The sequence below is a fragment of the Hesperophylax consimilis genome, chromosome 1, assembly GCF_061612785.1.
Source record: "Hesperophylax consimilis isolate HC1 chromosome 1, BYU_Hcon_1.0, whole genome shotgun sequence".
NCBI classification, from domain to species: domain Eukaryota; kingdom Metazoa; phylum Arthropoda; class Insecta; order Trichoptera; family Limnephilidae; genus Hesperophylax; species Hesperophylax consimilis.
The window spans coordinates 13,146,820-13,272,267 of NC_142836.1; the positions used below are offsets into that span (position 1 = coordinate 13,146,820).

A 125,448-nucleotide genomic window follows, 5' to 3' on the forward strand; every position below is an offset into this window, starting at 1 on the left:
TCCCATGCACCAATACTGGCGCACGGGCACGGAGGCTGACGAAAGAGTTTTTTTTAATAACTTTATCTCTCCTGTCTCCCTCGCTAGCGCAGAGATCAAAGCCAGTAGAGCGGGATGATAAACTGCCACGGAGTTACGCGTGGTACCTGGCATTAACCGAATTCCGAATGCGTACCTTCGGATGTGTCTTTTTGTATCGGCTACTCGCTCTTACTCACCCCTGACACCGGTTGTGCGAGTGGGATAAATAACTGCCGCGGAGTTACGCGTGGCTCATACCTGGCATTAACCAAATTCCGAATAGGCGCTTTGTGTTTTTGTTTTTTAACTTGCGTCCCTCTCGGACGGCCGTAGAAAGCTCAGCGTGGAAACGCGATGGGAAATGCCGCCGAGTTACGCGCGCGTGAACACTGTTTGATTATTTGATATTACAAAGTAGGTATTTTAGTGGCCTACATTGTACCACGGAGCCCGGACACTTTTTACTTCTATTATTACAAGACGAACAAAGAAAACCGGATTTGTCGTCAATGCCACTATACCTTTATTTATGAATAAAAATGCTATCATCAGACTGAACAGATGAATTTATTGGTTATTTTGAATAAAATAATGTTACTAGAATTTTATTGATATTTTTACACTGCAGAATCAAAGGTAATATAATTTAAGTCGCAATTTATGGTAAATATTTAAATGATCAGCCATGAACTTCTGCATTACTTACTAGTTTCATTTACCGAATGGCTACATTATGTATTTTTTATGCAGCTACGATTCTAATAGAATTTATATATAAGCACAGCCGATTACTAAACAATGTTATGGGTGATGGTTATTATAATATTTTGAAAATTTATCAACATATTTTAGTGTAATTCAAGAGAAAGTTAATGGGGTATTTAATAAAAATTCCTTGCTGCCTTTTATTATTGATTTACAACATTTATTATATTTTATGTATATACAAAAAATCACATAAGAATACATGCAACGTACACGTAAAAAAATTAATATGGCTGATTTATTCAAATCCTGTGAAAAACGTGATAGCAATCCATTTCCTAATAAAATATTATTCAATTTAAAATATTCCGAACACTTGTTCATGCAGGTGTCCTTTTCCTGATAAATATAATGACGAAATATTTTAATCTTAGAATTTTTATGAACACGTTATATTCGTGTTTTACCGACAGTTTGTTATGAAACCTGTCAATTCATTTTTTATGGCCTGCAGTCTAATCTTAGCGAGAATTCGAATAATTTGACGAGATTATTTATAATTTAACGATATTCCTATTATATAAGTAAGTTTTCTCCGTATGAATGGATTTTAACGACTTTGAAGTTTTCTTTAAAACATTCTTCAAGGAGAAAATATTGAAATGAAATATTGTTAATTTTTTTAAAAACTGGTCAAATTATTCGTTTTCCTGTTAAAAGCGGGACTGGAGGCCTATAACGATTGATCTGAAAAATTTCTTAAAAAAACTATCCGTAAAGCACGAATAAGTTATGAGGAAGTCGGAACACGTGTTCTTAAAAATATCAATATTTTCGTATCGCGTACATTATATATTATTTGTACAAGGCCACCTGTGTTAACGCGTGTTCAGATATATTCTGAATGACTAATATTCTTTTAGGAAATGGTCATGCAGTCACATTTTTAACAGCATGTTGATTTTAGAAACTCGTACTCATTTGTTCGAATTTCGAGTAAACATGAATGATTTTCCTAAAAAAATTTACCAAAGAATTGCTAGTGTTATTTTAACTGTGCTTAAACCTTACAGTTCAAATAAATTAATTTTTGTGGTTGTATATCAAATTTTATGACGAAGCTTAGCGGAAATCCGAAAGATGTGAATTTTCTTTCAAAATTCTGACCGTCAAAAGAGAAATAAAATTTACTGACGTTAATAAAACCCTTACATTCCAACTGTTGGTTAATATTGATGAGCAATGAACTAGCAATTAAAATAATTGTACAAATGCACAAAAAAAGGTTTGACCTCCAGAAGGGTTTTATTTTACGTGCGTTGATGTCTTTAGTAGGCACTATACGTGGACATTATTTAAATCTATTTAGAAAAACATAGTTCGTATTCCATATTAATTAGTTTCTTTTGTTTTAAAAAAAATGTTTTCAACAAAAAAACTGTTTTTCAACGTGAGTACCTGTTTAAATATTATTATTTTTAAATTTTTAGCTCAACAAGCGTGATATTTTCCATAAAACAAAAAGAAACTGTGGCAGGCAGTCCGCTTGACAGATCGAATAAAGCCCCGAGCTATCGGGAAGTGGGTCGGAACCCTAAATTATTTTATAAGTAGGTGTTTTTAACAAATCAATCATATTTATCACACACCTGAGGGTCGGATCAATCCCAACCGTGGTCCCATTCATTAGATACTGATTTTCATTCATTTTTGGATGTGAAAAAATAATATTATCCTCATTTTCTTGTTTACGCATGGAGATTTATTAAAATTTATTCTGGATGCAATAAGATAATTTCCTTGTGATATATGCTTACATAATCGAGAGGGACAATGTATGTTCATTTAGGTACTAGCTTAAAACCGTGAAAAATCTATAGATAAATAGTTCGAATGAGTTTAAAAAGGAAAAAATAAATCTAATAAGGCCGAGAATTGAATTGCGATCAACTGCTTTAATTACAACTATGATGGATATTTTACTATTGTAAGAACGGCGGGATAAATTCAAAGAAAATAACAACGGGATTGCAGGCCTTAACGAATGAATTCATAGGCTTCCTGGTAAACTTGTAGGACGGGTTGCTTTACAAGTTCTGTGAAAGTTCCATTCAAGTTCTGTTATAATTTAACCACCAGGTGTTTTACAATGCTTGGATATTAACAGAACTTTAATAAGACTTTCACACAATTTTAATGCTTATTTTTAAATTCGATGCATTGTTTAAAATCCTCGTAAAAACCCGTCCTTGAACACATGTTAATGAAAATCCTAATATTTTCGCATTTTTCTATTTCATATTATCAAGGCAAATGCGGGTGCATGAGCACGGATTTCGATATAGGTATTAGGAATTTACTTAAAATTGATTCAGGAATCGGCCTACAATCCCGTTTTTATCCGGATTTTGGAAAAGAGATTTTTAATAAATAGAAGCAATTTTTCTCCTGGCTTTCTTTAGCAGTTCTCGTTGTTCTTATTTTGTGAAAATAATAAGAAAAACGAGTTTTTTTATTTTATAATATTATTTGTTCGCGTCACATTAAAACAGAAATTATATTTTTTAATAATTTTACTAAAAATTATCACAATTTAAGATTCGCTTTCGTTTTAAATAAGCTGCAAAAAACCAAAAGTTTTGATATGAAAAGCTATTATGGGTAGTTTTGTCGTGAAAATATACATCTAATTTTCAGTTATTAAAAAATAAACCTGTCGGTAGTTATAAACGTTTGTACTACTAAATAGTAGGTAACGATATAAAGAGACAATTTTCAGTTGCTTCAATTCAAATATGGAAAATTGAAAATAAATCCTTATTTGTCTCTCTGTAGTCTGCAGGCCAGAGGGGACTATATAATACCAGTGGCACAGGAAGAGTGGGCGGTGGCGGTGCCCCGCCCACAGAAGGCGCACGACTACTGAACGTGGGACCGCCACCGCGTTACGCGCTCCCGACTGCTCCGCCCGGCGCTACGCACGCCCGCACCTGCGGGAAGCCTCGCCCGACTCATAATAATTATTCATCCACCTCCTCGCCACTCTCTACTCCTGGTAGCCGTTAGCCCCGCAGCCCCCAGCCGGGGAAGGCCCTAATGACGGAGTGTTATTAAATGCTAAATCGCGAGTGTTCATAAATAAAGCAGCTACCGTATTTGCTCGTTCAACGCTGAGCACATTTTAATACGCTCATTAGAATCGCTAATGTGAACATTATGTTCGTTGAATATGTATTCTACGTGGGTCGCCACTTAGTTACGCGCTCAGATCGTGAGTCGCAAGTGGTTTTATACCTGCACTGTCACGCTATACGGATTCAATTATCTGCAACATTTCTCAGGAAATTTATGTAGGCCTCATTTCATTTTATTAATTTTCTTGGAAAGATACATATTAAAATAAAGGCTTTTGGTGCTATTATACTAATAAGCACATCTATGTTTGACAGTAACGAACAAATTCAATGTTTAATAAGAAATGAAAAGCCACCTGCATTGGAGGTAAGCAGCTATTAAACGCGTGATTTTTATGTATAATGATTATTCATAAATGCACCAGTTCTATTTTTTTTCTAACAGATAATTATGATAAAAATATTAATAATACTATTTTTCGTTTAATTCAGCTTAATAGAATGGCGAGTGCAATACTCCGTCTGCCATATAAAAGCATAATATACTTAAATTCATTACAAGATACAAAATTGAATACAGGATAGGTAAAATAAAATAATTAACACTTGTACTACGGTGGCTTGAGGGAAATTGTCCATGTATGTTGTAGGGGCGCGCACTGCCACTGGGCGACGGCCTGGACGAAAGTTTTTTCCGATTCTTGGTAAAGCTGACTCGTCTCAGCTACTCTGCTGCTAATAGTGAACACATTCACCATATCTATAAAGAATCAAAAGTTATTAGTGGTAATACTCAAACAATAATTAAAAAAAACAACCAAATGTATCATATATATGATTTAAAAATAGGTCAGCAGGCGCAAGCATTGTATTTTAATGTATGATTTTTTTAGGTGTAATTGAATCCCTTCAATTCCCGTTTTCTTATAGACAATGATGAAGAATGAAAGGTTTTTAGTGCTAATACACGGATTGGAATATCTACGTTTAAGGCTTCGCATCGCCGTGAACAAAGGATTCTCAATAACAAATTATACGCAACCACCTTTAGAGTAACGGAGGTATTAAATACATAATTTCAAAATATCTTTTGAGACCTGAGCGATGAATTAATGCACAATGCAATTTTCATTTATTCGTAACGTTTCAGCACAATTGCATCAGTTCTACAGAACCGTGATCCAGTACAAAGATTCCATCACACACACACCTGGACAATGTGCATTGTCTAAACCAAAGATACATAGTATCGATGGATAAAAAAGGACTCACACAATGATAATCATTGACAATCACAAACACAGTGGATATATCGGACTTTATCCGAAACCACATCTCGGCACGTCCAATGAATTATTAAAAGTGACATTTATCTCGACCACCTATTACACTGCCTGCATGGCTGCTATTATTTTAAAATAACATGCAAGCTGATATACCTATTATGTATTCTTATGTAGGTACGTAAGCATGAATTATATAGTTTGCAAGCGTATGTGTATTTTGTATGGCGACTCTGATGTTCAGTGCAAAACAAAGGTCTCATGTGATGAAGCAATAGCAGTTTGGCTTTTTTGTTTTATTTACTGCTGTAAATTTTATTTTCAGTGCTTTGAGAATAGAAGGGGGTAATAAAAATATAGAATTGAACTTCATAGAAACCTTTACAAACACTGTAATTTTATCGTTTACGTATTTATGAAAAGGCATATTTTGAAGACATTGTACTCGTAGTTTAAGCCCAAGACAACGTTAATGTCTCTTGGCATTATCATTTGCAATTCGGTTATATTTACTAAATATCATTTACAATTCAGTTATATTTACTTATTGTCTTTTACATTTCAGTTATATTTACTATTCGTCATTTACAATTCAGTTATATTTACTAATTGTCATTTACAATTCAGTTACATTTACAATTTTCAGCGTAAGATGAAATAACTTCATTTATTTTACCTTTTCTGTGATAATTTACCTAACATATACTATTATACTATTTTATACTATTTTACTATTATACTATTATACTATTTTATTTTACTTACCATTATTAGAAAACAGAATTAAAGTTTTCAAAACCTTTTTTTATTTGTTAAATATGACGTTATGATATGTCTTTCGCCTTTGTAGATTTACTGTAAAGTTTTTTTTGTTACTTTATTTTTCCTCTGAATATTACAGTAGGTAGTATACATAAGTGCCTATAAAGAATTGTTTTGATTTGGATAAAATATAATATTTAAAATTTTCCTTATCTGATTTGAGTTGTGCAAAATGAGTACAAAGTTCTTAATTTATTGTGTCTAGAAATTAATACAGAATACCATATTTATCCTCTTATTTAAATTTCTATACTTCACATTCACAAGTAATTCTCTGAAATATTTATTTCTCGGCAATTTTTGGTACAAATAACAGTTTAATATTTTACATAAGAAAATTTAATATTGACATTAGAGTTGAGAATATTTCCCTAAAGGTGACTACGTGCTGTACCAACAACATCACCAAAGATAAGTTTTAAAATCAAACAATACAAGATGCCGCCAGAATCGCTGTCATCTTCGGTCAATATTGCCCAAGCAATTCACAAAGTCAATAAAGCACATCCAACATTTTACGAGCATCGAGTCGAAAAATAAACATATCACCTCAGAGCGCCACCCCGAGGACTCGAGACGAATCATGAATGGTCAAACAGGAAGTCCAATATTTACACTGTTTGCTCTTCACTCTAATATGACGCTAGTGTTTCCCTTGACCAGTTTCCGGTTCGCGCCTCTGACGCCGGCCATTTGTAAATGAATCGGTTTTACGAGAGTCAATAAATCCGGTGTGAAAATACATCATTGCTCTGATGTGTGAAAGCGAGAAATTTAGGGTCAGTACCTTCCTACCTGCCGTTTTTAGAACCTGACAAATCAATTTAACGGCAGACCCACCCAAGTGGCGCCACGTCACCTTACGACACCATTCAGCTTTTATGGTGTAAGATTGTTTTATGTCTAATAATATTGAATACATACATCCGATCATTCACGGATAAGAAAAAAAAATTATAAACATATAACTATTTGACGCGGATATTTCATTTTGTCGTGACTACATCTTCGCAGAAGAATTCATTTCCATTCGAAGAAAACTATTTTATTATTATAATACTTTTCAGGATTCAAAACCGCAGAGCATTATATAGATATATTGTACTACACATAAAGCGCAATCCGTAATAAAACTATTTTATGAGGTACTAAATGAATACCTACAGTAACTACATACCTACTCGTGTATTCCATAGATTATAAAATTCAAAATGACATTTGGCAACTTCGGAAACACGTCAGAAACCCATTTTTCAGCAAGTATGAACCTGCCAAGAAGAGAAATGTATTGCATAATTCAACGAGATTTCGTCTGTTGTTAGAAAACAGTAAAATTTCTTTTATATTTACCACTGTGATGCAAATATATTCTCTCATTTTGTTTGGTAAATAATTTAGCGCAGTTGCAAATCTCACAGCAGAAGAATATGCTATTCTGTAACTTAGCGGTGGATGCCATTTTCAGAAAAGATTGATTTGCTATTAAAGATCTTCAATGAAGCTGGGAAAGTCAAATTGCAAGCAACGTAACCCAGTTCAAATGAAATAATATGTACACCTACTTTAATATGGTCAAAGAAAATTTAAAAAATATATATTTTTAGATAGGTCAAATTAGATATCTTAGTCATCTTAATAAAATGCGCTTGCGCAGTGAACTCCCACAAAAAAGATAAGATACCCAATAAGACAAGCAATTTTATAATACTTTATGTTGTTGCGCGCTATTCAAATTACGTGTTTCACCTGTCCTTATTAATATTGTCCGAGAATGAGTACGAAATGACTTCAATACGAGCTTTATGATTTCATTGACTAAGGGACTGTTCTAGAAATGATTCATTTCAAAATATCTAATAGCGCTTCAGCAGTAAACCGTGCGAGCAAATCTTCTATTTCATAGCTGGCCCGGGCGCAGCGACTATGAGATTTTTTAACACCAAATTGTACGGAATAATATTTGCATGAATCGATAGATTTTTTTCGGTGATTTTCGTGTTTTAGTTGTTTTTAAAATAACTTATTAACTGAAGATGTTTCTGATTAAGGAAACTTTCGTGTGTAAATTGTTATTTTCGTATTTAATTTTTTTTGTAACCTACTACCTTATAATATTTATTAGCTACGGGAGCATTGACGTTTAAATGAATCACCAAATTGTATCTTGTTGCTAAACGCTAGTCTTTAGTGTAGATATAAGATGAAATTCCTTTAGATTTATGGAAAAGTATCTATAATTATGGAAATGACCAACGTATGAATTAAGACAGTGGGATTTTTTTTCTCCATGTTTTAACCTCCGCTTGCACTCCCTGTGTCCCTGTGAGAGTAAAACATCTTGTTTTCTTTTCAGTGCTCTATTCAGAATCAACATTTTTTTTATTTCAACCACTGAAAAGCTAACCCTGCTTTATTATATGGGTCTACCTTCTACCCTACCTTTATTGATAACTTTTAAAGAATGAAGAATTTTGATGATAAAGGGGTTCCCATATTCACACCGTCAGATCTTGTTAAAAACACAAAATCATTCATGAATAAAACGAAAGTTTTTGATGATGCAATGGTATTTGAATATCTTTAATCAACATGTAAAGAGTGCATACAAGGAAAAATATCCCTATGAAATACTTGCACAAACACGAATGCAATGCAATCTTCTTACTGAACATAAAAAGTGGTATGGATTAAGGTTCTAGTTAAGAGAAAAATGAGTTTTTGATAATTTATTAAGAATATCTTAAAATTATTAGTAATCCGGTTTAAAACATCTTGAAAACTTTTAGTAAATTCCTAACACATCGGAAAATTTTTCAAGCACCTGCACTTACCTTGATAATATGAAATGACGAAATGCGAAAATATTAAGATATTTATAATAATAATAATTAGAATTTATTCCAGAATGTTTGTAGACTGTAGAGGTAGTGCAATACAATCCATATTTCTAAATATTATATAAAATAATTAGAATTAAAAAAATAATAATACATTGTTACGCACAAAAAAAGCGGAATTTAAGTGAAAAGGGATAAAAGATAAACACAAAAATGTGTATATGCAGCCGTTTATGGAGGATATTTAAATCCAGTCTCCAGAGGGCCATCAGGGGGGACACCATCCAGGCAACCATGGCAGTGCTGATTGTGTTACTTCAATGGCCTGCGCCATAAGCTTCCCATGTGGTGGCGGAGAAGCGCACTGAAAGAGTGCACTCGTCCCTCCAGGAATATTTCTGTAGCGCTGCAGTATCTTAGTAGGCGGAATAGTTGGCGATAAGCATTATTGTAAGCAGAGATGTGCAAAATGGGTACCCAAAACCATTTGAAATGCAAAATGGAAATGGGTCAAAACTTTTCCATTTGAAAATGCAAAATGCAAAATGGTTTTTAGAAAAGCATTTCAAATGCAAAATGCAAAATACCTATTTTCAAAATGCATTGAAAATGCAAAATGGTTTCTCATGTCAAACAATTAAAATAATTATAGAATTTTTAAACAATTACGTCATTTAACAATGGACATCAATGTAAAACATATTACATGATGTTAAATCCAAAAACACCACGACTACAGATTATGAAACCACAAAAAATTTGCGCGGGACTAATGTTGCCAACGTAAAAACATAGAAACTGCTATCTAACATTTAATATTACAGCGTCATGGCCATGTTCAGTATTTGAATCAGTATTTTTTGTAATGGTATCACTCAATTGCCAGGGCTCCTACCAGGGAGCAACTTGACAAATGGAAATTATCTCTCATAGTGAGGTTGAGGACCGACTGATATTTGGGGCTTATGAAAAAAAGATGAGTGGAGAAAGTAGGAAGAATGTTGCAAAAAGCATTTAAAATGGAAAATGCATTGAGAAAAGCATTTAAAATGCAAAATGGAAAATACCCATTTTGCATTTTGCATTTCAATGCATTTTAAATGGATTTATTTGAAATAAAGCACATCTCTGATTGTAAGTGACTTTTAGCTTATGCCATTGGGATGCAGTATAATCCACCCACAGTTCTGACGTGTACAGTGAAGTGCAGAAAGCGTTGAAAAGTATATTTTTCCCTTTTGTACTGAAAAGTGAAAACGCCTTGACAGAATACCTGCTCTAACGGATATCGCTCTTCTTTGGCTTTCCATATCCTCGACGTCTTTCAGGTTGTCTGTGATAATATATATCCCAGGTATTTGACGCTACGTCTAACATCCATTTTCCTTCCGTCTATGTTCCGTTTTATGAATATGTGTTCCAACATCAAGTGTTTCAGGAAACCTATAAATTCATTCGTTAAGGGCCTATTATCTCGTTTTCAACCGAATTACGAATGATTTGAAGAAATACTCGTTTTTCTCCGTGCGGCCAGTTTCAGAATGTAAAGTTTTTCGTAAATGTAAAGTTGTATTATAAGTAACTACTCTTATAATATCCTTCGTCTTTAGTCAAAGTTTTGCATAGCATCGGTGATCAAAATCTGGATAGACATTACATAACTCAAATACATGAATACACCCGTAATGAAAATTTGAAGATATGTAGGTACGTACCTACCACATAAATAAAGTGAAAGATATTTCGTTAATGGTTAAGCCAAACACACTAAGTATGTTCTTTGTAACTGTTTATGAATTTTATTTCTGAAGCTTTATGCTTTCACAAAAATATAATCACTAATTAGGCAGCTGTAAAGCTCTGGTCGCTGATCCACGGGTCACGGGATCGATTCCTTGTCAAAATGCCAAAATAAATTCCGATTAATTTTATTCTCTTGTGAGACTCAAAGTTAGGTGAGTAGGAGAGGAATAATACATTACAATCTCAACATTGCGACTTTCTTTGTTATTTTAAATATGCCAAAATGAAACCGTTGTATCTAGCTATAAAGAAAATATTTACATACGAAAACAAATAAAATTAAGTTCATAAATAATGCAAATGTCTCAGATTGTTAGAAGGTTCTGGTGTTGTGAATTTAAAAAAATATAATCTAATTGTTTCATTTAAGTTTTTCGGGAACTTATAAGACTTAGGACGGGTTGTTTTACAGAATACAAACGATTCATCAAGTTAATATTCAAGTTTTATTATCATTAGGCCGGTTGTTTCAAAATACTTGAATAATAAGAGAACATGAATGGGTCTTTCGTAGAACTTGAATATTAGCTTTGAAATTTGGTGAATTCTTCAAATTGTGATACAACCCTCCTTGTTGACTTGAGATTTTCAAGGCCATATTCAAGTATAGGGTTTTCCAATAAGAGATGTTATTTTAAATAGCCCGCTATTTCGGTAAATGTTACTTTTGAAGCTGTCATTTTTTGACATTTGACAAGTAGAAACTAGGCCATTAATAAAAATGGAACGATACACGCTTCAACAACGCATTGAAATTATAATTCACTTGAGTGAATCAAATGCAAATCATCTTGAGTGATGAGGCCCATTTCCGCCTCGGTGGCTCGGAAAACCCAAGAATTATTGTTGAAATGCCTCTCTATCTTCAACGTGTGACTGTTTGGTGCGATTTGTGGTCCGGCGGAGTCATTGGACCTTACTTTTTCGAAAATGAGGCTGGAGCAACAGTTACGGTGAATGGATCGCTATCGAGAGATGATTAATGATTTTTTATGGCTGAATTTGGATGGTATTGATCAAGACAACGTTTACTTTCAACAAGACGACGCTACGTGCCACACAAGCAACGAAACCATTGATATTTTACGATATAATATCAAAATAACACCTCTTGTTGGAAAAACCTGTATTATGGAGATTTATTTGTGGGGTATTATGCCGTGGTACGATAGCATTACGGTGCCCATCATGAGGTCAGGTGTGTCTTATAAGATATATCATTATTATAGATGCACGTTAAGCAATAAAGCTACGGCAAACCCATTTTCAATTGAATTATCAATCCAATCCAATCCAATCTATAAAGTTTTAATGTTAGTATCCAACCACTCATACTGCCTCATAACGATCCATATAACATTGAGTATGCATGAATAAATCTTCAAATGTTTTCAACTAGCAAGTAATTCAAGTATCGCAAAAATCCATTAATTTACATCTTTCACTGACTTTAATGAACATTTGTACTGATTCTAGACTTATAATGGTAGGCAAGTGACGTTGGTCAGCAATACGCTTATTTAAAACTCTTTACTCATGCATAAATCTTCCCATACTGAGTGTGTTGCATGTACCGATAACTTATTCATATGTCACGGTTGTAATATACATGCAGAAACATATTTTTGCGCATGTGCACAACAAAAGAATGTGTGTACGTAAAAATGCGTGTGGTCACATGCTCTCGAGTTTGAGAAGGTACATGCGCGGGTACCTACCTGCATACATAAGAAGGTACCATTATTCCACTGACCCCACTATTCAAGTTTGCATGTAATTATTCTTGGTGTGTTGATATTTTAAAATGTTAAATACTACGAAGTGCAATATAAAACTCATTGTCCAAGCACAAAAATCTTTCATTTGTGGATACAATAGAATTAATAATTACACAAGAAGTGCCTCGTTAGGGTGTTTCGTGATACAAATATAAGTTTAAATGAAGCCTACATTTCCATACAAAACATAGGTTTTTTTAAATTCAAATGGGGTAAGACGACGGAACGTTGGGCTAAGTGTAACGTTTGTTTCCATTCAAATTTGTTTGGAAAGCACTTCTAGTGTTATATTCTTTATTCCATGGTATACAGGATGTATCGGCAAGTACCCGACAAACTTTAACCAGCTATTCCTCAGCACATTTGGAGTAAAACATGTTATGGGCGCTTTGCTGTCCGGTAACATTTTTTTCCATTAAAAACAAAAAATAAATAAAAAAAATCCACACCCCGTCACTGTCATTTGCATTGTTTCTCGTGTTCAATAGCTGTTATTGGCAAGTGTGTCAAAAAGTGTCCTCGCTCTTTCGTACACACTAAATAATAATAGTTAAAAATGAGACGAATGGTGGCGTGCCATTTCGTTGTGATTGTAAAAGCGCTCCAACGTAGGTACGTACGTACATTATTCAACGAAACTCGAACAAAATATTGCCAGATGGGTTTTCAAACTTTGACAAAGGATAAAACATTGGTGATATGTGGTGAAAATATGAATAATAATTTTTTTATTAAAAAAAAAATGTTACCGGACAGCAAAGTGCCCATAACATTTTTTACTCCAAATGTGCTAAGGAATAGCTGGTTAAAGTTTGTCGGGTACGTGTCGATACACCCTGTATATCTACCTACTTTAAAAATCAAGTTTTTATGGTGTTTTTGGGGAATTTTAGAGATAATACCATTATTTTTTTATTATTTACTTATTAGATAATTAACTAACTATATTTTTAAATATGAAAAAATAACTTGCTAGTGTCTCCACAACATCAAGCACACACCCGCTTTTCAACAAAACTGGGATGCGTGGTAAACTAGAACCACATTCGCTCGACTACAATTCTGATTCATCGCTCCTAAAATATACAATGCTTTAAACACAGATAAAAAGTCAGTTAATTCTATACCCCTTTTTACTACCCGTACTCATTATTGGATATTTGAAAGGGGATGAGCCTTCTTTAAGAATGCATGAGTTCCTAACACTGCTTAAAAAAATGTGTAAACTCTATCATTTATATAGTTTTATCTTTATTTTTATGATGATCTGCATTTTTTTGGTTTTCACATTAACATAACACTTTCCTTTTTTTTTACTCTTGTGCGTGAAAATTATTTATGTAATATGTTTTCTGACACCACTTTTTATTTGAAAATTCCTAAGAATCAGACTTTATTCCTCGTTTTAACAAGTTATTTAAATTATTTTTCCACTATTTAATTCAAAAGCATAAAGTATTTTGTTTACGCGTTTCGTTAAGTGATTAACAAAAAATCTGATTATTTTTCTAGCGCAGTATTATGCCCACACCCAGGACTGTATTCTGCAAATACGTTTACATTGGTGGTCAGGCCCGATGAAACATTTCACATTACAGATTTTCTAATCGTCCGCATCATTTAAGAGTGTCTTTGTTTTACCTACAGCGTTCTCGCCGCTTCCATCTCCCTTTCGCTTCGACAGCATCCAAGCGATAAATTCCCGATCAAAATCTTCGTATCATCTCCGCATTGACGTCCAACATCGGTGAGGGTCTGTGACAAGGGGACCACACGGTGCCGAGCGGAACCACACGGCACCAAAAGTACCAAACACCACCAAAGGTACCACGCGAGGAGCGAAGAGCGTACAGTCCTACAGCCGTACACCCTCACCAGCCTTGTTGACAGGGCCGTAACAAATAAACATTGTCGGTGTTGTTGGTGTCCCAGCAGACTAATTTATTGATGGTGTCCCCGCGAGCCACCAGACAAACTGCGCACTAAAGGACACATTAAGAGCTCGTCAGCGGCTCATACAATTACCTCCCTGAAGGAATTCTTGTTTCATGTCGTGTTAAAGAGATTATTTTATGTGAGCGTGTTAACCAAGTCCCGAGAAGTATTTTTAGTTTCCATTGGATATACTGTTGGATAAATTGTTCGACTTTAAGGGTGTGTTATTTTCTATACACATGTAACTTTCATCTTAAATATTCATCACTCTACTTTATAAGCTTCGACATTGAAAACAGGGTCAATTTTCTGTATGTATTATATCGCTGTTAAACTACCTGCCATTATTACCAATGAGAGGAAAGTATACCTTTTAGTTTATTTTATATACATATATGCATTGTGGAAGTATGATAAACGGGCAATGGTAATATGTGTAAGCAAGCATTTAATAAAATCCCTTTCTAAAGTCTTTCAATACACCAAACAAAAAGATATATTACGGGTTAAATAATAATGTACATACAAAAATAAACATTTCATAATATTAAGTAGCTGTGTAAGATTTTAGAATAATCTGCGTAATAATCCTTTCAGCTGCGCTATTCCTAATAAATATAACAACACGTGTTTCGACATTCACCGATAGTTTTTCAGGAAATCTTTCAATTCATTTGTTACAGGTCTGCAGTCCTGTTTTCAAAACGAATACACATAATTTAAGCAGATTTTCAATAAATTAGCAATATCAGTAAGTTTTCTTCGTGTAAAATTTTCATTTTAGATCAGGGTACAGTCTACCTAACTTTATTCATTGAAGTGCATTGCTGATGGTTTGGTATATTTAGGTGCTAGGTATTCAATAAAACCATAATATTCTATCAACACATAAGATAAGTTTAAAAAATCTGGCGTTAGGGACAAACAGAACATCCATTTCTCGACCAAAGTCAATCTTAAGTTAGACTTCCCCATCATGCTCACCTTCTGAGGTTGAGGCAGTTTCCAGTCGACCTGTTGCACCGTGTAATGAGAAAATAATTCTCTATTTAGTATTCCACCGCCACTTTAGGTAAACTGAATAGTCGTAACATTAGTTCCTAGTATGGTAATAACAATTTTGCTAAGTTCCTTAGACTTAATTCCCCTCTCCTCGTCTACCCTTAATCTCAGACACCTCTCAGGTGAAGTTGTACCTAATTATTTCCCTACTGGTCCGGCCCTTGAGTTGTGAATTGGAGGCTCTATTACGTATTTTCTCGAACCTGGGCGGCGGTTCTTTGTAAGCTTTTATTATTTTTGTCCCATTGTTTTGGCATTGTGCCCTCTTCTGAAAATCTGGCAACCATTTTGTTTTTAAATCGGTAACGATTATTATTGTTGTAATTTTTTTACTGTCTCGGTTTCTTGTAAGATGAGCTACAAAAAGTAAGATGAACTAAATGCTTGATTTGAATTGAACGAAAACCAAAAATGAATACAAAATATAAACCAAGAAAAAAAAATTCTAATGCAAACATACAAATTACGTATTTAAATGTTAATGTAAATAAAGCCATAAAACAAATCTCTAAGCTTTCCATTTGTTAATTAAATAAATCCGCCTCCGCCCCACCGTAGTAATTTTCTATTTACTTCGTCTATGTAACCAACTTATCTAGTGAAACCTACCAAACAAATGAGGAAGATGTCAAAGAAAAAGTATTGTTTTTAAAAGTGAATGAATTAATCTTATATTTCACGTGTATCAAAATTATAATTAATATAATAAAATGCAATATAATATTTTTTATAAGCTAACAAACAACAACAAAAATAAAGACGTTTCTCAAAGAGGATGGACCGCCAAGCAACTCTGTCTCCGCACACACTCCTTGCTTCATTCACATTCATGGATCAAACATACGTGCCTGCTGTTATTCTCACTCATGACACGTCCCGACTCAAGTATTTGGTTCAGGCCTTCTGTTATTCTGACTCTTGACACGTCCCAACTCAAGTATTTGGTTCAGGCCTTCTGTTATTCTGACTCTTGACACGTCCCGACTCAAGTATTTGGTTCAGGCCTTTTGTTATTCTGAATCTTGACACGTCCCGACTCAAGTATTTGGTTCAGGCCTTCTGTTATTCTGACTCTTCACACGTCCCGACTCAAGTATTTGGTTCAGGCCTTTTGTTATTCTGACTCTTGACACGTCCCGACTCAAGTATTTGGTTAAGGCCTTCTGTTATTCTGACTCTTGACATGTCCCGACTCAAGTATTTGGTTCAGGCCTTCTGTTATTCTGACTCTTGACACGGCCCGACCAAGTATTTGGTTCACTTCTTCTACTATTTACATCTGCGTCATATATTGTCGCTACATACATTTTTTCGTTTGATAAATAAATTTAAAAAACTCAGAAGCACTAATTTTTACCTACTTGTGAAGTGAAAGGACGAAGATAATAACTTCAATGAAAATATGAAACAGACAGTCACAGAAAATAAAAAAGGTAATGGTCGCACCTGGAACATGAACATAGATATTGCCACCTTAACTGTTCCGACATTTACATTAAATCTCATACTTATAATAAGGAACTAAGGTGAAAAAAATATTGTGACTTAAAAATAATATATTCATGTAGATCAGAGGTTCCCAAACTTTTTTTCCCCGTAGACCACTTGCCAATTTTTTTTCCGTAGCTGCCTGCCGAATATTGAATTTTCCTAAAGATTCCCTTTCCTTGCATTTTCAACAACTGGGTGGCGGTATAGTTCCTCTGTCTTTACATTGTGCAGACAGGTGCAACCTTGTGAAGTATTACACCAAATGAAAATGAAGCAGGATAAGCAACGGGAATTTCTTTCTGTAGACCCTTAAGTTCTTTGTCAGTGCTTATTCCGGTCATTTATTCTTGTCACATGATATCCGATTCTTCAACGTTCCATTTTCATCAAACTTAGTTTTGAAGTCTGGTAAAGTACATTTAAATGTTGAACGTCGGTATAACCCAGGAATTTTTTTAAAAAACATGTTGGGGGTCTAGGAAAATTCGCGGCTTCCGATGTGCAATGTTTTGCTTCAATATATTAATTCTGACGAGAAAAGGAACGTATGACTCTGTTTATATACCTCAATAAACAACTTAACGAAATATAAAAATATAAATATCAAAAAAGTAATTTTTCAGTCTATTACGTAAACTGTGTTAATTGGGTTAGGTGTATTGTGTTATTTACGGAACTCCTAAATGTTGACTTGAGGTAAATTGGGGTCGGCTCGTATGTACCCCGATTTGAATCTTGTGGACCCCTAAATTTTTTTGTCACTGACACGGACCCCCAGTAAGCAGATATTGAACCCTGGGGGTCCATATAGACCACTTTGTGAACCTCTGATGTAGATCAACAAACGCTGATTCCGAATGTATGAGTTTTATTATATGTAATTAGAGGCAGAATTCATAAATCTTCATTTAAAAACGCATAAAACACCATGCCATTAAAACACACCGTTTGGTTGGTACGACTGAAGCTGCTGATTTATCATAAACAGTATACGCGAGTTATATATCTATGATCTATAATATCTACATCAAGGTTGACAATTCGTGCAGAATTCCCTAAATTGCGGGAAATTTCTAAGATTTTTCGAGAATTGGGTATTTGCGATAAGAAACTTTTTGTGTGGAAAATGCAGGGATTCTGGGCATTTCTTGACTATCCAACCTTATTGGAAAATAATATTTACAATAATTGTGAATATTTTGTTTTCTTTGGCAGCAAAGTTTCAAAAAAATCTGAATGAAATAGAAGATCTGAAAATGACTATATAATTAAAACCAAATTTAATGCTAATTCAAATAGAAATTTGTTTCATTTTGATGGGAAAGGAGCTTTTGGGGATTATGTGGGGTATTTTTATCTCTTTGTATCTAGATATTGGTGACTGGTGACGTCACGGGTCACTTCCATAGATTTTATGCTTTTTCTGGAATCCAGAAAAATTACATCTTTTAAAATTATTTTAACCATTTATAACTAGCCATGAAAATAGAAAAATATTTATGTTGAAGGGTCATTATTGACTGGAGTTCTTTATTTTAAAAATTTAGCTTTTTTGGATGCCATTATTTTTTGTAAAACTTTTTTACACTTGTTACGTTTTTTTAAATAATAAATCAGTTATTTGCTAAACTAAAAATGATTTACCCCATCAAAAACCAAATGGCTAGAAATCGTTACATAGTTAATGCCGAAGAAATACAATACACTATTTTTATTTCATCCACTTACAGATGTAGTTTCTATATTTGATCATGTCATTAGATGTATTAAATAATTCTGATTATAAAATTTAAATATGCGCTAGAATACGAGTAAAATAAATTATTACATTATTTCATTTGAACAGTAAACTATTGTCTAAGCATTCTGATTTACATAAGTACTTTGCTGAAACAATTAATAATCCATGATCTGTCTGTAGTTTAAAATAATTGCGGATCTTTACCTTACACGAGCACATAATGATCCGATCCAAATATAGACTTGCTGACTGTCTAAATGCACAACGCAGTGAATGAGAATCTCATCTTTCCATAAATCATAGATAATGGAGTCGACGGGGAAACAGAAGAAAAAAAAGCTTTCAAAAAAAAAGAAAGTCTCATTTTGTCAAAGACGAATTCAAGAGCAGACTTCTCCTCTGCCAGTGGGCGTTCAGATCTCTGGTGGAGTGAGGGGGAAGGTAACTGCGCGATGGGATGGGGTTTTCCGTGCGCCAAACAGAGAAAACCCATTCCCGAAGGGTTTCACTCGTTAGCCAACTCTCTCGCCGATGGTAATATAGGCACGTATGCGCGCGCACACATTCAATGGGAAATAATCGCTTGACTTTATTACTGACGTGGCCGGGCATGAACACTGAACAGTTCTTTGCGTGCTTTGCATTCATTCCACAGGCATTAAGTTATGATATTATTTATGTACGTGTTTATCAGTTCACATGCTTATTAACAGCGAAGTAAAGAGCAATATCGGAAGAAGAATGTAGAAGATGAACGACCGTAGTAACACCTGAAAGCATGCATTAGATGCTGGCAGTCATCAGCATCAATGGATAGGTTCTTTTAATTGTTTATTTATTTTTAATTAAATTATTGAACCGTTTGGTTTTTACCTTAAGACCCTGTAGTAAGCGTTCAAAGATGGTTTGAAAGGGAGATATGTAAATATGAATGTTAGAGGGAGCGCGTTTAAAATATATTAAAAACGATAACAATTAAGCAAAAATTGTGAAAATATTTAATAAAACACGACTTTAGCTGCATTTAAAGATACACATTGAATGTTCTCTTGGCTATAATATATTAAAAAATAACTAACAAAAGTGTTTTCAATCATTTTTAAAGCTTAGCTTGCCATTTTTTTCTATCGAGGGAATTTCAATTAATTAACATCTCGGAATAACAAATGTATAGAACTTAAAAACTTAAAGAGTTGAAGAGAAACTTTTTATAAATAGGTAGAAATTTGGAATGCGGGGGCTTAACTTCTCGGGCCTTTGGTTTATCTTATCAGAGAGTCTGTTTTAGAAAAGTTATGAAATTTCATATTTTTTATTAGAAATAGACATATAATTTAATAAATAAATAAAAATAATCATGAAAAAATATTAAAATGGCTCACCTTACGTTTTTTTGTGGCTCAAATTACTTGTTTTTAATGTCTCTCTCAAAATATAAATCTGCACTGATTAAACATTTTAGCAGTAGGTTCATATATTAATGAGCCCACTGCTTAACAGATTTTTTTTTGTTTTTGTTTATTCTTTATTTCTTTTAAAAACTTTGTACTAATGTGTATTCTTTTTCCTTGTTAACTTTTATAATCATATAATTTTTCTTTTCTTCCCATATTGTACTATGACTGTCAATGACTTTCATGTATGTATGCATGCATGTGGTTTCACACAAAAAAATTCAAAAAGTTTATTTTTTTTTCAAATTACGGTCGGAAACTTTGGTTTCATAAAGGTGCACATTTTTTTTTCTTTGGTTATCTTCCATTTGAATAAATATTATGGGGTTTTTTCTTTCTAACGCCGTTTAGATCATACTTCTCACCATGACAGTAAGGGAGAAACAACGATTTCTATGAGACCATACCTGTTGTTCCCAAAAGCGAACAAATAAGTCTGAGGAGTTAAACAATATAATTTTTTTATCTTACTTTATCTCAATCTCTTAACCAAATCTCACTTTATCTGACAATAGTTAAGTACCTAATTTAGCAACAGAATAGGAGAGTACCGAATTTACTAATAATAGTATTTCAAAATAAATTAATTAGTCTTCCCCATATAAGTCACAGATTTTGATACGATTCTTGATAATGTGTTATAGTTAGGTTAGTTTAGGTTAGGTACTTACTGATCCTGAACTGTTATAGTTAGGTTAGGTTAGGTACCTACTGATCCTGAACTGTTATAGTTAGGTTTGGTTAGGTACCTACTGATTCTGAACTGTTATAGTTAGTTTAGGTAAGGTTAGCTACCTACTGATCATGATCTGTCATAGTTAGATTAGGTTAGGTTAGGTACCTACTGATCCTCAACTGTTATTATCAGGTTAAGTTAGGTTAGGTTAGGTACCTAGTGATCTAGAACTCAAACATTTAATTTTGAAAGTTAAAATATGTAAAAACATAATCAACTTTTCATTTTTGAATGGTTGGTTTTCACGCGAGCGGTACTGAAAATATCTTCCATTATACACTGAGAAAAATGAGTACGCTTTTTTATAAAGATGCTGTTAAAAATGTGACTGCATGACCATTTCCTAAAAATATATTTATATTGTCTTTCAGTATATATCTGAACAACTGCTCACTTAGGTGGCATTGTCCGAATAAATACATATAATGGACGAGATGCGAAAATATTATTGTTTTTTAAGAACACTAGTTCCGACTTCCTCATAACATATATAACTTCAATACATTTAAAGCCAAATTAGTGCACCACTTTTTAAATGTAAATAATGTATGAGAAATCATTATATTTTATTTCGATTTTCTATTCTTTGTTTTATATTGTTGTTAAAAAAGAAATTTGTAATTTTTATGTACTTAAAAGCCCAATAGGGCGTCAATAAATAAATAAATAAATATTCGTGCTTTACTGATAGTTTATTACAAATTTTTCAAATCATTCGTATTCAACAGGACAACGAATAATTTGACCAGATTTTTAACAAATTAAAACATTTCATAGCGGTAAGTTTTTCTGTGTTGTTTGCAGCCATTGCTTAACTTTTATGTTCAAAACATAGGTGAGAATTTATAGACATTTCTTTAAATAACGCCAGGTTTGCTCCTCTCTGCGGCAACGACAACAACAAAATTACCAATTCAACTCACGCATAAAGTCCCTCGCGTCGAGCCGGCACGGGCCGACTACTGTGCAATTCCCACGGGCCGCGCGAGACTGTCCCCCTCCCCCGGGCCTCCACCGCACATCCCCCCCGGCAACCTCCAGCCTACCCTCCCCACCCGCCCTCTACTCCCCCCTTCCGAACCTCCCGGGCCTCCGCCAGACCTCCGCTCCCAGAGACGGTGGATAATTGAGACGGCTGCGACAGTTTATTGCCGCGAAATTTGAATCGGAAAATTTCGCATTAAATTGCTGCTACGTTACAAAAATTATAAATGCTCTCGTACCCAACTTATTTAACATTTTATCCCTAGTTGAATCTTATCCTGATATTTTTTGATAAACTTTGTTGTTTAGTCTACCCATAAAACTAAGTGTAATTATGTAGATCTAGACGTTTGGAGGCTCCCATTAGAGAATTCATTCACATAAAAAATGAGCTTTTACAGAACAATTACGTTTCTTAGATTTGATTTTTTCCAGGTGCCTACGATTTGAATATTTGTTATATTATTTTTTATTTTTTTTATTTATTAAAAGTATACAATACAGAATATAGTATATTATATAAAGCATTGTACTCCCAGGAGTTAATAAACTCATTGCGGGAATGATACGCATTACATGAAACATAAAGCTGTATGTATTAAATGGACATATGATGGGACATACACAACATTATTATTTCAGATAGTCATTAATAAGATGAAGTTTGAGCATGTTAGTTTGGGTCTTTTTACATTGACTTGCACATTTGATCTCGTTGGGTAGTTGATTATATTTTGTGTGAGCTATGTATTCTAGGGATCTTAGTCCATATTTTGTTTATTTGATTTTTGGTATATGTAGTTTGTTGTGATTTCTTGTGTTGTGTTGGTGTACGTCAATATATTGCAATATATTTTTTAACTTCGCATTGGCTCTGAGTATTTCGAATAAATATATTTAAAGAGAACAAAAAATTATATTGCACTTGAATATGGAATAATTTTTAGATAAGATTATGGGTATTGTTGTTATATTTATAAGTTCCTGCAACTCATCAACTTACGCATACCCACTATAACAACACGAAAAAATACACTATTCTACAGCAGCATACCCACACGCAACTATATTGCCCATTCGCATATATAGCGGCTCACACTATGGGAAACCAATACTTGGATGATATTGACATATTTAATGTTAATTTTGTGTATCACATAAAATATGTATTCCAGGACTGCTCTTGAACCTTATGTTGTGTTTTTGTAAATCTATTTGATTACTATATTTTATTTATTTTTTTGTTATATTTTTTTATATTTTGTAATTTTATTTCTTCTTATGTTTCAAAATGATCTGTCATATTAAAGTTGTACTCCTACATATCGAAGCCCTCTAGGCGTTAAAATAAATGAAAATTTAATGCAATTTTTTATTGATATATATTTATTTAACTATAATAAATAATAAAATTTAAAAGTACCAATATTACCATGCCGGAATTACAAATGGACAGAGAAGCACATGAACGAAATTACGCATGGAGAGAATTACACCTACTGGAATTACACCCATCAAAAATATGTTTTAATTGGTTTAAACTTGAGTGTTCAGTGTGTGATAAGTGAATTTCATATTTGAAAAAAAAACGTAAATTAGGTTGGTTTAAGTGATTTAGGTTTTTTTAGTGTAATTCCAGTAGGCGAAATATAATTACGTATATTTCCCCCTTGTGCTATTTGATCTATGTGTAATTAATATCCGTGTGCAATTCTGGCAGGTTAATATTGGTACGCCAAATTCACTCCTGTTTTTTCTCTTTTTCGCCATGTAACCGAATTTTTCCGGTTATCCTTTTTCAATTCTGGGGGTCGCTGCAGGTAGGGGATTTTTAACGCAAAATAATTGATTAACCTTGGTATTTTATTCCCGTACTGTACGAGGATGAAAGAGACAGACTGAAAGAGGGTAAAAACACAAAACCTAGAAAATCATTCCAGAGCCGAACTTTTGGGCATATGTACGTTTGTCTGGGAAATGTCTGAATATGCCTTGTCTACAGACTGTGTTCCGGTTCCAAACGGGATAGTTAATTAATAAATAAATAAATTGCCTCAGTACATTCTAGCGCCTTCCATTAAAATACTGACAGGTTAGACACCTGACTTTTAGGTACCTGCAGTGCATCTGTTTGCAAATGATAGCAAGTAACCTTCATATTATGACAGGGGGTGTCTATCCGGCGAATTAATAGTTTTTTTTCTTACAATAACTGTAATGAATTAGGAGAAATATTATTAAAATTAAGAATATATAAATACATATAGGTATACGAATATCCTATATGTGCGTTCATACTTCCGTGGTAGAAACTACTAAAAGTAATATATTTTAATCATGGAAGATAATATTAACAGTTTTCAAACAAAAAAACGTGAAATAGAAAATCCGAAAAAGATTTAGTAGCATCTTAGAATTGAACCCAGGACCTCAGTCTTGCGGGGGCTTTACTCTCTACCACTGATCTAATCTGACTGACATTAATTTTCTTAAAGCATATGTTTGGCTGCTAATGAATTTATTTGAAATCTAGATAGCGTCTTCGATAAACTTATCCATTTTCATTTTTAATCTGCAACATCTATTCACATTGACATTGACTTTCTTCCAATCTAGGATGAATATTAAATATGTTTTATTACCGAATATTACAATATTCGCCTTGCCTTGTCTTTACCTTTCGTTTGATGGTCGTTAATATATTACCTTCGATGATTAAATATTACAATTTTGCAGTTTTACTTGATAAAATTCCAATATAAAAATATTGAATACTATTTTTTTTTAGTTACCTACCCTTAATTCCTCATCAAAACTGTAAAGATGTCCGTAAAGATAAATGTTTCTGATACTGAAGAACGTCTAGTAAAACATAATATTAATACTAATTTACGAATCAAAACAAATAGATAGCATTAGTACGATTGTATACGTTTTTATCGAGTCTCCTGTGGGGGGTTCCACTGTTCCAAATGATATCCCTTTCAAATTCATTGAAAATGAGGCATTTAAATCAATGTATTCCTCACAAAACAATTTGAATGAGGGTCACACCAAAAATAATTTATCTCACCGCCCGTACCCCCATAAATATTAAGGACAAAGCATCATTGGTCAAAATAACTGTATGATCTCTACGGCGGTCAATTTCACGTATCGGCGCAGGTTGTTTAAAATAAAATCACTTCAAACCACGAACCTTGATTATCACTGAACAGACAATCGCCAGAAATTTCATCGTTTATACCAATTTGAAACAAAACGGTTCACATCAATTATTCAAGTAAGACCTTTAGATACCACAGTCTCAAGCAAGCCAATAAATATTATTTTCTTGTAAAACAATAATTTCGATGTGTAAAAATTTTTGATCAACGCACTTCTATTGGTGTATTTCTTCAGTGTTGCCTATCTTCTCGAAGATATTCCTTTTTTAACGCTTTTACGAATAAGCTAATGGCAAAAAATAAATATCTCTTAAAGGAGTACCTGCCCACTACCAAAGTTCTAACTCGTACCTAAGTGTAGTGTATATAATATATTCTATACTAAACGATAAATATTTAACTAAAACTTACTGAATAACTTTACACAATAATTTTAAAATAAAACGAAAATATTTATTTAATAAATTTTGAAGATATTTACATTAGGCTAAGGTTTTTATTCTCGCGGCTCTATGGACGTTACCCTTGGCTTTACCCATCGATTTATATATTAGGCATGACCAATTACCACTCCCTAGAGACACGTAGAGGTATTGCTTTGCTTAAATATTTTTTCCAACTAATAAACGGTCACTTATCTAATAATGAGATACTGGCCCAATTAAATTTTTTTGTACCAGAGTCTCACTCTCGAGGACGTCATCACAATCTTCTATATAGTAGAGCAAGCCGCACTAATTTATTAATGAACTCACCTGTGGGGAGAGCTACGTGCTTTTTGAATGCGGTAGATAAGAAATTAGATTTATTTTTTGTGTCCTATAGCGCATTTACGAGATTTTTGGCATTGCATATACACTGCATAAATGGTACAATTATAACGTCTTAGGCTTTATTACCCGTAATTGTTATAAATAAATGTACAAATTATATATAAATAAATAAATAAATAAAATTATTCGAGCATATTAAGTAGGTATGGCGAATTAAGTATTTTACCGTCAAAAAACACCAATAATAATTTAAATCTCCTGTGATAATACTTTAGTAAGGTTACGGCAGTATTGGGAACTTTTGAAATTAACTTAAAACTTTTCCTTCTTGACACCTAACTGTTTTGATAGGGTGACTAATGTTTTAGGTTGTTCCATTATACAAGTATATACATGGTAGTTTATAAAGAAATAACAAACATCATAATTAGGATTGTTTTTGTAACTTTTGTAAAAGCGCCTAATGTCGATAAATAGGTACTATTTACGAATAAATGTTGAAGAGTTTTCTTCTGACCGGTCGGTGGCTGAGTTAGCACCGCGTTTGGGTCCCACCAAGGTGTAGTGTATTCAATTTCTCGGCTTTCCTCCATCACAAAACAAGCAACATTTTCCGCTTATTGTGGTGGTAGTAGAACATTTTCAAATATTGTCAGGTTATTCGTAACCCGGGCATATTTGTGTTACCTATATATTATCATTTTCACGAGTAAGTACAAGTAAAGTACTCGTCAACAATCAGTACTTTTGCCACTTTTGTTTAAAAAAAACTATTTTATAGTAATATTACGCATTACCTCTGTTGTTTCCCTCCATTTTTTGTTTTGTTTTTATTTTACAAATTACAATTTTTGTGATTTTCTAACTACCGTACTTGGCTCATGCCCGTATTATGGTAGTTGAAGATGATTTTTGTACATTCAAAATGTAAATATCGCACAAGAGTCCCAACTACTCCCAAACGTTCGTAGCCAATAAAACTATAATAATAAGAGCCAATAAGACTAAAGTCCTCCCCAATTGGGGTACACGGAGAAAAATGAATATTCTTAATTTATTAATTATTCGTTATCCGGTTAATACAGGAGTGCAGGCCTTAACGAATGACTTAATAGGTTTCCTGATAAACTTTTGAAAAATGAAGTATATATTATCACGATGTCAGAACACGTGTTCATGAAAATCCTAATATTTTCGCATTTCGTCATTATATATTATCGAGGGAAACGCAGGTGCATGATCACGTGTTCTGATAAATTAGGAATTTTATCAATAACAGTTTTATCAAGAAACTTCCTGGAATCTCGTTTTTAACCGGATTACGGAAGTGAAGGTAGTGGGGATTAGAGTGATATTACGAAAAGGATGGTAAGGAAGTACCTGGCTATTCAGATTTGGTCACCATACATGGAGAAAGCCATTACATATATTTTGAAACATTATTTAATGCAGGGTGCTTTACATTCCCTTAGGCTCCCATTTTACAATTCAATAAAAAGATAATATGTAATAATAAATTTAAATAAAATAACAATAAAGGTGAAAATGAAAAAAATATAAAATCAACAACTATTATGAGGTACCGTTGAATATAACAAAGTGTGTATTGTAATGGTATTATGTATGAATTACATAATATATTATAAAGTGTATATTTCAAGCAAAGTTTCATTTCTGAATGGTGGCCTTTCACCACGGCGATACTGAGAGTATTTTCCGCTAGTAGGTACGACAGATTATTTATCCAGTTACAGTACAAGATTTATAATTTTGACAATCTTAATATTTGAGAAGATAGTTGTACAAAGAAGTTTTGTGGTTATTTAAAGGGTAATTATATATATCCACTATTTTAAAAATACCATTTAACATCGCCATTCATCTTGTTGTGCTATGCTGTGCTAGAACATCTGTTCTGTCGTGTGGTATTTTGAACAAGTCCTGACAACGACTGCAACATTTCCAAATGAAGGGTGCCATAAGCCTCCGAGCTCCGAGCAGTAGGACTGTAATCGTTCTAATCATAAACTATGACCATCAATATATTTATATTAAGAAGATTGTTTGTGACAACTGGCGTGCGGGGTGGATTAGATTTATACAATTATACAGCTTTATTCCCAGACTGCTGAAATGTTGCACACTTGACTTTCAAAACAAGAGGTAGGTCACTGTATATATATGATTTCGAAACACTCTGCGTAAAGCCCTAGCAACGCCGGGGACTTCAGGTTTAAAAATAAAAATAAAATTTAGAAAATTTTATAAATTTGTCTTTTGATGTTAAAATTTAATACGCATCTTAATAGGTAAGATCGTGACGGTATTTATTATTTAAATGGTCTGCAGTTATTTTTTTACATTATTATTTTATGAGGACTTCCCATAAAACGGAGGTTCTCTATACCCACAGTTTAGTTATTACCAGTAATATAATACCCGCGGATTCCGAATTGTAGTGATTTAAATACGCGTAGGAGCTATTTTAATAAATTAACTGCCTTATTCTATGTGGGCAAGCACTTTGGCTCTTCATCATTGGCAATTATTACAGATATACATTTAATGGCAAGCAGTTAGGTGTAACAAATATACAACGAATATCTTTTTATTATTTTTATTTCATAAACTTTAAAAGATTAAAATTTTGGTAATTTTTTTCAACTACCATACTATGGCTTATGCCCGTATTATGGTAGTCGTATATGATTTCTGTAAGAATAATAAAATAATATTTTATAGAACAAATAATAAAACACAAGGAAAAGGACATGTTATGGTAAAACAAATATTGAAAAATACGTAGGTATTAGTATAGAAACTTTATTAGAAATTAACATAAAGATTAAGCTAATAGAAAAAAAATATTAAAATTATGATTAAAATACATGCAAAATCATACCAAATATTTTATATCATTTCTATAACACAAGTTAATCGTGGTACGTACTTATCAAGAAATGTACTTATTTACGGTCACATTGTCAAATTTGACTTTAGCGATATAAAAAAATAAAATAATGAAATGATGGAGTGAATTTTTTTTTAAAGTTAGGAACTCGTGTATTTTAGAAAACTGGACCCCTTTCAAATAGCCAATGTTGAGCACGGATAATAAAAAGGGTTATTAATGATTATTTGAATAGTACACGCTTCAAATTATTCGTAGTCCGGTTAAAAACAAGATTAATGAATAAATTGATAGGTTTTCTGTTAAACTTTTAGTAAAAGAGGAATGTATTATCAAAATGTCGGAACATGTGTTCATGAAAATCATAGTATTTTCGAATTTACATAATATTATCAAAGAAATTGCAGATGTATGAACACGTGTTTCGATATTTTAGGATTTTAGTTAAGGTTATCAGGAAACGGTCTACAATCCCATCTTTAATCAGACTATGAATAATTTGAAGTGATTTTTAATCAGCAATACTCATTTTCCTCCGTGTAGGTATAATACAGGATCCTGAAGACAGACAGTGCAGTTCTGAAGGGCTGTTTAAAAAAAACCTCGCTACATACAGAAATGGGGTTTATTTTATTTTATTTGGTACATCAAGCCGTTTTATGAATCAATTCTAAAGATAACATCAGAAAGATGATGGCCCTCAGCGGTGATGCATCGATGAAAGCGATTTATGAAGTTTTCGGCCGCATTTTGGCAAACCTCAACGGGTATAGCGACGATTTTCTCCCGAATTTGATCCTAGATTTTTTACAAGGTCTAAGGCCGTTATTTTAAATCATTTTTCTTCAGGTAGCCCCACAAGAAGATCTCGCAAATGCGACGAGGTGGTATGCTATCTGTCGTAATTTCGCCAGCATAAGCCATAGCACCGTCCTGTTGAAACCAAATGTCTCCCAAATCTGCTTCCTACGTTAGTTATTCCAATTCATGTTCAAAAAAATTTTCCAGCATGGAAACATAACGTTGAGCGTTGACAGTCACATTTCGCCCATTCTCCTAAAAAAATAAGGCCCAATCACCCCATATTTGGAAATCACACACCACACGTTCACTTTTGGGGAGTGTAGAGGTCTTCGTGAAGTTGCCTTGGGTTATTTTTAGCCCAGTACCGAAAATTTAGTTTATTCACCGCTTTGCAGAGATGGAAGTGGGCCTCGTCACTACTGAAAAAAGTCGACCTCGCATAGATCCGGATCAACATTTCTTGGGAGCGATTCATGCAATTTTCATAGTCAGGAGGCTTCAACTCTTGGACAATCATAATCTTGTCGGGGTGGATGTTTTTACCAAAAAAAATTTTGATTTCCGGTGTGAAACCAATTTTTTGAACGTTCGCACCCAACTCGCGATTAAATTACGGTAATGAACGATATCACGACGCACAAGATTGAAGTGCAGCCGGAAGACCCGCTGGGTGGCGACGAAAGAACGGTCATTTTTAAGAAACGTATTGACGGCGAAGCCCCGATATTGTCCGGCCCAAACCATGGTAACGACTGAAAACCACCCCCACCATACTGAATGTACCGGCCCTTCAAAAATGCACTGTTTGTTTTGCTGCAACCATATGTAAGTAAACAAATTCCACCTTGTTTGTGTAGAATCGCGCCTTTTCCTTCAAATAAATCAAATCTATGAACTCTTGTAGACACACTTTAAATAATATAGACATTGAGGGCGTTAAGATTGTTTAAAATGTTTTAAATGGCATCATCAAGATGACTCTTCGGAAAATGAATCTATGTTTAAAAAAGCACAATGGTCGAATCGCATATGTTTTACCAAACAGTGTTCAGAAATGAGTAGTACGTTCATAAAGGAGTTGATTCCATATCATACATTCTAAGGCGATTTTATGTTTAAACTTTTTTAGCAGGTTAGATAACTATGCACATGAAAACACGATTTTTTTTAAATTTATTTATTAATTTATTACATGATAAAAAATCTATTTAACAGATGAAAAATATATATATAAAAACGTTAAACAATTGAGTTATGGCATTTTTCTCTGGATGTTGATGTTCGTTTGCGACGAACTGTCTGAAGAAATTTGAGTGTGAAGAACATTTTGAAGGACAAAGTAAGTAGCTTTATTTAATTCATTTCTCGATTGTTTTCCGCATTTTACTGGAGGAACTGCAGTACATTTTTATATTAATAATGACCTTCTAACTTAAATATCTAAATTTTTTATTTTATTTTTGATAATTTTCAATGGTTATTTTTGATAGACAGCTTCAAATCTGACGTGACATCACCAGTCAAAAACCTTTTTATTTTTTTGGAATTTTACAAGGGAGTCAAGACGTTTTTTATTCTGAAGATTACACGCTTTTAATATCAAAGAACACTTTGTAAAATATCATATATAGCATCTTGTCACTAACGTTGTTGTATTGAATTCAAATGCAAAAATCCATACATGACCGCACCTGATAAACAATTTATCGGTGTTTCAAATCCTTCCATAAAACATTTCCATCGGGTCAAATATGAATGTGGACCAGTGTTGCCAACGCGTATGTTTTAAAATACCCACGAAGGATGAAGAGAAATACAAATTCCCCAAAAGTTCCTTTACCTACAAAATGAAACGAAATTCTATTGTAAAGCATTTATTTTTTATTATCGGATTTTCTCTTTCGTTCGGACTTTAATAATAGACTTTTTTGAATTGCTGCGAACGAAAACGAAATATATTGCTTGCTCACAATTATTTTAAATCTCATTTTTCAATGTGGTTGGATAATCAAGAAATGCCCAGAATTTGGGAAAATCTTCACGAATTAGAACAACCCTGATTTAGATAATTTTTACCATAGATTTTTACTGACCTAGACTGATCAGCAGATTGGTCGAACCAACCCAACGGAGTGTTTTAATGACATGGTGTTTTTTTCGTATTTAAGTAAGGATTTATGAATTCTACGTATAATGACATGTAATTAAACGTATATATTCAGAATCAGACTTTCACTGCTGTTCCGTATAACCGATGAAATACTTAGTGTTGTGACTAAGATATAATCGAGTACAATAATTTAAATATTCGTGGTAAGGACCCTTGTTTGTTATTTTTTTGGAACCTACAAAAAATCATAATAATATGGCGGATAATGTGGCACAGGGTGTTTTTTCCCCACCTACATTATTTTGTATAGCCCGTGAAAGCTTTCTGCGTTCATCTTCAGAATGTATAATTAACCTACCCGAGAAGTCGATAACTTTATAAAAGATCCAAACAAAAACATTAAAGATCTATTAATAAAATTAAAGACGAGTAAAAAAACACTGAGGTGGTGAAATAACTGCTACAAAAACACTTTTTGCATTGCATACCTTAAGGTTATTTTAATTTAGGTTGTTGGTTGTATTACTTTGAAATATATTGAAAAATAGAAACAAAAACCTGTATTTGTTGGCAGGAGACTTAAATGATATCATCTAACTGTAATATTATAAGAAACATTTATTTATCTTCAAGCGGATCGATTTCTTCCTGCTACGGGCATCGTCAGACTTCAGGCAATGACTATTTTATAACAACTGGCTCAGAGGTAAGAAACGATTCGTCAATAATATTATTGTTTTGTACCTGGCTGCCTAATACAATTTAAATCTATTTATGTAAAGAAGAGTATCTGTGGCGGGCGGGAGGCATTCATTTGTTTATTTTTTAAATCTTTGGTTCTATTCGATTATATGGAGGTTGATAACATTTTACACACATGACATTCAAAACAAGAGGAAGGTTACTGTCTATATAAGATTTCTAAAAACAATCCCTATCACTTTTTAGCACCACTTAAAGCAAAATTTCGATTCTTCTTGATGATTTTGCACTCTCGACATTCAAAATTAGAGGTAAATACCTTTCTTAGTCTAATTTCGAAAAATGTTGCTTTTACAATCTTATTTTTAGTTGAGTAAATTTACTCTTTCAAGTAGGGTACATTTTTACACTGTTGTACGAAACCTTATAGTACAGGAGTGCCAACTTACAGTTCTACCATCATGTGCAAAGCAGTCTCATCAAAATAACAACGGAGGCCGAACCACCAATTAGGTACCTGTATAGAGACTACCACACCTGGAGGGGCTTGAGGGAAAGATACTACAGGACTTAGAAATAGAAAGACAAGAATTGAAAGTTGATATGCCTCATGGCATTAACAAGCTAAGCCTGTGTTTAAATAAAGACCGCTGGCCGCCATCTCTGCAAAGCAATCATTCAATTACGCTAAATTCCCAACACGACTAGAATTTTTTCCCCTTAAAAGGGACTTAGATAAAATTTCAGGATTTTTCTTATTTGATTTCGTGGAGAGGGGGAGGGGAGTGGAAAACAAAACCCGGGAGTTTGTCTACGTTTTGGAATTTTTTCTGGGAAGGGAGATGCAAACCATTTATCTGAATTTCACTGCAATGACCAGGACGGGAATATCGATCATCTCTAGTCCTCACAAAACGCTCCACGACACCTAATTTACTAAAAGTCTAGTCTCAACTTGAGACAATATTTTGCTCTCAATTAGGTGTCGCGAGTGGCCCGCTGAAATCGAGACATTTTACGTCCTTTTTTCACGACAACGGGACAATGTCTCGGAAAACTTCCTTCAGCTAGAATCTAAATGGTTGCTAATTTGAAATAATTTTGGGACAGAAAATAGCAGCACACACAACGTCCTGCAGCAACTTAAGGATACTAAATTAGTTTAAGACGTAGGCGGAGTCAGTATAAAAGCATAAATAACGCTTCCACGCCGAACTTGTGTTGTCTGTCTGCCATGCTAATTCCGCCTTACTTTTGGGCATACTCGGACACGCGAGTTGTGCTGTTGCTGTATGTTTTTTTCATCTCATTGGCTGTATCTTTTATGTGCACCTTACTGGAGTCCCACTACCTAGAGCGAGTGGAACTAGGATTTTGCGAAGAGGAAGAAAATTGAAGAGTTGGGAGACAAAAAAGGGTGATTAGGAAAAGCTAGCTTTCAGATGTGGTCACACTTTATCAAATCAATTCAAGGTGAATCAAAGATTATCTTCCGCTTTAAAAAAATATTGGTATTATTATTATTCATAGTTTTATCTTCCCAGTGGTTGGGGAAACTTGATAAAGTGATAGACGTAAAATAAGTTTAACAATTAAATAATTAAATTAAACCAATAACATGTGAATTAAATTGAGGATAATATCGTTGATTCTTCAATAGTTAGATGAAATTGATATAAACTACCAGGTAAAATTATCAGGTCTCACTAGGTCAGAGTCTTATCCCGGTAAGGTAGAAGGCCTGGGTTCGATCCCCACTGGCGACCGATAACCTTTTTTTCTGTGTCTTGTTCTGTTTAATGTTTGATTAATGATTAAATTATGAAGTTGATCATTTATTAAATTACGAATTAGTAATTAAGAATGAATTAGTTCATTGTATACGGACGTAACGCTTAATAATTTATTTTATTTTTTATTACAGCGACCATTTAAACAAGGTACATACAAAATATAATAGAGAATATGTGTATAGTTAATTGTAAATTGACCTCAGGACAATAAGTAAATTGTGCTGATGCGGACTAAAGATGTTGATTTCTGTTTTATTTCTTTTCTATGTCGTTTTTAATGTTTTAAGTTTTTTCATTAATCTCTTTCAGCCATATTTTAATTTTTGATTTGTATCAATTTTCTGTTTGAAGGATGTTGTGGAGTTTTGTCGCAAAAGAATTTAATTTCTTTGTCCGAATGTGGTTTTATGACCTGGAATATTTTTTATATTATTGTGTTTTGACTTAATGTGATGAATACGCGGTATCGGGGAGGAATCAGTAATGTTTGATTATTGTTTTTTTGCACATTTGGTACATAAAAACTCTTGAAATTTTCCAAAGGCATTTTTATGGGTACTTTCAGTATGGTCTTTATGATTCCTTTTTGAATTGTGTTCAGGTTATGTATATACTTAGATACAGCAGATTCCCATAATTCCATATTCAATACGAGAGTGACACAAAACAGATTTTTAATGTGCTTTTTATTTACCACTTTATTTAGATTTCCAAGTAGTTTTTCCGTGGTACCTTTGATATGCAGGTTCCACCTAAGATTTTCATCAATTACTACCCCGAGATATTTTATACTTTGTGGTTTTTCTATAATTATTAAGTATCTTGCTTAGTCTATAACATTTTAGGCATTTCAGAATGTTATTTTTTTTCTTTGAGACCCGTGAACAAACACGGGATATATTTCGTATAAATATCTCGTCAAAATGTGGTCCACGGGTTTTTCATGGGAGTACCATTGCGGGGAACCGGATTCGGAAGTTTCCGGGAGTTCAGAGTTAGAGCGTTGGAGGTCATATTGGACTAATTGGAGGTAAAAAAGCGGAAACATTTTTTTCACTTCTTGTTTCTTGTAAATATAACATATCAATAAAAATAGTCTGAATCAATCGCCAAATCAGTTCCAATTTTAAATATAGAAATTAAAATATTTTTCTTTTAACAGATTATATTATGGATAGGTACTTTATCGCTAGTCTGGATTCTCCAAACAAACACATTGAAAATAAAGCTTAAATTCAAATCAATTCTGGTTCATCGCTCCTAAAATATACAATGCATTGAGCACCGATAAAAAGTCAAATAATACTATATCCATGGACCAACCCGTTTTATATTTCCAATCATTCTTTGTTACTCACATAAGTTAATTGGCATTGGGTTATTAGTTGGATAGCCTTTTAATGCAATATGTAAAGCCTAGTAACAATTGGATTAATGTAAACAGTACCTTACCATTCAAATATTTTATGTAAAACGATTTGAAATTTTTGATTTGAAATTTTTCTACTATAAAATTACAAGTAAGCACCAGATTTTATTTTTCTAGACGATGAATTATTAACGTCCTGAGGTATGTATTCGTTCAGAAACAACCGTGATTTTAGTAATATATTCATCAGAAATTATGAAAATAAACCCCACAGAAAGATCAATGTTCTAAGCCTGCTATAGGGAAATTCACCTTATTGACCGTAGTTCCGTCCATTACGCGACGCGCGCCGAATGTTTTTTGACACGACTTCTGTCATTACGATAACACTTTATTTTTGAAATTTGTCAGGGAAAATTCAAAAGTATGTCTGTCCAATACACCAGGACCGAGCGTCGCATAATTTTGTGTATGGCTTCTTCACTTACGTCGTTAACATTCCGACTTCACTTTAGGGTATTTTCCCATCTTAGGCTTAAGGCCGGTATTACTACACCAACTTTGAACCGCCTTATAAGAATCTAGTTAGTTTTAATTGTTTTCAGGAATCTCCTCTTCAATTATTCAAATCACAATTTAAAATAATACAACGGTTAGCACTTTTTCGTGTTGTTTTTTAACACATATGTTTGGGGCACTTCATATCGATTTCCACCGAAAGGTGATAATTTTCCATCCAAGATGGAATTTACATAACTGCTTCTAGGCGGCAGCGAAAGATTAAATGACCCGATGATTTAAATACCTACCATCTTGTGTTAGCGAATTACTGATTCAAATTATTAACCAAATTACTTTGTGTGGGTCGTCTACGGTGAGTTGACGCAGGCTATATTGGTTGACACGACTGTCGATACGTTTCCTACATGGCAACCGTAAGACAGATATACTGACAATAATAAATAATTAATGTCGGTATTATCGCATTTCAGCTGATAATGAAATACAGTATTAACGATGATCACGACTTCCATAAGTAACATAACTGCCGAAATCTGCCAGCGTAGGGGGTAGTACCTTCCTGTATATATTATTTAACTTAATAACATAATATGACATGTATTTTTAACATAATATACGCCCCCGTGACGAGTTTTGTAAACTCACTAGGAATTTGTTATCATTTTGTAACGTATTATCATTTAATAAAAAAAAGTTCAAATTTAACCGTATGAAATAAATGTAGATATTTTAAAATTATAAGTAGTTCGCAAGTACTTAAAACAGAAATAAATGTCTTAGATTTTTCTCAATCGTTTCATTGAGAATTTATTTATGTATTCATTTATTGAACGCCTATAGGACTTTTACAGACGTAAGACAGTTAAAATAACGCATAAATTTAATACCTAAGTACATAAAATAAATCATTTGATAATTAGATACAATAAATCGATCAACTACATTTTGAACACAGAAAGTCTTAACTCTGCTTGGTTGATAATGGTTTACATTTCACGAAATGAAAGAGAAATTTGAAGTAATAAAATGTATTAAAGCGAACTTATGTTGGAATACTGCTGAGCTAAATATATCTACTACATCGGTGTATATTTTTCCCATATTTTGGATTCGTCTCGTAGGAGCGTGATACTGCGAACTTGTAGGAGAATTGCTACAATAGTATGGTAGGTACTGTCTTGTAACTGTCCTGCCAGGAACATTGAACGAAATTAAATGTAGAAGTATTCAATGACGAATTAATAATTTTAAACAAACACATTAAATCGCAAATAATTCTTCAATCGGATAATGTCAAAAAATTTAATGAATAGAGAAGGTAGCTCTAATCTAGACATTCTCTAGGAATACCTTTTCTAAAATTTACATATCTTAAGAATTTATTTTGGATTATTTCAATGGTATGCGAATGAACTTAATTTGGAGACCAAACTGTGGAATTATACTCGATATGACTCCTTACTAATGTTTGGAGAATGTAGATATTGTGAAAATCATTAGATAATCTTTAAAATTAATACTTTAAAGTTAAAACATGAAAAAATTACACACAGCCTATCTTTAGACGTGGAATAATGCACAACACTGCTACTTACGTAGGTTCCACGTAGAACCATCCTCGTGTAAAACACGCAAGAGTGAAGCATTTTGGCGCTGGAAAAAATGCAACCTGATTATAAGGAATAAATCAGCCATATTCCTTGGAAAGATCAATAAAACGGTTTATTTTCCATACCATGGTGTAGTTTTCTCAGTCTCCGTATTTCCATCTGACTCCGTGTGTCCGGCTTTTCTCCCCTCAAGTCCGATAACAATGTACAAAGACTCATTGTGCTGGCCATAGACATAGCATTAAGTAAGAGATGCCTCATTACCGACAGAGCTGGGACCTGAAAGGGATTCCTCGCCAATCGGTTCCAGTTGTCAAGTCTACGGCCAATTCAGACAGTCCATGAGGTATAGATGATTCCATCGAATACGTAGCAGTGGTGGCGCGCAAATAAAATAAAAAAGAAATAAAGTAAAAAATATGAAATAACATTATTTTACTTCCCAATTTTTTACTGGTTGTGGTGAATTTTTTTTTTAAATTTCTTTTTAAGTTTTTTTATTGCAATATTTTTTTAATTAGGTACAAACATTTACATAATTGTGAAAATTCATAAATTTATAAGTAGGTACTTGATAATTAACATCACAAACAAGTGGTAAATTATATATTTTATTATATTGTAACATTATATAATTTCGTTACATGCATTTATATTTAGGTATCACGTTATAATTGCATGAATGTTGAAATTTTATTTAGTAATCAATTTATCACATTATAATGTAAAATAGTCTTCGTTATTTAAAAAAATTCGAATGTCCATTTTTTCAGTCAGCCACATTACAAATAGTTCTAACAGCCAATTCAAGTTATTTGGGGTGATATAAGTTTTTTATAGGTGATCTGTTTATTAACGTGTAGTGATGTGATTTTAATCATTAGCTATTCTGTCGGATGTTGGTAAGACTTCAAACATAATTCTAATTATTGTTTTGTGTTAAGTACCTATTGCGTTATACATTAGTATACTTTGACCTCCCCCTCACTCTCTTAAATAAGCTCTTGTATAAAATCAAGTGTCTTAAATGCTCAGTCCTTGTATTTTTTTTAATATTTAAACAGGATTTTTAATGTGTAGCAAATGAAAATTGTTATAAAACTTACGTACCTACCTCTAAAATATTAATTTCTTGTTCTGAATTTATCTGGTATAGCACACTTTACGTTTTTACCAATAAATATCGTATTTTTAACCACGCCACTGCCTTCCTCACTATAATTTATATATTCCCATCCCCACCTGAATACTAAACACACAACAAACTGGCACCAACAAAGCAAAGGGTAACAACGTTTATCAGCAGTTGTTCTTTTCAAGACATACGATTTGATGGGACTTTTCGAGAAGGTTCTAAGTAATCAAACTTAACTGCGTGAAGCAGCCATATTATTTCCACGATAGGGGTAGATATTTCTATAACTACCTAATTGGCGTCCACTTTGTTCCGTTGAATGATTATGCATGATTTACTCGTTTTGTGTTTTTTTCTACTTTTCTGAGAATTCTGAGCATTGTTGTTGTGTTAGATTTAAACATCTGTCAATCAATGTTAAAACTTTGTTCTACGAAATAAAGTAGTTTTACAGAGGTTTTTTTTATCTAATCACATAAACTCAATAAATTTGGTACAAACAATGATACACATTTTTCAATTAACTGTCACTCTTGAACAGTGAGTTCGGCTTCAAGAGATTTAGAAAACTTGACAATTTTTATTGACCCCAAAATAATCCTCAAAAAAATAATTGCTGTGTCCCACTATGTGGAATCTTTCTGCCAACAAGGGTCACTTCGTTATTTTTGTGTAGACATCACTCGCGGGGTGGATAATCTTATAGGTATTTTTAAATGTGAATACTGCACAAGAGTCCCAACTGCTCCCAACCGTCTGAAGTCACTGAGACTATAGCATCCCCAATTGAGGTATGTTGTGAGGATGAAGGTAAGTAGGCAGGGGAAGAAGATGGGGAGTACCCGACCTAAGGGAGTATTCAGATCTGGTTACTAAACACGGCTAAAGCCATTTAAAGCAACGTTTCAATTCTGAATGATGGTCTTAAACCAGGGCGATACTGAGAGTTTATTCCTCTCTGGAACGTGCCGCAAGAATAGTATATATATGTATATATATTATTTTTATTTAATAAATTGTGAAATAACACAAATTCACTTGCAAAATTTACCGGATTTTACAGACCTTCGGTTTGCTAGTCGAGAGCTTTTCCCCTCGACCCCGCAGGACGTCTAAATAGGCACTAAGTAGGTACTGGTATATTATTATGTTTTGTACATAATTATGTAGGTACTTAAAAAATAGCCTGCTGTATTTGGTCATGTATTTAATTCAGAAATTTCCAACCCGGGATATGGGCTTGGTAGCTAGTGGGCAAGCAAAAATCAGTTTTGAGAGGTGTGTAGAACCTTAGAAAGGAGAATTTCGGGTGAACGGAAAATATCATTCAGAGCACTATGCTTTTCCCTGGAGCGCGGATATTCATGTAATTTACAAACGTGCCTTTGAATGGTTGTTCCCCAGAACGCGTCAGCATATTATTGTGAGTGACCGGTTAACTTATCAAAATGACAATTCAAGAAACATTTAAAAGAGATAAAGTCATGAAAAGTGATGAAACAAAAACCAGTTAGTTTTTTCCATTAATGTGATTCGACAAAATATAATTCCATTCCGCGTAGGTTAGTGATATTCCTGCAGAGTGCATCAGCATTTCAGCCATAATACGCAGAATTCACCCACGGTATGCCCACGGTATGCACGGTATGCACGGTATACCCACGGTGCCTGTGTATACCTACTACGGACAGATCGGCTAGGTCCATCGGTAAAACATTTAAAAAAATGTAAATTTAAAAAAACATTTATTTTCCAAGTATACAGATAGTACAAAGGATATAGCTTATAGGTACATTCTATTTCTTACAGTTAACCCTATTCACAAGAAGTAGAGTAGCTTAATACATACTATAAATAAATAAGGTATTTAAATATACAATTAGAAACAGAGGTATTTAAATCGATTGTCAGAAGTTTCATTTTTTTGGGTCGTCATAGGGGCAGTTTTAAAAAATTCCCCAAAAAACTATTCTGTATTTAATCATTGAATAAACTTATCCATAAAACGCAGAGATTACTGAATCGAAATTCCCTTTTTTCTGTCTACCTACTGTCCGTGTGTCCGTCACGAGCCGATCGGTGTGTGAATATACGGATTGGTTTGCCGAACATGACCTAATTCGCGGTCGATGAGCACGACGTCATTCATTGTAATTTCAAAGCTTCCACAATTCCCCAAAATATTTCAAAATTTCCCAAGATTTATTTGACAATTTTGACCTTAAAACCTAAGCTTGATTATTTCCCTAGTTGTTTTGCTTTTCCCTTTTCTCATAAAAAGAATTTTTTCCCGATATCTATGGATTTTTTCATAGACATACCATAATATGAGATGCTCGCCGCTCAAATGTCTCGAAGGTCCGGATATGGTCCGGATGTCAGCGAGTGTGTTGCCGTCGTATGTGAGAACTGTAAAAATATGTAAAAGCCCATCAGGTGTCGATGATTAACAAAATAAAAAAATTAAAAATCTACTGCATGGATGTAAGAGCAACGGATAAAAAAAACTTATATTAAATTATTTCATGAAAGCGCCATCTATGATTTAAAATCCATAAAAGAACCGATAGTTTTCAATATCGATAAAAGATGTCGTCATTAATAATGAACAAAGTGTTTTTTTTTTAAGTGAAACTTCTTTAGGCGCGTAATGGATTTTCGGGGACGGAGTAAAACCGAGTCAGGATCGACACGAAAATGCGGGTACCCCCACCACCGCTCACCGTTCACTGTCCCTCTCTCACCATATGCGCTTGTTGAGGTGGGGGAGCCGCTCACGAACGTTCTCTCTCTTCTCTTCTTTCCTCTCTCTCAGACACCAGCGAACTGCGCCACGCCAAGCATCAGCTGCTTGGTTAGTATACTGCGTCGTGAGTGTAATACGAGTGAAATACGTAATTGATTGTGGTTCATACGGTTTGGTACAGAATTTCAGTGTTAAAAATGAGTAGTGACGAGATAGAGGTGATGAACACATCATTGTCATTGTAATTTCTTTGTAATTTTTAATTGTAATATTGTTATTTATGTAATATTGTATACTTGTGAATAAATTGAAAATTTTTGGAACTATACATTAATCGAACGTCATTCATCTATAAGAAAATATTAGAAAAAGCAAATCCATGCTTCGTCGTTGAATTATTTAACCTCTAATTTTCAAACTAACCTAAGAGAGAAAATAGAGATGATGAAATGAAAATAGAGAGAGAGGAATACTAGAAGTTTCACTTCTGTCTTGCGTAGGCTTGACACACCCACTTTTTTTTTTAATTTTATTATTACCGGGTGTGAAGTGAGCTAACTTCGGGAGGTGATTCTGCACGATGAAATAAATATTTTCACCTGTATTTTCGGCACGTTCTAGTATGGAAGATACTATCAGTATCGCCTTGGTGTAAGACCACCATTCAGAATAGAAACGTTGCTTGAAATGGCTTTGGCCGTGTTTGTTGACCATATCTAATAATAGTCAGGTACTTTCCCACCTTCCTCTTAACCATCTCATCTATATTTCCATTTCATCTTCAGCTCCATACTCCAGACCGTTGGGACTCTTATGCGGTTAAACATTAAAAAAGTTGAAAATAATAACTTTTTACGATAGGTACTCAATTGGACAAAAAATGTTCAATTTTGATTGAAATCAGAATAATGTTTAATATACACGAATTGGGTAAAAATAAAACGGTAAACATACAGAGGATTGCATGACATGGCTAAGCGATGACCGTAAAAATTATATCCGACATGCCACTTCAACTAAGATTCTAATAACGCTCGAAGTTCACATTTTAATTATTTATGATGAACGTTTTACTAAAATCTAAAAAATTTCTAGAGGGATTCTTACGGATGTAAGTTATTTATATTCCCAGCACTCGTTTGGTAGAAGTGGCCTATCGTATATGTTTTTACGGTCATCGCTTGGATTACAAGGCTCATAGAAAATATACATATACTTAGTAAAAATCGCTCATCGAGAGGGTAGATCGGTGATTGGTTAGAAAATCGTGACGTAGCTTGAAGTTCATTTTTCACCGGGAGATTTGAATTTACTGCAATACAAGTGGCGTTTTCCTCAGGAGTCCCCAACTTTTTCTATCATTTACTGCTGTACCCCAAATTGTTATTGTTAAAAATATATATCGACTCCCATCAACATTGTAGTAAAGATAATGCGTTAAGTCTTCTTCGTGCGTCTTTGAATTTTTCTACCATTCACTACTGTGTACCAGTGTACCACATTGTTGCTATCAAATTTTTTTATTGACTTTAATTCGATATACAAACATAAATGTGAAAAATTAATTTAGAACAACAGAATTTAGATTAACAGAAGGCACGGATTCAATTCCCGTTGGCGGCATTTATTTTTACTCAGGAGATATTTTCAATTTGTATTAGTATTTCAGATGACTAATTATTGCTTATAATTATTTATTTATTTATTTTATTTTATTTTATTTTATTTTATTTATTTAGTACAGGTGATGATACAATGACACATGTACATATACATAAAAAATACTTTGACTGCCCAACTAGGAGGAATTCCCGTTTTAGGACAGTCAAAATTGAGTTAGTATTCATGCACGCATACATATTTTGTGAGAACAAAAACAAAAAAGGAAAAAAAAGAAAAGTAATATAATATATACATAACTAAAAAAAAAATATATAAAACTAAAAAATAATGATACATAAAAAAAAATATTATTATTAAAAGCAAAAAGTTGTAAAGTTAACTGATGTTAACTTGTTGTTTGGTTTGTTTAGTTTTGTTTATTTTATTGTTTTCTTAATGTGTTTGATATTTTGTTTGTTTTATTTTTGGAAAAGTGTGAGTTCACACTCTTTTCTCCCTAATTGGTGAAGCCAGACAGTCATCGATTTACGAAGAGCACCTATGCTTTCCTTTTTCCAAGCATCAGGTATAAAGTTGTAAAGTTTTGGGCCTAGGAATGAAAAATGTCTTTGAGCGAGTTTTGGTTGTGGGTGGTACGATTGGATTCCTCCGTGAGTGTCGGGTATCGTGAGAGTGGTCGATAGATGGGTAGAGATGATGTTTTTTATGAGTGTTCAAAATTATTTCCCCATGTATAATTGTCTGACATCTAGAACTCGTAACTCTTCAAATAGTGAATCGCTGTGGTACCTAAAAGGTTTTTTCATGATTACCCTTAGTAAGGATTTTTGGGCCTTTGCTAAGTGGTCTAAAACCATTTTTGCTCATCCACCCCAGCCTAATGATGCATAGCGTTGTAAATGAGTCTTAAATTTTTTAGACATAGGATATTTCTAATTGGCATAAAGATATGCGTCAGCTTTCTAACCTTAGTAGTCACAAGGTCTATATGTCCGTCCCATCTAAGATGTTTGTCGATAACAATACCGAGATATTTTATACTGTTCACGCATTCTAATTTATAGCAATTACAGATAGTTGATTCGATGCATTTATGTATGAAAATATTGTATAATTCTTTTAAATTAATTTAGATTTACCAAAAAACAATATTACATTCTTCGTAAAAAGTGAAAGAGATAGTTCCTTTCAGACTCCAACTGGACTTCAAACTACGTCACTGGCTTGCGAGCGACCCTTTTTAGAAAATTACTTGTATGAGCCAACCTTGATAAGTATATATTTTCTACGAACCTTGGTTGGGGTCATAATAAAAACCACGTCGGAATCGTTGAACATTTTCATAGTCGGGTAAGTACTTTGTTTCTCAGATTATCCATTGACATTGTCCATCACTAACTCAGCGCAAGCGCCAAGCGCGCCAAGCAGTTCACTTTAATTTTTCTATGGCCGGGCCAGAACGTTTCTTTTCTATGACTACATTTTGTATTTGACAAAACCACAAAACCTTGTAAACTGAAAACAAAAAGTTCTGACGCAGTTTCTTAGGCTTTTTGCTAAATAACACTATTCCTGGTTATTAATAACATAAAAGTAAGTGTTCATTTGTGTATTATTAGTTATTCCGGAACCACATCATTAGTAAGTAATGCTATCTGAAGGAAGCAAGAATCGCAGATTGTTAAAAACAATCGTGTACCTACATGTCGAAAGACTTCTAACCTAATTCCAATCGTGTATTCCTTGTATCTAGATCTTTAGGGTAATGATGGTTTATTAAATATCATGTGCTTGCATTAGGTTATTCAAAAAGAATCCCATTTGAATGATCATAATAATAAATATTGCTGTGACTATTGAAAACAAAATAGGCTAGGTATTATCAGAGGATAGACTGTTGTTGGTAAAGATGGGTGACCTGGCGAGCTGCGGTTCCCAGTCACTTTTATATAACGGTGATTGAATCATCGAGAACTTTCAAATTAAACTACCACTGTTCAATACTATGTTTTTCAAATGCATTTATCTAAATACCTATCTTATGTATACATTGTTTGATTTGTATAACATAGAACGTAAGTATTATAAATACACTACAGACGAATTATTTTGTTATGTATGGATACTAGTTCCGGAACAATGAGTTGGTAAACTAGCTGGTTGACTAAAATAATACAGCTAAAACTGTAAACATAACATTGCCATTTGAATGAAAGCAGTAAATTGAATACTTAATGAAAATGTTTTTCAATATTCCTTATGTGATGACTCAGCTGTCAATCTAGTATGCATGTCGAGAAAGGAATACCGGGATTAATAACTGCCACTGTCACACATTTATTTTTAAACCTTATTTAATTTTTTTACTGTGATAGCTGCTCTAGATGATTTTTTTACCACTGGCTTACGATAAACCTTTTTTAACACACTTTGATCGGGTTATTTTTTTGCCGGCAGACCGCTGAAAACGGGCGAAAATAAAGGTCCCACGCGAATTTCTTTAATTTGTTTTAGATCGCTATATCTTCGAAAATAATGGAAATATTTTAATAAAATTTTCTACATACTAACTCAGCATACCCAAGCTATAAAATTTCTAGCCGAAAACCATAAACCAAAGTATTATTTCTAATGCAACATAATAAATCGAAAAAAAAGTCATTGTTGGGTCATTAGGATTCAATTTTATAAGTATAAACTAGGTTTCAATTTTATAAAATTACAAATTATTATATTTTCGCCAAGCCCAAATCATTATAAAAACAAAAACAATTGCCAAATCTCTAGTATCGTCAGAGTAACACATTATTACCCATTCAAATACCACGTGTGCAATTGCCCCTCGCACGGTACAGCGGACCAAAACCATCATAACATGCTAATAATATTGGTTATTTTTTTAAATGAAATTTAAAATAATCACTTAGCGTAGAATGCTTCTCGTATTGCTCACGTAATATTCTTTATTGTTTTTCACCATACACTATTAGGTTTAAGTTTCTAATCACCTTTATATAATCAGTTATAGTTCACGTCTAAAAATTGTTCATCTAATATTTCATTGTTCTTCCTCCGTATCACTTTCTTCAGAATCACTGAACTGTAATGGCATCACTGACATTATTCTTCTACGAGGAATTTCTTCACTTTCACTATGGAATTCAGGCAAATAATTACTAGAACAGGCAGATAAATTATCTGCGACGATTTCGTCATCCCTTTCGTAATTTTCAGAATCAATTTAGAAAGTTTTGAAAAAGCAAATATAAATATTATCTCCTCGGAACACAACCGTAGGACAATTTGCTTTTTAAAAACTGGCATGCACTTGTAAATATTTATTATGGTCCGCCTAACTGTGTTTGCCGATACCTGCTTTGTTAAATGCGCCCGACACTCTCCGCTCGCTCGCACCTAGGAGTTGAGTGGGTGCGGAACAGAGATAGAGAGATTTGTTTCGGGTTTCATGGTCATAAAAACCCTCATTCCAGCAATTGAATTATTAGAATAACAGAATATGTTATCTAAATTACTTATTTCGTTGATCTTCAAATGCAAGTTTCAGGTGTTCAATAATATAGGTCATTTTAGTTGAAATATCGATGTACACAAAAAGACTCCAAGATAAATACAAAAAAAAGACTTGCATTGCAATTTGATAATTATGTACATATAGTTGGGACCTTTACAAAGAGATTGGTATATAATATTCATTAAAAACATCGGATAATTTCTTCTTTTCTGCCATTGAAATGAGGCGGGCGCAGAAGGTAGAAATACCCTTCCCGACGTTAAGCATCAATCGACCAAACGGGTAGAAATACCCTTCCCGATTAAAGTGTGTTAATAATTAATTTTTATTTCTGATGGTGCAACTTAAAATTATTGGTCGCTTCAAGCATTATTAATTTCCCGTGAAGCTATAATTCTAAAATGTCAATAAAGCATCAGCTCCAACCATTAAAGGAAAAGCAATATACCGTGGGGCAAATGTAATGTGAATGTGCCAAAATTTTTCAAATGGTGTAAAATGTCATTGTGCTTTGACATTTATGTTGTAGACAAATAGAGAATTAGTTGACAATAAGCAGTGGAGCAATATACTGGTAATTTCCGGTCTGGTGTTTTAATGCAGTGTGAATTTCGTCATCATCCTGCACCATGTGTGCGAACAATTAAGTGTTTGGCTGAGCGTCTCGTGCAAACCTTCAAATTAAATTTTCGTGAAAACAGCCCAACATTTTTAATTTCTAACAAAATGGCAGCCTATTCACATAATGACATTACTTTTGCCCCACCTGCGTTGAAACGACAGACCAGAAATTGGTCAAATAAGCAGTAACAATAATTCTGCATTCTTCAGGTGTGTATCGCTCCATTGCTTGTTGTCAACTAATTCTCTATCTGTCTACAGTCTACACCATAAATGTGAAAGCACAATGACATTTGATGCCATTTCCAAAAACATTCACATTATGACATTACTTTTGCCCCACCTTGTAGGTATATTAGCCATGAAGCAGTTTTCAGTTAAATGAATTTCAATAAGCACAAGAAAGACTGCTGTCTGTGAAAAAAAATTAAACCAATATCCTTACATTTAATTATTTTTATTTCTAGACCGAGATGGATAACGTGCCTACTTCCGGGCGAGGACGCGCCCTGTTGCTGAAAATGGGACAGGACGCCAAAAAAGACGCCCTTGGACAAGAGGTGCCTTCCCCTGGTTACGTAAGTCTAAAACTTTGAATTATGTGAAAAAGAACTAAATTTCTAATTGTTTAAACTATATATTAACCACATCCTTTTGTTATCAATGTTTGTTCAGCTATTCTTATGTTAGTGATGACAAAACAGTTTAATGTTAATCTTTTATTTTTATAATTTTTACGGTATCACTATCTGAACATGCTTTTGTAACAGTTGTGCAGCGTTGTCATCAACCGTGGTCATTGGCTTCAAATGAAATAATTTGACAAAATGGTATTTAAAGGCATCATCGTAAGTTTCTGTATGTTATATAATGGGCTGGACATTTTTTTTTGTTAATATTAATTAATTAGTTGAGGCCCTGAGGAAAATTATTTCCCTAAGGGCCTATGTCATCTTTGGGGATGCTGTGTGGAGTCTTTTTAAGTAGAGGAAGTTCTGGAAAGGAAAAAGGTAAGAGGGGTGGGTAGGAATCAAGGCATCAGTGTGTCTAGGAGTGAGTCCAGGATTGAAGGACTTATGAATTTATCCCTCGCGCTGCGGTGCAAGGCGATGGGTCAAGAGAGACCAGTTGGAGATAGACAGGGTCTCCCCAAACATCTTATAGACAGCTCTTCTGTTCTGGTCTCCCCAAAGCAGCCTCTCCCGATCTGGCACGCCACGCAGCTGGTGGGCATGCCCATCGCAAACACACCTCACTCCACTTGGGTCCCCTCCTAAATCACCAAACATAGCCACCCACTTGGGGTGACCTATGGCAGAGGTGTTGGTTATCCAATAAACTGTTCCCGGGGCGGCGGTACGCAAAACCGCCTCCCAAATTGATATGTTGAAAGAGTGCCAGATGACAGGGTACCAAAAATGTTGTCCGAGTGGGTGCCTCCGTGAAAGCGATCTAGAGGAAGAAGATTAGATGGAAGAAGGACTGATGAGGAATGGCGAGTGACCGCAGCCAGTGGAGAGTATTTGTGGCGGAGGCCCAATCTTACCATGGGATGTAGCATTGTAATAATAATGATATTTTTTGATAAAAAAATTTCTTGCAGATGGTGGCCCCGTGTTTCCCCATGGCTGGCAGAGGTCGTGCTCAACTAATTGGACTTGCTAAAGCAGCTAATGAAAATAGACCAGGTAATAATGAACGTGTCACCATGCGTCTTCTAGAATGATTGAATATTGAACCTCTAGTTTCTAATAAAGTACTCATTTTAACAATATTTTTTTTTATGCTGTCAATATTATTTTTATTTTCAGGTTCTGGCCTCTCTTCAGGAGTATCCTCTATGTCATCCTCCTCCCCCCAGACCTTATCCTCCCGGTCCCCCGAGGGGTCCAGCCCATCTCCTACGGGGTCCACTGGGTCCCCCTCCAGTGGGATCGTCAACTCCTCCATACTAGGGGGGGGGCGCGGAATGGCGCTGGGGCTGATTAAGGCGGGGGGGCTGGGGGGGCCAGGCCTCGCCAGCAAAGGAAGAGGCATGTTGCTAAACATGAGCAGAGCGGAATCCGTGGTTTCTATAATTAGGTAATTTTTTTGAAAATCTAGTTTCGTACAGTACAAGTACATTTATCACAGTGAAACTCTCTTGTAAGGTTTGCTTAAGAGGAAGCTACAAGCCAAAAATGTGTTTATTCTTGGTATACCTTATATTGTAGGTAATAGGCATTAAAGTCGCTAGACAAAAGGAGTCTAGAAACGTTCGATTTCAAGCACAAAACTGGTTTTTATTTATTTTGTAAATAATTTTATAAGAAAGCAAAAATTTAATCAATAGTTAACCTCACCCAGTGAGGCTAACATTACATTAAAAGCACTCTCTAAATACTCCTTGCACTAATAAGTACATACTCGAAATTTTCAGCAATATTGGTTGACTACTTTTCGAGTTTTGTGAGCACAAACATACGCAAGTTGAATTTTTAAATATCACTAGCTAACGTGTACCCGGTGTTGCTTGACTTTTCTCTACTTTCTATAAACATAATTGGCATGTATTATATATATAAACTTTTCAGAAGAAATTCTCTAAATAAATCCGCTGCACAGTTTAAAAGAACTAAGAGCACAAACAGACAGATGCGGATAGCGACTTTATTTTATACTATTTAGAGATACATAACCATGAAAAAGCCAATCAAAATCGTGGGATATGACAAAAACCCAATGCACAAACTTTGTGCGAAAATGCTCGTCTACCGATGAATTTGCAGGCAGCTGAGTCGATGTACAGTTTGAAATTGGTAGAAATTAAGTATGTAATTTGTTCTTTGACTTTTACAGTGATACGAAAACGGTTACAAATGAACCGTCAACATCAGTTGAATCGATAACAACTTCATTGAAATCAGCCACAATTTACTCACAAGAGAAAGATACATCAGCAACAACAGCACAAGTAAGATAATACACTATAACATTAGTAACTTGTTTCATTAATTTATAGTTTTTTTTAAATTTATTTACTTCTGCGTTCTTCTCTATAGTCACTAATTAACATTGTGTATAAGTCAAGTTGAGTTATCTGAATGTATGTTGTATGCTGATGATGTGGTGCTGATTTCTTACAGTATGGAATATCTACAGTCTCTCGTGTCTAGGATGAACGAAGTATGTATGAAGAATAAGTTAATGGTGAATATAAGTAAGTCTGAAGTCATGTTGTTTGAAAGAGAGAGTTCAAAAATAGTGTGCAATATTGTTTTAAATGATGAACACATGGAGTTGGTGGATGAGTTTGGTATTTGGGAAGTATGTTTACGAGAGATGGGAAGTATGTATGTTTACGGGAAGGATGATAAAGATATTGAAAGAAGGGTAAATGCAGGTAACTCCATTAATGAGGGACTGAACGAGGTTGGCGCTAACAAAATATTGTCCAAAGACGCTATGCTAGAGTGCTGGTACCTACCCTAATGCATGGCAGTGGCAGAGGAAGGATGATAGTATACTGAATGCTGTAGAAATGAGATCCCTGCGGCGTATGTGTGGTAAAACCATGTGTGAGAAATGTGGTGATCTGCAAAGAATGATAGGCTGATGTAAGCGTACTGAGTAAGATTAAGAAGGGGACGCTTAGAAAGTTTGGGCATGTAGAGTGAATGAATGAAAAAAGGAGTGTAAGGAGAATATACAACGCAAATGTGAATGGTAGAAGTCATGGCACGATCAAGTGAAACGGACACTAGAGTTGGGCCATGTTTACAGTCAGAATAATAGAAGAGTATGTATGAATGAGACAAGGAGTGTGTGCCAAGACCAGTAACGGTTCATGGTCTTTATCACTGGGGGTTCAGAATATCAGGAGAAGAATATATATTTATAAACCTGTTCAAATTTTACAGATTTCCCTCATTAATTAATTTCATGCCCCTTTTTCACATTAACTCGCAGTATTTTTTATGTAAACAACATTATATTTCGCCATTGTTCAATATTAGGTAAAACTAACAAGAATAACTGCAAAAAATCAATGCAACTGCTTTCTAGTCGAAAGCCAAAACCAAACTAGAGAAAGCTCAACACACTATCGCATTATTAACGATGACAATTAAGACAAAATCTGTTTTACTAGTGGATTTACAAATGTCATTAAAAGCAAATGGTTGGAAAAGCACTGGCTAAAGCTGAGTTGTTTGGTGGTCCGTCCTCTCAGCCTACCCCTGCGGAGAAGACTTTATGTGACTTATCCCATTCCTCTACTTATTTAAATATTTAATCTGAATAATTAGCACATACCTAGTTAATGGTTTTGATATTTATAATTTGTTCTAGTCCAGTGAAACTGTAAAGTATCATGGCACTACCGGCCAGTCTGTGAGCGCCACTGCCAATTACATAAGTATTGGTATAACCCCGGGCAGTGCAGCCTATGAGTATGATGTAAAGTACGACCCTGCGCAAGATGCCAAACCATTTAGGATCAAGATGCTGAAACGTGAGTATCGTAGTCCCAAAGAGAGGTTGTACGTGATGTCATCAACGATCGTTATAAAATGCTTACATGAAAATCTACCTTCTCACACGTCGAAGATTTGATGAAAATGAAAAAGACAAAAGATACTAGAATGACGACGTCACGTATGACCTCTGACCTCTCAGTGACTAATGTAGTTAACTTATAATTTTATGTTAAAAGAAATATTCATATTTCACTTTCTTAACATAAAAGTACACATAAAAATCTAAATATTATTGTTTACTACCAACTTACATAAGTACATTTTAATTTTTCTCATTAATTGTCAGAGCATACACTTTTTTCTTAAATATATTTATTCTATTTATTGTTTTCAAGCTATAGGTAAGGAGATTATATATAGATTAGGAGATTTATGTGTGCACACCTTCATGGTAATAAACATAAATAATGTTAACCCATGTTATGCTGATGTTGCAAAAACGTAACGGTCAAGCAAGCTGTTTTTGAGAAATTATTACCATTAATTAATTATTGTAATTAATAAATAGAAAAATATTTTAATAACTTTTAGTCACTTCACTGAGGTTTTCCGTATAAAAGCCCACTAGGGTGTAAATAGATAACTAAATGTTATACTCTAGCTAATTCTGGTTACGATATGTAAAGTATTATTTTATTTATTGGACAATTTGTATAGCGCCGCTTTTGTACCATCCTGTTTCTATATATGTATTATTTGTGTACTATTTATTACAGCGTAGAGGCAGTTAAAAATAAAGAATAATTGTATTTCAGATCATGTGCCGATGCTTGGACCTAACACTTTCGATGGGTGTCACTTATTCCTTCCGAAGAAATTGGATTCTATAGTGACTGAGCTGGTATCCCCACACCCTGTGACGGGAAACCCTGTCAATCTACAGGTAGCGTTTAGGCTAAAAATAATGCTACGCTTACCGTCCGTCGACGGACGACGTATTACTGACCTCGAAAGTAGCACGTAGTGAACCACATAGCGCTACAGCTCCTCATCCATTCACCTACATGACATACGCTTGGCACTATTTGCAGCCTTATAGTTCATGTTGTTAATTGTATAAAACTGTGTTTTTAACTCTTTACCTAACATTGAACTCTCCTAGCCTACATAAGTTTTACCCTTTCAGGCCTGAATTAAAAATGGGAGTGGTAATAGATATTTAATGTTTGATAACACCTTGTAGAATTATTTAATAAAATTTGTTTTTCAATAGTTAAAGAAGTTATTGCTACTCTTAACACACACGTTAGAAATGCTTGGAGCTATGAAGATAGCCACCAGCTTTCTCTAAATGTATACTTTGTGCATGATAAATGTAATCGAACTGTGTTTTCTATTTCTTTTTCAGTTAATCTTTAAGAAAGCGCGACAATTCAGGGATATGACCCAGTTGTATAACATTCTCTTCAAGCGTATCATGTCAGCGCTAAAACTGGTGGAGTTCAAACGTCAGTATTTTGATCCCAAGAGCGCTATCATGATCCCGCAGTACAAGCTAGAAATTTGGCCTGGGTGAGTTTTTCTTTCACAATTAGGTACGTAATATGTACCATAATGTCTTAAATGAGTTCAACATTACTTCTTCAATATTTCTTAGTACTCCTCGCTGAGGGGTTCTTTGCTGAGGCGACTAAAGTTATTTAATCAGGAGAGTCTTCTATGTCGCTTTTGGTGCTTATTTTAGAGTTTTTTCATTGACCTCTTTCAGCCAGATTTTGAGTCTTGAAATGCACTAATTTTATATAAAGGGTGGCCGGGGGTAAAGTGCACTAACTTTGGGAGATGATTTTAGAAGTAGAAAAGGTGATACCTTTTTGCGAAATTCAAACGTTTTAAGGTAGTTTTTGGGTAAAAAAATTGAAATGTTTGAATGGGAAAATAAATATTCTTCCATGGAAAAATATTTAGTATGGGAAATAAAAGTTTCGAAAAATGTTATTTATTTTTTACTTCTTCATCATGTAGAATCGCCTCCCGAAGTTAGTGCACTTTACCCCCAGATACCCTGTATATATACATATATTATATATTTCTACTCGTTTTATATCTGGCAGAAGGGTGTTATGGAGTTCTGTTGCAAAATTAATGTAGTTTCTATGTCCAAATGTGGTTTTGTGTGAGTGATGCAGTCTAGTAGGGGATTCCGTATATTTGTACCTACTACCAAATAAAGAATATCTTTAGAAAGCAAATAAGTAAGAGGTGTGGAATAACATACGATGGGTGATAGGTACAACACCAGGAGATTATTGGTTGACATACAGAGGCACATTTTATTTTATTTTAAAAAAGAAGTGTATAATATCCTCCACGCTAGGTTACCTGTATTATAATGGACATGGACATGGACATCGACATGGACATCACAATTTCTATGGTGAGTTAGTTAATTTTAACAGCAAAGACTTGACAGTACAAACAATTCAAAATTATTTACTCTTTAGTAATAATAAAATCCTATTAAACACACAGGCCTCTGGCATATTTTGTCAGAAGGTCACAGTATTTCCAATTTGCAATAAAAAAAAATTAATTGAATATTTTTGAATGTATCCGAAAACTAAAAGCTGTTTTTCAAATAACTGTAATATTTCTGAATGTGTACAGATCTAAAAACTTCTTTTGAAAGGTGGTAAAATACGCTTTAAAATTTTATTATTATATAGTTTCATAATTTTTTTCAAATTGCGGTCGGAAATTTCGGTTCCTTGGAGGTGTACATTTTATTTTATTTTTTTCTGGGGGTTTTTTTTTGTATTAGTAATTTTAGTTAAAGATAGTTTAGTTTAGTAAAAAATAAAGTAAGACATTTAAAAAAAAAAAAATTTTTTTTTTTTTTAAAGAAAGACAAACATTCCCAGGTTACGAATAACCCAACAATGTTTGAAAATCTCCTACTACCACCACAGAAAGCCGAAAATGTTGCTTGTGTTGTGATGGAGGACTTAGCCAGCCGAGGAATCGAACACGCGACGCTCGGGTGAGACCCAAGCGCTATGCCCACTCAACCACTGACCGGTCAATTATGTGTGCTTTAAAGATTTTAATATTTCCAAAATTACATGCTTATTTGTAATAATAAAATTTTGAAAGCCTATTTCATCAACTTTCAAAAACAGTTTTTTGTTTTCCTAAATATTCCATTTATTTGGATTTAATTGCGAAGGGGATACTCCAAACTTCTGACAGAATATGCCAGAGGCCTGAGGGGTTAAGAAGTTTCATGTTTTAAAAAAAAATCAGCCTTTAAAGACTAAGGATGAATTGTTTCATAGAATTTGAATAATTCATCAAATTTCAACGTTCATTTGCGAGTTCTGTGAATGTCCTATTCAAGTTCTGTTATTGTATCATTATAGGCCAGTTACTTGACAGAACTGAAATAATAACAGAACTTGGTAAGAACTTTCACAGAACGTGAAAAAGAACTTTGAAATTTAAGAATTGTTCAAATTCTCTGAAACAACCCGTCCTTAAAGAAGGTTTTCCTACATGAAAGATTTTTCCGGTACCTTGGAAACTTTAAAATGGAGCTTCACTGTACCACCATTTGACAAACTGTCTCATCGCAGGTACGTGACGGCGGTGGACGAGTATGAGGGCGGGCTGATGCTGATGATAGACCCCTCGCACAGGGTGCTCCGCAAACAGAGTGTGCTAGAACTGGTGCGAGACTTGATCGCCCGCAACCGGGGCGGCGGTTGGGAGAAGGAGCTGCAGGCCCAACTCATCGGACAGACCGTCATGACCACCTACAACAACAAGTGCTACATGTGAGTTATTATTTACTTCTCTCTGTACAGCATACATTTCTGCATTTTTGCATAATAAACAGTCCCAATTTTTTTATTATTTATTTTATAGTGGAAATTGTTTACATATAGTTCCTTTGAGCACTTAAGCCATAGGTCCATTGTGATATTGCCTATTTTACCTCATTCCTTTAACAGTCACCCTGTCCCTTTTATAAAGTTCACCAGGTTTGTCATTGGATATGTCTTCTGGTTCCACAGTGTCTTCCCAGGTCTCGTCTCTCTTCTCCAATCTCCCTTGGTTCCCTGAAAGCCCCACGAGGAAAGAGGGCCTCATCTCTCCTTTCCACTCTTGGTTCCCCGAAGACCCCACGGCGGAAGAGTCCACTACCCCATGGTTCCCTGAAGGTCCCATTAGGGAAGAGGGCTTCATCTCTCCTCTCCACTCGCCTTTGGTTCCCTGAAAGCCCCTCAAGGGAAGAGTTTGTGGAGGTGGCCTCAGCTCTCCTCTCGACTCCTCCTTGGTTCTCTGAAGGCCCTATGATGGAGGAGTCCACTCCCCATTGGTTACCTGCCCCAAGAGGAAAGAGGAAGTTTTTGAATGGTCCAATTTACATCCCACGAGTATCTAGAGAAATAGAAGGTACACTCCAGAAGAGCCCCGAAAGTGGGTAAGGTCTAAATGCGACCCTGTTTCTCGGAGGCATCATTTGTGAAACTGTTTCCCAGGTCATTCAGCCTGAGCACTTGTAGCTAACACGTTGGCTTGGGATGGCTACTGCAGGTCGTGTTTTCACTCCCCGAGCGATGGTTTGTCGCACTCCCTACGCTATAACAGTCCCATTTAATCCTTTTAAGAATGTTTCACTGTTTACCAATAATAAAAATACTACAGTAAAACCCCATTGTGAGGCTTTCACTTAAGAATTCTTTTCGATCCCTCGAAAAACCCGTCTGCATAAATATAGTCAATACTCTTTATTTACTGGTGTTTTAAGTTTTACAATGTTATATTAAAAATGTCAATATCAGAGATAAGGTCATTTAATTCCCTTCTTTCACAGGGATACGCAAGTACCCAATACTCGACGATTCAAGTATCTTGGCGACTACCGCCAACATCTGCGCGGAGATTCATACACAGGCACACATTGCTGACATTTTGTAAACTCGTCGGCAACGCCAGTTTCCCACGACCAGCCGTGCGAGGTTATTCCCACTCACGTCGTGGAGACTTTAAACATGACTTTGCTCATGTCAGACTTTCATCTCATGATTTCAGTACTGACATGTGCGTGACAAGTTGTTTGCGACGGGAGTACATAACATGAGTTTCGCATACTTGCATATTCCTGTGGAAAAAGGGTCTAATAATACCATGATTTTTCTGAGAGGCATTGCGGATTGTAAAATAATGAATGATCGGTGCCCACATGCTCTATTAATTTAGCAAAGCAGTTACTTATCTATTCTGTCCATTGTAAAAGCTGTCTATTGTAAAGCTCAACAACAGTACACCCGATTTCTCATTGGGTGTATAATATTATGCATTGTATCCAATTTTCATGCTTTTTCGGATCTCTAAAGTTTCAGTTATTTGTAATATTAATACCACAATATATCATTGAATGTGTACATATTTCGGTTGTTTTAGAATCGATGATATTGACTTTACACAGACTCCCTTGAGTAAATTTGAAGGGAAGGATGGCCAAGTCTCCTTTATGGATTATTACAAAACCAATTATGGGATTGAAATCACCGATCTGAATCAGCCACTGCTAATCAACAGGTATGAAATATCATTTATTTGGACTGAAAAATTCCAACTTAATAAATGTATGGGATAATAAAAAATTCCTTGTTTACACAGTATATAATTTATTGTTTTGTAATATTTCGTTGTAGGAAAACAAAGCGTGACAATGTCAATGACCAGCCACAAAACTTCTTGATAGCCCTCATCCCGGAGCTGTGTAACCTGACGGGGATATCCGAGGCGATGAGGACTGATTTTAATCTCATGAAGGAGATGGCCAAGTATACCCGCATCACTCCCAACCAGAGATACTATGCCATCAAAAAGGTAATTTCTAAAATATCAACGGTGGTATGGTAAAATCCTTCAAGCCACAAAAACTAAACAAAATGAACTTTACAGGAGACGATAAAAAGGAAAATTTGCATTTGTAAAATTAATTACAAATCTTGAAATAAAATATTGCATTTCTACCTAAAATTTGGAGAATTTTGAAGATTGAGTAATTTCATTTAAAGTTTTCTCGAAATAACACATAAATTTAGTTTTTTATATTTAAAATGCTAGCAAAAATTACTTTACCATGTTGTACTTTGATAACTATTCTATATGAAGCCACTGAAAACGTGGCTTGAAGGGTTTTACCAAATACAGTCAATGTTTATGTATTTGTAATTAGAATAAAATAATTACTTTACCATGTTACTTTGATAACTATTCTATATGAAGCCACTGAAAATGTGACTTGAAGGGTTTTACCAAAATACAGCCCATTTGCATGTATTTGTAATTAGAATAAAATAATTTTGTATGAATACCACTTTATTTGAGTGTAATATATATATAAACCAAATGGTTTCGATTCGACCTGAACCTTCATCAGAGTTTTAAGAAACATACTACGACTACCACAACACTGGCATTAGCCTAGTGTGATAGTCAAAAGATAATGTACAGCATCATCATGTAAATATTTATTAAATAAAAATACTAACGGCCGTTGTTCCCAATCCTACTGATCAACCGTTGACCTGAAATTGTGGCTGAACATTCCTCAAATGCACAATTAAGCTCTTCCCAATTCATCTCTCCTATTGAGCCAGAGGAACCAAACAGCTGGATGAACCTCTGGCTCAGTAAAAGAGTTAGTTATAAAAAGTGTCAACAGATCGAAAAATTACAGCAAAATGTCGGACTTCATTTGGTTCACGCATTCTTTTTCGTATTGCATATTGCCCATTTTATCATTATTTTTACTATCAAATTAATATGGACAGTGAAGATAAAGATATTAATGATAGATATTGCGGAATGGATGATGATACCGAGTTACACAGGCGGCGACAGCCAAATATTGAATGATAATGATTTCTTTAACCGTTTTGGATTGTCAAAAATGCTGTTTCGAATGCCAGATGATGTTGTAAACTCCACAATATTCATTTTCCCTTTCTGCATAAAGTTCTTGCTACTTTTGGTTTTTATTTAGTCCAAGTTGCTTCGTTTCATGTTGACACACGGAGGAGAAACATCAATCGTCAAATTTGTATTAATGAGTTTTCGTGCTTTCGCAGCACTAGTAAAAGTCAAGCCAAGGCTTTATTTTTAGTATATTTACATGCGTTTGTTAAAAAATATTAAATGTCGGTTTAAGTATTACAGTACTTAAAACAAATTATCTGTATTAATAATAAGTAAAATATGAACTCATCAATATTAATTTAACATTGAAAGTTTTGACATTTTCTTGTCTATAAGTGGGCGGGGCCACTTAAGATTATCAACGATCAAGATGTTTGGAAACAGGCGAATCGAGCGTTACTGAATAAATGGCTTGGCTTATTGGAGCATTAGATTGATCGATCTAAAAGTTCGGAAGAACGGCCGTAAATTAATTAAAGAGTTACAGTGTACAGGTAACATAGAAGAGGTAGGGAGAACATCAACTTTGGTGGGGGGACAAGGGAGAGATTGTTAAGATAGAGGGGTTAAAAGTTGGTGTAGGAAAATTTAATTAAAAATGTAAAATCCCCTTCCCTACATCCACTTCCAACCCCTCTTTCGTAAACACCTCGCCCTCGCTTGATGTTCTCTTATTCTTTGTTACCTGTACAAAGTATGTTTTATAAAACCCTGATGAAGGTTCAGGTCGAATCGAAACATGTTGGTTTATGTAATAATTATTATTATGTGATTGCTACTTGTGAAAATATATATTTGTGTTGAAAATTATTCATCGATATCATTTACAAGCAGAAAGAGCGTTAAAAAGTTCAGAGTGCATGCATAGTTTTAAAGCAACTTACAAAACAATGTTATGCAACTTCTCCGAAGACCATTACAATCACTTGAAAGATATTAAATCGTGACTTCCTTCCACGTAGGAAATCAAGTGTACAGTATGTTCAGTTCAATTTGACTCAACTTTAGCCCAATATTAATATTTTAAGTATGTACTCTGTTATTTATCCCTTTGATATTTATGCTGTTTATTACAAAATTATCCCGTTGTTTTGATTACAAAATACAATTGTACATTGTCTGTTTGTTTTTCTTTATTTAAAAACTTTGCAATACCCAGTATCGTCCTGGTGAGATATCACCATTCAGAATAGAAGCTCGAAATGGCTTAAGCCATGGTTTTACTGTTTATGATCACGGCCACAAATACTTTGTATGTTGATTTATTTTTGAGGTAATTGCCAACGTTACAAACAGCGCACTGTCTATTATCAGGGCAGACGTGCCTTTTTTAAAGATGAGATTTGAATAGTTTCCAACCTTTCATTTCTCCTTCCCCAATCCTTCAGCCTCATGACATTCCGCAAATCGGGAATGTCAGTCCGCTGGCTCCATAAGTCTGAACCTTTACAATGCTGACCTTCTCAACGCAATCAATCCCATAATGAGGCACGTATTGACACAATATATATGTTTTAGTGTAAATTCGTGGATCACATATGCGACAGCCGCATAGGTAAGGTTAAGATTAATTACGGTATTCATTTTTGTATTTCCAGTATGTAGAAAATGTGAACTCCAATCCGGTGTGCAAGCAAATGCTGAACGATTGGGGCCTGAGCATCCGACCAGAGACGGTGAACCTGAATGCTCGCACCCTGCAGCCGGAGCAGATAGTGTTTGGGGACAAGAAAGTGAACGGCAGCCTGATGGCGGACTGGTCGCGAGATGCTACCAACAGCAAGGCTATCCTGCCCATCGACATCAACAACTGGGCCCTGCTGCACGTCCGTAAAGACGAGCCTTGCTCCAAGGTAATGTTCTGTTCTATTGCACTGTTCATTCTGAAAATCTAGAAATTTAATAAAATATAACAAAAATTATTACGGCAACACATTTCATAACAAATTACAGTAGATTCAAATGTGATGTTGACTCCTGAATTTGGCAGTACGATATTAAAAAATGGCATAAATCAATTTATCTTATTAATATATATTTTTAATTATGTGCTAAGTGCGTATTTATTCCACACGATTTTTGTATCTTTTTTGACAGACTTTACTGTAGTAGCGATAGCTCATGACTCGTTTTGTTGAAAAAGTCGGGATGCCGCTATTGTGTAATGTGATATTAAAATCGATATAATATAGTTGTGGTATAAACTGGTTGCGCCGGTTTGCTTCTTACGTCTATATTAATTGGTTTGATATATATTTGAGTTCCCTAAAAAACATGCGTTCCTATTTCAAAATCCAATTCCCTAGACCCCTGCCACCACAGACAAAATCTCAGTATTCGTATGTTCTTGTTGTTGAACGCAACATAAGTCTTTGTATGTTCTTGAACGCAATGTAGGTGTTCGTATGTTGGTTGAATACAACTCACTCTCCGCCGTTAAACGTGCCGTCTAGGAAAACTCGCAAAACGATTGTGTTAACCCCCCGCTGAAGTCAACATGTGTTTGAAAGACAGTTGCCTTCATGTGAGCGCTGTAGCCACCGAAGAGGCGTTGAGTAACTCCCAATTGGGGTGTGCGTCAATACAACTTTCAATGCTCAGTGTAAATCCGGCAACTATCGCGACGTATTGTTTTTATGCTGGCCCTGTGCTCGAGAAATCAAAAAAATTGTAAAATGCGGTTTTTGACTACCTACTCTAGTTTTAAAGTTATGGTGTTGAATGTTTGCAAGTTGGAGTTTTCCAAGCCATCACTGTCCAAGGCTGGCAGTGAATGTGTTAATAATTAAAAGAATTTCCATAGATTTAATTAGTGACGTGACGTGTGAGCTCACCAGACTCCAAAACGCTGTTTTTTTTTCAAACGCAGTGTTTTTTTCGTTTTTAAATGACGGTTTATAAATTCTGTGTATAATAATATATAATAGAACTTATAGAATTAGCGTTGATTGATCTATATGAATACATATATATTTTTAAGCCATAATATTTTTCACTGTAGTGCAGATTCAGTCGTACCAACCAAACGGTGTGTTTTAATGTGATAGTGTTTTTTCTTTTTTAAATGACGGTTTATAAATTCTATGTATAAAAATATATAATAGAACTTATAGAATAAGCGTTTATTGATCTATATGAATACATATATATTTTTAAGCCATAATATTTTTCACTGTAGTTCCGTATGTGTGACTTGCCATGTGGTTATAAAATGAACTGACACTTTTTACACTTTTTCATTGAATGAATATATCTTTTCAGGCATTTGTGGAAACATTGATGCGTTGCGGACCACCAATGGGCATCAAGGTATCGCAGCCGAATTTTGTGTGCCTGCAGTCGGACAAACCTGAGGCCTACAGCATGGCGCTTAAGTCCGTCATCTCGGGCCCTCTGCAGATTGTAGTGTGCATCAGCCCCACAGCCAGGGACGATCGCTATACGGCCATCAAGAAGACGTGTTGCGTTGAGAACCCCATTCCATCACAGGTTACTGAAAACTGAATACAAAAACACACAGTGAAACTTTCTTATTAGGTTTATTATGATTTAGATTTTTACAAACCTATTATGTGGGACAATTTAGGTCATTTTTTCAAGGAGCCGAAAACAGAACTTTTTAAACATGAAACTTCTTATGTGGGAACCTAAGTAAGTTTCACTGTATGATAACAGATTACAGTTACATCGGATTTGCTATAGTGACACTAAACCAGTTGTTTGGGTAACGTTTCTTAGAAAAAAATCCAAACACTGTTGTAATGTTTCTTTTTAGTAAGTTAATATCCTGATTCATTCAATGTCGCCAAGTTTGTCCATACGGAAACTGAAACTGCCGTGCTTTTTGGGGCCCATCGTACCTAGCTTCTTTTACCTCAATAGTAATTTTTATTTGCTTAACTTCCTATCTTGCTGTGATAATGCCAATAACATTATAAATAAATAAGACACATTATATTCACACTAATAGAACAAAAAATGTAGCACCGCTAATAAAAAGGAAAGTCATTCGAAAAGAATGTGTGTACCAATGAAATATCTATATGAACAACCCGCTAAAGTATGTCCACTGGACCTAGTTCAGTTAAACCACACGCATTGTGTCAGTAATTTATCTTCACTCTATAAATTAATCAATGCCTTGCTGTGATATAATAATTAATAAAAATCTTTTTCTATCAAATCTAATGAACTTCGGGGCTTCATTTTTGCTAGTTTCAACTCCTTTTTCACAGTCCTGATCATTCTCTCATAGAATTATTTCAAGTACCATCTTTACTAAAAAAAAAAAAAACATTTTTAGGTTATAAATGCTCGCACACTCATGAATCGCGACAAGCTGCGCTCCGTGGTGCAGAAGGTCGCCCTGCAGATGAACTGTAAGCTCGGAGGGACTCTCTGGGCTCTGAACATGCCCTTCAAGAATGCCATGGTCATTGGCATCGACGTCTACCATGGGGCCGGCAAAGACTCCTGTGTCGGTATGTACAATACTAAATTTCTTTTGTGGATACCATCTGTGGTCATACTCAGTGGCGGCTCGTGACTTTTGGGTTACTAGAGTGCTAATATTACAAAAAATGGCTTAATTGATGTTGTAGCTGAAAACGATTTTTTTTTTTTTTTCGAAAAATTGATTTTTTGTATGAAGATTTTCAGGAATTCCGTACAGCGCACGGCTATACTGAAATTTCCTGAAAATCTTCATACAAAAATTCGATTTTCGATAAAAAATAAAAAATCGTTTTCAGCTATAACAACATCAGAAATGCCATTTTTTCCAAAAGTCACGAGCTGCCACTGGTCATACTCATCAAAAGTAAAAAATACATGGTCATTTTTGATTTTTTTCTTGCTGAGCTATACAGGGTGTCCGGGGATAAAGTGCACTAACTTCGGGAGGTGATTCTACATGATGTTAGGAGTAAAAAAGATTAATAACTTTTTCCGAAATTTCCAAATTTATTTCCTATACAAAAAGACATACCTACTAAAAATTCTTAGTGTGAGGACAAACTTACCCAATAAATTCACTGTGAAGTTGCCAAGAACGAGGTGGCAACGTTGTAAATGGCCCATATCCATTGATACGCAAGCAAACAATAACATTAGGCCAAGTGTTTGACATTTACAATTATGCTACAATTCGTATGTTTTAAACCAAATTCAAAAGAGAACTGTACTAAAATTAACAAAATGTAGTAACGCTTGAACAATAAAATTATTTTACTTTTAATCACTTACATGTCATTGCTTTTGACCAATTAAACGATTTTTCCAATGTGTCCACTTTCCTTGTGTAATTAACACCATGTGGCCTGTAAACCTAATGAATGTTTGCCCATTCTTCGTGGGTGAAGCCACACACTGTCACAGCAATTAAAATTATGCGCAAATGAATATGTTAAAAGTAAGTCTTTGGAGAAAACACGTACTGAATAAAGATGTTCTTTTAAGTAAGTTTTTATATGCACACTAAGTTAAAGAGACACTACAACAACAAGTTTGAATTAAAACAATGAAGTTTTTAAAGTTAACCACGGCTAGATACATCAAATTTTCAGATCCTTTGCGAAAAAAGAACAGTTATTGACAATTTAAACTGACGCAATAACAGCTCTTGGGGGCGGGACGGTAGATTTAGCAACAGCGTAAATAATAATGCAAGACCCACAATTGACAACTCAGCCACCGACCGGACCCTTCTCCCGAGCCTCCTTAAATATAATGAAATTGTCAAAGGTTTTAGGTTTTTAAAAGTAGTCCCAGAAAGAGATTGTAAGTGATGTCATCATTATAGTATCTTTCTTTTTGTTTTCATAGAAGAATTGTAAGAAGAAAGATTTTTATACGAACAATATCGATGAAAAAACAACCTCTCTGAGACCACTAAATATATTTTCTTTCAGGCTTTGTGGCTTCCTACAATGCCGCCCTGACCAAGTGGCACAGCAGCGCCATCATAGTGGAGAAGGGCCAGGAGGTCCTCGATGGGCTCAAGACGAGCTTCGTACAGACATTATCCTTCTATTACAATGCCAATGGACAGTACCCATCTAGAATCTTCATTTACAGGTAAATAAACAAAATATTGGAACCATGAAGAAAATTTACTGGAAATTTTTTTTCTGTTTTCCTCGGTCCTTCAGAACCAAACTTCTTACCAACCTCGTCATCATCCTGTAAAATAATAGTATAAAGTACATTTTTTAAAACAATTAAATTGTAATTTATTCACTTTAGTTATTTCACCACCTGCAAACTCTCAGCGTGCAAGGCATACAAGAACTTTGCTAAAACCCTATTATTGACGGCCGGCATAGTCCAGTGGTAACGCATTGGACTGCCATTCCGAAGGTCGCGGGTTCGAACCCGGCGTGCGCAAATAAATTTTATTTGATTAATTTGTGTTATTTCACAATTAATTAATTAAAATAATATATAGTATATTTGCGGCACGTTCCAGAGTGGAAGATACTACCAGTATCGCCCTGGTGTAAGACCACCATTCAGCATTGAAACGTTGCTCCAAATGGCTTTAGCCGTGTTTAGTGACTAGATCTGAATAGCCAGGTACTTCCCCACCTTCCTCTTTCCCTTCCCCACTTACCTTCAGCCTCACAACATCCCCCAATTGGGGATGCCATAGTCTCACTGGCTCCAGACGGGAGCAGTTGGGACTCTTGTGAGGTATTCACTATAAAAAATAAAAAAAATTTAGAGGTTATTTGTGTTTGTTTGTTCTTCGCTAAATAATGAAAAGTGTATACCTAAATACAATTTACACACAGGAATAAGCCTTGTACAGCATTTTGAATTGTTCCTTTAACCTTCGGCATGCCATGATGCAAAACAAAACTTATGTTACCAAAAGGGGTTACTGAGATACACCACGGATGTTATCATTATAAGACTATATTTATGGGTTCTGTTGGAATAGAAATACTATAAATTCACTATAATAGCTGATAGGTGTAGGATAGTAATTTCAGAAATGTTGGTTACCCCTGTTGGAAACGGGAGGTTAACAAAGACCATAATATTCTGTCTTCGGGGTGAATATTTTTCCTGAATTTTCAATAAATTATTTTTATTTTGACCCAGGGACGGGGTGGGAGATGGCCAGCTGCCCGTCTGCATGAACTTCGAGGTACCCCAACTGGAGAGCTGCTTCAGCCTGATTGACCCCAACTACAAGCCGCCGCTCACCTTCGTGGTTGTGCAGAAGAGGATCAACACCAGGATCTTTGCAGACCTCAAAAATCAGCAGCTGGAGAATCCCAACCCCGGCACCGTGGTGGACAACACCGTCACCAGGAAGGGAATGTCAGTATTGCTAATTCTAATGACCCCTAGGCATCTAGACCCCTACGGAGTCAATCCCCATCTCTTGACTTTTTCTCTAGTCAGACTCCGAGGGGCGTGCAACACATTGTCATTCGCTCTTGTTGTATACGCACAAGTATCAAGTAGTAGTTAAAAATGAAAGGAAATTTATTTCATCAAATTAAATGAAATGTCTGAATATGTTATTTTATACTCAAAAAAGATTTCATACACTTTATTTTGCCCTTTTTGACAGCTTAATTATTTATTTGCTAGTTGGGAATGTGTGTCTTGCATTGCATGGATTGTTTGGACAAAGCTATTCACTATTAATTTTGGTTCCAGAATATCCTGAAGTTGTGGTTTTAATTTTTTAACATTGTTAATTTGACTAAAACAATTTATAGAGAACTGCTGCAAACTCCGCTTATGACAAAATCCTGTTCAGGTGGAAAGTAAAGCATTATACTCTGAAACCATTTGGTGGTGGAGTTTACAATATCAATGGACATTACAAGGTGATGCACCGTGGTGCGAAAAATTGAGAATTGGGCGAAATTATGCAGTCCTTAAGTAAATGGCGATATGTTTAAAATTCGCACTCAACACCAGCCAACTGCTTGATTTATTAAAAAAATAACATCACCAAAAAGCATGTTTTATTTTACTATGTGAAATTCAGGCACAAATATTAAAATGTTTTCTGATCATTTTCTAAAGAACTTTAATTGCCAAATTACACATAAAAATCATATCCGAAAAGGGGTTCAAAAGTAGGAGATTTGGCACTTTAAAGCAGTTTTTATAGATCTGATAAAAAAAAAATTCTTATAAAAAGGCGAAAAGAAAATGTTCAATTATTTCAAAGGCTAAAACGTGTTCTAAACACTAGCAGTATTAGTTAAAGGATCTATAATATTTCTAAGCGATCAAATTTTCCAATCAAAATCACATGTTTTATTTCGCAGCTAAGCACCAGTGTCATCTTTTTTTTTTCTTCAAGCACGCTGTTTTTGGCACCATACATACTTAGATTAGATCCAACACTCAAATTTTTTTATGCATTTTCATGCAGAAAAGGTGGAATAAGATGATTTCATTTTTTTTCATATAAATAAACAAATATATCAATCTAACAACTTCACTACATTCAAATTTAACCCTCCCACTGCAGGTACGACTTCTTCCTGGTTTCGCAGAAGGTGCGCCAGGGTACAGTGACACCCACGCATTACATCGTAGTGCACGACAGCTCGGGCATCAGCCCCGACCACATGCAACGCTTCACGTACAAGATGTGCCATCTCTACTACAACTGGCCGGGCACAGTGCGCGTGCCGGCGCCTTGCCAGTATGCACACAAGCTCGCCTTCCTCATGGGGCAGGTGGTGCGGCGACCACATCATGAGCGCCTCAGCGATAAGCTGTTCTTCCTGTAAACTAAACGAATTTCATGCTATACAACTACTGCAAGGCCTTTCAAGGAACCAAAATAACATAAGTCAGTGTGTAAGGGACAATACAATCACACTTGATTATTCAAAAATACCTGAAATCGTCAGCTAAATTTATGAGTAATCAATCACTGTGATCTTAGAATCAGTGTATGCGCTAATGATTGCAATTGTGAACCACTCTGGGAAAACCTTATTCTGTTTTCTCAAGAATACGTTCCACGTTTAATTTGACCGGTGGACTGGTCAATGGTTGAGTTGGCATCGCGTTTGGGTCCCACCCAGGTGTAGAGTGTTCAATTCCTCGGCTGGCTAAGTCCTCCATCACAACACAAGCAACATTTTCCGCTTACGGTGGTTTTGAAACTCTGGAATGTTTGTCTATCTTTTAAAAAATTATGACACTGCGTGGGTGAAGTCCATGCGAACCCGATTTCGATTTTGTATGAATTGAAGCAGTGGGTGGAAAAGAGGTATTATCGCTAAAATTGCATTCCGAGAATAATTCTATACATTCAAAGTTTTTAGCGGATAATATTTTGATGAATCTTTGTGTTAAGTGATTGATTACAAAACACGGGCAAACTATCTGTTACGCCAAGTATATAGTAAGAAAATTAAATAGCTGTCCTAATATTAACAAATTTGTTTTTTTTGTACATGGGTACTATGCCCTTTTTCCACCCATCGAACAAATTTAATGATGTAAGTAAAAACAGTGGTAAAGTATCAGTAATATTAATTTTATTAGATTGGAAAAAAAGAGTAGTGTACAGCTACAAAAATAAACATTAACATAGTAAATTAAAATAAAAAACCTTCTGAAATATTATTTTTTGTTTTTTTTTAAACATTTATCATTTTTTTTTTAATAATGTTATATGGACATATCGGAAAGCTCGTGTTCAGGACTGTTGTCTTGATGAATTGCCGATGTACCAGGATGGATATCACCTACTGTACCAATATTTTCATCAATAAAGATAGTATGTTCTTAAACCATTCTGCATTCTCTCGTTTTAAGAATGATGTGACAATGCATCTAATTTTTCTCAGGTTTTATGCCATCAACTGGCATTTTGGTTAGATTTAGTCGCTCTTTTAAAAATTACAAGTTTTTTTAAATGCAAATTTCGATGGTAAAATATTACCACAAAATTTTAATTGTTCGCGGTGGGAGTTTTTGAAAATATTTTTCGCAGTGCATCACTCCAATCTTTATCATATAATTTGCCATTAAGACAGTAAAAGGGCTGGGATTTTTTTTAGTAGCAGACTGATTTGCAGATATTGCTCAGCTGTGTCTATAGTTTCTACGTCGACTTACGCACCGCCCGCAACGGTTTAACATTGAACAGATAAACGGCTTCCTTCATTCACGTAATCGTGGAGACATCTATGTATTTCAGATTGAAATGAGTTTTTGTCAGGTGGTCAAACAGGGTCCATACTACCGTTTGGGCTAATAATAGAAAAAGGGGCTTTAGGCCGATAACGCCTCTTTGCCTCCCAATGCTTCAATTTGAATTTCAAAGGAATTGAACTCGCGATCGCATGGACTAAACCCACTCAGTGTCATAATCAGCTGTTGAAGCGTTGCCTTTTTACTAACCATGCACAGTCCAGTAGATGGTTAATGAACCTTATATGTACGTTGGTTTGATTGTAATTACTGTTTGAATCTCGACTCGCATGACTGTGTGACAAGCATTATATTGATCCCTTCAGTGCCGGATCACAGCACGGACACACGCTGATCCCATGCTCAAACAACATTTGTATTCAGTTGACATTTACCTTTTATTTTTATGACTCGTTTTTGTATTCAATATCTCGGCCTTAGAATGATTTATTCTTTTTCTAAGACAATCTCTAAAGATGTCAACGACCCTGTGGGAAGCCTCATGGCCTCCTGGGGGATGTGTGTATGTATAAAAAATATGTTAATACAGTATGTTCGAAAAATGCATAAATCAATAAAATCAGAACGAAATGGATTTTTAATTCGTAATTCGAAATTTTATTTTTGTCCTCTCCTAAAAATTCTTAAATGTAATTCGAAAAGTTCGATTTTTGCAAAAAAAAGAAATTTCGCGCCAATTTCCTGCCGTTCCGGCCCTCGTAAACTTAGAAAATTAGTAAAAATACAATATGTTTCCGGATTAATAAAAAATAAAATATTTTGCGGATTGCTGATGACGAGGTCGACCGTTTAAATTCTAATATTCAAAGTAATAAGAATTTCTAAGTTCAAAGAGCCGACCGCGACAATTTGATTTACAATTTTGCTTGGTATTTTTTACGAATTTATTTTGAATACTGAGAAAATAACTGAAATTGAACGGTCGAATACTGCGAAAATTTGATTTACACGGGAATAAGTCATATTGTTACGAATTTACTTGGAAGAACCTATTCGAAATCAAGGGCGGCCGAGAAACTCGAATTTTTTCGAAATTTCAAAAAAAAATTGTGTTTGAATTTGTTAATTTGATTTTTGTTCCCCCCTGGATTTTGAATTAATGCGGTTCTACTGTATGTATAAAAAATAAGTCGATAACAGTGTTCCAATGTGTGTTTATATTTTCGTGAACATTCACAACGTGGTATGTATAGAGTGTATCACACTATACATTTGTCACCCTCCGCAAGGTCTCTAGCATCTCGATCCTTAATTGCTATGTATTTAGGTTCTCTCTCCCACTCCTCACTTTCCCATGTTGTGTTAATGAACCTTGTCTATTCAGACCATTTTTTTAAGTTTCATCCTTCCTCGCATACTTAATTGAAAATACATGGCATTCTGTTTGCCTTTTTTTTTTTTGTTAAAAATGTCAAAAAGTTATTATTTAGTGTTATATTCGTTGACATGTCTTAATGTTATATACATATTTTTCTTTCATGTTTATCTCCAATTATTTTTTTATTATGTTCCAAATCACTGATTGAAATCAGTAATAGTTCAAATATTTTCATGCATTCTTATTTTAATGATGCGCATAAAATTTATCTTAACCATTGCGCCAGTGATATCATTCGATTCACAAAATGTTAATTCTGGCTGATAAAATTTTTTTGTGATGTGTAAGCAACTGCCTTTCTGTTATATGTTATAATGTTAGTCTAAGTAATATGATTGTATTATGTGTAAGTTTAATTGAACCCTTAACAGATATTCTTTGCGCACCGAAAATATGTCACGGTTGCAACATTTTCTCTCATGGGTCGTCTGTAAGGAAACGTGTAAAACTGGGTGATGTCATAATGCATGATACCGAGAGTGCTCCCTTCCATTGGCACCCGAACACAGGTCAGTGTTGTGTACTTCCAGTATACAGGCAAGCGGTACATGGTTTTAGTAGCTTTTTGATATTATCGCATCACCGCTGAGGTCACAAAACTTTTTATAAAAGCATTGTGAATAAATGTAAAATTCCACAACCTCCTCTTCAGTTGACTATATGTCGACAATATGCTAAATGCAGATTGGTAAAACAGACATCTGCAATACCAACAGTTTACTGACATCTGCCGAGTGCGAGTCCATGTGCTGTGAGGGGGCCATCCAAAAAACATTTCTCATTACTGAAACCAGCTGCTTATAGCATCAATGTAATTTTCATAATGAAATGCCCGCAGCAGTGTTTTAATGAATTGTTAGGTGGATAACCTCTGGTGAAAATCACAATAGTTTTTGAGGACTTTTAATGATATAACGGTATCATATCAGGATGAGTGGATATCAATTTATAGCATTCTTCGTGTAGTTGTAAGTCATTCATGCAAAGATATCTTAAGCACTGCATTAAGACGAGCATGGCTTCGGATTGAGAGCAAAAGATTGTCTCGAGTATTAGTTAGAGTGCCAAATGACTAAGTCAGCATGTTTGAAAGAAAACAGCAACTACGAATTATTTTATTTTTTTTAATAATCTTTAACATATTGTCAACCAACTTGTGGTTTGAAATTCCTGCCTGTATTTACGAATGCAAAAGTTTTAGTTTGTTGTCACTAGCTATAACAAGCATTTCTTTATTTTTAATGTGTTCATAAATTTGTAGGGCTTAAAGTCAAACAACATTATCTACAAAAAAACATGTCTTTTGTAGTTTATGTTTTTTGACTTTAAGCCCTCGAATTATTGGTATGTTTTTTTGTAGATAATGTTATTTGACTTTAAGGCCTAAAATTATTTGTTTTTTTTCTGTAGTAGATAATATTGTTTGACTTTAAACCCTCGAACCGACATACATAATACATATTATTTATGTATTAATATCGCCGCTGTCAGAATCTTATAATATAATACTCTATTTTTTTTGTGAGAAGTGCATTTAATTTTAGCGATAAGCATAATGACAAAATTAACAAAAAAATCCAGCATTATTATAATATTATGTTTTTACAGTGCTTTCAATTATTTGTCCCACCAAAGAAAGTAAGTTCCATTTGGTCAGCACTCAAAAATACACACTTCTATAGCCCGCCAATTCAAGAAATACTATGAATGATTTAAAAATCTGTTATATGGATATTTAAGATAATATACAAGGTTTCCAATAAACAAAAGTTCTTACACTGTTAGCTTTTATGTTCTGTATGAAATATGTACTGGAATTTTTGGTATAATGTTGAAAATGCCTTAACTGCTTATCAAACCGCATCTTTTATACATGCACATTTTGATATGTATTTCATAGAATTTAAACAAATACAGTTTGAGGATTTTTGTCATTGGAAACATTATAAATTTTCCTAATTACCAATATAGAATCCTAACTAATATTAAATTTGCCAAAGTGTGTTTGTCAGTCCGTGCGTCTGTCCATCCTTCCTTTTTGATGTGATTTTTTTACATAGGGATAGTTGGAGGACTGGAAAGTGACATAGGCTACTTTTCATCCCTGAAAACATTTTATTCCTGTGGGAAAATTCTTTGTTTAGTAATTTCTTGAGTTAGCAGACTGAAAAGTGATGTTCAGGACAATTTTTGAGTGCTGGACCTGAAGTAATATGTATAGCCTTTTGACGTTTGGAGAAATATGTACAACTCATTTGTGAAATAAACTTTCTTTTTTTGAAGATATATTTCAAGCAGCAACAAATCGATATCTGAGTGCAACCAAACTTATGTACAACTTTTAAGTTTTTAAAAATGGTTCAAAATAGTTTGGAATGATAATACATATATACAGTCGAACTTGGTTATAACGATCACGGAATTACAAAACGATATTTTAGTTCAGCCTTATTTTCATATAATTGTTAAATGTTATAACGAGGTTGATTCACTGATATACAAGCAAATAAAATCGTCAACACAATTTCTGAATACATAAATCCGTTGGATTCATAACGACTATTAGGAGAAAATTTAGTCGGTCCCCTCGTGCTCGTTATAACCCAGTTTGACTTATTTGAATACTGTGTATGTAGCGACCTTTGTCACAATCTTCCAATATTATCCTAATTTCAAGTCAAGGCGGTTAAGTATCTCTCGGTAAAATCAGATTGTGATTTTTAAAATGGAGTCAATATTGAAAAAAAAGTTTTATAATATGTATAACCTTATAGATATTTTTAATAGGAAAACAAAAAAAATATATGGTCACAGTTTCTACACCAGCACAGCTAGTTACCGAATCAACGGGTATTTCTGTAGAATATGTTTTGAGAATAGTATCAGTTTTCCAGGAGGTCTGGAGGCATGGACGATGGATAAATTTCTATATCAATACGATATTGATGAAATTTGTCGTCTATGGTCAGTTAGCAATATTTGCGAGCACCGTCAAAATATGATTCCGACAGTCAGTAGACAAAAGCCACTTCTTTTAGCGTGGCCTCCAAGGTATCGGATAAGCTGTCGATATGCACAGCTTTTCAATAATGGTATTTGTTATGCAAAATAAATGGCTTATTAATGAACTAGCTGTGCCCCACCACGCGTTGCTTTGGCTCAGTCTCTCTGTGCAGATAGAGAAACAGTAGCGCGTGTTGCTTTTACTTGTTTTTCAAAAAAAGCATGTTTGCCAACATATAATGCTGTTTTTCAAATATGAATGTGTTTACCTATCACAGGTAAGATCTATATAATATAGGTATATAAAAACACACACGTATTCTAATGCAACGTTATGTCAAAATTTCAAAGCAATCGATGAAAAACTTTGGGAGATTTAAAATTTTGAACAAATGAAGATTTTTATTTATATAGATAGGTGAAATTTTATCCCGTTTATATGTAGCATTAGAATTGAAAGAAATAGTATACACGATCCATAGTTTATATTAATTCATCTTAGTCAAGTTCAATTGATTCCATTCCAATCGTGTTAGATTTATTTAACATATCATCAGTGTAAGTCCAATACAGCGGAAGAACTATTATTTGTCAGCTGTTCAGAAGCAACAAAAAGATCTTTCAATTTTTTCAATAAAAAAGATAAAATATAAATTTAAATTCAGTTTATTTTTCAATCCTTCTTTATATTAGATTTTTTTTACTATCGTTTGCATTTACTTAAAATTAGTTGAGGCACGTATGTGATATTACCATAGGATTATTTGTTCAGATCTAAGGATATATGGTCTTGCTTGCTTCTTTAGTTGGGTTGTTTCATTGGCGATATTGACTCTAACCGAGTGCAAGCGAAATTTAGAATTTTCGGAAGCTTAAATGGCAATGGATTGAACCACGCATGATCACTAGCCTGGCTCTTTGGATTTTTCCGTCACAAACCGGTGGTCATTGATACGGATTGTAATTAGTAATTACAGTGTAAATATCTTACTCCAACGATCAAATAATGCTCTTATTGTACCAAATATAAATTTATGAATTATATCCCAACTGCTCTTCTGGTTTTTCAAAATCTAAATAATTTCATAATCATGTACAACTTTTCACTTTTTTTCTTGTTAAAATATACTGTGGGCTGAGAGCTGCATTATAATAATTTCTCTCTGTAACGTGACTTGTTTGTGAGAAAGAGGTAGATCAGCGGTAAAGCTTTATTTAGTTGGGTTTCTTAGCAGTTTCGCTGCCACCGGTCCCGGTCGTGACCGTTTCGGTATAGTTTTCGGCAGCGAACCGGTTAAGTTCGTTACACATTACAAATGATAATTTGAACCTTAGCCTTTAGGGTTATAAAAGTAACAAGCATCTACAACGATTTACCTGCTGATTAAATTCAATTATTTTAAAATAATTTTGAGTAAAGCTTATATACAAGGCGATACAAACAATTTCTTTATCATTAAGATTGTTTATTTATGTTTTCCATTTGCCAATCATGATAATTTTTAGTTTTTTATCCAAATAAATATATTTGTTAATAAATTCTGTGTTTTATTGGTGCTACAGACCAGGGTGGGTTTTGGCCTCATTTACTCTCTTTGTTCTCCATTGGCTCCTATACTACTCTAATCCTCTTCCACACAGTCAGTCCACCTAGTAATTCATCAGTCTGTCTCTGTTCCACCGGGGCATCTGCTTGATCATGACTTTTGGTACGTGGCATCTACTCTCAGAACACTTCTGGGCAAGTTTGTCCCTTTAGACTCAGTAATAGGGGAAAGCGACCATCACAAACAGATTAGAAATTTTTGTTATTTGTTTAGGGGTGTTATGCCGTGTTGCGCTAACTCCTTCTTTAGCCAACGTTTCGGACAGCATTGCAGTGTCCATCATCAGGGCAGATGTGTTATTTAAAATAACACCTCATCACCTCCCTCACTGCCATGTGCGGACTTGAGGAATGGCTGAGCGGGCTCGGCAACATTCCGCCCACCCTTCGAAAGCCTGACGCTCCCTAGGGTCTTCAATTTAGGGTCTTAGTTACTTTCCCACATACTTTTTCTTCAGGGCATTATGAGGTAATCCTGCGGAGGGGCGTGGTAGTCGATCTTTGTGTACGGACAGACCGATCGCCATTGCAAATTCTCTATGGGACTGCCAGTGTACGGGTGGAATACTTTTCAGTAAAATTTAAATATGTTCGAATTGGTATATTTCAAATGGTTCCATGATAACTCAACACAGTGACAATTCAACACACCTTTAAAAAGTGATATAAAGTCATTAGAAACAATGAAAAAAAAATTAAACCTAACTCCTTAACCCAGTTAATAAAGTTTTTGTTTCATCACTTTCCATGACTTTATATAACTTTTTAAAGATGTGATGAATTATCATTTTGATGATTTATCCGGTCACCATTTCAAATATAGATTCCTACAATGAAAGATTGCATGTAATGTGTTTTCTTTTTTTGAACTGATTGAATTAGTGGCGATGACTCTAATAAGTGTCGATATGACAACAAAAAAACTTTCCTTAGATCAACAATAGCAAAAAAATATTTTAAAGTCTTTTTACAAAATAATATATCGTGGTAATAATAATATACACAAACATAATGTGCCCTGGATGTTAGTTCTTCTCAGTTCGCCACTGGCAACAATAAAGTTAATAGCGATGAGCCTCTTGCATGCATTTTTAACCGGCTCATGAGAACACATTTTTCTAATCCAAATTGTTAAAATTATTTTTTTAGAAAATCAATAGTAGCGTTTGGAACACGGGAGTGGTTTCTCTCCTGAATTTTAATATTTTAGTTTGACATTGGAGATGTTAAAACTGCGTTTATGACTTTATGGCTTCTTTCCAGAGTGAATACGAACGTAATTATTTATAAATAAATTTATCAGAACGTTAAAAAATGCATCCAGAATACAGGAATGCTTTTTTTCGGAGTGCGCGAACATATTTCATTAAATTTTTAAAAAATTACCGCCACAACGCACGCGTGTAACTAGGCTGGTGGTCGTTAGTTAGAAGAACATGTATCTACCCCTCCCCCAATTCAGGGCCGGCCCTGAGACAAACGGCGCCTCGCGCGAGTTAAATTTTGACGCTCTTTGTCAAACCCAGTAGACGCCTAGGTAGGTGAGCAATGTAATATATCTATATTTAAAAAATGTTAATGTTCATTTGTTCAAAATTTTAAATCTCCGAAAGTTATCCACCGATAGCTTTGAAATATTGACACAACGTGTTATTTTATATAGATGTTACCTGTGACAGGTAAAACATCGCCATCTGTTGAACGTAAAAGCAAACACGCGCTATTGTTTCTGTATCTGCACAGACAGAATTAGCCACAGCAACGCTTGGCGGGGTACAGTTACTCAGTAATATTCGGATGGTTTGTATTTTTGTGTAGCGCCGTTTTTGTGAAAAATAATCTCAAAGGTGATGTGCTAGGACTGTTAGGGACTAGTTAAAACAAGCGCCCGAGGCTAGATAGTACAGGGCTCTATGCAACGGCTGCAATAGCAGGCGGCCGACACTCGTCGGGCACGCTTCCTTCTCGCCCTCCGTGCGTGCGTCCGCGGCGCGCGGCGCTCCGGTGCAAGTTTGTGCACAACTCATTGATAAAAAGATAAAGGAGCGGACAGGACAGGTTTTTTTGAGAGACCGTTTTTCAAGACAGAAGAGAAATAAGCAGTGTTTCGATAATAGTTAACATATATTGACGGTTCGAAGTTTGCGACAAGTGTGGCTATAACACGCGCGCCCGGCGCACAGACACAGCTTGCATCGGGAAGCGCTTCCCATAACTAGCCCTTAGGTATAGGGTATTTATTATCAGCGCCTTGGCGTCATAATAATTATGCGCCCTGAGCGGACTGTTCCAATTGCGCCCGCATAGGGCCGGCCCTGTGGCCCAATTCCCCTACAACCATTGGAGGGTCGCGAAGAATGAGTATAAAATACCAAGGCCTCCGAAAAAAGTTTGGGAAACACTGGTCTACAGTTTTGGACTCTTTTTTCAAATTTTTATGGCTGTTCAAATTTATAATTTATTTTTCATTCAAATGCAACGGTTTTGAAAATGCGATAAATAATAGATAATGAATTAAAGTTATATTCAATTCCCGAAAAGGTCTTCATGAACCTAAAAAATATTAAAAATCCGTGCAAGTGGCTCATTGCTTGTTTAATTTGCTGACAAAACCCTTCGACTGCAATTCAATACTGAAGCTTGCAATGTAATTTATGACTTGTGACTAATGATAAACCACGTCGATTCGTAGGAACTGCCACGCAATAAATATTCAGAAGTGGTGCTAAACATTTATTGACTGTATACTAACTACTAATTTTTGTAATCAAATTAAATGCAAAGAAATCATTAATTAAACAAATTTGAATTACTGTTTACGTTCATTTTTGAACTGGTGCGCTAAAATAATTTTTTGAAAATAAACTCCTATTTATAACCCCATAACATTACTGACATACAATTTCATGCCACTTTTCAAACCACAGTGAAATCCTCTCAAAGTTTGATACCTGAACCGAAATGCTGAATACCTACCTAAATAGATTATAAATAGTAGTACCCATAAATCAACTATGTAGAACCTACACTTTTTTGGCTAGAATAAACCCTCGGGGTGAAAACTAGAAAAACAGAAAATAATCTTCTTGTATATCAGTAGTTTTTGTAATGGTATCACTTGCCAGGGTTCCTACTAGGGAGCAACTTGACAGAAGTAAATAACTCTCATAGCGAGGTAATGGGGGGGTATAACTCCCATCGAAAATTGGAACGTTCATATTGTTGCCTAACTACAGGGTTTTCCAATAAGAGGTGTTATTTTGATATTCAATCGTAAAAGATCAATGGTTTCGTTGCTTGTGTGGCACGTAGCGCCGTCTTGTTGAAAGTAAACGTTGTCCAGATCAATACCATCCAATCCATCCGCATTCGGCCATAAAAAAACATTAATCATCTCTCGATAGCGCAATCCATTCACCGTAACTGTTGCTCTAGCCTCATTTTCGAAAAAGTAAGGTCCAATGACTCCGCCGGACCATAAACCGCACCAAACAGTCACACGTTGAGGATAGAGAGGCTTTTCAACAATAACTCTTGGGTTTTCCGAGCCCCAGATGCGACAATTTTGCTTGTTGACGAAGCCACCGAGGTGGAAATGGGCCTCATCACTCAAGATGATTTGCATTTGATTAACTCAAGTGAATTTTAATAATTTTAATGCGTTGTTGAAGCGTGTATTGTTGCATTTTTATCAATGGCGTCGTCAAACTTGTCAAATGTCAAAAAATGACAGCTTCAAAAGTAACATCTACCGAAATAGCGGGCTATTCAAAATAACACCTCTTATTGGAAAACCCTGTATATCCACCAATGAAAAAGTCTATGGAATAAACTGCTGGCTGAGTGGAACATTTATGGTTGTTTGATATTTTGATCTCGAACTACGCCGTTTTCGTATAGTTTTGACGAATTTGAATATATTGTTTATCCAATATTAGCTAGATGTCTGTCAGTTTGTCACTCTCATCTATTTTTATTTTTTTAGTAAAATAAGTAGGCTGATAATGATAATTACACTGTCTATATATTGGCGTATCTATGGTTAAATAGAGGACCAATTTGTTTCATACAAAAACACGGTGATATCGATCTAGTGGTTTATTTATAATAGGGACGAGAGTGGTTTATTTATGATAGGGACTGACTGATATACGGGGTCACAGTAATTGTCACAAGAGAAACATCCGATTCGGAAACACTGAAATGATTTACATATTATTCCTCCATGGAAATAATAAACAAATGATGTGTCGAATTAATCGCTGGGATTTTATTTTTCTTAAATTATCAGGACGCCGCAATTTTCAATCGACAATATTTTTAACCGATTCTTTTAATAATCTAGGTTGAATAAGTAAGTATATGTTTTCACGTTTTTAAGTCCATTCGAATTAGATCTCCAAAAATTAATCACCATATCCAGAGATTTCAAGGAGAACGACGAATGAACAAGAAACTCTCATAAGGGGTACTTACTAGTTACTATGTAAACAAAAATGCATAATATTATTTTTACATAAATGGTTGGTTAAATCTGACCCACACGCTTGCAGCGTACCATATTGATTCGATGAATGGACAAGGATCCGCCGTCCAAACCCGGTCAATTATTATCGTTTACTGTTACTCCTTGTCACTCATAGTTTGGTTGTCCCAGACCCTCTACATACATTGCCGACGTTCAACCTCCATTTGGTAGACGGCCCGTACTCAACACTCAACTTGCCCCCAACAGAACGATATCTCCGCCAGTTTGCAGTTTGCATGCGGGCATCACAGTCAAAGTTGTCTGTGCTGTATGTGGTGGAATGCGAAGATTTGTGGGATCGTGTGACAATTTCGAAATTCAACCTAGGAAACGCATTCACTTTTTTTAAATGGCGGGATTTACGAATTTCGATGTGGTGATTGTGTGCCTGACGTGTTTCTTTGGTAAGTTATTCGATTTTTAAATTTGCTTTCGTTTTTATTCACGTGTTTCGATTTAATTTTACCGGCATTCATTTTACTTTTCACCATAACAAGAGCAAAATTTTTATTGTTTATTAATATTTCAAAAGGTTGAAAGCAAAGTTAAATTCGTTAATTACGGTTTGTTCATAATCATAATTAGGACTTACGTGATCAAGATGTTTCTTTTATAATATTAGATGGGGCATGAAGTGTTTGAGCACTTCCCAATCAACTTGTCCTGAAGAAAGCACTAGTGATAAGGTTGAAACGCCGGTTCTAAGTATTATTCATACGGCAATCGATCGACCACATTGATATTATTATTACGTTCACTTTATTGTACCGGTAAATACTATAAATATGCGAAATATTACGAAGTTTTCCTTATTAATCAGTTACTACGACATAACCTGAAATCTGGCAATGTTTGTCACTACTATTTTAATATAATAAGATAAACACGCCATAAGTTTTACACATTACCAATAGCTAGCAGCGTCTTATATTACCTAATATGTAATATGATATACCTAAATGTATATATATATTTTTTTTATATGCCCCCCCTTACCATGATCGATACGAAGAACTATTCGGCCCCTTAGAGTCAAAAAAACGTAACTCAATTTTTATCGATTTTGAGTTACGGATGGTAAAATGAATTACTATTTTATATTTAAAAGATGGTTCAGAAGCACAAAATACCATCCTTTAACTAAATGAGAAGAAATTATTAATATGTTTCGTTTGTTTAAAAGTATACAACACTGATTAATTGAGAACTATGTTTTCTTGCTCTCCTGTAAAGTAGAGAAAAAATGAGATACGTTTTTTTGACCCTAAGGGGCCGTATTATAAATGAGTTAAGAATTGGGATAACATAAAACGAAATTAATTTGTTTTTTCCGGTCGTAATAATAAATTGATGATTGTGGTAGAGCGAATTCAAATATAGTTAGGTTATCCGTAACTCAGGAGTTTTTATATTATCTTTCTAAAAAAAGAAAATTAAATAATGTCACGATTAACTTGCAAGTTGTAGGTATTACTTACACGCTTATTAGTATGTAGAATTAAATAATATACAAAATGTAGACATAGAAATAGATATTGTTATTTATTTAAGATCGTGGTTTGTCGGTTCTGCAGTTTTTACGTAAAGCTTTGTATAATCTGAGATAACCCCTAACCCCGTCACAGTGATAACTTTAGTTACTGCAGCTAGCAATCTGTACTTAGTAACTCATTTTATTGGTCCACGTATCCACATTGTATTGTTAAAGTTTATACTTTTGCCTCTCTCTTTCTCTCTCTCCCTCCCTCTTTAGCATGCAGAGCCGTCCAAAGCATATTCATGGTATAGATAAAATCATTCGTACTAAGTACCTACTTTATATTTTATGAAACTATAAATCTCTCCGAGTTATCTAGATGTATTTTTAAAATCTAACGTTAAACGGAAATAAAATAATTTATAATAATAATTAAATAAAAAGGTAGCTGCGAAAAACATAGAAAAAATAGTTGCAAGATGATATTGTTAATTCTGAATTTGAAATATGACGTTTAATAAATATGTCCCAATAGTCGAACGGTTAAGACGCTTGTCCCGGTAAGACAAGAGATCCTCTATTTCGTGTTTCGTTTAGATTTATTAGTATTGCATTATTGGAGCAGTCCGCTCCGGGCGCCGAATTGTCAAGGCGCCAAGGCATTGGTAATACCTAACACCTAACAGTCCTAACACATGGCCCTTGTGAAGTTTTTGGCCTACCTTGGCGTCCACTGTTGTTTGCAAGGGGCGCCAAAATTTTATTCACTCCAGGCGTTCCGGATAAGGGCCGGCCCTGCTGAATCAAAAACTTTTTTTTTAAAGAATGACAAAAATTCAAAGTTACGAATAACCAAACAACATTTGAAAACCTCCTACTACCACCACAGTAAGCGGAAAATGTTTCTTGTTTTGTGATGGACGACTTAGCCAGCCGAGGAATTGAACACAATACGCCTGGGTGGGACCCAAACGCGCTTTCAACTCAGCCACCGACCGGTCATAAAACAGCAATATTACATATGTTTGGCTACTACAAAATCTCGCTTTTCAATCTACCCTGTAGCACGAAACATCACACTAACTGATAACAACCCAGAGAGAATAGAGGATTATTATTTCATAATATTGTCCCTTTCTTACGTAGGGAACGATTCGGCACTGCATGGAACGGCAATAATACTTTTATTAATTTATCTTGGTTGAGGTCAACACTTACATGCACTTTTGTTTTCTTATAGGTCAAATTTGTGTAATGGCACCCGGTAAGAAGATTGCAACTCGGTCAACAACTCATAAACACCTAACACATCCATATTTTGTACTTACTAACACATTGAATTGTGTTCAAGCTACTGAATTAAAAGATAAATACAAAATAGTTTCCTACGTAAAATACATCGCCGCCAATTTACAAAAATGAGAAGAACTTCAAATAATAGAATATTTAAAAAAATCGTCACATTTTTTCTCATATTGATACAATTCTTACATCGAAAGAGATCTTCCCAGTTTTGCAATTTTTTATTTATTTTTTGCAATATGGCGACAGTATTATTATCCTAAGACAATAAAACCATTACTTATGTACTATGCTTTTGTTTTGTACTGCTTTTTGTTCCTATGTCGTGCATGGGCGAGGGTCGATAGGGTGTTGTGTACGAATGTATAAATATTGACTAACATGCTTCGTATAATTGTTTTTTAATAATCAGCATCCTTTTAATTGTTTTATAAGTTCACGTTTTCCTATACAATGGTAATATAATAATGATATGCATACCGAATACTAAGGACGGGTAGTATCACGGTCAAGTCAAAATTCAAATTCTGTGAAAGTTCTCTTATATATCATCAAGGGCCATCTATTTCACAGTACTTGGATAGTAACAGAACTTTAATTTTATCTTCGAAATGAATTATTAAAATTCTGTGAAACAAACCGTCCTAATTATTACTAATAGGTATAATGATAACAAAATTGGGGTTAGATTTATGAAGGTACGTACTTATAATTTATTTTTTTAAGTGCAGGGAAAAAACTAGTTTGGCGGGGAAAACAGTAGGTTTTGTGAAATTGATTGAAACATAAAATAATTTTTAAGTAGACATTTTTTATTTAATTTTATTTTTAAGTTCGTTTTTCTTTTACACATAGCAGACATTTAAAGTCAAAATCGAGATAATAAGACATTAAATGAATAGTATTATCCATTTTAGTCTATGGTATCATCTGAGGAATTCTGCAGTACTTTATGCTAGAAACACGCTAATTATGATATTTTATAAAAATAGCATTATTTTATCCGATGTTATCTCTATAATATTTTCATGCAATATGGACACAGATGCTTGTACCTACATCCCAAATAGATTATGATATTGTGATCGTTGACGATGATTGTAATTTATGCACGAATGATTCATTTTTGTTGTATTATGATGTCCTATTTAATTTAAAAAAATAACCTTTCCCATTATTCATTATGTGATTTGAATATGCTGCTAACTCAACGAGAAAAAAACATGCGTTATTGCAGGGGTTACCATAGCTATTCTCATAGAAATCGTTATTGCAGGGGTTACCATACCTATTCTCATAGAAATCGTTATTGCAGGGGTTACCATACCTATTCTCATAGAAATCGATTTTCAAATAATTATAAGCGATAGACTACTTGCTACAGCTTGACACGCCTAACTTTACAGGCGGCTAAAGGTGGAACTAACGAACGATTGTTCTTTATTTTCCATTAATAATTTTTTTCAAAACTAACAAACCATCGCGACTTGCCAAGGTGCGAGGAGCCAAGGAGCCAAGGTGCTGAAAGTACATAATACATAACACAGCACCCTTGAGATTTTTACTAGCGCAGTGCCCCGTTTGGCTCAGAGCCGGTCATGTCGAGAGAAGGAAACTGCCACACAACTTGCCTTTCCTCGCACATACTCCTTGCTTCATTGACATTCATACATACTCTTCTCTTCGAAATATTTCTTTCATATGCACTATAACTAGTGTTGTAGTGATTTTTCGTAGGTACGTCTCACTAAAATATTGACCCGAGGAGAATCTATTATTTCTACGTTTTTGTTTGATAGTGACGGTTCATAATAATCTTATTGCCACTCCAAACCTTGTTCACATATTAACAAACATATTTTTTTAATATTCAATGATGCTATTTTTGATCGTCCACCGTTTTTGAAAGTTTCCGCTGAACAAACTTCAGGAGGTGATTGCACACGACAGTACGAGTAAAAAAGATAAATAACGTTTGTTCGATATTTCAACGTTTTGAGGTAAACAAAAGCGTTATTTGTAAGGAAAAAAAATTGTATCGGAGAAACAAAGGAATTTCGAAAAAACTTATTCATCTTCAGTTAAGTTATTTTTATTCATTCAGTCACCTCCCGAAGTTTGTGCACTTTACCGCCGGACACCCTTTATATTATTGAGATAAAACAAACGGGAGCCCCATTGATTTGAAATTGAAAAGTATTGTTTTGTTTGTAAGATATGTTAAATACCATAGAATAAAGAATAAGCTGTATTCTTTATTCAATGTTAAATATGGAGATTTATTTAGAGTATATTATAATAAAACAAATATGAAACTTTATTCCACTTTAATTTTATTGACCGTAACCGGTTTCAGCTCGTTAAAGCCATCTTCAGACTGGTACAAATTATTCTAATAATTATACAATATTTAGAGATTTGAGATCATTTGTTATCAGTATCCATAAATTTATTTCTATCAATTTTAGATGGTTTTAAAAAATAGGTACCTAGTAATAATAATAGTTATATAGCGAAATAATGACCGCGTTCGACTTTGAAATCCTTCCGCATCGACTGTGGCGTTCACGGGTGTCCAAATAATGATACTTTGATCTTATATATTATTGTGATCATTGATACTCTACATATAGAGTAATGGCATACAAATATAAACAAATCATTTCATGTGAGCTTATCTAAAACGTTACAATTTGGTTAGATGTTATTATTTATATAGGTAATTATATAAAAAAAAAACTTCAGCTTGATTAGGTAGGTACCTACCCAACATTGGTTATGGTCATACGCACTCACTCAAATGTGGGTAGTGAACCAGTAAGTGTAAGTAGGTACCGAATAACGGGATACACCGGCTGGGTGTAAGGAATTCCAATTAGGAGTCGGTGAGAATATATTATTATTTTTTTTTTATTTGAACAATTTATTAAACGACTCAAGCCTTTCAATGGACGTATAGGATTTTTCAGTACTTAAATCAAATGAGGGTATCCAACATACGAGGTTAATATTAGTTGCATGGATGTTATTTGTATTTTTTATAGAACTTTTACTAAAAAACTTTTACTTTTCAATCTCGGTGAAATTTCCCCCATAAGAGACTTTTGCGTATATTTTAGTAGGTACCTAAGATAGATTTGGGAATTGGGATGGATTTAGGGACAGAACAATTCATAAAATTTCATTCACAAAATTTCATTCAGTATAATTCTCGTGGGCACTCGGGCCATGCGCCCATTATGCTATCTCCCAGTTCACCTAATTTCTTTGAGTTTGTTTCCAGGACATTAAATATAATGGAATAACGACAGAACTTGAATAGAACTTTCACGGAACTTGTTAATGTTGAATTTGATGAATTGTTAAGTATTTTAGTCAATATGCAGTAAATGTTCATATTTCAATCTTGTTTACTTGAATGTAAGGTCGAAAATAGGAACGGTCAGTTTAGGCTAATTATTCTTCGACTATCAGAGTCGAATTCTAGCCTAGACTCTAACGAATCCTAAATAATGTGAGATTGTACGAATGTAGGTAGATCCCTAAACATTATTCAGTCAACCAGTCAACATGATGTTACAAATCGTAGGTAAATAGGTAGTTACCCTCTCTTTAATTATTTTTAATAATTGAGTTGGGGAGTAGCGCCAAACTAATGTAATATTAATATTATATAATGTAACAATAATGGATGAGACTTAAACCTAAGAATAAAGGCACACATATAACAATAAATTTTAATCGGAACGTAGATTTATTAATTTTTTTGATGCCATAATTATTATGGAGACCTGCCAAGTTTGGTACAAGTTTTTAAAACACAGAATAACTGAGACAATTTCACGACATTATTATCATGTATAATATTGTTTAGTAGGTAGGTGCATAATAAAAATACCACGAGACTGTAACATAACGTAATTGGGAGGTAATATTAAAACTGATGTAGAAGTAATATTAACACCAAACTAATATTTTTTTCGTCATTTTGTTCCTGTTTTTTTTTATTGTACTGATTTATGTTAACTTATCAAGACTACTTTTGTAGGGTATGTGCTTTTAGTGTACCCAGTTTCGTAGTAAATGCTTTTACTAACAAAAATGAAAGAAATCGAATAAATGTTTATGTTAAACGTGTGCTCAATACTCAATGCTGCTTCTATGAATTATGTGTAATGACGTGATCATTACCTGTATCAACCGAGATTGAGTTTTCTCGTAATTTAAACAAAACGAGAAAGAAACCGTTATTTAAACTTTGGAACGCCGCCGCCCGCCACAGCCCGCGCCTCTCCGTCATCTTGGACTACTCCAAACTAATCGTTGAATCACACGGCATGTAAATTAGAGCGCACGCTATAAAAAAACATTTATTCGTATACCATTTCTATGCTTTTGTTTTAGTTTTTTAACACGGTGCCATACTAACGATTGTTCTTACAGAATGTAAACATCTCTCACACGCGGGAAACCTGTCATTCAATATGCGACAACCAATGAGGGGCTGTGATTCGATCGCGAAATCATTGCCCACTGATTTGTTCTTCGCTCTTGTGTTGTTTTGACGTTTGTGTAGCCTTTGGGGCTTTGTGCTGTTTTCTGTTCGCTCTTTCGTTGTTGCGCGTTTGACCCAAGAACGGAGAATGACAAGGCGATGAGAATCCAGATTCGAACGTTTTGATTTAGTCTGCGGGCTGTCAGTTGGATACGATCGCCTCGTATTTGCGATGTGGTGATCGCGATGGCCACTTCTTCGGTTGTTCTCTGTGTGTTTTTGAATTATTACCTTTTGACGGCGTGTTGCAGTGATGGATTCGTTCTTCTTTACTCCGCAGCTTCTGGAGGTCAAGGTCAGGGCCATACAGGATTCAAGTTAGGGGAGGCTGCTAAGGTGTACTCCCTCGAGAGTAAAGTTTTGCTGAACGATGTGAGTTCGTCGGATAAGAGTGTGGGTTATCTTGTGAGTGGAGATGTTCACGTCGGCGCCGTTTGGGAGGACCAGCAGGGGGAGAAGCTCCTCAAGTTCACGGTTGGTAAAACTCTTTTTTTACCTCTTTATTTATTTTCTTCTTAGATTCTACTTGGAAACTATCTAGTTCTTATATTTTGTGTGTACAATTTTAACATGAGTTTTAAGAGTATATTTTTATTCTCATATTTTTTGTTTAAATTATTATAATATCTTTTGACCTAATTTTTCTTTCTAGTAAAACAATACATGCCATTTTCCCACAGAAAAAAAAAACATTTTTATTGAGGTGTGTGCAATAAATAGGATTGTGTATTTTTCTAGCTTGAATCTCCGAGATTATTTATCATGTCCCGGAAAGCCCCTTATCCTGAGGGATTTGTGGAGCACGCCTCCAACCTGAACACCATTGACAATAAACCCTTCTATGCCCTGTGGAAAAGAGGAGAGATTGAGAAGGCGTATTTTAGTCAAAAAGAATCGCAAAGTTTGGTCAACTTCAAGAAAGGAATCGTCAGCCTATTCCAAGTAATTATTTTTCATAAAATAAATTATTTGTCGGACAACAAAGAAATTCATTGTCATTTTAATAACCCTTTTGAAACTGGGGAATTTAACAAAATAAATGTGTGAAAGTGCTTGCTTATTTGTAAGTTTTACCTATTTAGAATTTTTCATATGAGATCTCATCAAAGTAATATTTTATGACAACACCAATTTTCAAAAATAAAAAAATTAAAAATCTATTTGAAATATAATATTGTTTTGTGGATTGCCGACCCATTTATTTATTAATTTTATCATAGCCTTTGGACATCCAAGTTTACAAATATCTAATTTATTATTAATTACATACACACGTGCATACATTATTACATTTTTATTATTTATTGCACTTTATTTTGATTTATGGCTCCTACAATCCAGCTTGAATCTATTAATTTGTGAGACTTTATTATTTTATTTTTTATCTATATGACTACAGTAAAAAAATACTTATATTCCCTACAGTTTCAGGTTTTAGATACAGAAACAAATGAAACTGATGTCACAGGATATTGCAATACTGTTTACAGCTCTACATCACCCACCACAATCACTAAAACAAAGGTTAGACAAATATGTAATTTGCTTTAAATTGCTCTGCATCAATTACCTATGTAGACTAGTCATTGTTTATTATTTTCATGAAAATTATTACAATTATAAAATTATAGAAAAGTTTGATTCCTAAGAAATCGAAGTCAGCATAAATGTATTGGAGATGTGCAGATATTTGTATAATGTTGTTGCTGGCCGAGATAATGACTGTATATTGATATTTCAGTGTCGAGCAGAATCCTTTGTAATCGACTTAGCTTACTGATTTACTAAGCAAATACCCTAGAATAGAAACAATACCTCCAATTTCTGAAATTTCTCTTACGTTCTGATGGCAGTATACTACACATAGAATAAAAATAACACTATTCTATGATAGCACCCCCTAGCGGTGCGACTTTTGCGGGTAGGTTTTCGTCCATACATTTGCATTTTATGTTAAATATTTAATTTATTATATGTTAGTAAATTTAAATCGAAAATTAAAAAATTAATAGCAGTTAACCTACGTACAACCTTACAGTTTTTTTTATATTATACCATATTGTTTATCAATATTGTACAAAATACAAATTAGAAAGCGCAAAACACCACCACCAAATACATTATTGGTCACCATTGTTTGAAAAGAATGTCAACATCCTACGCCAGCGTCATTAAAAGTAAATAAACTTAAAATAACGAGATTAGTAACATATCATCGGTGTAAGTCCAAAATTTCAGAAAAACCCTTTGTAAACATGTCCAGGAGGGACAAAAAATAGGAATGTACACGCTCTTGCTTGCTTACATACTGGGGATGGTTCATTCACGGTATTGACTTTTACCGAGTACAAGCATTGGTATTGGTATTGGTCTACGTGGTATTATTGTACTTACATAGACGATATATATAAACAAAAAAATTTGATTGTATTATTTCCTGTTTCTTTTTTCAGAAAAATTGTGCTATACCTTCCAGTCCTCAAAATAACCACCCGGAGAGAATATTGTCTGTGGCCGCTAAAAGTTCCCGAGTTACAAAATATGCTATGAGTGAAGACAATTCAGTTTTGGAGACAATTCTATCCACAGAAACCCATGACATGAAGTTAGTCATAAAACAAGAAGCCGGAAACACTGCCAATGTGGTTCAGCGCCTAGTTTTATACCAAGATAAGAAGGGAGAGGCTAAGACTATCAAAGGGGAGACGGTGAAAGCGGTGATTGCTGAACTTATTGAGAAGGGAGAGAATTTGAAAGAGCAAGGTTTACAGGCGATCAAAGAGGCGCCACAGTGTCAAGATGATTGTCCCACGGTAATACAATTTTAACATAATTTTCTTTTTTTTGCTATATCATCTACTTATAAAGTTTTAATTACTGCAACACCAAGGAAATAGTGAGTATACAATCCAACTTAATTATGAGCCATGAGATTCATTCTCAAAAACTATTACATCTATTGCTAGTTAATCATCTCAATTACATATTCTATTGCTAGTTAATCATCTCTATTTGTTAACCGATTACATAAATTACATATTCTATTGCTAGTTAATCATCTCTACTTGTTAACCGATTACGTAAATTAATATTAATTTTATTTTGTAAAAATTAAAATTGATTGTGAAAAGAATGTTACTTGCAAATAAAATGTCTTTATTGCTTTGTCTCCATTCAAAGAAAATTGATAAATAATATTCATATCTGAACTCTATGACACACACTGTCTAAACAAAATAAACATTTTTCTTCTTCAAATCATTGAGTGGCAATATTTGACATGTAGATTGTAGATTCATAATTTAATTTGTATGCTTTTTGTATCTTGTAGTTGGACAAATTGATCAAAGATAACAATGAACTATTGAAGTCATCGACACTGGGGACCATCAAATCAGCCACTATCTTCATTAAAATGCTGAACGTAGCGCGGCAAGCGAAAGCTGATGAGATCTTCAGCGCTTTGAAGGGAATCAAAAATAAAGAAATATTGTAAGAAGAGATTAGATTACTTTTCAATTGTAAAATATGATTTATTTTCAAATACTGATGGCACGTACGAGATTATCAACAATTATCAACAGTTGAAATTCCAGGCAACCCTCGACAACAATGTTGCACAATATAAAAAAATTTATGACAAATAATTTATTTGCGCCCTATCATTGATCTTTGGCGGCTGGTGATTTTTCCCAACTTATTAACTATTGTAGCCAAAATTAATTTTATTAAATTATAATTAAAAATAATTTTGTCAACATAAAAATAGACGGAAAAATTTCCGTACATTCGAAATTTCACAAATGAATTCGAATTTTTTATGGTACATTTTGATGCCAAAATATGTTGTATCGACTTCCATTAATTATTTTTTTAATATTTAATTTCCAGGCAACCTATATGTGACTTGGTAGGATTTACGCAGACAGTTGCGGCTCATCAAGCTGCCAAAAAGTTCTTCCACTTTGACAGCGAGTATGATGTGGAAAACACCGAACGATACCTGTGGGCTCTGTCTATTGGGACCAATCCACAGGTACATAATTCAGTCTTCTTCTTAGTTCAATACATATTTAATTTTTTTAACTTGGTCAATTAACCCTTTGGACCAGAGGCAGTGGTGTCGCGAAATTCAGACTCAACAGCCACGGCCAATACAATGGAGGCGCATCTTCTGGATGCACCAATACTATAGTACCTATTGGCTTGTTATTTGTGGAAACATTCCATTTTTGTCTCATCTGCAGAAAGTGAATTTACTCTATTTGCCACTTCTTCTAATAAGTTTGAACGAGGTGATCCAAAAGCTCTTTCTTTTTCAGTAGACTAATGTTAGTTAATGTTCATTATTCATATTGTAAGTGGGCAAATGCTGAATCGGAGTAGACATCAATATTTTATTATGTGTAATTAATACGACAATTCTCAGCAGTTTGCCGTGGGAAATTTTTTAAAACGAGATTAAAGGATAGTTTTCCGCTATTGATGTTTTCATAAATGTATGCGATTTTTTCAATTCCAAAGTATCCTCTTCCTGTCTTGAGGGAGTAAACTTTCATCACTCATCATGGGTTTGCAGCCCAGGGTGGACCGTGCCACCAAAGAGAATGATTGACAAGCTGGGGGGGCAGTAGTCCTTGTGATAAACAATCACTAGGGCTGGTAACTCCATCTATGTGAATAAAATGTTTTGGGTGTAAATTTTCCTGAATTCGACTAACTCGAGTAGCTACAAAAATTTGCCATCAAGGAAGGGACGAGTGAATCCAAGAATGTGCTAATTTCGAATCAGAAAAAGCAAATATATCATTTATTTGAGACGCGATTCCTGTAAGTATCTATAATCTCTCTCTCTGAGTCTAGATAAAATAAGGGCAGCACATAATTTAAATTTAGTGAGCAACTTGAAACATATCTAATTTATCGTAGCGTTGCCACGCTTATCTGTGACATAAAGATATACAAAAAGTAGGCTTTCATAATAGCGTCTGCAAATGTGACAATGTTTTTTGTGCGGTCATCCTTTACTCCCAAATAAGAAAGTAAATTTAAATTAGAAATCATCGGTATTTTGTCTTTGAATTTAACATATCGACATTACTTTGGGATAGTTCCTCATCCCGTCCAACTTTTTCTAACCAATAAAAGTAATTTGTTATATAAAATTAGCAATAGAACAACCAAACCTAATACATCAAATAAACGAGTTAATGTGCAACGAATTGGTGTTTTACATGTAATTTGTTATTTTTTCTATTTAAATCGAAAACAATCAGTTATTGGATCCCATTTTAATCCTAAAATTATCGGATAAGTCTATTGTTGCTCTGTGAGAGTTTGCAAATTGGTAGAATTACTCGACCATTTAACTTAGTCAAATCCTCCAGACTTTGAATATCGCCATTAATTCAGTAGACAAAGTGACTCCCTCATTTATAGTAGTATTTACAGATTCTACAAAATCGACCATTTTATTATTATGTTTTTGTACAATAACCCCACAAATAAATGTCTTGTTTTGGGATGCTGTGTGGAGGGTCTTTTTTAAGCAAAAGAACAAGAGGAAGTTCTAGGAAGGTAAAGGGTATCTCACATGATATCTCTGATTGCATTTTCGGCACCTATTACTGTAATAATGATTATTATTACTCGACTTTTTTTATTTTATTTTTTTTTTTATTTATGCTTTAATATATTTGTTAAACAATGGTATAGTATATTGTCCTCCACGCTAGGAGTTCACCTGTGTTGTGGAGGACTTTTTCAATTGTAAAGTTATATAATTCTAAAACAATACAGTGGAGTTGGTTACACAGATAAATGATATATATGATATAAATGATATAAATGGTTACACAGATTTAACTTTGGTTCAACCACAGCGAATGAATGTGTAATCATCATTTTGTTCGTTCAAGAATTGTGATGTGCGAACCAATATATTCTATTAAATCGGTATCTGAAGGTACATCTTTCTTCCGGACAGACATTTCGAAATTTTGCGCTAATATTTGACATTATGAAATCCGTATCTAATTGAACAGTTGAATAAAAATTTTTAACTCATTTTGATTATAAGGTGGCAATAATTTAAACTTTTAAATGTTGTTCTGGTAAAAAGTTCGTAACACACATTTGTCTTCATATAAAAGTGAAGCGGCTGGATATGAATACTTTTTCTCCTATATTCCAATCTGGGTTTATCTTATGTTCCAGAAGCCCAGATTTAATATATTGAGGAATACTCCATCGAGTTTAGCAGATGCATAGTAATTATTTGTACCATATGTTATAATAGCACTTGTAATATTAGTTTTGGGACGGGTCCGTCGAATGTGTTGCAAAGGGCTTATACCAGCAGCACCTTCAATGCCAACTTATACAGTAGAGTCGCAATTTCACGACACCAGGTATAAATAAAATAAAAATCTTGAATAAACAGTTACAAATTATAAAATAACAGAAACATAGATATGAAAAGAATTAAAAAAATATATTTCTGCAGGAATTCTTCACTTACCTATCTTGTGTTTTTGTAAATTTGAAATTGCAAAATCGTATCGTAATTGTAATTACAATAGACGTCTTACACGCACGGTAGTGTACTGCAAACTGAAAACATTACATTGACGAATGTTATCGAAAATTCGTTTACTGAAACACCTTTTGCATTGACTGTATGTATTTGTTTTATAATAAATTTTGCTTTCAGGAAGAAGTAATTTACGACATCTTAAAGCTGTCGGAGAATACAAACCTTCCCCCGAAGTTAACTGAGACAATGGTACTAACAGTTGGTGCTATGGCCAACAAATACTCTCAGCGGTCCCAGTATGGCTTTAGGAACAAGGTACGTTTCTCTAACACAAATTGAGTACTTTAAAACATTCTTTAAAATCAATTTATTTATATTCTTTTTTTTTCCAGGTGGTTGAGAAAGTGAAGAATTCAATTACATACTATTTAAAATCGTGTACCGATAATGAATGTCATGTAAAATACATTCGTGCTCTTAAGAACCTCCAACATCCAGAAACTGTGAAGATATTACTAAAGGCGGCCCAGAAAAATCAGAGAATTATTTCGGTCACTGCAATGAAAGCGCTGAGAGCCATGCCCAAATCTTACTGGAATAGTGATGTCCTCACAGTTTGCAGGCAAATATTCTACCAGTTGAAAAGGCGATATGATTCTAGCTCAAGGGCGCTAGCGGTTGATATTATTCTAGAATCTGAGCCATCGGAAGGCATTGTGAAGGAACTATTTGTGTTCTTAACCAAGTTTGAAAAGGAGTATGAAGTTAAACAGTTCTTGTTCCAAAGGATGTTGATGATTGCTGAGAAGTGTCCCACTTTTAACAATATGCTGACCAAAATTATTAAAGGAGACAAGCAGCTGAATAATTGGCACGTTTTGGGGCAAAGAGGTGAGATTAAATGCAAATTGTTAATGCTTCAATGACTTTGAAAGCTAAAGAGTTTACTATGCAAAGTCATCGCAATGTATAAGGGCATTTTCGCTAAAGTTTGTACATTCCATTTTTGTCATGTCAACTGAACTACCCCAGCAACAATCTTTTGTATTTATGTATTAAGTTATAAATTGAAAAGAATCCACATAACAACCTCCAGTAGTATTCTGAGTTATGAGAAGTACATATACATATTATGCTAGTTATTCCCAGAATTTCTACACTAAAAAAATCTAAATAGTAATCTAGTATTGGTGGAAACTTAAAAATTAAATATTAAAGTAACAGAATGGAAAGCTTAACAAAAGGATAAAAATATTTACAAACTTGGCGAAAATGTTCATATGTCATAACTTACACTGTCGTAAGTTGCAATATGAAAGGATTTTTGTAAATTTTGCATCCACACTACATGTATGCACATTTGGGTATTATACATACGAACCTGAATCAAGATTTTTATGTGTTTTAATTATCTAACCGTTTAGTGTGGATAGTTTAGCAGTATTCAAACAACAAAAAGCTTGTCCAAAGTTTATTTTAGTATCCATAATAGTTTAAGATGTGTATGTTTGTTGGCTGTTCTTTCAAAGGTATAATATGTACTATACTACTGTATCTACTTAATTCAAAACACCCAACTTTAGACTTATGGTAGTCTAGCTGCGGAAGTGTGAATTGAAACTACATTCTCAATAATATGTATCTTCTAATGCCTATAAAATTATTCCAGGACTGACTACGGCCTTCTCTCGATCCTTCATGCAGAACCAGTGGGCCAATGGTTCCCTGGTGACTATCCAGGAGATATCCGGGGGCATGCTGAAGCGAGGACACGTGGATGTGGTCATCGAGTCTGAAGGAGAACGCAAGGAACTGTTCAGTGTAAGTACTGTCACTTTGCTTAATGAGGTTGAAGCAGTCTAGTGATGACCCGAGATCAAAACAAGACATTTACTATCATAATTGTGTGCATTTTTAATAATAATTAACACAAATAATGGTCATATAAATACCCTGCCCCACTAATTGATTTAAGGCGATGCACTGTAATATTTTAAATTGAGCCGCTATCAATAACAACCTTTACGTAGATGGCGATAAGGTTTAAATTCCCACTTAACACCAATCCGCCTGTTTTGATTTATGCAAGAAAAAAACATGCTCAAAAAGTGCCTTTTATTTTATTTTGTGGATGTTCAGGCATAAATAATTAATTTATTTTCGATCATTTTATAAATAACTTAATTTGCCACATTATACAATAAAATCATAACCGAAAATCGGTTCGTAAGTAGGAGATTTTGAACTTTAAAGCAGTTTTCATAGGCCTTTACACTATTTTTTTCTGGGCTTATAAAAAGACTTATCTAAAAAATACTCGATTATTTCAAAGGCCAAGATGTATTCTACTCGCAGTATTTAATTAAAGCATCTGAAATATTTCTAGGCGACCAAATTTTCAAACCAAAAACACATGATTTTGCATTACTACGTATGGCATCACCTTAAGTAGTTGCCGCACCTTGACAACAGCTGATTATATTCTTTTATTTATTTTTTATTGTGAGAGTCACTTTAAAACATTTGCATTAATATGCCACTTTTACAATTTTATGATGAAATAATATGATAAGCCACAAAGTATTGTCACATAATAAATTATCAGCATGCTGCATTGTCGTTGAAAATTAAGTGGTAGTAGAAAATTCTTATTAAGTACTGTGTATAGGACTGAATGTTTTTAGTTTCTGGTTGATTTTTTTTTTTCTTTTCTCAGTTGGGCCTCTTCGCTGGCGGTCTCTCCAGCTTCATGAGCAGTGGCTCGACGGAAGACGGAGAGGAAGCGGTAGAGGAAGAGTCTGCTACGGCTGGAATGGAGCTCACGGTGCAAGGGGTGCAAGTACGCCCCTTCACCTTCTTCTCGGGGCAGGGCGAGCTCATGGGGCATCTGTGGGCGGGCACGGCTAGCGACAGAACCACGGCCTTCCAGGTTAGGAACATCACCAAAATCACATCTATTTTCTAACTAACTAACCATCACGCTCTTTCATCTTAGGGGTAGGATGGACCGCCAAAGAACTCAGTCTTGGCACAAAATCCTTGCTTCATTAACATCCATATATCGTCAAATACAATGATTCTCACCAGTAGGCTATTTGAGTCGCTTGTGGGGCGATCAAGAGTTAAAAATGCTTTGTAGGGCAGCTTTAATATTATTTGGGGCGATAGGCATACTTTGTGCACTTACATTATTATAAACGCTAGATAATTCAGTGCATTTTGTACATGTTTACACAATCGACACGTTTGTTGTTTTAATGATAAAGTTGATGTTTTCTCATGAATTGCTTTCCTAAAAGAAAACTATGAAATTCTCCTAAAAATTTGTTTGTATAGATTGCCAACTTTCTCACTAAGTTCATTCACCTCTTTTCGGGGGTCTAGGGAAAACGATAACTTTACAATACCAGATCGATAGGCATAGTTACCAATGATTTTATACCGATTTTCTGGGCACGGTCGCACTATTGATATCCAAACCGATGGTGGTGACACAATAAATCAGAAATCTCACAACACTGGCGCATCTCTCTATGAGTTGACATTCCTAAACGTCAGACGGCTACGTAAAATTGAAAAATTTTAATAAATTGACAATGTGGAATTGATCTATTAACTTTCATATACATCGGCAGTCCGCATGTACTTTTTGACACTAAAAAGGCAGTTAATTAGTTCACAAGGTCATTAGTCATAACTAAAAAAAATTGTTTACTCGATGCTGGTATAGAATCAATTGAAGGGGTCTTAGATGAATTAATTAAGTCTATGGATCGTGTATATGGTTTCTTTCAGTTCTAAGAGCTTAGTTAGTTCACCCACATAATAAGCATTAATAAGCTCATTAATAAGTTCATAAATAAGCCAGGTATTTTGCATAATGAACGACAATAACCAAAAAGTTACATATAAAAGGTACATAAAGACAGCTTATCCGAAACCTTAGGGGCTGCGCTAAAATTAGCGGCTTTTGTCTAACCGTTGTCGGAATCATATTCTGACTGTACTAGCAAATATCGTTATCTGACCATAGATGACGGATTTCGTCAATATAGTATTGACATAGGTCTTTACTGATTGTCTGTGCTAAACCTCCTAAAGCATGCATGTTAAAAATTATTGTATAATATATTTGTGGTTTGTTAGTCCGTCTATTGTTACAGATATTTAGATACCTAATGATTATATTATTTACTGTCAAAAGTTATTTAGAAGTACCTATCTACGTCAATATACTCATGTCAATATTTTTTAGCAACCAACGTGCTAATTTTCATTATTTGATGATAGATTTGTAATAAATTCCATGATAATATGCTTTGTATTTCAGGTTGTTGAATCCCTGGGTTTTCCTTATTGATAAACGATTCTTCAAACAAATAAAATTATTTCTTCTATGATCTCAAGCAGAAAATCTGTTATAGGAGTCTTGTTTCACTTAAAACTCGTGAACAGAGTAAGCTCTGGCGTCTTGTTATTATTTTATTATTGTTATTATTGTTATTGTTTTATAATTTATCGACCGCAGTAAATGATCACTCTGTATTTTGCGGCACTATACATTCCGCTTTGATAGTATGTACCACTAAAACTTGTTACGTAGCAGTTTAAATCATAGGAAATAATAATAATAATCTAAAATGCCACACGCTAGTTCTTGTGATCGCCGGCAAATCGCGGAGGCTGAAGCTGAATTCTAAAGAATTAAACCCTAAAATCATTACCTTTCGACAAGGAATATAATATAAACTCTTGGCTGGACTTCTAGACGAAACTAACCTTGTTCACTAGTGTTCCAACGTGCTTGATGCGTGAGGACAATGGCCGCCGCACATACGCATCACCGATAGAAGAACTATATAAACTTGACCTTTCTACCCCCTTATTCATGTTCTTTCATAAACTCAGTGCCGATTTAGTAACTTAAATTCAGAGAGAGAGATCACAATTAGATATGATTATACTTGTTATATTATTTATTATATATGTTTATCATGTCTCATACGTATAAGATGTGTTCTTTGTGAGGACCCCTTTGTATGTTGTAACGTAGCCTTTTGCTATAATATAACGTTGAAACCTAACTCTTTTGCCTTTACTGAATTCCTGTCTCGCCCTGAATGATGGTAGCAGAAGCTGATTGCTAACTCCACGCCTGAGTGAGAATCGACATCATGCCTTTGTAGAGCTAGTCGGAGGTAATGCTTAGGGACATGACCCCTGATGCTAACTATGTCGATCGACATATATTCTAAATCCTACGCACATCACACTGTATTATGCACTACCACCAATCGTGTATTTCACGGACACGGGGGCCTGTATTATTGCACTGGCGCCCTTAAACAGGGGCCTACTTATATTGCACTGGCGCCTTACACGGAGGCCCAACGCTAGATTACTACTTATATTGCTAAATGTTCATTAGTATAATGAATATAAGCTTAAAATTTATAAAAATAATGCATATCTGTGGAATGTAATGCTGTATTAGTAATTATCTTCTTTACCATTTCTATATTAACACCGTTAGAATGCTCGAGAAACCATAATTGCTTCATTATTACGTAACACGTTTCGATGAGCCAGTAAAAATACGAATGATGTCATAGTATATTGAAGGTGCCAAACAGTTTATGTATTTTACCTCGAGGTCATCAAAATGATGTCCAGATTTGGCTGTAGGGCAGGTCTATTTGTTCAGACGCCAGTAACAATGATTATAATCATTGATTTTATTATTTTCAGGCAATTTCTCTACTAAACGACTACTCGGAATGGATCACCTTTGGAAACGGAGTGACAGCAGAGCTGAGTCTCATTGGAGCTGTTTCCTTTGACCTGGCCGCACAAATTCAGCTCTCTATGTGGAGTCGGGTGGCACACTCACTTGTTGAAAAACAGTAAGAAATCTTAATTCACACTCAAAAAAATTATCTGTAACATACACTGAAACACCTTTATTGGCGATTCATTGGGTTTTGATGCTAAAGCAACGCTTGCCATTGATGGACTAATATTATAAAAGCAAGCCAAATTCATGCAAAGGTCCATTGTATGATTTTTTATTCACATAAGTAAAAAAACTTATTAATTATTAAGATTTATGTAGTTATTTCCAGTATCCTTATAATCTTACTTATATCCTTATAAAATGGAGCTAGTGAAGGATTACTCAAAAGGGTACAATCACAAATTTTATTTTTTTTTACCAAAAATTAAAGAAAAAATTAGAAACTGGAATATACAAACAAAATTTTTTTACTAGACTGTGCTGTCAGTGCGGCCTATTTGCAGTAAACTATAACTTTGCGTTTGCTCAATTTGTTTTGAGAAATTGTTGTAAATTGCCTTTTTCTGCAGTTATTGACACACCCTTAGCCAAGTATATTTGTTTTCTTTATCATTTCTCAAACCATCTTACAAAAACCATTAATAATTATAATAAATATCACACACTATTATTAAGAAAGATTTTGAACTTATGTATGTATAATAAAAAAATATATTATTTTAGTGCTGGTATTGTGGTGCAAGGTCTACTCCGGGCAGACACTTCCTTTGTCCGGTCTCAAGTGGAGTTTGTCCTGACTACCGAACCCAAACTGGATCTGGTTTCCGATCTAGATTTCTACAACACCAATTCTCTCTGCATGCAACTGAAGCAACCTGATACTACACTCAAGTAAGAAAAAATAGTTAGATAACATTAGTCGTTCCATATGTATTTAAAAATCATAACAATATGTAACCTTTTGAATGCCAGCAAATCTGTAGCGGATTTACTAGGAACTCACCACACTTGCCTCGATTTTATCGAATTTTTAACCTTAATAAATGCTCCTAGCATCTTAAAATTGATTTTGTTCGCTTGGCAAGGAAATAATGTATCTTAATATAATTCTAGCTTGTCTTTTTTTTAGCAGTGTTCTCTGTGTTAGCTGTACATTATGTATTCATGTCACTCTATTTTGTGTGTATTTTTTCCTGTTTGATTTTTAAAATTTGAATTTATTGAAATTTAGTTTAATAATATTTGTCTTACATTTTCCCCAAAAAAATGTTAAAATATCTTCACATGAATGGAGAACTAACGTACGTCACACGCAATACAATTTTGTTTTTAAATAAAATGTCCTTTGTCTTCTTTATGCAAATTGTGTGTATTTACTTTATGTTTACTTTAATTACCACATTTTTATAAAAAATTTCTGCTTATCCTAAAAGCCAAAATCAATTCCCAATACATACTCAAAATTTAATAAGTGCTGGTTAGCAGTTTTCACAGTTCTGTTAAGACTATGGTTGATATTATATTATTGCGGATCCAACGTACTTTGTCTGGAATAGAATAATAATTATTGCATAAAACCTACAAAGTCGATTACATTGTTCCAGGCACAACATCTACAAAATTGAGAGGATTCCCGGCAGTAAACACAAACTGAGGAAATCTCAATATAAGACTGTCCACTTGCCCGGCAAAACTTACGCCCTCAACAGAAAGAACAATGAAATGTGCAATCTCATACACAATAAATAAACAGAAAAAGTCATCAACCTCCAAATCCGTTTATTACGTGAAATTAGATTGTTACAACTTCACTAGTCTGAAAACTTAGTTGGTAAAAGTAGGCGAGGAAAGCATTATAATATTCTGCTGTAAAATATGTTGTCAATGTGAATCCAGTTTCCTGTAAGTAATAATTCAACCCTTAGAACAGTGTTTCCAAAACTTATTCTGATCAGCACCCACTTTTCAAGTGCATTTTCCTTCAATGCTCATTTGACACAACAATGTTGAGCAATAATAAACTCTAAAGTTACTTTCGTGAAAGCCCATCATCACATGACATTGTTTTGTCAGGTGGAACATTATTATTCTAAAGGTGTCAATTTTAATATTATTTTGTTAAGAGAAGTAACTGAATTACTTTAACCGATGATTATTGCTGAGCTACTTTGGAGTTAAAAATGTACATGGCATATTGGCCCCCGGTGACTAGTTTTTCTTTTTTTTTGTAACCCTAAAACACAACAAATCATTAGGTATTAGACATTGAAGGTCGGGGTGGGGCATTGGGGGATTACTGGGCCGAGAGACCAGTGATGGCATGTTTTTATTGTTTTCATTTGAAAAAAAAATCTCACCAAAGACCAAAATTTCATGTATGCATATATTTTACTCCAAATAAGATTGGGAATCGCTGGTTAAAGTTTGTCAGGTACTGTGAACGCCAAGATAGCTGCGTCTTGTTCAAACATAATTTATTAAATCTGGTGAATGTTTAGTTACTTACTCCATATCTAATTAAAAGCAAAGCTATAAACAATATGAAGTTTTTTAAACAGAGTTCCAAATAAAAAAAAGATATTTTCGAAGGAAGCAAATACTTTGGGGTGTGACATATTGAATGAAAAAAACATACACTTAGGACGGGTTGTTTCGGAGGATTTGAACAATTCATCAAATTTCAATGTCGATTTCCGGGTTCTGTGAAAGTCCTATTCAAGTTCTGTTATTATATCAGCATAGGGTAGTTGCTTGACAGAACTGAAATAAATACAGAACTTGAAAAAATCTTTCACAGAACCTGAAAATTAACTTTGAAATTTGAAGAATTGTTCAAATTCTCCGAAACAACCCGTCCTTAGTAAGACACCACTTTATTTTTGAATTAATAACAATAGCCAACCGGGTTTCGCTTGTCCCAAGCTTCATCAGGACTAAATATCAACTCAGTTGATATTTAGTCCTGATGAAGCTTGGGACAAGCGAAACCCGGTTGGCTATTGTTATTAATTCAAAAATAAAGTGGTGTCTTACTAAGTGTATGTTTTTTTCATTAAAAAAAAAGATAATTTAATTGCATGAATTTGAACCAGTCTCTAGACATTTATGTAGGAAGGTGGCATAATTTATGTTTGTCCACTTTCCAGGCCAGAAACGTAACCGGTTAAAAAAACTGTTAACAGATCTTAATTAATTAAACACAAATAAAACGACTTGCGCAATAATAATTAAATATAATTAACTTGTTAGGTGGCTATTGGTTGTTAAGCGGTTAATACAGTTGGGAACTGACAATTCCACGGTGGTTTTACTCATTTGGGGGTCATTTGAGATTTGCAGTCATACTGGTTACTTGTGAGACTTTCCACACAATGTATACATAATTAAATTTTTGTCGATAGATATATTATATACTATAGTCTTATAGCCACCTTCTAATGGGGTTTCATAATAACTGCTGATCGATTCACGGATACTGTATTTTAAAAATTGCTAAAACAACCCAAAACTTTCTATTTTATCTGTTAATGATCATATTTTTGCAGCTGCTTGATTGTACATAGTTTGTAAGTTCACACATATTATTTGTTTTCTTCTTAGGCCTTGCGCGCACCACGATTTTCTGTACCACGATAATTTTGTCGCAGAAATGCAACGTATGAGTTAGTAAGTATGTGCGCGCATATACGACAAATAAATAGTTGCTATTTTAAAATTGTGATTTGTCACATTTTACCGCGACAGCGCGCGACGCGATTGTCGCAAAATAAAATTATAGCATTTGAAGTTATATGGACACGCGCGCACTGCGATCTAAAATCGCTACCTGGCAACCTTTCTTCAGCTGAGATTGCATTCCGCCATCTATTATTATTGTATGCAATTTGAGGTCCAACAATTCTTAATAGTTTGTCAAATGTCTGAATCGTCATTCTATAATAGCCAAAGATTTTTTTTGGATATTGTAGAAGATCATTGTATTTCAGATAAAAGAAACCTTTAACATATCTTTCTGCTGTAAAAGGATGAGTCCAGTATTTATGTGTTCTTTTATTCCTCCTCTTCCGAAGAAGCAAAACAATACAAGCAATTTGTACGAAATCCATGTTGAGAATGAACAATTCATCGCAATTTTTCATCGCGATGCGCGCAGTATTATTTTTGCGATTTATTATAGCACGATTTTAAAATAGTGTCGCAAAAAATACAATCGTGGTGCGCGCTAGGCCTTACACAGTTTGTGAATGAGTTGTCTTTCATATTATTATAAACATATTTTAAAATTTAAAATTTCAGAGACTTGACAAATTGAAATGCTGTGTTTTATCTTTATTTCAACATTAATTTTCAAATTATGAAGCTTTTTTGTATTTTTTGCCAAAGGATATTATGGTTTTTACTACCTTCATGTCTAGGTTAGGTTAATTTGTTCATATTAGCTTAAAAAGGTATTGTAATGCTAATTGTCAGCTTATTGAAATCGAAACTGATCAGCTGTCAAACAAGTTTTCATTTTAACATTTGGTCTAGGCCTGGTAGACATGAAATTAATAAGTACCAATTTTATTCGCAATAAATTATTTATATTTTACTGGCCATGTTAAGTTCACCAATGTGCCAGTTTGTTTTTTTGTAAATAAACATCGTTTTATTCCTTAATCCGAATAATGAATTATTTTAAGTAGCAAAATCAATGTGTGTTGTGATATAAACATTCCCAATCAATGGTCTTTTTTATGGAACTGACACCTATGTAATTGTTTAGTTTATTATTATTGTTTTTGTATCATTAACTTATTCACCATTATTGAAATATTCTATTATTTAGATTTTTTTCACTTTTTTTTTGCGAGTTAATTTGTTAGCTTGTGGTTTTCACATAATTAATTGCAAAGTAGTAATCTCTCCGATATTTATTATTTAAATGTAATTTATATATTTTTTACTACTATTACTGAAGAGATATTACGTGCCTTGTGTTATACATATTTTTATATGCAGTGTGATTGTTGAGATTTGTTGAATAAAATTTTGATAAATTATTTGATTATTTTATATTTTTTTACAGTACCTTCCTCAACCACTTAACTCAGGAGCCACATCCTTATAATGAGGGGTAAAAGCGCCACTCTCCTCCCGTTGTAACTCCCACAATAACCATCCACCCATAACCATCATTCACCCCCCTACGTGTACAGTTTACAATAAAAAAATATTCTAAACATTTACACTAGTATGTTTATATTGTAAAGTTTTTTTCTCAGCGTTAAAAACTCATCTAAAATAGCAGTGGCGAACTTCAGGTGTTTGATTTTAAAAAATTTTAAAATTTCAGGTAACATTTTATCTAATATTCTTCAACGTTAAAGGTGGGTAATCTTCAGAATGAAAAAAAGTTTAGACTCCCATACAAAAGACAGCGCTGTGTGTGACTGGTGACTTTACAGATCACGTCCATAGATTTGATGCGTTTTTGGGAGACCCGAAAAATAACAAGTTTAAAAATAATTTTGCCTATTAAAACTAACTGTAACAATTTTAAAAAATCTATTTTAATGGAAAAAAAAAAAATATACATGTGGATTTTTCATACAAACCTTAATTTTGAATTTGTCGCCAAAATACCTAACAAAATCTAATCAAAAACAAAGAACAGATTTTTTAAAATCAAAAGGTATAGGAATTATCTAGTGCTTTCTGTGCAGTGTTGCCAACTCAACTACTTCAAAATATGCTAGAGTGATGGGAAAAATATCCCAGAAATATGCTAAATTCCTTTAAAAAATGCCAAAAAAAAGCCAACATAAATTTAACCTAGTATTTATTGAGAAATAGAGTGATGGGAAAAATATGCCAGAAAAATGTTAAATTACTAATTAATTAATGCTAACATAAATTTAACTTAGAAATAAAATCAGTGAAATAAAATATCAATATCTTCATCTTCAACTTCTTCTTCTTCATTAACAGCAGCTGATGTGGAAGGCTGAGAGACGGAGTCGTAACTTTCTTTGGTCCCAATGCAGCATAGTACTTCGTCAGGAACAGTGTAAGAATAACAGCACTTTCCTGCTTTCTTTAGGCCAAATCTCACGTACAAAATGGCATTCAGGGTTCTCACCGCCAAACGATTTCGGAGTTTTGTTTTGACCAGACTCATTTGGCTAAATACACCTTCAATGTCCGCATTTGAATGCGGCAATGTTAAAATAGACATTGCAAACTGACATAAATCACCGAAGGGGTTATTATTAGCTGCATCTTTATATTGCATGACTTCATTCCAAAACTCTACAGTGGAAGTCAAGGATTCCCATTTAATGTGAACTACGTTTCTCCATTGAGACACCAGTTTTTCAATCGATATCATTTTTGTTAGATAAAAAATTGGTTTTTATTATTTTCATGTTTCTGTAAAAATAAGCCAAATAAATATGCTATTTGCTAAAAGCATAATAGTTATGCTAAACATGGAGTAATTATGCCAAATTTAGCATATAATATGCTAACTTGGCAACACTGTTTCTGTGGACCTTAACCGTGTCGTCGTCACGCATTTTGCTATATGCAATGCATATTATGTAATGCATCAACATTGAGTAATTTAGAACATATTATCCATTGGCAGTGCTTGGGTTGATTTTTCTATTATTTTGTGCGCCATGCTTGATGCACTGGAGTCGAATATCTATTATAACTCCCACAAAGACACGGAAAAGGGTCGCAGGTGAAATTTTTTACATGGTATCAAAACTTGTAATATCTACATCAAAATCCAACATTTTAAAAGCTTTATTTGTTGTAATTTCAATATGATTAATAAAATTTAGTTTTCGATCAAAGTATACACCGAAATCATTTACGTCGGTTACAATTGTTAGCAGTATATCATTAATCAGTAATCATTAATTAATTATTTTTTTAATCTAAGAAATAATAGTTGTAAATTGTTCTCTCATCACCAAACAAAAAAGTTTAAACAAGTTATTTGACAATGTTTGACAGTCATTAGTATTTCTTATTGCTTTGCTTTATTTATTTATTTCTTATTGGTTTACTGGCTTGATGCGCTACAGAGTAGTCGGAACGAGTCAGCGCTACCGGAGATCGGAAAACACTCTTTCCTGGTCGTCGCCCAGTGGCAGGGCGCTTCCCTACACCATGTATGGAGAATTACCTTCTAGCCACCGTAGTACAAATGCTAAATACATTATGTACAAATGCTAAATACATTATATTTTATTTTCAACTTAATTTATTTAGATGTATGCTTTCATATGACAGACGGAGTAGTGCACTCGCCGGTCTGTTCAGCTGAAAAAAAAAACATTATTATTTTTGTTTGCATATTTTCATATCGTCGGCAAACATTGAAACTTGGACATTGTTGAAGATAGTAAGAGCATCATTCACAAATGGTTCCATGATATTTCATCAAAATGAAAACTCAACACACCTTTAAAAAAGTCATTAAAAGTGATGAAACAAAAACTAGGTTTTATAGTTACCTATGTAACCTATTTAACCTAGTTTTTGCGTCATCACTTTTTATGACTTTATATCACTTTTTGTAGGTGTGTTGAATTGTCATTTTGATGACATACCCGGTCACCTTCACAAATAGCAAAAATAAAATTGGTCCCAAATGTGACCCTTGTGGAACACCGCTAGTAGCTATGAAGTAAAGCCATCAATTTTAAGAGCCAATTGTCTGTTCATAAATAACTGTTAAACCATATGTTGTATAAATACCCTGCTATTCCGAATTTATGAAGCTACGGGCTATATTCTGTGCAGAAACGGGCTGATTTCGGCTGGTTTTTTCAAAATGGTGGAGAGAACACTGGTACGCCAAGGTCGAAAACGTGAAATTTACATCAGGGGATCATTGAGTTATATATAAAGAGTGTACATTTCTTGCAATATTGTTCCCGTGCAAGAAGAAGGAAGAGGGGGGGGGGGATGGCGGTTGTCGATGTCGCCCGTATCCTTCCTACCACGAACGAACTCAACTAACGAGTGGAAGGTGACCGGCGGCCAAATGCTCCACGAGTTTTTAACATTGATAAGTCAATTTACACGACTACTGATTATGGTAAAACCCTACTTACCGATGAAAGGTTATACCATTGCTTTCCCTATATTTTCCAATACGATTTGTACAATGTCTCAGCGTGCATGTCGGCATTTTGAAGTTATCGCCGGAGACCTGTGCCCGGCGAGCGCTTGCAACTAGGGTTGCCAGATGTCCGGTTTTGGACCGGACAGGACTGTTTTTTGAATGGCTGTCTGGTTTAGAAAATTTTGGAAAACTGGACAATAGAATGTGATTTTTTTTTGAAAATCCGCGATATATATACCTCATTCACGAGAGAATTTACAGAGCAAAAGCCGTGAGCGCTTCTGGCGGGTGGAAGCAAGACTTTCGGGGGAGAGGGGCGCCAAAACGCTCCTAACGTTTACTAAAGAGCCCTGGCCCATATTGAAAAGTGGTACCCTTTTGAAAAAAAAATACATACAAAACTTTCAGTTTCTTGGATATTGAACGCAAAAGATTACCCACTCTAGATGAACCAATTGAAATATGGTCATGGAAGCAGCAAACTCCTCCTGAAAATATTTATTAGCTGCACTTCAAAGTATTTTTCTTTCAGTTGAAGGAAAATCCATTGATATGTGGTGTAGGTTTTTAATAATGAAAATGGTACAATATGTGTGTAGTGTTCCCGTCTCCAATTCTTTTGTAGAAAGAGTTTTTAGTGTAATGGGTAATATATGGACTGACGAAAGAAATCGACTAGGTGTGAATAGCGTAAAAAGCTAATTATGTGTTTTCTTCAATTTAAATACAATGAATTTAAAAATACAATTTCAGGCAATAAACGACTATTAAAAGCAGTAGCTTCTGGTGTTACATATGTTAAAAAGTGATTTTTTTTGCTTACCAAATTAAATAAATATAAGTGTTTCATTGTGTTCACCCTTTTTTTTTTATTTTTATGTGACACCTCACAAGAGTGTCCCTGCCTGTGCAGTGTACAGACAGAGGAACTATGTCACCACACGGTTGGGCGGCGTCGTGAGGCGGAATAAGGTAGGGGCTGTAGGAAGGGATTTGTTAATGCGGGCCTTGAAGAGGCTCGGATTATAGGAGGGAGGAAAAACAGATGCCGGTAGCTCGTTCCACATACGAGCCGACTTACACAAAAACGAGTCGTAAAAACGGCCCGTTCTCATGAAGCCAACGTCAACCGTGAACGGGTGTTCAGTTCGTGTCCGTCGAGTTTCGCGCACGTGCACCGGTGCATCAGGAATCAATGTTGCTAGCTCCTTGGAGCAGGCTCCATTGAAATACCTGTAGAACAGACAAAGCATGCCTACATTGCGTCTATGCATTAGAGAAGGCAATCGGTCTGTTAACAACGGATTGTCAATCAGACGGATCGCTCTCCTTTGCACAGATTCAAGCAGGTTTATTAAGTATTTTGGGGCACCAGCCCAAAGGTGGCTCCCAAATTCAATAGTTGGGCGGACTTGAGACTTGTACAGGGTCAGCAGCTGGTCACTGTTGAAGAATCTCCTAGCCCTGTACAAGACGCCCAACTTTTTGGAGGCCTGATTTACTCGGGCTTCTATGGATCCCCGATACTTGAGCTGGTCTGATATAGTAACTCCAAGCATTTCAATGGAGTCTTTATTGGGGAGAGTGCTCCCATCAAATTGCACCAGACAGTCATTGATCTCCCTCTTTGCCGAAATCAGACACGCTTGGGTTTTTGAGACGTTGAAACTGACCAAGTTGGCCTTACCCCAGGCACGAACCATCTCGAGGTGGTGGTCAATTTTTTGCTTCAAAACTTCCCGAGCTGTTCGGACATCATTGGTGGAAGGGGGCCTGTCAAAAAGATAACCCTCGTGAACGGTGCTGTCATCAGCGTAGCAGTGTATTGGTGCACATTCAACGAGATCGTTGATGTGCAATAAAAACAGCGTCGGAGACAGCACAGATCCTTGTGGCACCCCCGCATTGATTTGGTGCGGTGAGGAAGAAGAGCCGTCAACCACGGTTTGAATTGTTCTTCCCCTCAGAAAGTCCGCAATCCAACTATGCAGGGTTGGGTGGATCCCATACGATGGTAACTTCCCGATAAGCGCCCGGTGCCAGACTCTGTCAAAGGCTTTCGAGATATCCAACCCAACGGTTTGAGTTTCACCAAAACGTTCCATGTACCGCCCCCAAATATGCGTAACATATCCGAGTAGATCGCCACACGATCGGTTTCGACGAAATCCATATTGCCGATCGCTTAGGATATTGTTATTCTCGAGATATGTGAGCAATTTGTTGTTAACCACCCTTTCTAATACCTTCGAGAGTATGGAAGTGATGGCTATGGGGCGGTAGTTAGAAGGGTCGGAGCGGTCCCCCTTTTTTGGGATTGGGTGGACTATTGCCTTTTTCCAAAGATCTGGCACCTTTCCTTTTTTGAGAGAGAGCCTAAATAATTTCGCGAGCACTGGAGTCATTTCTGCAGAACACCTCTTGAGGACCAAGGCAGGTATTCCGTCCGGCCCACTGGCTTTGTAGACTTTCAGCTCGTTCAAGACTCGGAGAACCTCTCTGTTCCGGATCTTCGGTTCCTCCATTTGAAAACCGCAGTGCGGAATGGAAGGGTAACCCTTAGTAATTTTCGGTAATTTTCTCTGTTTGATCTGGCCAAAATCAAAGGGGTTTATGATTATCGAAGGACCCTTTGATTTTTTGACAAATTGTACCAAAAAAAATCACTTTGGCGGGGAAGAAGATCCCCTAAGGTCGACCGACCATCCCTCAAACCTGCTACTGTCCTCGGGAGAGGCGCGGTAGGTTTGTGGATATCCTGTTTCCGGGGTCTGTCCGTTGGCCGTATGAGGGGACGAGGTTTATCCACCCCCTTGTGGGGAAAATGGACATTGACAGAACATTGATGTTCAGTTTCATCCCGGACTCGTGTTGCCCCTAAAAGTGTCTTCTATATGGGTGTATAACCTGAATAACAAAATATAAGAAAAGAAAGCAGAAGAGAAATGTGAGGAAACTATAAAGAAAATTATGAAGCAAAAATAAAACAAAAGTATGAAAGAACGGAGAATTGGTAGAAGCTACAATTTCCATAGCAAAAATAAAGTTTTTTTATTTTTTATTATTTGTCATTCAAAGGTATCCACAAAGATGGGAGCTGCTGCTCCTGGGTCTGGTGTTTATCATCTGAGCTGGGTGAAGAACAATTATCAGCAAAATGTGGCGAGGGTGTAAAAGAGTATACAAATCATGGTCAAGGAAGTCAGGAGCAAGTACACCAGGTTATGATTGATTTTACTCTAGTCAGCGACTCTCAAAGCTGGCCATCTCTCAACCCATGACTTAACATATCTTCGGATCTACCGGATCTGCCCTGATGATGGACACTGCAACGCTGTCCGAAACGTCGGCTAAAGAAGGAGTTAGCGCAACACGGCATAACACCCCAAAAACAAACAACAAAAATTGCTTTTGGCCATGAAAATCTAAAAACTTACCTACTTCCTCAGACATTCGAAATTTATCTTGTTCGAAACGAGATCGGCGTTCCAAACCGGTCTCGTGATTACATCTAGGCCTCTCAGTAATTCATCCCTCGCATCCGTCATTATCTCGCAGTGCCACAGAATGTGCTCGGCGGTTTGGTCCGTATTGCCACAGGCGCAGTTGGGAAGGGGTGACAGGGAGAGTCTGTGAAGTCTCCCCCTGAATTCCCCATGTCCGGACAACAGTTGAACCATATAGTGGTCTGGTTTGATGAAAGCCCCTTCCATTCTGAGTTTAATTGATGGGAAGAAGGAGAAGGTCCATCTTCCCATATTCGACCTATCCCACCGAGATTTTCACTCTTTGAGTGACAGCTCTCGCATTTGTTTAAGTCGACTGGGTAGGGTCCCGGCACCGCCTGGTGTAATAATTACACCGAGGTGGTTGGCCGGGAGGCCCCTAGTCAGCTTTTTCTTTGTAAGCACTTCCCTAATCTTTAGATCGATTGGCAGGACACCTGCCAACACTGGAAATGCGTCCGAAGCGACTGTTCTATAGGCTCCAGAAAGTGCCAACAAGGGAGTTCGCTGGCCCCTCTTGAGAGCCAAGAGTATAAGGGCATTATCCGGACGATGTTCCCAGACGCAGGCGGCATAAGTGACTTGCGCCACAAAAAACCCCCTGTATAGGAGACGGATCGCTGGTGTCCTCAATCCCCATTCCGTAGTGAAGATTCTCCTCAGCTTCAGAAAAAGGGCCTGGGCCTCGGTGGAGACTTTCTTAACGTGGGCTAAGAAGGAGGACGATCGATCTAGAGTAACTCCGAGATATTTTGCTGTCTCTACGAACTTGATTTTGGAGTCTCCCATTTTGATGATTGGGTTTCTCTCTCTGCTGAGAAAACCTTTCATCAGGAGACCCATGGTTTTTTGGGGAGCGAAGTTCAGTCTATTTCTCTCTCCCCATTGGAGGATCATGTTTAAACCTTCACCTGCCTTTCGTTCAAACTCTCTCCTACTGTTCCCTGCACCCAAGAAAAACTTGTCATCAGCGTAGTCGACCGTGATGCATCCCGCAGGCAAGAGTAACCTGGAGGAGTCATCAAACTTTATGTTCCAAAATTCAGGGGCCAGAACTGATCCCCGTGGGCAACCCATGTCCACCTCACGTTCGATGAAAAAGTCCCCAAAGGTGAGGATTATGGTTCTATTATTGAAAAAGTCTGAGCAAATTTTAAAAAGCCACGGAGGGCAGCTTCTACTTTTGAGTTTGTTGAGCATCATCGGCCACCACGCATGATCGAAGGCACCTGTGATATCAAGAAAGATCCCCACGACATACTTCTCAGGTCGAACCTTCACCCATTCAAGCGCATGCATAAGGGCATGCTCTGTAGATTTACCGGGAACAAAACCAAACTGACACGGGGTGGGAGGGGTGAGTGTTCGGCGCAGGCGTTCTCTGATTATTTTTTTCCAGTACCTTACCCATTATCGGCAGCAGTGTTATCGGACGGCTTGTTGTTAGCGACCACCATAAACAGATAAGAAATCAGTCAAGGATTCCACCGAGAACCCTCTCCCAGGAGGATAAGATGCGAATAACTAGAGAAGAGATGGATACTATAATTAAGGGTTTGGGTCCTAAGAAGGCACCTGGGCATGACAGAATCAACGGTATAATCGTGAAGAAAGTATAGCTCTATGCCCAGGAGGAGTTACTGCAGGTCATAGAGACGTGTTTGTGAAGAGGAATTTTCCCTTCGGTATGGAAGAGGGGTATGCTCAAGATTATACCAAAGGGATCTGACAAACCACGCTCTGATGTCAAGCCGTATCGAACATGAAACAGTTCAATAACCCTATTTTCTAAAACGAAATTAAAATATTGACAAAGCCAGTCGCTGGGCGAAATATTATTCGCACCAAAATACCTGCCTTTGTAGACACTTGTAGGAGACATTATAAATAGGCCATTAAAACAACATATGGGAGATTCAAGTTTTAAAACTAGGAGTGGACCGAACACCTCCAGTTACAAAGCGATCTGTTATAATTTAAAATTATAAATTCCTGAGTGTCAACTGAAATCTGTATTCGCTTCTGTTCCTCCATCACAGCACAATCATTTTAAAGATTACAACTATTTGCAACGAGCTGTTTACTGCCGGCACTCTTATCAGCTGAGCCAGATGCATCTGTCATCATTGTAATAATGGGGCGTCGCCGTGTGCCGGCCCTTATCATCAAATGACCATGCCGCCGCTGAATTCCTGCGACTGAACCAGCCATAGATGCTGACAACCTAAAGGCTGACAAATATCTGCTGGCTACCGACTGAATTAGCCAGTGCCGCTGATCACCTAGAGACTGGCCAATCCCTGCTCCTTTGATGCTGACAACCTAGAGGCCGGCCAATTCTTCCTGGCTACCAACTGAATTAGCCATTGATGCTGATAACCTAGAGGCTGGCCAATTCTTCCTGGCTACCGACTGAATTAGCCATTGATGCTGACAACCTAGAGGCTGGCCAATTATTCCTGGCTACCAACTGAATTAGCCATTGATGCTGATAACCTGAGGACAGCCAATTCTTCCTGGCTACCAACTGAATTAGCCATTGATGCTGACAACATAGAGGCTGGCCAATCCCTGTTGGCTACCGACTGAATTAGCCAATGATGATGATCACCTAAAGGCTGGCTAATTTCTGCTGGCTACCAATTGAACTAGCCACTGCTGCGACAGTCGCCTACGCCTTTTGCTGTATCGTATGGCGCGATGATGCACAATGTGCTCCAATCTGAAATTATCGCTGAAAGAATTCCGATTGTCTCAGTTTCTATCTGTGTATTAAAACCCAGTTGTATCGAAATACATATTACTATTTCTTGTGAATTGGGTTGGCTGTGAAAAATAGGAAGTACCTATAAGCTACACCCCTTTGTACGTTCTGTATACCAGCACAATACTTAAATTGCATATTTATAACTAAAAGGTGAATTTTGATTTGAATCGTCTTTCTTTTATGATGGTTTGGATAGAACACCTCACGATGTTTTACTTAAATCATTACCCAGATGAGAACTGATGTGTGCCGGTGCTTATTATTTACCGTCTTTTCTTGTGCAGGCAAACACGTCCCGTACACAGGGGATGTTATCATTGATGTGTGTTGTATTTAATCAATAGATAGGATAGTTCTTAAAAGATATACGATATTGGAACTACCGGAATAATTACGATCGCGACCCCTTTTTTGCGCTAATTGTAGGTATTGGCCCTTAAGTAGCCCCATAATATCACTTATGTTTTGATTATTTTTAATATAACCTGCTAACTGATTTCCCTGTCATTATTTAATAATAATTACCACTCTTTTCCGGGATTTGGGAAGGTTAGTGCATTCCTACACATCCCTTATTATAGTACAGAATTATTTTAGTATTATATTCGACGGCCGGCATAGTCCAGTGGTAACGCATTGGACTGCCATTCCGAAGGTCGCGGGTTCGAACCCGGCGTGCGCAAATAAATTTTATTTGATTAATTTGTGTTATTTCACAATTAATTAATTAAAATAATATATAGTATATTTGCGGCACGTTCCAGAGTGGAAGATACTACCAGTATCGCCCTGGTGTAAGACCACCATTCAGAATTGAAACGTTGCTCCAAATGGCTTTATCCGTGTTTAGTGACTAGATCTGAATAGCCAGGTACTTCCCCACCTTCCTCTTTCCCTTCCCCACTTACCTTCAGCCTCACAACATCCCCCAATTGGGGATGCCATAGTCTCACTGGCTCCAGACGGGAGCAGTTGGGACTCTTGTGAGGTATTCACTATAAAAAAAAAAAATTATTTCCCTATTAATATAAATAAAATAAAAATTACAGCAAAAAAATACGTGTAATAGGAAACAACATAAGAAGATAAATAACAAAATTACATAAAAGGATACCACATAAGTAGATAAAAAACAAAATATGCGTAAAAGGAAACCACATAAGTGGATAAATAACAAAATATACATAAAATGAAACCACATAAGTAGATAAATAACAAAAATATTTAACAACTCAATATTTCGGTGTCTGAAATGTTTTAATATTATCGGATCAATATTTCGGTGTCTGCTACGTTTTAGTATTATCGGATCAATATTTTATTGATACTGTTTGTATTACGATAAACAGGATGGTTAATTTGGTTAAAGCATAATAAATTGAATGGAATCGGATACTTTGTTTCGCAGTTATCAGGTTTCAAGAACCACCGATATAATATTATCAACGATAATGCATTATTTATCAATAAACAATGTGCATCCTGTAAACAACTAGACAATAGTCGTGCTTTTACCACTAATTATGATTTGAATGTGTTTTAATGATAATATAACTGCTAAGCTCCATTTTGCTTATCAGGTTTTATGTTTTTGTTTATCGTAAAGACGGTGGTTCGCGGTTAAACATATTCGGTTTGTGAATCAGAGATTTGGTTAAAAATTCCTGACAATATGTGACGCGATCGAAATTTAATTATTACTTTAATTACGAGATTTTACGAGATACTGGAAAATTGCGTATTACACAATTAAGTTCATAAAAAATCAACACGTAAAAAACAAAGTTTTTTTTTACTATGATAAATCTATTTTTATTATTATATGTATATAATTTCTTTTTTGGTTTGGCTGGGTATTAAACTTTCCTTTCCAGAGGATTAGCTCTCAACTGCTGTAAACTTTTAAAATGTCTTAAATTTAAAACAAAAGTTAAGTTCAATTTTAAAAACCTTTCACAAAATCCGCCGGCAACACATAATTTTCACTTTTTTCTAGAAATTAGAATTAATGCGATTTTCTATTTTGCTTTTACTGGGGTTGAGTATTCGGAGCATTGTCGTCAAATACTCTATAATATTAATAATACTCCCACTCTAATGGCAATATCAACAACTCTGGCCGCTAGAGCTTTGCTCTCTTGACAGAAAATTTGTTATCGGAAAATTGCCTCCGGACCCTAACAACTCCCACTCGGTTAATTTCACTCTTACGATTGCCTCTGTAGGACGTACGATAACCCACTCAAAAATAAATGGAAAACAACATATCATCATCCGATTTAATCTGAAGAAAATTAATAACGATTATAATGGATATAATTTTCGTCATATTTATCGATATTATGCAGTATTTTGAAAATTAATAATCTCAGCGCACTGACTGTTTCTTCCACATGTGATAACTTATACTCTCCAATAAGTTGTTCGACGGAGTAACAAAGCAAGTTTTGTTTTTGTTTTTGTTTTTGTTTTTGTTTTTGTTTTTGTTTTTGTTTTTATTTTCTGTTTTTGTTTATGTATTTTGTTACAGATGACACACATAAACTTCACTTTGACTTTGGTTCAAGATTTTGCTTATGATAGCCTGCGATAAGCGAGCCCTAAGGGTCTGAGATAGAGGTGTGAAATCGTCGGATCACGACAATAGAAAGAATTGTATTTTTTTTTGCTGGATTTTATTTAGGTATTGGAGCCAGGAAGGTGTCTGAAAAGGTCGAGAGGATGCACTAGTTGGCGTGAATGGCTGGGAGGTGACTGGAGAGACTAAGGTAGACTAGGATGAGGTGATTTTGCACAGCGGTGCTGCCAAGCTCTGTTATCTATGTAAGGATGTTGTGTCGGCGCTCTTTATTGGCAGCAGACACATGTCAGCGCTATATTAGCGGCGGACACATGCCTGAACGGATGACGAGCCTCGTGCTGGCACAGTTGGTGGACGGGGTAGTCTCTCTCGCTGCAGCAGCTGGTACAGTTCCTTTGCTACCTAGGATTCTTGCAGCAGAGTCTCCATCTTCTGTCTTCGTCGAGCGTCACAGCGGTGCTGCCAAGGTTTGTTGTCTATGTGAGGATGTTGTGTCAGCGCTCTTTATTGGCAGCAGACACATGTCAGCGCTATATTGGCGGCAGACACATGCCTGAACGGATGACGAACCTCGTGCTGGCACAGTTGGTCTAAATAACAAATGTTGATCCTAGAAAATAAATTGTACAGCGCCCTTGAGGTGATTTTTCACAAAAACGGCGCTCTACAAATTATCCAATTATTATTATTATTATTATTATTAACTCGGCCGAGCACTCGGCAGGTGTAATTCGGCCATAAAAGTATCACGTGCTATTTTTTTCTCTATCTGCATAGACAGACTGAGTCACAGTTAAGCGAGGCGGGGTACAGCTAGTAAATAAGTAAAAATTTAGCATGCCTATGTTTGTGCTCGCAAAACTCGTAAAGCAGCAATATCTCTGCACCGGAATGAGACACGGAGTTGAATTTAGGTCGATGTAATGTAGTTTTTAACAGTAAAAATTTGGTATACAGTAGTGAATGGTGGAAGAAGTCGGAGACGCTCGAGAAAGACATTATAGCCCAGTCAATCTAAACAAAAAATAGGTCCTAACTGGAAAAAATTAGGGAAAAGCTGATTTTCTGCAGATAATATTTTCACTAAAACCCTCACTCCTCCTCCGCTTGCTTCCCCCTGTGCCCTCCAAATATTAAAATCTAGGATTCTACTATTGGTTAAACCAGAGGTTCCTAAACTTTTTTGCTCCGTAGACCACTTGTCAAATATTTTTTTTCCGTAGACCCCCTGCCTGCCGAATATTGAATTTTCCTAAAGCTATTAACGTCCCATGTGATAATCATTTATTGCCCTACAACCGGGTGGCGATATAGTTCCTCTGTTTTTGCATTGTGCAGACAGGGGCGCGCGCCCTTGTGAAGTATTTAACCAAATGAAAATCAACGGGAATTTATTTCTGTAGCTGGCCCTACAGAACAGCCCCTTAAGTTCTTTGTTAGTGCTTATTCCGATCAGTTCTTCTTGTCATATGATATCCGATTCTTCAACATTCCATTTCCACAGTCAAAATGTTTTCAAACTTAATTTTGAAATCAGCGTGAAGTACATCTAAATGTTGAACGTCACTATTACCCTGGACGTTTTTCAAAAACAAGTTGGGGAACTAAGAAAATTCGCGGCTTCCAATTTATTTATTTATTTATTTAATATCAACGGTATAAATATACCATAAACAATGATAACATGTCACAGTTAAAATCGTAGAAATATTTAAAAAAAAGAATTACAAATATATGTGGCATTTGAATGTGAAATGACATTAGAGAGTAAGTAAACAAGAGATACAAGTACATAAGTTTCTATAGTGCAAATAAGGTAGAATTAGATTTAATTAATATTGATTGAAAAGATTTGATAGCATAGCCCTCTTGTACCTACCTTGCGTGCAGTTAAATAGATCTGCCACATCTGCGTATCTATTACTAACTTCATGCAACCTAGGTACAAGCGAGTGTTTGGAATACTCAGTCCTGATATTGTTGCATTTAAACAAAATTTTAGAACGAGTAGCTCTCGTGGGTATATGAAATTCAATGAGGTTAATTAAATCAGGACTGTCTATACTACCATTTACAATTTTGAACATAAATATTAAGTCGGATATAATTCTTCGATCTGAGAGTTTTAATAAATTTAGATTTTTCATCAAGTAATTATAATTTATATTTTCAATGGGAATACCGAGTTTAAAATTAATGTGTCTTAGGAATGTTGAATGGAATGTTGAATTTTTTCGATTGAATCTGAATGTAATTTGTAGTGGGGGGACCAGATCGAGGAGTTATATTCGACTTGACTACGAACCAGGGATGTATACAAAAATTTTAATGTTGAAATATTCTTGAAACCTTTGGAATTTCGAAGAATGAAGCCTAGCATTTTCATTCCTTTATTATTAATATTATTTATATGCGATATAAAGTTTAATTTAGAGTCGAAAGTTATCCCCAGGTCATTAATTTCTTCAACAGAGGTAAGGATTGAGTTATTGAGTTTATATGAATGAATAATTGGTTGATTTATTCTGTAAAATTTAATTGAATAACATTTATTTATGTTCAGATGAAGTTTGTTAAGAGAACACCAATTAATTAACCTGTTCAAATTATTTTGTAGACAGATACAATCTTCAGCGCTTTTGATTATTTTAAATATTTTTAAATCATCTGCGAAAAGTAACGTATTAATATCTTCATCTAATATATTTACAATATCATTTATGAACAGTAAAAATAATATTGGGCCTAAATGAGACCCCTGTGGTACACCACTGGTAGCTATAAATTGATTGGAAATGAACAAATTGATTTTTACAAGTAAAACTCTATTAGTTAGATAGCTAGCAAACCATTCTAAAAGTTTTCCGTCAATACCGAGCTTACGTAGTTTGATCAGGAGAATTTTATGGCATACTTTGTCAAAGGCCTTGATAAAGTCCGTATATATGGAATCGACTTGAGTTCTGTTAGCTAATGCGTTTGATATATAATTTTCATATAACGAGAGATTTGTCAGAGTTGATCTACCTGACAAAAATCCGTGTTGATTCGGAACAATGAGATGGTTAATACATGGTGAAATTTTATCAAGTAATAGTTTTTCAAAAAGTTTAGGAATTACAGATAGCTTACGGTCTATAGTTAGTAACATCACTTTTATTACCCTTTTTAAATATAGGAGTTAGATAACAACGTTTCCAAATATCAGGGAAGCACCCTGTGTCAAGGGATTGATTAAACAATAGAAAAATCGGCTCAGCCAGTGAAGTAATGCAATTTATCAGGATATTGGGATGTACATTATCAGGTCCAGCCTTTTTGTTTTTGTCTAAGGATTTGATTTTACTTATAACGTCGTTTATGTTGATGTGTATGGCAGGGATATGTATGCTCTCGTTAAGCGACGAAGGTGGTATATAATTGACTGGGATATCTTCGTCATAGACGCTTTTAAAATAATCAGCAAAATAGTTAACTTTTACATTCATGTCAGTACTACTCTTTTCTTTGAAGTGCATTGAAAGGGGTAAACCTTGTTTGTTTTTTCTAAGAGAGTTAACGTGAGTGAAAAAGTTTTGTATATTAGAAGGTATAGAGTTTTCGATTCCATTTATATAATTGAAATATGAATTTCTTGATAGTTTTTTACATTGAGTTCTATAGTTGTGAAATATCTTGTAGTCGATAAGAGAGTTCGATTCTTTAAAGTTTTTGTGTGCAATTTTTTTACAGATAACTAGGTTAATTAGCTCGCCACTGAACCATTTTGGAAACTTCTCTTCCTTGAAGTGTGAAAGTGGTACAAAGCTTTCAATGGCCTTATTAATAATTTTGTAAAATAATTCAAGATTATAGTTAATAGTATTATTATGGTGAAGAAATGACCAGTCTTCATTTGCAAGGTATTGATTCATGTTAGAATAGTCAGCTTTGGAGAAATTATAAGTTAGGTTAGGAAGAACAGTTGTGTCATCTGGTGAGTTATTAGTAGTGATGGTTATGCTTAGAGCGGGGTGGTGGCAGTCTAGGGGGAGAAGCTCGTCAACTGATTTAGCAATATGGACTGAGGTATCACTGCAGAATACTAAATCCAGCAGCCGATTATTGGTATTGTAGACTTGATTGACTTGATGTAGAGAGAGTAAGTTCGTCATATCTATTATTTCGCGGGCATTTTCTGGTAGACTTAAGTTGTTATAAGAGTCCTCATTCATCCAATCAATGCAAGGGGTATTATAGTCACCAAATAAAATTGTTCTGGCATCAGGGTATTTATTTTTAAAGGTTTCGAGGTCATCTATGTGGTTTCTGTAGACTGTGATATTGGATCCAGGAGGAATGTAGACACATCCCAGTAGAATTTTGCCTGATTTAGTTTTTAGTAAAACGAATACCTGTTCCACGTCCAGATGTTTACAAATTAATCGAGTGGATGGCAGTAATTTTGTAACGGATATAAGAACTCCTCCTCCTCTGGTTTTAGTACTAGTGGCTGGATTTCTGTCAAGGCGGTAGGTGTTGTAAGATGAAAATCCAAGTTCCTCGGTGTGAATATCAGGATCAAGCCAAGTTTCGGTAAGAAGAAAAACTTCAATGTGTTGGAGTAGTGGAAGAGTAGTTTGTAGCTCTATGAGTTTGGTACGGCAGCCTCGGATATTTTGGCCGTATCCGATGATGTGTTTGAGTTTTTTGAAGTTGACCTTATTATTGTGGGCTTGTTATTCATATATTTTATTGTTAACCCAACTTCTCCTCCCTTTATCCGAGTTTCCAATTCTTGGCGGAGGTCCGACAAGAATTTTCGTTGGTTCGGTGTTTGGTCGGAAAAGATTTTAACAGTGTGCAATGTTTTGGTTCAATATATTAATTCTGACGAGAAAAGGAACGTAGACTCTATTTATATACCTCAATAAACAACGTTATGAAATATATACATACAAATATATCAAATAAGTAATTTCTCAATCTATTATTAGTATTACGTAAACTGTGTTATTTGTGTTAGGTGTATTGTGTCATTTATGGAACTCCTAAATATTGAGTTGAGTTAAATGGGGGTCCGCTCGTATGTACCCCCATTTGAATCTCGATGACCCCCAAATTTATTTCTCGCTGACATAGACCCCCAGCAAGCCGATATCGATATAGGTCCATATAGACCACTTTGGGAACCTCTGGGTTAAACTAAAACGGTTCCATGATATTTCATCAAAATGAAAATTAAACACAACTTTAAAAAGGGATACAGAGTCATTAAAAGTGATGAAACAAAAAAAGTTTTTGTTTAATCACTTTTCATGACTTTATATCACTTTTTATAGGTGTGTTGAACTGTCATTTTGGTGAGATACCCGGTCACCGTTAATATCATATTAAGGATGTATTAGCCGCATCGTGGAAGGAGGTGGGCTAGAAGATTTATGAAAAAACTGTATATTATGGAGGTTCCACAGTGATTCCCATTCGAAAAGGACACGCTGAAGCAAGAGCTATAATAACCTATATTCTAACAGGTAATTATTTACTATAAAAATCGTGGTGCACTTTTTCTTCTTGAAACAGCAAATATCTAACAATATTTTAAACAAGAAGATGTCAAACGAATGAGCATGTGAAGACGAATCAGTTGCAACATGGGTATGTATATTAAACTTTTCACTGACAGTTTAAAAACAATCAACGCAACAAGTCGGACAGCAAAACTCTGGATCAATTTACTCTACCAGATTGATTTGATTATTTTACTTTTGCCAAAATTACATTAGTATTAACATTTGAAGACAACATTCGAGATGCTACCCTTCGTTCATGCAGCAGGCCACCTGATTATGCAAAGCTGCTCTTTTATATGCACAAAAAATGTTAAATCTGATATCTAAGCTGACAGAGAGAGAATACGATTTATTCGTTATCAGTTGGGACACTTGTGCGGTAAGCACATAAACAAATGTAAGGCCTTCTTAACTAAATATAGTATAATTAACAATTTATAGACATTACATACATATATAATAAAGTGCACAAATTTCGATTATCATAGTATGTGCCTAGCGTGGTAGTCGAAAAGCATGTAAAAAACTATGTACAATAACTTATACTTTGAATAAATAAAATAAAAAAAAACAACTAAACAAAAGTATATACACTGTATACGCGCAGATAAGCAATGATACTTAACTATATCAGTTTGTTACTACGATTTTAAGATGATTATAAGTATTATGTACTCGTGTTCTTTATACAAATTAAAATAAATTGTATCTACGTTATGTATGGACGTTCAAATAAATAAATATTACCTGACTAAAAGATAATAGATACCTATTCAGCGCATAGTAACAGCGCTCATTACAAAATAATATCGTAAAATAATACTTTGTTTTGCAGATAACAGGTATAAAAGACATCTATAAGCCACCTACAAGCCATCTATATTTGAAATACTGCGAAGAAATGACTAACTAGTTTATTTAATTTTTTGTGTAATTTGTATAAGTTTGTAATAAATTTGTTAACTATGTAATCTTTAGAGTTTTGGCGAAATGCCACCCCTCCCAAAATTGCCGCCCTAGGTAGCTGCCTAGGTTGCCTAGACCTAAATACGGCAAAAAATAAATATAGCAATCTTTCAGGAAGACGATAACTATTTAATTTATTTCTTTTATGAGCTATGGCGGCTTATCTCTTACCCGCGAAATGATTCAATATATACTAGTGTTTCATTCAAGAATTACTGCTTGTTACATTTTTTCACCTGAAAACAACCAACTTTATTTTATATGAGAATTTTCAATGTGGATGAGTGTTTCAGGCGAATAATTATTGCTTGTAAAATAATTGTTACCCTTTGTGCTATGCATAAAAAATCTTGTTTTAAAACATTAGTTTACCAAAAAAATAATAATTAATATTTGACAAGTTCAAGTATTTCACCTAAAAATGTAGACAATTTGTCTCGACGCCATCTAGTGAGAGAGTTAGCACTTACAATGCCTTTCTCATATAAAATAAAGTTGGTTGTTTTCAGGTGAAAAAATGTAACAAGCAGTAATTCTTGAATGAAACACTAGTATATATTGAATCATTTCGCGGGTAAGAGATAAGCCGCCATAGCTCAGTGGTCAGAGCTGTCGACCGGAAATCGAAGGGACACGGGTTCGAGTCCCGTTGGCGTCATGTATCTTTTATCAGGAGATTTTTCAATGTGGATGAGTGTTTCAGGCAAATAATTATTGCTTGTAAAATAATTCTTATTTAATCCCCTTTGAATAAATAGTGGTGTATTCAAAGTCATTGATTGCATTTAAATTATATTATCTGGTCTAGTTCTTTTTCATCTGTTGCCCACTCAAATAAGAAAGTTAACCCAACATCAAGGCGATATTTACCTTACGAACTGAATCCCGTAACAATTCAGCGTAATCAACTACCGAACTACCCCACACAAGTCACGTAAGCAGAGGCGGATTTGCCCTTAGGCCTATGTAGGCCCGGGCCTAGGGCGGCCAGATATTAGGGGCGGCCAATCGTGACAAAAAAGTCACAGATGATGACAAGAAATTACTTCCTAAGTACCTAAATATTCTACATACGAAATAGCGATATGCAAGAGCGTGTTCACACACAGCACACAGCGCGCCCCCACGCCCCGCAGCCGCCCTCGCCACACCTATCATGCTCCGTCGCTCGTCCGCTCGCGTATTTCCAATCCCTACAGAGTTCAGTTTTTTTTTTATGTTAGATAATGCTTTACGTAAAATTTTTTACCAACGTTTTAATTTGTATTTTAAGTTTAGTTATTATATTCGAATATGTACCTTAAGTTGATTTTTATTTAATAGAGGTGGTGATTTCTTTTATTTGTTTGGAGACTTAATAATAACTTTTTATTCATCCCGTATCTGGCAACCCTAATTGTAACTGTGAAACACTTATATATTATTGTATGAGAATAAACCTGAAACTAGTTAAATAAATTAAACCTAAAACTGTTTAAAATGTTTTATTCAAATCCTTGAAACCTTAGAAAGTATTACAAACTAGCAGCTATTATAGTTAACTAAATTTCTGAATCGATTTCGATAAAAGTTGTCAATAAAGTAAATTCATTATGTAGTCTATAGTCTATATCAGGGGTCTCCAAACAACGGCCCGCCAATGTCATCAATCCGGCCTCCGACAATCGACAATTATACAGTAGGGTGTATCGATTTTTAACTTTTTTTTTGTTTTCAAATTCCAAGTTGAAATAAAGTTGCTACTAGGTACCACAACTTACCACAATTTTTTTTGGATTTTTTAAAAAATGTGTAGGTCTCCCGCACAAGGCCTAAAGTTTTAATTTTTTTCAAAAAATATCAATTTTTTTTTAAATTTAAAAAAATAAATTCATAACTTTTGTGTTTATTCCAAGTTAAAAAACAGTAATATTAGGGCATAAAAATAAGTAAGAAACGGTTTTTTTTTATAAAATATGGTATTTTGGTCTCCCGCACAAGCCCTAAAGTTTGTTAATTTTGATGAAATTTTGTAATTTTGTGTACATATATGAACCATGTTTTTTTAAAGTTTAAGCCACCGGAATTAATTGTACTTTTCTTACAGAAGGCATAAAATGAGACAATATATATATACATAATTCTTATATACATACACTAAAAATATATAGCACATATATACTATATATATATAATATGTTTTATACCTGAAAAAAGATAGTTGGACGGTGTAAATTGTATGAGAAAGGTGTTGAAAGAAACTGATGTTATTTGCTATTACTGTTGTTTATTACAAAAGTATAAAAGGTTATAACATGTCATAAAATGTAGTATAAAAACTAAGTACAAAATGTTGCTGATTACTTTCCATACGACATAAGTGGCAGTTTTCTTGTTCTACTGCAAATTTACTGACTTGTTTAAGTATTCGTCCTTTCATCTTGGCTTCAAAACCTTAAATCAAAATTATGTATAGTATTTACATAGGCCTAGTGAAAATTTTATAAATGTTATTACAGTTCCCAAATAAAATTTCAATTTAATATGGAAGACAGTATGATAAAGACGTTATTTAGAAACATTATAACTACAAAATAGTCGAAAAAAACTTACTTAAATTCTAATCCTTTGCAGAGGTTTTGTACTGGCTCTTGGTCTCGAACGTAGGTAACTCTTTACGGTCTTCCAGTCTGGCACGGATAAAACTATCTCTTTCGATTAGCCCACATACTCGCTTCAAAGCTTCTGTGACTTCCTTGACAATTCGTTCCACCGCTTGAGTGTGAGAAGGAATTCTAAATTCAACCCTTCCACTTCTGCCAGTTTCCGCAATTGACTCCAACTTTTCAAGGCTCATATCAGTAACAAGAGGGGGTTCGGTTACTGAAGTGGATTTCCAATCAATCATATCTATATAGTCTTCGGCATCAAAATTGATCT

General features: G+C 34.9%; 2 protein-coding genes across 4 annotated transcripts; both read left to right on the plus strand.

Moving 5' to 3' along the window:
• Positions 1-44,502: 44,502 nt before the first annotated feature.
• AGO3 (Argonaute 3) lies at positions 44,503-74,776 on the plus strand. Its single transcript, XM_089649401.1, has 17 exons — positions 44,503-44,644; positions 47,672-47,782; positions 48,808-48,892; positions 49,016-49,286; positions 50,043-50,157; positions 51,534-51,696; positions 52,477-52,604; positions 53,070-53,233; positions 55,294-55,494; positions 57,128-57,265; positions 57,382-57,559; positions 60,253-60,507; positions 61,916-62,143; positions 62,958-63,135; positions 64,564-64,729; positions 65,759-65,980; positions 67,155-74,776. Exons 2-17 carry the CDS (start codon positions 47,678-47,680, stop codon positions 67,417-67,419), a joined length of 2,862 nt encoding a protein of 953 aa, XP_089505527.1. The 5' UTR covers positions 44,503-44,644; positions 47,672-47,677; the 3' UTR covers positions 67,420-74,776.
• A 4,705-nt stretch (positions 74,777-79,481) lies between these two features.
• Positions 79,482-101,901, plus strand: Mtp (microsomal triacylglycerol transfer protein). 3 transcript variants are annotated; one of them, XM_089636331.1, is made up of 15 exons: positions 79,482-79,776; positions 82,090-82,113; positions 86,987-87,180; positions 87,445-87,648; positions 88,132-88,230; positions 89,160-89,519; positions 90,038-90,198; positions 90,598-90,742; positions 93,419-93,556; positions 93,634-94,132; positions 94,911-95,062; positions 95,958-96,170; positions 98,990-99,144; positions 99,759-99,926; positions 100,640-101,901. In XM_089636331.1, exons 1-15 carry the CDS (start codon positions 79,722-79,724, stop codon positions 100,782-100,784), a joined length of 2,712 nt encoding a protein of 903 aa, XP_089492457.1. In that variant the 5' UTR covers positions 79,482-79,721; the 3' UTR covers positions 100,785-101,901. The 3 variants fall into 3 exon arrangements, with proteins under 3 accessions (XP_089492457.1, XP_089492464.1, XP_089492453.1); XM_089636338.1 differs by lacking the exon at positions 82,090-82,113; XM_089636327.1 differs by lacking the exons at positions 79,482-79,776; positions 82,090-82,113 and having other exon boundaries at positions 86,513-87,180.
• The last annotated feature ends 23,547 nt before the right edge of the window (positions 101,902-125,448 follow it).

Bases quoted from the DNA above. Each gene is read 5' to 3' on its own strand.
- AGO3 (XM_089649401.1), top strand. From the start codon at position 47,678: ATGGATAACGTGCCTACTTCCGGGCGAGGACGCGCCCTGTTGCTGAAA. The intron at 55,495-57,127 runs GTGAGTTATTAT...CGGTTGTTTTAG, and splicing joins TACAACAACAAGTGCTACAT to AATCGATGATATTGACTTTA. The intron at 60,508-61,915 runs GTAATGTTCTGT...ATATCTTTTCAG, and splicing joins AAGACGAGCCTTGCTCCAAG to GCATTTGTGGAAACATTGAT.
- Mtp (XM_089636327.1), top strand. From the start codon at position 86,893: ATGGCCACTTCTTCGGTTGTTCTCTGTGTGTTTTTGAATTATTACCTT. The intron at 88,231-89,159 runs GTTAGACAAATA...TTCTTTTTTCAG, and splicing joins CCACAATCACTAAAACAAAG to AAAAATTGTGCTATACCTTC. The intron at 96,171-98,989 runs GTTAGGAACATC...TATTATTTTCAG, and splicing joins ACAGAACCACGGCCTTCCAG to GCAATTTCTCTACTAAACGA.